This window comes from Nomascus leucogenys, chromosome 6 (genome assembly GCF_006542625.1).
Source record: "Nomascus leucogenys isolate Asia chromosome 6, Asia_NLE_v1, whole genome shotgun sequence".
Taxonomy (NCBI): Eukaryota; Metazoa; Chordata; class Mammalia; order Primates; family Hylobatidae; genus Nomascus; species Nomascus leucogenys.
Window position 1 is genome coordinate 91,481,012 of NC_044386.1, and position 142,644 is coordinate 91,623,655.

General features: G+C 47.0%; 3 protein-coding genes across 14 annotated transcripts; all 3 read right to left on the reverse strand.

Moving 5' to 3' along the window:
• Positions 1 to 19,555: 19,555 nt before the first annotated feature.
• Positions 19,556 to 55,696, reverse strand: GRAMD2A (GRAM domain containing 2A). Of its 2 annotated transcripts, XM_030814689.1 has the most exons (12): positions 55,651 to 55,696; positions 27,909 to 28,001; positions 27,005 to 27,062; positions 26,557 to 26,632; positions 25,813 to 25,916; positions 25,068 to 25,166; positions 24,706 to 24,777; positions 23,441 to 23,497; positions 21,695 to 21,839; positions 21,343 to 21,553; positions 20,348 to 20,452; positions 19,556 to 20,087 (listed from the first exon to the last, which is right to left on the reverse strand). In XM_030814689.1, exons 1-12 carry the CDS (start codon positions 55,689 to 55,691, stop codon positions 20,084 to 20,086), a joined length of 1,065 nt encoding a protein of 354 aa, XP_030670549.1. In that variant the 5' UTR covers positions 55,692 to 55,696; the 3' UTR covers positions 19,556 to 20,083. The 2 variants fall into 2 exon arrangements, with proteins under 2 accessions (XP_030670549.1, XP_003267223.1); XM_003267175.3 differs by lacking the exon at positions 19,556 to 20,087 and having other exon boundaries at positions 20,344 to 20,452.
• A 1,221-nt stretch (positions 55,697 to 56,917) lies between these two features.
• Positions 56,918 to 91,532, reverse strand: PKM (pyruvate kinase M1/2). 2 transcript variants are annotated; one of them, XM_030814691.1, is made up of 11 exons: positions 90,393 to 91,532; positions 77,009 to 77,175; positions 75,211 to 75,302; positions 68,165 to 68,296; positions 67,493 to 67,679; positions 66,472 to 66,742; positions 64,989 to 65,139; positions 64,590 to 64,742; positions 60,332 to 60,498; positions 58,355 to 58,536; positions 56,918 to 57,638 (listed from the first exon to the last, which is right to left on the reverse strand). In XM_030814691.1, exons 2-11 carry the CDS (start codon positions 77,160 to 77,162, stop codon positions 57,532 to 57,534), a joined length of 1,596 nt encoding a protein of 531 aa, XP_030670551.1. In that variant the 5' UTR covers positions 77,163 to 77,175; positions 90,393 to 91,532; the 3' UTR covers positions 56,918 to 57,531. The 2 variants fall into 2 exon arrangements, with proteins under 2 accessions (XP_030670551.1, XP_030670550.1); XM_030814690.1 differs by lacking the exon at positions 60,332 to 60,498 and adding an exon at positions 60,899 to 61,065.
• Positions 91,533 to 101,340: 9,808 nt separating this feature from the next.
• Positions 101,341 to 133,222, reverse strand: PARP6 (poly(ADP-ribose) polymerase family member 6). 10 transcript variants are annotated; one of them, XM_030814697.1, is made up of 24 exons: positions 133,060 to 133,220; positions 131,580 to 131,844; positions 128,035 to 128,230; positions 127,302 to 127,379; positions 126,452 to 126,546; positions 125,963 to 126,023; positions 125,631 to 125,721; positions 125,106 to 125,172; positions 122,036 to 122,185; positions 121,006 to 121,156; positions 120,078 to 120,131; positions 118,522 to 118,617; positions 117,843 to 117,935; positions 116,964 to 117,089; positions 114,647 to 114,712; positions 113,630 to 113,697; positions 111,382 to 111,430; positions 111,020 to 111,132; positions 110,191 to 110,263; positions 109,414 to 109,483; positions 102,781 to 102,860; positions 102,318 to 102,381; positions 102,062 to 102,146; positions 101,341 to 101,716 (listed from the first exon to the last, which is right to left on the reverse strand). In XM_030814697.1, exons 3-24 carry the CDS (start codon positions 128,035 to 128,037, stop codon positions 101,614 to 101,616), a joined length of 1,836 nt encoding a protein of 611 aa, XP_030670557.1. In that variant the 5' UTR covers positions 128,038 to 128,230; positions 131,580 to 131,844; positions 133,060 to 133,220; the 3' UTR covers positions 101,341 to 101,613. The 10 variants fall into 10 exon arrangements, 8 of the variants coding, with proteins under 8 accessions (XP_030670557.1, XP_030670555.1, XP_030670553.1 ...); XM_030814695.1 differs by having other exon boundaries at positions 111,020 to 111,129; positions 120,946 to 121,156; XM_030814693.1 differs by having other exon boundaries at positions 120,946 to 121,156.
• Between the last annotated feature and the right edge of the window lie 9,422 nt (positions 133,223 to 142,644).

Consider the following 142,644-nt stretch of genomic DNA (forward strand, 5'->3'; position numbering starts at 1 on the left):
TGGAAGATGGGGCTAGGAAAAAGATTAGGAACTGGCAGTCATCCATAGAGGTGAAATACAGAGGGAAGGACAGCAAGAGAAGTGACAAAGGTCACTGATAGGCCACAAGTGTAGATAAAGATAAGAAAACAATGTTATTTCAGTGACTGTTGACTTAGGCAGCTAATCTAGACAAAGTCAAATCCTCTCTGGGAAAAGTTATCTTTCTGACAATGCAAAGTATGTTTATTCAAATATCAGAGTATCTTCCATCTGAGAGTTAAAGCATATGAGAGCAATCTTTCCTAACTCCCTAAGATTCATCTTATAAGTAAATTTTTAAACTAAACTAGTCTTTTAAATATATATAGAAATATATATATACACACGTATAGACATACATATATATATAAAATCTATATGTATATAATGCATTTTCCAAATGCATTAGCCTGATTGGACTGTGCCACAGATTAGTGTCCTCCCATGAAATTTTGAGTATATCATTTGTAAATGTTAGCATTATAAATTACAGGAGAATTTAAGAACTGACTTGTATTTCATTGGATACTGTAGTACCCAGTAAGTTACACACCTGCTTGACCACATACCATTCATGTTACATGACACAAAATAGGAAAAAATCTTTTGCTGGTATTGCGTTCCCTTCTCTCTTAGAGTCAAAAGGATCTATTCTGCAAAATTAATCAAAATATTCAAAAGGAAAGCAGGTTTTTCAAAACTGGGCTAAGCAATTATCAAACTGAACTAACCTGCTTTCAGATATCCTGTTGTATTGCCCAGTAAGTATACTCACACTTGTCCAACCCGTGTCTCAATATGGAATTCAGAAAGGTTACCATATATAAACCCAGCTATACATGGTTGTAGAAAATGTTTCAGTGGGTTTCCTATGTAATAGTGTTTAAAACACAAATATTTCAACGATTTGGCTAGGTATATGTTGAAGTTCACAAGCACTGGTCCTAACTAGATCAGATAAAGTGGATTATGTTTCTGATATGTACCTAATTATTTTGACTATACTATAATTTTACTATATCCATATTGACCATATATGTTTTAATAACACATTCAATTGAAATGACAAAGTAGAATTTCTCAGTTACATGGGGCAGGCCGGGCACAATGGCTCACGCCTGTAATCCCAGGACTTTGGGAAGCCCAGGCAGGCAGATCACCTGAGGTCAGGAGTTCAAGACCAGCCTGGCCAACATGGCAAAACCCCGTCTCTACTAAAAATACAAAAATTAGCCGGGCATGGTAGGTGGGCGCCTATAATCCCAGCTACTCAGCAGGCTGAGGCAGGAGAATTGTTTGAACCTGGGAGGCGGAGGTTGCAGTGAGCTGAGATTGCGCCACTGCACTCCAGCCTAGGCAACAGAGCGAGACTCTATCTCAAAAAAAAATAAAATAAAATAAAGTATTTACAGAAATGTACATGCTATGGTGTTAGAGCATGAATGTCAAATCCAGGGTCTGTCAGATTCAGTAGTCTCATCTACAAAATAAACCTTATTTTCCTTCTGTCCTACTCAGTTCCATTTTAAGACTAACAACAAGTTTGAAAACTTAGTTTTATATTGCTATGCAGCTAAATAGATATGTAAAAATTGGCTGATAATTACTGTTATGTACAAAAGAGAAACTTATTCAAGGACAGTGAATAGCAACAACTAGCCTTTTTATCACTCTATAAGGTGCAGGGTACTTTATGCACACATATTACACAAGTACCTTGCATATTATATATGCATCATTATATATATCACCATATATATAAAGTACCTTGTACATTTTTGAGGTTCTGTAGAAATATATAATCTCATTAATTCTTATGTTCTTATGTTTCAACAGGTACTGTTATTCTCATTTTATAAATAAACTCAGAAGCTCAGTCACGTGGCTTCCATCTCGTCTCACACTTTTTCCACCTATTCCTTTCTCCCTGTCCTAGAAAATGGCAAGAACTCCACACTTGAACATTTTAAATGTAGTCTAGCCTCAGTTTCTAAATTTCATATATTTATTCAGCTGGTATGTTACAGAAACTAATAGTGAGAAATTGTCATCTGAATTAACTGCTAGGCAGAAGGACCTATATAATAACTGGCTTGGTTTTATATATTAAGTCATATTTGGATCAGCTCCTTATACTGATCTGCTGGTGTAGGGCACCTTAAAAGCCCTACATTGGCCGGGCGCGGTGGCTCACGCCTGTAGTCCCAGCACTTTGGGAGGCCGAGGTGGGCAGATCACGAGGTCGGGAGATCGAGACCATCCTGGCTAACATGGTGAAACCCTGTCTCTACTAAAAATACAGAAAGAAATTAGCCGGGTGTGGTGGTGGGCACCTTGTAGTCCCACCTACTCGGGAGGCTGAGGCAGGAGAAAGGCGTGAACCCGGGAGGCAGAGCTTGCAGTGAGCTGAGATCGCGCCACTGCACTCCAGCCTGGGCGACAGAGCGAGACTCCATCTGAAAAAAAAAAATAAAACCCTACATTTTATGTCCTGTGTTAAATTACCTTTCATATTCCATGTATATGAAAGGCGGGAAGTTGAACAAGAGCAGCAGCCTGGGGAATCTCCAAAAAAGAGGGCTTAAAGGAATTGCATCAAATAAATGGGACTAAGCAAGATGCCCTGCACAATAGTGGGAAAATTGGTCACTAAGTTCCAATATGAGGCTGAAATTCCACTTTGAGATGGAGTCACTCTGTCGCCCAGGCTGGAGTTCAGTGATGTGATCTTGACTCACTGCAGCATCCGCCTCCAGGGCTCAACCAGTTCTCCTGCCTCAGCCTCCCGAGTAGCTGGGACTACAGGTGCCCGCCATCATGCCCAGCTAATTTTTGTATTTTCAGTAGAGATGGGATTTCTCCACATTGGCCAGGCTGGTCTTGAACTCCAGGCCTCAAGTGATCTGCCCACCTCAGCCTCCCAAAGTGCTGGGATTAGAGGCATGAACCACCGTGCCTGGCGGAAAAATCAAGTCCTGAATACACTTAAATTTTCTTATGTAGGGAAAAACTAACCTCTCAGAGTGTCAAGCGAAGTGGTAGTCATCTTCAGTGTCAGCAGTAGGGAAGAGTTATCATTACTCTGGAAAAAATCTTATATCTTGCAGTTTGCATTAAAAGACAAAGGCTGTTCCCTGGATCTTTGTCCTCCATGTACCAAAACCAAGCAACTTGGATTTAGAAGAAAACCCTTTCTCCATGATGCAGGCTCAGGCAAGGGTTTCTACACTAGGCTTTGCTTCCCTAGCCAGCTCCTGCTCCAGCTCCCCACGGCTGCTATCTCAGTCTTCAAACCTGGACAATGCTCACTTCCACCCTCACTCCTACTTTAGAGAGAAAATAGAAGCTGTCAGACATGAACTCCTTCAACTTCCCTGACGCCAGGTCTACAAGCCTACCTATATCTGCCCGTTTTGGTGCCTTCTTCACTTCTATTACAGAGTGACCTCAGAGCTAAGGCTAATCCCTCCATCTGCCCAGGGATATCCTGCAAACAATTTCTTTACACACATCATCACCATCAACTTCTCTCTATTGCCTCCTTTCCATCAGCATTTAAGTGTGTAAAATCTCCCCCACCTTTACTGTTTATTTTATTTTATTTTATTTTATTTATTTTATTTTATTTTATTTTTTGAGATGGAGTCTCACTCTGTCTCCCAGGCGGGATTGCAGTGGCACTATCTCGGCTCACTGCAACCTCCACCTCCCGGGTTCAAGTGATTCTCCTACCTCAGCCTCCCAAGTAGCTGGGATTACAGGCAGGTGCCACCACACCCAGCTAATTTTTGTATTTTTAGTAGAGGCAGAGTTTTGCGGTGTTGGCCAGGCTAGTCTCAAACTCGTGACCTCAGGTGATCTGCCCGACTCAGCCTCCCAAAGTGTTGGGATTACAGACATGAGCCACCATGCCCAGCCTATTATTTATTTATTTATTTATTTTGGTGGGAGGGAATGGAGTCTTGCTGTGTCGCCCAGCCTGGAGTGCAGTGGCACAGTCTCGGCTCACTGCAGTCTCCACTCACTGCAATCTCTACCTCCCGAGTTCAAGCAATTCTGCGTCAGCCTCCCAAGTACCAGAGACTACAGGCGCACACCGCCACGCCTAGCTAATTTTTTGTATTTTAGTAGAGGCAAGGTTTCACCATGTTGCCCAGGCTGATCTCGAACTCCTGAGCTCAGGCAATCCACCTCCCTCAGTCTCCCAAAGTGCTAGGATTACAGGCATGAGCCACAGCACCCGGCCTCCCCCATCTTTAAAAATAAATAGAAGCATGACCCCATGTCTCCCTCTAGATACTGACCTTTTGCTTTTCTTCAGAGCCAGCTCTGAAGTATCTGTAGTCAATCACAATTCCTCACTTCCCTCCCACTTTTCTACCCAGTTTAATCTAGATTCTGCCCCAACTACTTAACAAAACATTCTCATTAAGATCACTAGTAGTTTCTATTTTATTAGGCCTCTTAGCAACATTAAACCCTCCTTCTCAAACCACTCTTCCTAGTTTTCCTCTTCTCTGAAATTACATTTTTTTTTTTGACAGGGTCTGTCACCCAGGCTGGCACCATCATAGCTCACTGCAGCCTTGAATTCCTAGGCTCAAACAATCCTCCCACCTCAGCCTCCTGAGAAGCTGAGACTACAGGTACATGCCACCACACCCAGCTTGATCTCTCTCTTATTTGCCAGTTTCTTCTTTACTTGCTATAGCTTCTCAGGGTTTTGTCTCTTCAGCCTGTACATACTTGCTAGGCTCTCCCATTCACTACCAAGGTCAATGACTGATTGACACACTTCACATGTACACTTCTCTCCTGAACTTCAACTTGTAATCCATTTACCTGCCTGCTAGTCATCTTCACTTAGATATTTCTTAGGCTCCTCAAACCTACAAACCCCCAAACTGCTCTTGCCTTATCAAACTTGCTCCATCAGTGTTCCTCATCTCGGAAAATGGCACCACTGTGCAACCCAGCTCCAGCCAGAAATCTAGGAGTCATCCTTGACTTTCCTCTCACTTCACATTTATCAGCCTCGTAGTCCTGTTGCTATACATCTTAAGAATACTTTAAATCCATGTATTTCTATTGCCAATGCTATCACTCTAGTCCAGATAATCATGCCCTCTCATCTGGGTTGCTAGACTAGCTTCTAAAGGACTCTTCAGTGTTCACTTATATACTCTTCACCCCCACTCCATTTTATATTCTGCCAATATCTTTAAGAAAGCTTTTTATAACCTGCTCCCTTCCCACTTTCCCTGCCTCTTTGCAATCTATACCACTCTTGCCTTAGCTTTCTGTGTTCCAGCCCTGCAGGCCTTCTTTTAGTTCCTCAAACACACACGTTCTTTTCTCCCTTTCCAGCCTCCCCATTTGCTGTTCCCTCCTGCGCTCTCTCCCATAGTCCTCAACAGAGAATCTTCTGTGTCATCTCTTCCTCAAAGAAATCATCCCCAGTGCACCTGACTAATTTGCTTTCCTTGGTATTTCCTCAGAATCCTGAATCCTTTCAGTATGCCCAAATCACGTATGATTTTTGGTGTTGTGTCCTTCCTTCCCACTAAATCACAAGAGCCATGGGGCCAGGAACCATGTCTGACTCGTTCACTATTGAATCCATGCAGTTTCATGTAGTGCCTGGCACATAAACATTGTTATTTGTTGAATGGATAAATGAGAACATAGAAGCTGTTTATCAAAGAAAAAACAGCCCATCGTCCTCCCTGGCATAGCAGCAGAAGTCAAAATGCAACATTAATCAGTAGAACTATTCATGCTTGCTTAAGACCAAGCTCAGAGGTTGATGAACTTAAGCAACCTAACAGAAAATAGGGAACTCCCTAAACTTGTACATCTAACTGTGGACATCTCTTCAGTTTATCTGCTGACTTTTTAGAGATTTTTACATTTTACATAGCTGTGATCCATGTCTAAGTACTATCTTAATTCTGCTTTTTACAAGTTTCCACCCTTAATCACTGTTTACTTGTGCTTAAAGGTAACATTGGGTTACATTATAGATTGTGATTTTCATAGCCATTTCCCCACTGCCTGGCTTTTTGGTTAGTTCTGATTTGAGATTGTTATGAACAGCAGTGTTACAAACATTCTTCATAAGTAACTTATTTTACATGTTCTCCTTGAATATAAAGTGGGATTAAGATTTCAAAACATATGAACAGTTTATATCCTATCATATAGATAGCCAGAGATTTGTCTAAAAAGAAAGAATCAATATATAATACCATTAAAATTCTATGATACAAACATATCTCTAGTTCTGTATAGCCCTACCAACATTGAGGGTGGGTTGTTTTGTTTTTTTAGAGATAGGATCTTGCTGTGTCACCCAGGCTGGAGTATAGTGGTACAATCATAGCTCACTGCAGCCTCGAACTCCTGGGCTCAAGCAGTCCTCTCCTGCCTCAGCCTCCCAAGTAGCTTGGACTACAGGGACACACCACCACACCCGGCTAACTTTTTTTTTTGAGACAGGGTCTTGCTGTGTTGCCCAGGCTGGTCTTGAGCTCCTGGCTCAAGTGATTCTCCTGCTTCCCAGAGTGCTGGGATTATCGGCATGAGCCACCATACCTGGCCAACATTAGATTTTGCATTTGCTACATTTATTTCTTGAAACTTAACAGAAAACTAATACCTATTGGGCTATTTCTGTGTGTCAGAAACTTTAAGGATTTGACATGAGGTTTCCCATTTAATAAATTACCATAAACCTGTAAGTACTATTAGTATCCCCCTTTTAGAGATGAGGAAACTAAGGCTTACAGTTGTCCAAGTAAATTGGAAGAGTTTAAATGTAGATGCACTGATTCCAGAACCTGTATTCTTAACTACTATGCTGTACTGTCTCTCCTGGTTGTTAGTGGCAATGTTTTTTCTGTTATATTTAACAGACAGGAAAAATTATTAATAAAATCTGTAACCTTTCTGATTTCCAAGAATGTGGTGTAATTTATTGCTAGAGAGCTTGTTTCGTTGAGGTAAACATCCAGATGGAGCTTTTTGGTTAAGAAAGGTCAACTCCCAGGGTTTAACATGTGTAGGCCACGACAATACAAGAGAGATCAGTTACTCCAAATAATAAAATCAAATAAATTTGGATTTTCATTGGATGCCCTAGAGAAAGAGAATGAGGCCTAGGAAAGAAAGAGGTAGGGAAAGGTTAACGAAGAGAACTAAGATGAGAAGCATTCCAGAAACGGCAGGAGACAGGGGCCTACTGTAAGACATGGCCATGGAGAAGCTCCCTGCTATAGTAGAGAATGGCTGCTAAATTTCTTTAAGCAATCATCTATGTATTGAGTTTGAAGTTTTCTGCTTTGTGATATAGCCTTCCATTAAACCTTTCATGCAATTTGGATACACTCAACCATGTTGGTGGTGGATCATTTGGAGGAATGAAGGATGAGGAGTGGCACATGATAAGGCAAAAAGGAAATAGCCAAAGGAACAGGGGACAGGGGACAAGCAGGCTGCATCACATCTGCAGGAGACACAGAAGCAACCTTAAAAACGCTTGGAGAAACTAGGTCACAGGACTTCCCACAGTGGTTAGAAATGGGTCTCAGGCCATTTCGTATTGAAAGAATGACCCCTGAACACTAAATTATTTGGGGTTGTCCAAGTTTGGAAATTTCTGGGTTACACTGAAGTGAGAAACAGCTTGAACCACAGTAAAATAAATTTGATGTATTAGCAGCATTTGTCACAGCCTTTGCCTTGATGTATCATATGAAATAATTAGCTTCGGCCGGGCGCCATGGCTTACGCCTGTAATCCCAGCACTTTGGGAGGCCGAGGCGGGCAGATCATGAGGTCAGGAGATCGAGACCATCCTGGCTAACACGGTAAAACCCCATCTCTACTAAAAATACAAAAAAAAATTAGCTGGGCATGGTGGCGGGCTCCTGTAGTCCCAGCTTCTGGGGAGGCTGAGGCAGGAGAATGGCGTGAACCCGGGAGGCAGAGTTTGCAGTGAGCCAAGATCGCGCCACCGCACTCCAGCCTGGGCAACAGAGTGAGACTCCATCTCAAAAACAATAAATAAATAAATAAAATAAAGAAATAATTAGCTTCCAGGACACCAAACCCTTCTGGTTTTCCTCCTTCCTCATCAGGCATCCTTAGTTTCCTTGTCCTAGTTCTTCCTTCCTGATCTTTTATTAACAGTGTGTGACAGGGTTCACTCGTCCATTCTTTCATCTGTCTACAGACTCAGTCCCTTGATGATCTCATCCAGTAGCATGCTTTTAAATACCATCCATATGTTGACAGCTCCCAGATTTATTTATTTATTTATTTATTTTTAATTATTTTTATTTTTATTTATTTTTTTATTTTTTTTTTGAGATGGAGTCTTGCTCTGTCACCAGGCTGGAGTGCAGTGGCATGATCTCAGCTCACTGCAACCACTGCCTTCTGGGTTCGAGTGATTCTCCTGCCTCAGCCTCCCTAATAGCTGAGACTACAGGCACATGCCACCACGCCCAGCTAATTTTTGTATTTTTAGTAGACACAGGGTTTCACCATGTTGGCCAGGATGGCCTCGATCTCTTGACCTCATGATCTGCCTGCCTCGGCCTCCCAAAGTGCTGGGATTACAGGTGTGCGCCACCATGCCCAGCCAACAGCTCCAAATTTTTTTTTTTTTTTTTTTTGAGACGGAGTCTTGCTCTGTCGCCTAGGCCAGAGTGCAATGGCGCAGTATAGGCTCACTGCAACCTCTGCCTCTCGGGTTCAAGCGATTCTCCTGCCTCAGCCTCCCGAGTAGTTGGGACTACAGGCACGTGCCACCATGCCCAGCTAATTTTTTGTATTTTTAGTAGAGACGGGGTTTCACCATGTTAGCCAGGATGGTCTTGATCTCCTGACCGCGTGATCCGCCTGCCTCAGCCTCCCAAAGTGCTGGGATTACAGGCGTGAGCCACCATGTCCAGCCAACAGCTCCCAAATTTATATCTCCCAGACTTCAGACTTCTCTCCTGAACCCCAGACTCATATAGCCTATTGCCCACTTGACATCCCCACCACTTGGATGTCCAAAATTCATCTCAGACTGAATATGTCCAGTACTACATTTCTGATTCTCCTTCCAAAAGTTTTACCACTCATGGCTTTCTCCACCTCCATTCTTTCAAGCCAAAAAACATGAAGTCATCTTTATGACTCCTTTTCTGTTATACCCCATATCCAATTTAACAGGCAGTCCTGTCGTTTGTACGTTCAGAATATATCCAGAATCTGCATGTTTCCACCATCTCTACTACTGCCCTAGTCAGTCATTGTCCTCCCTAACTTGTAAGGGAGGCTGTCTCCTAACTGATCTCCCTGCTTCCACCTTTCCCTCCCTAGCAGTCAAGTTTGATTCTTTTGAAATCTGAATAACAAAAGATTATTACTCACTCATCTACTCATTTCATTGGGAGTCAAAGCCAAAGTTCTTATAATGGTCTTAGATGATTTCCCAGCCCTCCCCCTTTGACTTCATCTAGTTCCGTCCCTTCTTATTCTCTCTCTTCCAGCTACACCTGCATCCTTGCTGTTCCTGAACAAGCCAGCCAGGCACCCTCCCTCCCACTTTAGACTTGTTGCATTGGCTATTCACTCCACCTGGAATGTTCTACAAAGCTTATTCTCTCATTTCTTTTTTTTTTTTTTTTTTTTTTTAAGACAGGGGCTCACTCTGTCGCCCAGACTGGAGTGCAGTGATGCAATCTCCACTCACCGCAAACTCCACCTCCCAGGCTCGAGCAATTCTCCTGCCTCAGCCTCCTAAGTAGCTGGGATTACAGGAGTGTGCCACTACCGCCCAGCTAATTTTTGTATTTTTAGTAGAGACGGGGTTTCTACTCCTGACTTCAAATGATCCACCCACCTCGGCCTCCCAAGGTGCTGGGATTACAGACGTGCCACTGTGCCCAGCCCTACTGTCTTATTTCTTATAAGTCTACTTAAATATCAACTTCTCTATTGGACCTTCCCTGATAATCATCTAATGTGATGCCCTATAAGCATTTCCAATCTCCCTTTTCTTGTTCTACATTTGTTCTTTTTTATCATTTATCACCTTCTAACATACTATATTTATTTATTTATTTTATTTATTTATTTTGAGACAGAGTCTCGCTCTGTCACCTAGGCTGGAGTGCAGTGGCACCATCTCAGCTCACTGCAACCTCCACCACACGGGTTCAAGCGATTCACCTGCCTCAGCCTCCCGAGTAGCTGGGATTACAGGTGCCCGCCACCACGCCCAGCTAATTTTTGTGTTTTTAGTAGAGACAGGGTTTCACCATGTTGGTCAGGTTGGTCTGAACTCCTGACCTCAGGTGATCCACCCGCCTTGGCCTCCCAAAGTGCTGGGATTATAGGCATGAGCCACCATACCCAGCCTATAATTTATTATCTTAGTGGCTTATTGTCTTTCTCCCCTCATGACTAGAATATATCTACTTCACGAAGGCAAAGACCTGTATTTGCTTTGTTCACTAATATATCCCAAGCTCTTAACACAGTGCCTAGCCCATTGTAGGCACTCAATGATAATTATTTTGATGAAAAAATAACTGAAAATCTGGGCTGGAAAATCTGTAATCCCAGCACTTTGGGAGGCCAAGATGGTCGGATCACTTGAGATCAGGAGTCTGAAACCAGTCTGGCCAACATGGTAAAACCCCATCACTACTAAAAATACAAAAATTAGCCAGGCATGGTGGTGAGCATCTGGAATCCCAGCTACTCAGGAGGCTGACGCAGGAGAATCACTTGAACCCAGGAGGCAGAGGCTGCAGTGAGCCGAAATCACCCCACCGCACTCCACCCTGGGTGACAGAGCAAGACTCCATCTCAAAAAAAAAAAAAAAAAAAAAGGCCGGGCGTGCAATCCCAGCACTTTGGGAGGCCAAGGTGGGAGGATTACTTGAGGTCAGGAGTTCAAGACTAGCCTGGCCAACATGGTGAAACCCCATCTCTACTAAAAAAAATACAAAAATTAGGCCGGGCGTGGTAGCTCATGCCTGTAATCCCAGCACTTTGGGAGGCCGAAGCAGGAGTCCAGACTAGCCTGGCCAAGATGGTGAAACCCCGTCTCTACTAAAAATACAAAAAATTAGCCGGGCGCAGTGGCAGGCGCCTGTAATCCCAGCTACTCGGGAGGCTGAGGCAGGAGAATCGCTTGAACCCGGGGGCCAGAGGTTGCAGTGAGCTGAGATCACGCCACTGCACTCCAGCCTGGGCAACAGAGTGAGACTCCATCTCAAAAAAAAAAAAATACAAAAATTAGCTGGGTGTGGTGGTGGGCACCTGTAATCCCAGCTACTCGGAGGCTGAGGCAAGAGAATCACTTGAACCCAGGAGGCAGAGGTTGCAGTGAGCCGAGATCACGCCACTGCACTCTAGCCTGGGCGACAGAACGAGACTCCGTTAAAAAAAAAAAAAAAGAAAGAAAAAAAGAAATCACCCCTAGGAGTCTAAAAGCATTTTCCTTTAGGCCAGGAATCAGCAAACTTTTCCTTAAAGGGCCAGATATGGTCAGATGATCTTTGTCATAGCCGTTGGAGCTCTAGAGCAGCCAGAGACAATACATAAACAAAGGGGCATGGCTGAGTTCCAGTAAAACTGTGTATTTACAAAAAGCTGGCCAGGCTGTACAGCAGTCTGTACTTAGCTGATTCCTGCTTTAGACAAAGACACATCTTGGTAAATCAGCTCTCTTCATTGATAGGCCAGTCTCTATTCATCCCTTCTCCCAATTGCCAAAAACAAAATTCTAGAAGGGTGAATGCAAACCTAGCAAAATTATAGATCATTAGCTTCTCTGCCTGCATGCACACTGGGGGCATTCCTTACTCAATGTGGCCCTTGAGTAAGTTGTGATTTGGGGGGTGAGGTAGAGAGAGAAATCCTGCTATCAGGCGCTGTCTTGCTAATAAATCTTGAGCACATTATCTGAAGCTTTGGAGTATTCTCTAGAGGTTTCTAATAGGCAGAATGATCTACTTCTGAAGCCTCTTTTCTCTATGCCATTAAGTTCTTTGGCACTGATGATGAATTTCCTGCGGCAAGGAAACCATTTTTTACTTTTATCAGCTATTCTGAAAGTCAGTAGACTGACGCAGTTATCAAAATAACTGCCAATATTCTAAGGTCCAGGCCCTAATTTCCTGCCATCTAAAGCAATGATACTCAATTAGAGGTAGTTTGCCTGCTCTGGAGACATTTGGTTGTCATAACCAGGGGTTGGGGGTGCTACTGGCATCAGGTAAGCAGAGGCCAAGGATGTGGCCCAGAATCTTTCAGTACACAAGATAACCCCCTATAACAAAGAATTAGCCAGTCCAAAATATCAGTAGTGCTGAGGTTGAGAAACCATGATCTAGACTCTTCTACTGAACTTTTAATCCACCTTGTATTCTACTGAGAAACCAATATCGCTAAACGATCACTTTTCTCCTTCACTCCTAAACTGCAGTAGCTCCTCAGCCCGGGGAGACTAAGTCTGTCCTTGTCATCCTGGCACTTAGATCCTAGGGATTTTGCCCACATACATATTCAGACTCTGCTTCTTTCAAGTTTTTATCTGCACCGCCCTCAGCACTACCATACTTTAACTTATGTTACCCCGCAAACACACATTTTGGGAAGATCCTCCCCACCTCTCTCCTCAGATCCAAATCTTACTCATTCTTTGAGGCCCACGCATGCTTCATGCCCCTGTAACATTAAGTCTGCCCATACCACTGCCTTTTGCACTTACACGGATTCACCTGTCTTACACTGTTACATTGCTATTCTGTCTACCTCGCCTCCTCAGTTACTCCCTGAAGGGTTCCATATTGTATTTCTGGCCTATTGATCTCAGTTTACACAGTGTAAAGTGTGAAAACTGTATTAGTGTATTGAGATTCTCTTCAATGGGATAATGAGTATAAAAAGCACCCTATATAGTGCCTGGTACACAATCAAGTGCTCAGAAAATTATAGCGTCATAGTATCTATAGAAGCATACATTCAGGAGCCCATAGAAGGTGCTTAATAAATTGTTTAAATGTAGTTATATATTGGAGAGAGCATGCCACACAGACTAGTCTGGTATTTGGAAGTAACAGCAAAGAAAAACTTCCATAGAAATCCTACACCAATTAACACGCTTTCATGCTAGACTGAATCCAAGAGCAGGGGTGTCATGTTTTCCCAGAGTGGTGCCCAACCCAACCTTTCTGCATTTAGCAAGTTAATGAACAGCTTGTGAATAACTCTTTGCCAACTCTGGCCCAAAAGAAGGCTGCCAATAGGATATCAATATGCCACACTGTCTGCTTTCCTGGGGACCCTGCTGTCCTCTCCCTAAGTGCTTCTGCTTTCAGCCGGTGGAGAGTCTGATGTGTCTAGAGAAGCTGCACAGTGGGATGAGGCTGCAGCGAGGGCCTGGCCTTTCCCCAGGCGGAAGAGAGCCTTGTCTCAGATCCTGAGAGAGAAGTGAGTGGGGGCATGGCATTCCGAGCAGCCCAGGTTTGGCTTTGGGCCAGGCACTGAGTGGCAAACAAGAAGGAACACATTCCGGGAAGGCAAGGAGCCCTGCCAGCACGAAGGCAGCAGCAAAAGCAGGGCTCTGCTGGGTACCAGGTGTTCCTTGGCTCTGTGGAGGTCAGGCACGCAGGGGGATGAACTCAGGTTTCTCTAGAATATCATTTGAGAGGCTTAAATGCCTCCCACCCTCTCGCTGTCAGCGGACAGGGCATGTGGAACCGTTAAACGTTAAAACTCTCTGCTCTGGGGCCCAGCCCGTGCTCTCTAAATAAAGGTAGGAGCGGAAAGAGTGTTGTTGCCATCATGAAATCACACTTCACAGGAGCCAGATTTCGGTGATTCTGTGTCTAAGAGAAAATGCTACTCCAAACAAGGGCAGGTTGGAGAACAGCCTGGGATTTCTATGCCCTAGAAGCTGCACTGTCCACCCTTGCAGCCCAGAAACACACACACACACACACACACACTTGTTCTCCACACCTGCCTTCCTAGTGGCCAGAGCTGGGGGAAGTCTGGAGAGCCCTCGGAAACGCTGTCCTTTCAGAATCAGCGCTGGCCCTTCCCCAGGTGATTAGAGAAGAGGGAGAGGAGGACCAAAGCGGAAGCGGATAGAGCCATTGTTTTGGGGGGAAACGGCCACACAAGACTTCCTGAAGATTTTCTTCCTTTGGATAGGTAGGTGACCTGGACTGGACGGGCCCTGGGCCCGTTTTCCCCAGCAAGGGGACGGGTAGCTTTCTCTGAGGGGGGAGAATGAAGTCTTACTCACCCCTCTGCCTCCGGGTCTTTTTGCTGGACTTTGCTGCCGCCTAGTGGCTCAGTTGTCATCACTTCCTTCTCTGAGAGAGAGATAACCAGCCTTGGATTGAGTTTGAGGATCTAGCCTCTCAGTCTAGTCCTGAGACAACCCGGAGATCCTTCTCTGAGAAGTTTCTCTGCTCTAGGACTCCCTGGTTCTGTGGCCCAGCAGCTAGGAGAGAGGAGCACCATGGGCTTCCAGGCCTCACTCAGTCTGGCAGTCAGGTAGAGGGGCCATGGCTGGCTGGCTGGGCACCTGGGAGAGGGGGTGGGGGTAGTTTCTTATTCCCAGGACATCCCAGTGGGATGAAGTTGTCCCTGAGTCCCTCTCATTCCTGAATGCCTTTTTCGCTAATAATCCTGCCCCTCCTATGACCCTTCCTTTCTGCTAAGGCCCATGTTGCAAAACTGAGGCTCTGGCATAATGTATATTTCCCTTCTGTTTCCCCAAATTTAAGGCAGTTATTTCTCCCTGATAAAGTTAGCTCATTGCCATGATAAATATATGATTATATGCCTTCCCTGTGATGCTGCTGCTATGAATCAGTCCCTGGGAATAGTGAGGAGATTGGATTGGTTTCTCTAAGTCCCTGAAAAGCCTATAGATCATTAGCTATATTTTTCTGTGTATTATATCCAGGTGTTTATTTCCTCTAGCAAAGGAAAGCACTTGGTTTCAACAACCACTGAGCTGCCCTGCCAAACTTTCCGATCTGAGCTCTAGTACCCAGGGAATATATAAAATCCAAACTCTTCTGCTTATCCCACCAAACTCTTTTAACTTTTAAGAAATTGTGGTAAAATGACATAAAATTTACCATTTTAGCCATATTTAGCATGTAGTTCAGTAGTGTTAAGTACATTACACTATTGTGCAACCAATCTCCAGAATTCTTCATCTTGCAAAACTGCAACTCTATACCCATTAAACAATAGTTATCCATTTCCCCCTTCCCTCAGGCCCTGGCAGCCACCATTCTACTTTCTGTCTCTATGAATTTGACTACTCCACATACCACCTATAAGCCCAATCATACAGTATTTGTCTTTGTTTTTTAAGAGATGGCGTCTCGCTGTGTTGCCCAGGCTGGTCTCAAACTCCTGGCCTCAAGCGATCCTCCCTCCTATGTAGCTGGAATTACAGGCGTGAGCCAGCCACTACACCCTGCCCAGTATTTGTGAGGGGTTTTGATTTTTTTTCGTTTTACAAGCCTGGATGCCAGAAATTTTTTTTTTTGGACTGGATTATTTCACTTAGCTTAATGTCCACAAGGTTCATCAATGTTATAGCATGTGTCAGACTTTTTTTCCTTCTCAAGGCTGAATATTTTTTTGTGTGTATATATATATATTTATATATCCATGAATAGATGAATATACATATATATTTCATTGTGTGTGTATATATATTCTATATATAACATATATGTTATATATTTTATATATATATAACATATATATATGTTTATTCATCCATGGATGGACACTTGAGTTGCTTCTACTTTTCAGTTTGTACATAATGCTGCTAGAACATGTGTTCAAATATTTCTTCAGGTTGGGCCCTGGAGGTTGAGGCTGTAGTAAGCTGTGATCACACCACTGTACTTCAGTCTGGGTGACTGAGTGACAGAGTGAGACCGTGTCTTTAAAGAAAATAAAAAAGAAAAATTTCTTCAAGATTATTCTCTCAGTTCTTTTGGCTATATACTTAGAATTGCTGGATCATATGGTAATTCTATTTTTAATTTTTTGAGTAGCTGCTGTCCTGTTTTACACAGTAGTTAAACCACTTTACATTCCCACCAACAGTACAGTTCTCCATATTTTTACCAACCCAGCCCAAGTCATTCCCAGAGTTACTAATTCTCCACATCTTCACCAACACTTGTTATATTCTGTTTCTTTTCTGTCCTTTGAGAGTAGTCACTCTAATGAGTGTGAAGTGGTACTTCATTGTGGTTTTAACTGGTATTTCCCTAACGATTAGTGATGTTGAAGATCTTTTCATTGGTTATTGGCCATCTGTGTATCTTCTTTAGAGAAATGTCTATTCAAATCCTTTGACTTTTTTTTTTTTTAAGACAGTCTTGCTCTGTTACCAAGGCTGGAGTACAGTGGCATGATCTCGGCTCACTGCAACCTCCGCCTCCTGGGTTCAAGTGATTCTTCCACCTCAATCTCCTGAGTAGCTGGAACTATAGGTGCATACCACCATGCCTGGCTAATTTTTTTTTTTTTTTTTTTTTTTGAGATAGAATCTTGCTCTGTTACCCAGGCTAGAGTGCAGTGGCGCGATCTCGGCTCACTGCAACCTCCGCCTCCCGGGTTCAAGCGATTCTCCTGCCTCAGCCTCCTGAGTAGCTGGGATTACAGGCACCCGCCACCACACCCGGCTAATTTTTGTATTTTTAGTAGAGACGGGGTTTCACCATGTTGGTCAGGCTGGTCTTGAACTCCTGACCTCGTGATCCACCCACCTCGGCCTCCCAAAGTGCTGGGATTACAGGAGTGAGCCACCACACCTGGCCTAATTTTTGTATTTTTAGGGATACATAGGCCAACAGGGAGCCCATGTTGGCCAGGCTGGTCTCGAACTTCTGGGCTCAAAGTGATCTACCTGCCTCAGCCTCCCAAACTGTTGGGATTATAGGCATGAGCCACTGGGCCCAGCCTTTTGCCCATTTTTCAATCAGGTTTTTTTGTTGTGTTGACCTCTGTAACCTCTTTTCATGTCACTCTCCCACTTAGTATCCTAGGATACTAACATGCAGATAGTCTCTCTGCTCCTCAGAGACAAACATGTCCTTTCCTACCTTTTGCAGTTGCTGATCCTTCTTCCAGGAATGTGTTGTTCCCAGCTCCTCTCATGACTGACTTCTCATCCTTTAAGCACCAGCTTGTCACTTTGGAGAACTTAACCATTTCAACTAAAGCCATCTCCCACTTTATCACTGTTTATCACACTTCATCATGTCACTGTTTATTCTTGAAAATCACTATCTGCAATTATCTTGTTTGTTTACATATTTACTTGGGATCTACCTGTACATGGAATGTAAGTTAAGTTCCATGGACACAGACATGCTTGCCATGTTCATGGCTCCAGTGCCCAGCGTAGTACCTGGCATGTAGTCTTGGCTCAATAATATTTATTGAATGAATGAATCACTATTAGAGGGGGCATCAAAGGGAGAAAGAAGAAAGGCGATATGGCCCAAATTGGAATTTTACCTCCTTACGTAGGCTCTGGGTCATAGAAAAGACCACACGAGCTTTCTGGCTCTGAACTCCATACGTTAATTCCTGGATCAGAGGCACAGTCCTGTTTGAGCCAGGGATATTGCTTTGGAGTTGCTCAGAGAAAATGGGTAAGTATTCCTGGTGTCCACCCAACAGAGGCAGAGAGCTGTGGGGGTTTGCTGTGGCCACCCTCACTCTTCCCCATGTGCCAAGTCCTTTGAGATTTGCAGAGTACTTGGGATTATAGGAATGACTTGGGCTCCATCAGTCTCCTGGGGGCTGAGTATGTCAGTAAGAGTACCTGTAGTGAGTAGTCAGAGGATAAAAATGAACTTTCTATACCATAATACACTAGAAAAATCAAGTTTTTTATTTTAAAATATTGTCAAAGGCTAAGGCCATAGCAAAACAACCGAAAGCAGGTCTATATAAAATACACATCATTTATAAATGCACACAGCAGAAGGCACAGTGGCCCCAGAGGACCAGGCAGGGGGACAACAGGGAGAAACAGAGCGCCATCTGGAGGGACAGGCACACCCGCAACACTCAAAGTCCTGGGCCCCAAGTGCACCTCCAAAGTCACCTACCCTGCAGCATGGCTCTTGCCCTTTCTGAGACTGGGTATAGCTGAAGACCAAGTTCACCAGCATCTTGGCACATCCACCTATAACTGGCACCTCTCATGGCCTCTGACAACCAACCAAGGCTCAGAGAATGGATTTTTATCTCTGTCTTTCAGCAAGGACCAGGGAGAAGCACTGAAGCAAGAAGGGTTATTTTCCTAAAAAAGACGGATGAAAGGGTGAAAGGGGCTGGTTCCAAAAAAAAAAAGATGGCTGTTCATGGAACAGTGAGTTTCACCTGAGACATACAGATTTGGTGCAAAAGGCCAGGCTCTAAGTTTCATCCTAAAAACTGGGATGGGGAGAGCATGAAGAGACCACTACTGGCAGTCCCTCCAATCCTCATTTGGGTTTGTCATAAACAGGACAGACAGTCGTCTGCTCCACAATAAATAATTTCCACCTGGATTTCATTCCCTGATTAATCTCTCAGCATCTGAAGAGGGGAAAACAGTGGCTGTTTCTGACACTGCCCGCCCCATCACCAGCAACTTTCCCTGATACTTCTGGCCTCCTCACTAAGGCCCTTCCAGAACCTCCAAAGCCACTATCTTAGGAGATGGGAGTCCCAGGGCGATGAGGCCAGAGTTTTGGGGCACAGAGAAGAAGAGAAGGCCTTGACAGAGGAAGAGGAATATCCAAGGCAAAACCACCACCACGTCCAACCTCCTCATCCTCTACCTTTCCTGTCCCCAGAGGTATGAGATAGACCCCCTGGCCTGGTTCCTGCACTGTACTAGGCCCACAGTGGACACTTCCACCTTAATGGAGACTAGGCCCCATGGAGTGGAGGTCCCTCCTCCATGGCCTGCAACACAGTGACTACGGGGGTGACACAAGTGACCTCTGCCCTGTGATGGCTCAACACCATCACACGCAGCTGTCCGGACAGGCCCCCCTCAACGGGCTGCTGTTGGCCATGCCTGAGATCCGGGCAGGCAGGCAGGGAGTGGACAGCAAGACCTCAGATCCAAGCCTCCACCCTTCCCTTCCCTGTTTCCAGGGCTTGGGACACCTTAGAAATGTTTGAACACACGAGGGCAAAACCCAGTACCAGGTCTGTGACCACAGTGATCAAAGGCCCTGCTCCACCTGTCTCACCAGAAAGTGACAGCTGAGGACACAGAATTCGGGTACCTCTGTTCTTCACAGCTTCCCATCTCCGTCATGGGCAGCATCTCCCCATAATGCAGCCAGCCACCTCATGAGGGGCCGGCACAGAGCCCTGGCCCAGAGCATGGAAATTCATCTCTGGCTGGAATCCTGGCCGTGAGCCCTCCCCTCTGCATTCACAGCTTCTCAGCAGGCCCCTGCCGAAGCCTGACAGGTGCCTGGCTGCCCGCAGAGAAGCCCTGTGGGAACACAGAGTGTTGGGAGGGAGCAGAGCCCACATGGGTGGTTTGTGTTCTGACCTCTGACCCCACAATAGGAGTGAGCTGTGTGGCAGAGCCACATTCCAAATATGAAAGCATGGCCTCTGTCCCTTGAGGTGGCCTCCAGTGTTCTGCCTGTGTGCCAGAACTGTTTCCAAGGACCCAGTTTGTTTGTTTGTTTTTTCTCATTTAAGTGGTTGCTGAAGCTTTGTATACAGAATTCCTCAGTTGGTTCCAAAAAATCTAGCTTTTTGTTTGAGTCCAAAAATTGTAGAAGCCAGTTACTTTGTAAAAAGGTACTTCAGATCTCTCACAGAGGGAAGAGAAGAGCTGCAGGGAGGAGGAGGGATCTGGAATATTTTCCTTCATAGGCAGTCTTAGCACAGCAGCAGCATAAACCACAGGGATCATTGGTGGAAACTTAGCACCCAGAACATTCTTCTTGGAGAAGGAATGGGGACAAAGGCCAAGTGGCTGTTACCTGCACACAGGAAAGATGTCCACATCAGGGAAAGGGCCCAGAATGCAGACGGACATGGGCAGAAGGGCCAGTGATAACTTTACTTCCCCCAAGAGTGGGCCAGGATGGGACCGGTGTACCCTGCATGCTGCCCAACCTTGCTTAGGGTCAGAAGCCAGCTCAAAACAGGACCAAGTCCTGCCAGGCAGCCTGGCCTGAGGTTCTTGGCTCCTGTCCTCAACCCTCAATATCGAAGGCATTCGAAAGAGAAAAGGCCTCACCTGTGCCCAGGGACTGGGCCATCCCAACTCAAGGAGCATAACTGCTGCTCTAGCCGAGAAATACGGAACGCCAGATAGGATGAGGACATGACCAGGAAGCAGATCCTGAAGAAAGGGGCAATATGGAGTTAAATATTTCTTCCACAGAAAGAGCATTTCTGGAAGTTCACCAGAAATAGTGGGGACCAAGCTACCCCTGCAGTTGGAAGAATTAAAGAGCCCTTTGTCCTGCAGCCAGTTCAGGCCTCAGCATCTTTCTTCCCAGAGGCCATGTAGGGGTCTTGAGATTCGTCCCCATGGAAGCGTCCTCACAGCCCAGCTAGAGCTCTGGGCCCTTCAGCTGAGCCCTGGAGGGCGCTCTGGCCAGACAGCCAGAGCGTCATCCTACCCTCCCTCTCACCAGCCACCGTGGTCCTTCCTGTGCCTCCTCTGGGAGGCCATGATGATGACCCCCTAGGTGGTGGGCCCATTCCCCTAGCAGGTGCTGATGTTGATGGTCAAAACCTGGCCAGCAGAGCCAGAGGAGGCTGATGAGCTAAGGTGAGGGAAAGCAGGGGCTGGCTGTTCATGTCACTTCCCACGATGCTCCCTGCTCTACTGGTCCTTAGACAGAGGTAGAGACAAGTCAGGGGTTCCAGAAGCTGCCCTAGTGGTGGGCAGTAGCGAAGCCAAGCTTTTCCTTCCTCTGTCTCTCCAATTTTCCTGACCCTCCTTCTCCCAAATCCTTTTCCTCTTCTCAACATCTCCATATCCTGCCCCTCTCCACCAAATAGTCTTAACCCTAAATTACAGGGTTTCAAGAATAAAAACTGGAGATCCTTTCTCTTGCTACAGAAGGGTGTGCCACATGGCCTTCAGATACCACCCAAGAGCTTGAATTTGACTCAGAAACTTCCCCCTGGTTCGAATAGTGAACTCCCCACACTCCAAGGCCCTTGTTCCAAGCACCTAGACACTCAGGTGGGTCTGTCCCCCTCCCCAGTATAGTCACTTACAGCACAAAGAAGACCTTGAGGAGCCGGTAATCCCAGAGCCTCAACTCCCCAGTGCTCCTGGGCTCCTGCTCCAGCTCGTCCTCCTCATAGATAGCATTCTTTGCAGTGGGAGAGCAGTTCGGCATCTTCTTAGGGCAGGCAGGACCCCAGCCTGGCAAGGGCCATGCCCACCTCCCACCATTTTCTGAAGCTACTTGGGCTCTTGACTTTTCTTTATGGATTGGGAAAAAAAAAAAAAAAATCAGCTCTCAGAAGCCCTGCTGGCTGTGGTGAGCCCTTTTTATGGAACTGGGAAGACAGAAAGTCTGGCCTTTGCAAGTAGTTGCCATGGACAAGCACCCCCCGAACTTACCAGACATTGGAGGCTTCCTGGAGGGGAAGAAACTGTCTGTGGCGTCCATGGATGATGGAGGGATACAAGGGATGTTGTCTGGGAGAGACAGGGACCTGGAGGAAGGGCATACCTTTCTCCACTTCATCTCAGGGATGAGGACTTCCTGCAGTAAGACAGGAGAAGCTATCTTACCATGGCCCTTGGGATCTCACTTGCCCTAAGGAGCCCACACCAGGTTTATCAGAGTTTTCTCCAGATATTACCAAATATAGACGCCTAGCCAGGGATGGAAGCAGGTACAAGGGGGGAGGGCAGTTGCTATAGCAACCATATGCCTCTCCTCTCTGCTCCCTTGCTGTGACTAGCTATTCTGCCAGCAAACGATGTCTTTGAACACTGCTAGTGTAGAACCACAGTGGGATCTTAGATGTGAGCCAACCCAGATACATGCTCAGATCTGAGGCCAAGAAAGCTCAGCACAACATGTCTTAGGTAGGATAAGTTCTGGCTCCTATCCCAAGCCCTAACCTCGGCAGGGAGGACTTAGGGTCCCCATCCACAAAAATGGGAACTTCACCTTCTATCCGGCACGTGGTATTATGCATATCACATGCTTGGCTAAACACTAATTGTTACTAAAGGAGCCTTCAAACACCCTAGGGTCATCTCTACACCATCCCTGCCCTAGAAACTCAATTCTGCCTACCCAGGGCCCCAGCTGCCAAAGGAAACTTCTGGAACTTTGGCAAATCTAAAATAAGTCTGTCTGGGTTCTTCAGGGATAGTCTTTGGAGTTCTTCCCTAGGGACATCTTTTATTTTTTTTTTTGACAGGGTCTCCCTCTGTTGCCCAGGCTGGAATACAGTGCTGTGATCTTGGCTCACTGCAGCCTTAACCTCCCAGGCTCAAGTGATCCTCCCATCTCAGCCTCCTGGGTAGCTGAGACTACAGGTATGTGCCACCATGCCCTGCTAATTTTTGTATTTTTATTGAGACAGAGTCTCACTATGTTGCCCAGGCTGGTCTCGAACTCCTGGGCTCAAGCCATCCTCCTGCTTTGGCCTCCCAAAGTGCTGGGATTACAGGCGTGAGCCACCACACTCGGCTCCCAGGGACATCTTTATGCTCTTGAAGGCCCTCTTGACTCAGCTGAAGAAAAGAGGATGGGCCACTGGCCCTGCATCTGTACAGGTGTGCAATCCAACCTGGCCAGTGTTTTGGAGCTTGGACTTCTGTTCTACTCAGAAAGTCAGCCTATCAGTTGGGCATGGTGGCTCACGCCTATAATCCCAGCACTTTGGGAGGTGGAGGCCAGTGGATCACTTGAGGCCAGGAGTTTGAGATCAGCCTGGCCAACATGGTGAAACCCCATCTCTACTAAAAACACAAAAATTAGCTGGGTGTGATGGCAAGTGCCTGTAATCCCAGCTACTTGCGAGGGTGAGGCAGGAGAATCACTTGAACCCAGCAGGTGGAGGTTGCAGTGAGCTGAGATGGTGCCACTGCACTGCAGCATGGGCAACATAGCAAGACTCTGTCACCCAAAAAAAAAAAGAAAAGAAAAGAAAGCCTATCTGCTGAGGCCCTGGTGGCTCTGCATTATGGTGTGGCAGGTTTAGGAGATGCCCTGGCATAGCATGGCCACTGACTCTTGAGCCTGGTGCCCCAGTTCTGCATTGTGGGCCCCCCCCTGGGAGGCCCAGAAGCCTCAGAGCTCCAGGCACTGTCAGTCCAGCAGTCTTTGCTCCCAGCTTCAGCTCTCACCAGAGACTCAGGTTCCCCTGGAAATTCTCTTACACTCAGACTCTTCTTGCTGGAAGGCTGAGGAGGAAAGTGAACAGCAGTCACTTGTCCATCTGGAACAGGCAAGGTCAGGCAGGGGGAAGCATCAGCCCTCTCCAAGAGAGCTTTACCTCCAAATAAGCCACTTTGTGTCAGGTGAAGCCCAGCTCCCAGGGTCTATAGGGGGCACCCTATTTAATGCTGGAGCAGAGAAGCAAACCCCGGGCAATTTACTCTCCCACCTGCTGCCCCACCCCTCCCCTCTTCCTCACCATAGGCAAAGAGAGTCATAGGGCATATTGGGAAGCAGCTACGCACTCCTATCTGTGCATTAAGGAAGCACAAGTGAGGGCCTGGACATAGAGATGGTCCCTGACCTACGATGGTTCCACTTAGGATTTTTCAACTTTATGATGGTGCAAAAGTGATAGGCTTTCTGTAGAAACTGTACTTGAAGTACCTATACAGCCATTCTGGTTTTCGTTTTTTGTTTTTGGTTGAGATGGAGTCTTGCTCTTGTCATCCAGGCTGGAGGGCAATGGTGCAATCTCGACTCACTACAACCTTCTCCTCCCGGGTTGAAGTGATTCTCCTGCCTAAGCCTCCCAAATAGCTGGGACTACAGGTGCCTGCCACCACACCCGGCTAATTTTTGTATTTTTAGTAAAGACAGGGTTTCACTATGTTGGCCAGGCTGGTCTTGAACTCTTGACCTCAGGTGATCCACCTGCCTCGGCCTCCCAAAGTGCTGGGACCATACAGCCATTCTGTTTTTCACCTTCAGTACAGGATTCAATAAGTTATATAAGAAGTTCCACACTTCATTATAAAACAGGCTTTGCCTGAGATGATTTTGCCCAGCTCTAGGCTAATGAAAGCATTCTGAGGCGTTTAAGGGAGGTGAGGCTAAGCTATGATGTTCCGTAGGTGATGTGTACCTCTATTAAATACATTTTTGACTTACGATATTTTCAACTTTTGATGGGTTCATGGGACATAAGCCCATGAACAAGGAGCATCTGTATATGGGGACACACGGGGGCCCACTGGCCTCAAAGACATGCTTGCAAGCATAGACACACAATCCAAGTACTGTCTCTTGCACATTTAGCCTGAGCCTTTAACTCCCCTCTCCCTGCCCCATTCCTTGTGCTGGAGAGATGGGCGACCTCCCCCAACACCCTTGTGCAAGATTTGCATCCAGGCCTGAGCGACCTCCCTGGCCTTCCTGCTCCCAAGCTCCATACCTGTAGGTGGGTGCAGACTCTCCTCAGCAGGTCATATACACTGTCCCGGGAGAGCAGTGACACAAAGATATACTGGGACATGGAAAGAAAACAGACAGGGGTAGGGGGAGATGAGACTCCTTGCTATGCCAGCCAGCCCCCTTGTGGATTGGGCACAGGCCCACAGGGGTATCAGGCCGTGAGAGCCAGCAGGAGCTCTGCCTAGGAACTTCTCTTCCAGCTTGTTGTACGGCCTGAAATATGTACTGGAGAGCTGCAGGGTGGGGAGAAATAAAGACCTGGGAATGTGTCCGAGTCAGACTGTGGGCTGTCGGGGCTGGGAGTGGGAGACTGACAGGGGAGCACGGGCCCAGTGCACTGACCTTCTGGCTGGTGTTGGTGGTGATGGCCAGTCCATTGGGAAGGAGCCGTGCCATCTTGTGTTTTTTGATCATTTGCACAGACACCACAGGAATGACCACCTGAGAGGGAAAGGGATGCTTCTCTCAGGACTAACCCCCAAGGACATGGTCCCTTTGCTCCCTGCCTAGGGACCCAGCTGTGAGCTCAGCATAGCCACCATGGAGAAGCCTGGCCCCATGTGAGGAAGTCTCTGAACCTTCTACCTTTTCATCCAGGCTCCCCTTCCAGTTGTCCCCGCCACCCTGCCCCAGCCTTGGCAAGATATGTCACTCTTGGCTGTCACATAGGTATGATCCCTGTTATCCAGGAGGCCAAGGATGGTGGCTCTGGTAAATCTCATACTCTAGTAATGGAGCTCCCTAGGCTACTTCTTGGCCACAACTAGGGCTCCGCCTAAATGTGACATCCCACTCTGATTCTCAAAGCATTTCTGAAATACCCAGAGGCAGAATGATTTGGCTGTGAACTGTTCAGGCCAGCTCAGGCCAGATGTGGGGTCCAGATTGGGGCCCCTGTTTTTGAAGGGGCAGGACTACTTTCCTGGACACTGGATGAGATGCCTCGAAGCTGAGCATCCAACCAGCAAGGGGCTTCACCTGGGGCCCAGCATGCAGAGAGATAGGCATGACTTTGAGGCATGCCTGTGGGGCAGGAGGCTGGCTCTCCCCTCACAGGGTCATGGCAGCCCTTACCACTCATTACTACCTTGATATCCTTGCCAAAGAGGCTGGCATGGAAGCAGAGCCAGTTGGGGGAGATGTAGAGCCGGCCCTGGAGGAGGAGGTCCCTCTGGAGGGCACAGGAGCACACTAGGATGTCACAGGAGAGAAAATGGCCATAAGCAAGGTCAGCCCAGGAAGCCCCAGGACCTGGGTCCTCACGCTGTGGAGTCCAGAGTCCTGCCTCAGGACCTGTCCTCCTCAGACTCCCCCTTCCCCACCGCAGGCCCCAAACCCCAAACAGTCCATTCCCCCGCATCAAAGGGTCCTTCTCCTGACTGCTCCTCCACTCCACCAGCCTGCTGGATGTTTCTTCCTTCTCCACCCATGCTCCAGGGGGTCCAGGCAAGTTCTTGCCCTGATCTCCGAGCCTGCATTCTCACAACCTCAGGCAGAATCCCTGACCTTTCCCTGCTCTGCTCTGCCCCAAGGGCCTTGATTGTGCAAATGCCCCCACATGCTCAGTGAGAGGCCAGAGCAGGTAAGAAGTCACCGATAAGAGCAGAACAGACACAAGATTCCAAAGCTCTGACGTTTCCCCCAAGAAAACCTTCAAAAATGCAATGCTATGTCCAAACCAGCCCAGTCTTCTCACATTCTAGGGGAGTGGTCCACATCTTAAGGACAGCCAGTTCCCATTTCTAAGTCATGCTTTGGAGGCTCCAGAGCAGAGGCCCATGGCCCCAGGCATTCTGGGTGCCTAACCAGCTATACCAGGGAGACAGCTCACCTTTGAGAACCACTTCCTCCAAGGGAACATCCTTAAACAGCTTGTGGTATTGCTGGTTGTATTTATTCAGTGTTATCTGCAAATACACGGGCTGCGTCTGAGAAGCCCTGGGAGGTGAGACCGCCAAAGGGGCCCTGCTCCAGCCAACAGGAAATGCCACAGCCCCCTGGCCCATGCTAGGGACTTAGCATGAGGCAGCTAGTAAGCAGCCAGTGAGTACGGAGGGCTGTGTGCCAAGCACAGCTTGTCTCCTGGTGCTGCTAGGTCCTGACAGGCAGTTTGTACTAGCAGAGGGGGACACGCTACTCCCACCCAGGAAGGGATACCCACTCAGGTCTCCTGATTTCCTGATAACAGGCCTGGTGGCCAAGGAGCCAAAAGTCACTGAATTCTGGCAGCCCAGGACCCCTTCCTGGGTGAATAGTGAGAAGTCAGCCTCCAGACTTACCCCTTCTCGGCCACACTTCTTTATCTCTTCACTCTTCAAGCCTTCTGGCCAGTGCAGACTGCAAAGGAGACATTCCATTTTGGGGACAAGGAACCCCAGTCCTGCCCATGCGTCCTCAGTGCCAATTCTGCCCTGGCCTTGAGCCAGAAGCTTGAGGCAGAGTTCAGAGACTAGGACCCTTCTCTAGGGGACACAGCAAAATGACAAGTACAGCGAGCACACAGCTATACAGCTCATCCCTGGGGGAGGGCACTGCAGGAGGCAGGGAGTGGTCGCCAAGGGACCACCTTCCCCGATGCGGGTGAGCAGCATCTCCTGGAGGTGCACCTGGTCTCCCAGAGATGCTGAGGAGCTGCCCACCTGGGTGTCAAAGACCCTGTCCCATTTCTCTGGCCAAGGGGTAAGCAGGGGAGCAGGCAGTGCTGGAATAGGGTCCAGTTTGGGGTGTGGGTGAGGTGAAGGTGTCAGACTCACAGCTCCGGGGCCTGGCCGCAGGCCATGATGCTAGCAGGACTGCCCTCCCTGCTGCCTCCTCCCTGTGGCCTGAGCTCTGCTGCGGGGAGCTTGGCACAGACTCACCTGACCTGGCTGAGGCTACCACACTGGGAGAGGCGGATGGCACTGAGAAAAAAAGGTAAACCTTTGCCTTGGCCAGGTTGGCCCAGAGCACAGGTGAGCAGGGAGGAGGCTGGAAACCCAAGAAGCATGGACTCTGCTAGGTCCCAGTGCACTGGGACAGGCCTGAGGGGCGGGAGGAAGAAGCCTGGGGCAGCCTCTGCCCGACCTCACAGACCTGCAAAGGGGCCCCGGCTCAGCCTTGAGGTCCTCTTACAAACTGGTCATCTCCTGACGGCTCTCCACCCCCTAGTCTATGTGTATCTCTGACTGGGAAAGGGGTCCTCACCTGTAGTCCAGGGGCTCCTCAACTCTGTCTGGTTTCTCTTTGCAAGACACAGGACTGTTCAGAGAAGCTGTCTTTCCGTGCATTTGTTGGTTGCTAGGGAAAAACAGTCCCGTATCAGGAAGGGGGCTTCATGAGGACACCTTTCCCTAACAGCCCCACCATGCCCAGGGCTGCTGCCTCTGTCCCCCACCCAAGACTGGCCCTGATATCGAGGGTGACACTGAAGACATCACAGTTCAGAGGCAGCAGCGCAGGCAGAGGTTCTGGGATGGCTGACAGAGTAGGAGGGGTCTCACACGGTGTCTTTCCCGAAAGCCAGAAGTTCTGCTTATGCCTGGGCTGGGAGGAAAATCAACCTGTCTACCTCATCTCGTAGGCCAGGCTGAGTGAGGCCTCTAGCCCCACCCTAGAGGAGGCACACTGAGAGGGAGGACCCTGAGACTTGCTTATGCCGAGAACAAAAGTGTCCAAAGTACCCGCGCGGCGTGACTGTAAACTATCAGGTTCCGGGAAAGGAGGCTGAGCATAGGAGGCCTTTATCAAAGCTCAGGAGCTGATGCGCTGAAGGTGTGGGAGGTGGACGCCCGTCAGCCTACAGGTGAGTGTGGCCAGGAGGGGAGGAGCCGTCTTATACCAGGAAGTGGCCTCAGTCACCTCGGACAGTCAGGACAGCTTGGTGATGAGAGCCAAACCATCTCAAAAATGTCCCTGAGGGACAGCGTGGGAGGCAACAGATCCTCTCTCCCTGGGCAGGTGGGGCTCTCCAATGGCCTTTGAGTTCCTGCCTCCACTAATCGCTCCAAAGAATCGTTACCCTGTTCCTGCTCCTCCAGGCTACACATCAATAAAGCCTGAGCCATCAAACCAGCCCCAACCAAGTGGGCTGAGGGGCTGACCAAGAAAGAGAGGGTGGCCAAGAAGCAGGGCCATGCTGGGGCAGTGTGGTGGCCAGGAACAGGTAACAAGGTCACGTGCAGTGGTCCCGCAGCAGATTAGGGGCTGGAGCCTGGCACCTACAAACCTCAATGCTCAGTCACACTCCGCTCTGTGACTGAGGCTAGCCAAAGTTCTCTTCTTCAAGAACAGAGTTTTCGCCTCAGCCCGAGATCTGCCAGGACCCTCAGAGATTTATTCAGCCTCACCCCCTCCCACCATACCATTGTACAGATTACGAAACCGAGACCTGCCAAGGGACAGGCTGTGTCCAGTACTACAGTGAACAGCCAGTGACCTCACCCACAAAATCAGCCCAGCCATGGCCATGTGGCCTGGTTACCTCTGTCCTCAACCTTAGAGAGGATTTTGCCACACATATCAACATATACCTACACAATCTTGTGAAGTGAGATTTTGCTAAAGATTTGACTCTCAAAGTTGATTTCTGGATTTATTTGGTTCCATCATGTCACATTTCACAGAGGTTTTTTTTTTTTCCCTTGATTTTTAAAGATTATAGAAAATATGAAAAATATGTATAAGATCAAAATCACCTAAAAGAAAGATTCCCCAAAAATCACCCAAAGAAAAAATGTGTGATAAACATATAACCTATGTAAATCGTTATATAATCTATCATTTGTGTACCCTACTTCTGTGGCTTAACCTGATTTCATGAGAAATTTTCCATGTCACTCACTATTCCTAGGATAGATTCTCAGAAGTGGAATTAGTGGATTGAGAATGAACAGATGCTATTTCAGTTAACCCAGCCATCAGCACGATATGAGGGTGCCTGTTTCCCCATATTCAGTCCCTTCTCTGGATATTGTCTCTCGCTCACCTTTGCAAATCTGATAGGTGAAAATACATTTTCTTCATTTGTATTTCCGCTTACTGGTAGGTTGAACACTTTTTTCCAAATAATTATTAACCACTGGAATTTCATTTTCTTATAGACAATTCATAGGTGAAATTCTTTCTTCATTTGTATTGAAGTTCTTTCTTCATTTGTATAAATTTTTTCTGGCTTTTTTTATTTTTTTGAGGTGGAGTCTCTCTCTGTCACCCAGGCTGGAGTCCAGTGGTGTGATCTTGGCTCACTGAAACCTCCGCCTCCTGGGTTCCAGCGATTCTCCTGCCTCAGCCTCCCAAGTAGCTGGGACTACAGGCATGCGTCACTGTGCCTGACTAATTTTTGTATTTTTTAGTAGAGACGGGGTTTCACCATATTGGCCAAGCTAGTCTTGAACTCCTGACCTTGTAATCCCCCTGCCTCGGTCTCCCAGAGTGCTGGAATTACAGGCTTGAGCCACCACGCCTGGCTTTTTTTTTTTTTTTTTTTTTTTTTTGAGACAGGGTTTCACTCTGTTGCCCAGGCTAGAGTACAGTGGCGCAATCTTGGCTCACTGCAGCCTCAACCTCCCGAGCTCATGTGATCCTCCCACCTCAGCTTCCCGAGAAGCTGGGACTACAGGCATGCACCACCGTGCTGGGCTAAGTTTTTAATTGTTTTTTTTAGAGAGGGGGGTCTCACTGTGTTGTCCAGGCTGGTCCTAAACTCCTGAGCTCAGTCGTCCCACCTCAGCTTCCCAAAGTGCAGGGATTACAGGTGTGAGCCACCATGCCTAGCTTTTTTTTTTTTTTTTTTGGAGACAGAGTCTTGCTCTGTCACCCAAGCTGGAGTGCAGTGGCGTGATCTCAGCTCACTGCAACCTCCACCTCCCAGGTTCAAGTGATTCTCATGCCTCAGCCTCCCGAGTAGCTGGGATTACAGGTACCTGCTACCACGTCTAGCTAATTTATATATATATATATAAATTTTTTAGTAGAGATGGGGTTTCACCATATTGACCAGTCTGGTCTTGAACTCCTGATCTCAGGTGATTCACCTGTCTTGTCCTCTCCAAAGTGCTGGGATTACAGGCGTGAGCCACCATGCCCGGCCTGTAAATTCTTTATTGAGAACGTTAATCCTTAGTTTATCATTTTTGTGATGTTTTCACCAGTGTGTCATTTCTCTTTTGTCTGTGGTATTTCTGCTGTGCCTGTGTGTAATTACTGCATGGGAGATTCCATCTGTTTCTTCCATGTATGTTTCTCGCTTGGTCTAAGTCCTCTCACAGGGCAGGCCTCGGAGGAGTAGCATATGCAAGTCAGACCACTGAGCCATTACAACGTGAGCCTGGCAGTGAATCCATTGGGCCGCCAGGGGAAAATCCTGTGGGCTCAGCTCTGAAGAACCTGCACTCCAGCCTGAAGGATGGATGAGGGATAGAATGGGATGACAATGGGAAGGAGCTTGGACAGTGCTTTCAAAGGGAGGGAGCCTGTTGCTTGAGAGTGTGACTCAAATTCTCAGGACTGCAGGAGCTCACAGGATGCACAGATCCCTGGGAACTGAAATACAGTGGGGTTCCTAGAGAAAAGGAAGCTGAGCCTTAGAAACTGGGTATAATTATAATCTTGCATGGATTATCTAATCTTGCATAGATAATCATATCTTTGCATGCATTCTAAACCAAACATATCCTTAGGTTCAAATGTGACTTTCTCAGGGAGAGAAGCCTTCCCTCAGCCCTCCCCCAGCCTAGGTGAGGAGTCCCTGCTTCAGATACTCACTCACAGCACCCTGATCGGAAGTCTCCGCTCAGCATCTGTCACACTGTGTCCGTGTGCCATGACTGTGCATCTCCAGGGGCTCACAGACTCTGCCTGGTCCTTCACTGAATCCCCTGAGTCCAGTGCTGAGCATGCAGCAGGTGCTCACGACAGCTCTGGGGAGGAGCTTTCCTGCCTTCAGACCAGGCTCAGCCACCAAGCCCAGCCAACTTTCAAGTCTCTTTAAATTAAAAGCCAACTCCTGGCTGGGTGTGGTGGCTTATGCCTGTAATCCCAGCACTTTGGGAGGCTGAGGCAGGTGGATCACCCAAGGTCAGGAGTTCAAGACCAGCCTGGCCAACATGGTGAAACCCCGTCTCTACTAAAAATATATAAATTAGCTAGGCACGGTGGCGGGCACCTGTAATCCCAGCTACTCAAGGGGCTGAGGCAGCAAAATCGCTTGAACCCAGGAGGTGGAGGTTTCAGTGAGCCGAGATCACACCATTGCACTCCAGTCCAGCCTGGGCGACAAGAGTGAAATTCTGTCTTAAAAAAAAAAAAAAAAAAGCCAACTCCTTTACACATGATCAAGAGGATGGTTGCAAGCCACTCCTTTATGTTTGCCCACTGAAGCCAGTTCCTCCTGTCTCTCTGCTGATAATGCTCTTGGCTCAGAGACCCTGCCTACGGCCAAAATGAGTAAACCTGCCGCGCTCTCAAAACGATCTTCAGTTCACTTTCCACTCGACAGTAGTGTCTTCTCCCCTGTAGTGTTTATTTTGACGAATGAAAATAAAGAAATGAGAGCAGTGCCGCACGAAGAAGTACAGGGCAGACTGGTCACTGAGCATTCACCAGCAGAACCAGTCAGGCAGGGGACACCCAGTGACCAGCTGGGCCCCGACCCAGAGGGCCAAGAAGGAGGCTTCAAGAGCACAGGGCTCAGCCTGGTCCCCCACCCTGCAGGCAGCCGCTGCAGACTCTACTCACAGACTTTTTCTCGCGCTAGGTGTTCATGCCCTGTGGGTTGTGAACCTCATCTCCTCCCGCTCTGTCCCATCCAGTCCCATCCCTTCCCCACGCCCCAGCTGTGGAATTCATGTCAGGAGTCCTGGAAGCCATAAAAAACTCTAACTTCTGTCAGGAGAGGTATGGAGCAGGGGAGTGGCAGTATTTTGACATTAAAGGGGGTACAAAAGATTGGAAACCCTCCGATGAGGCCCTTCCCCTGGCTGAGCATGGTCTGAAGGCAGGAAGGCCCCTCCCTAGAGGGCACAGGAGGTGTCTGCCTGCTCTCCAGCCCCATGCAGCAAAAAATACTCCCTGAGCTTTTCACATCATGAGGCGGGTAGGGAGCTCCCCAGCCTGAGAAGCTGCCAGAGGGCAGGGATGGCACCAGCACAGGGAGATGTCAAGAATGGGGAGACAGGGCAGGAGAGGAGGGGGCAGTGAGTGGAGCCCAGATACACAGGAGTCTAGGGGCCTCATGGTGCACCTGACACAGGCACTCTGCTCTGCACACCTCCCCCAGGCTCCAAATACCCACACCAGGCAGTCACTCCCAAGTCTACCTCTGTAACCTTGACACCCACACCCTCCCGAGCTTCACACCCTGCCATCTAGACCTGTCCATGCATGTAATCTTAGTAGCGGCCCCCCAAACCCGCTTCCTCCTTGGCATCCAATGTCTGTGAAAGACTCTATCTCCCCACAGTTACCCAGGCCAGAATACCCCACTCATTCTTCTCCTCACCTCCACAGCCAATCAAGCCCTCAGGTCTCCCCGAGAACCCATGAAACCATCTGTCATTCCCGCTACACCACGCAAGCCCAGGCCATGATCCTTTTCCCAGATGCTGGCAACAGCTCCCTGACCAAAACTGCCTCCGGCTGTGCGGGTACACACTGCCTCTCTCCCATATGCACACTGCCCAGAGGGCCAGCTGGGGCCCGGGTCTGATCCTGCCACTCTCCTGCTGATGCTCCTTCTTCACTTCCCGTCACTTCTTCAGCTGGCCTCCCAGACCTTCCTGCTTTCCAGCCTCACCCCCGTCATTGCCTCCTCTGCAGTGCAGCCCAGCACCTTCACTTCCATGCCACAGCAGCCCTTCACACCTGCGTGCTTTGCCCGCTTACCTGCCTACCCTTCTCATGCTTATCTACCTGGGGAGTTCCGGTCATCTTTCAAGCCCCAGGTGAAATGTCACCACCTCTGTGAAGCCTTCCTCAGTTTCCCCCAGCAGAGGGGCTCATCCCTCTTCTGTGGTCCACAGTCGCTTCTTGCAGGCTGCTGCCCCAGCACTTACCACACCAGAGTGTGCTTGTCTGTTTACACATCTGTGTCCCCCAGTTGACTCTGAGCTCCAGCAAGGGCGTGTCCCGTACATCTCTGTATCCCCAGCATACAGCCAGCACCCAGTGTTTGCTGAACGAATGAAGGACAGGGAAAAAGAGATAACACCCCAAGAGGGAGAAGGAGAGGAAAAAGCAAGGCAGTAAGAGTGAGAGGGCACAGAGAATGACACACCCAGCAGGAACGGAGGGGAGAGGCTGGACAGGAGCTGATGGGGTCCCCCACACCAGGGCCCTTTCCTCCAGGAGCTCTGGTTCGGTACCTCAAGGCACTCAGCCCAGGATGGTTGACTGATCAAAGAGGAACTCAGGTGGGAGGTAGGAGGCCCAAGCAAAGAATAAAGGACCTGGGCAGGATGGGGTATTTGGGTGAAAGCACAGGCTGGGCCCCTCCTGTCTCCCGTGGGCTGCACGCCCCTGGGCGGGCCATGCCCTGGCAACACTCCCCCAGCTTTCCCAGCCCTTCCTAACCACAGGACAAACCTCCCTCCAGTACTCATCCAAGCCTCTGGTAGTGGCCAAGCCTGTGGCTGATGCTGAAGCACAAACCTCAGCTGGGCCTGCGTGGTCACAGGCAGGGCCTTCCCCACAGCTGGGGTGGGGTGGTCCCCTTGGGCACGTCCTCCTCCAAGGAGGTGACCACACTCTCCCAAGCTGACTTCTTGCGGACCCTGTGGGTCCTGCCAACTCTTCTCAAGGCCAGGCCAAAGACAGCTCCACCCTCCTGTGCAGCCAGCCAGGACGCTCGGCCCCAGTGAGCTCCAAGCAGAGACCTGAAAACACCACTGCTCTCTTCCAAACAAAAACACATCATGGCAACAGGCCCTGACGGTACAAACCCAGAAACCAGGGAAATAGCCATCCAAGGACAGGAAGCTTCGTGGACATCTGTCCTGGATAGAACTTCGCAAACTGGGGCTCAGTAGGCTGGACCTGGGACTCTTCCCCGCAGTGGCTGCTCCAGATTCCCCAACAAGGTCTCCTCACTCCACCCGCACCTCTCACTCAGCTCACCTCCTACTTCAGGGGGAAAAGACACTCTCCTTTTAACTGTAAAGTGTTGCCGGCTGGGTGCATATTAGAATCACCTGCAGTGCTTTTTTTTTTTTTTTTTTTTTTCTCTTTTAAGAGATGGAGTCTTGCTCTGTTGCCCAGGCTGGAACACAGTGGTGCAATCATAGCTCACCACGGCCTCAAATTCCTGGGGCTCAAGTGATCCTCCTGCCTAAGCCTCCCAAAGTAGGTGAAACTACAGGTGTATGCCACCATGCCCAGCTATTTTTTTTTTTTAATTTTTTTATAGAGATAAGGTCTTGCTATGTTGCCCAGGCTGGTCTGGAACTCCTGGCCTCAAGCAATTCTCCCACCTTGGCTTTCTAAAGTGCTCGGATTACAGGCATGAGCCACTGTGCGCAGCCTGCAGTCCTTTAAAAAAAAAATGATGCCCGAGCTCTGTCTCAAACCAGTTAAATCAGAATATCTGGGAATAGCATTTAAATAACTATAGATTTCTTAAATTGTTGTTGAAGTATCATTTACATATAGGAAAGCACGTGTTAAGTAAATGTACAATTCAATGCATTTCACAAATGAGTACACATCCGGGAACCAGGCCCCCAGAACTACCCGCTGCTTCCTCTAGTTTCACTGGCCACACCCTTCTGGCCATGGATAGCCATCATCCTGACTTCCAGCACCACAGAGTGCTTTTGCTGCTTTTGGGACTTTACATGAACGGAATCATACCATACATACTCGTATATATGTCTGCTTTTACTCAGCAATGTGTTTGAAATATGGATAGACCACAATTTATTCATTTTACTACTGATGGACATTTAGGCAGTTTCCAGTTTTTGCCTCTTATGAAAGTGCTATGAAAATTCTAGTACCAGTCTTGTGCACACAAGTATTCACTTCTGTGGGTAAACACTTAGGATTAGAAGTGCTAGGTCATAAGGCAGGTTTATGTTCAGCTTCTTTTTTTTCTTTTTGAGACAGTCTCACTCTTTCACCCAGGTTGGAGGGCAGTGGCATAATCTCGGCTCACTGCAGCCTCGACCTCCCAGGTTCAAGAGATTCTCATGTCTCAGCCCCCTGAGTAGCTGGGATTACAGGCATGTGCCAACATGCCCAGCTAATTACTGTATTTTTAGCAGAGACGGGGTTTCACCATGTTGGCCAGGCTGGTCTCAAACTCCTCACTTCAAGTGATCCACCTGCCTCGGCCTCCCAAAGTGCTGGGATTATAGGTGTGAGCCACCGCACCTGGCCGGCTTTAGCTTTTAAAGGCTCCCAGCTGATTGTAAGCCCCCAGCCAACTAAGAAACCACGGGAAGAATCCTGCCCTCACCCCGCCTTTCTTTGTGGCTTCTCTCCAAGGCCAATCCGCCTGCCTGGGCTCTGAGACTGGGGTCCTGACCCTCCTGAGCCTTCTTCACCCTGGCCCTCTTGAGTTTCAGGAACTTCCTTGGCAAGGCAGGGAACTCCACTGTCAATAAGATTTCCTTCATCTGTTTAAGGCCTGGGGGCCCATTTCCTAGGTTGTACCATGGAAGTCACGAGACCAGCTTTTCCAGGTGGCAGAGGCCGGCTCTGAACCACACACTGTGTCCTTCCCGAGAGACTCCCTATGTGCTCTCAGGGCCACAGTCCTCACACACAGTCAGAAACTGGGTGACAAGACCTTTCCTGATGGCAAACTAGGATTCTGTGGAGAGAGGCAGGCTGATCGTCAACGTGCTGAAACTTGAAGATAAAAGGTAATTTCCTTCTTTTGCAAAAGTAATGTCATTATTGCTTTATTGCTGTCTTGCACTTTCATAGAAGCTGCACCTCCCTTTTTATTTTCTCAGGTGACATTCCATATCTAGGACAACTGCTTTGTCCTTTCCACTGACTGGAGGAGGGGAGGAAAATCCCATAATCGAGTCTCATACTGAGTGTAAGGGGGTGAGGCTTAGTGACTTGGGGTCCCACTCAGCTCCCCTGGCAGCGGGCTCCAGAGGGGCAGGAATCAACCTCATCACAATCCCTTATTCCAGGAAGGGTTCTGAGAACACCCAGGCCAGGAACGGGCTTGCTCTCCCATCACTGCCTGTAGCAGCTTTGAGATGAAGGGGGGATGTGGAGGGCCAGAGGCCTATCTTCCCAAGACCTACCAAGTGACCCTGGCCACAGCCAGCGGAACCATGGTGTGCTCCAGGCCCAGGAAAAGCCATCGCAAGCTGACCAGCAGCCTCTTTAGAGTGAAAAGATGAGCCGGCCTGTCAGATTCCCTTCCTAAGGAATCCTAACTGGGAAATCCGAGATGTGGAGATGTGCGGCAAGGAGGGAACAGGTGAAAGAGAGCCGGGCAGGTGCGAGCTGCAGCTACACTAGAGCAGAACCTCTGGGTGCCCCTGGAGACTGGCTCTAGAGCGAGGGAAGAGGGGGCAGGAGGCAGAGAGAAGCAGGGGGCCATGGGCCAGGCCTCCAGTCTAGGAGAGCACGAAGAGGGTCTGCTCCCCTAAGATGCCCATTAACTCCTTCTGCGTTTGTGTCTCTACAAATTGGCAAACAGAGAAAAAAAATAATCCCCTCTGTGACGTGCAGATCGTCAGGGCTACTGTGAGGATCTGCAAGAGGTCTTGACTCAGTCTGGGGTGGGGCTGGGGACACCCACAACCCTGCCCATTGAGCAGCACGTCCCCGACTAGCACCGCTGAGTGCTGTGTTAGCCTCTGTCCCATCACATCCTTGAAGGATACCTAGAGGGGCATCTACCCACGGCAAGTGAAGATGGGGGCACCACTGGGCCTCAAAGGCACTCAGAAAGCTCCATACATGTCCTCCATGCCTGAATCTTTCCACTGGGACTACAGTCCAAGGAACCGGCCGCAGCATGGCCCTCTCTCCACCTGGGCCACACCCAGCGACTGCCTCCCACCACCATGGGCTCGGAGGCACCACCCGACTGCAGCTCAGGCCCAGCCACGGTCAGGGTTCCTCCCTTTCTTCTCCTCCCTCCACCAGAGGTTAGAGGCCAGCAATTGCTGCCCCCTCCTGCCCAGAGCTCAAAGGCCTGTGCAGTGAGAACAGTTGCCACGGAGACAGACAGGGACAAACAGCTAAAACCGGGAAGCTTTCCTCCTGGGGATATCCAGGATTTCCTACAAAGCACAGGCCAAATAACAGAGCCGGCTCTGCAGAGAGTGCCCTGCCGGCTGCTGGCTTCATCCCATCATGCCCGAAGCTGCAGCAGCATCTATTTGAGCTGGCACCCCCGGGTCTGCTCATAGACCACTTTTTCTTGGCAGGCCACTTCAGGCTTGGCCATTTCCAGACAAAAAGCTGGTCATTCAGGTCTAAAAACAGACTTGCATTCATTAAGGAACAGAACGCCCCTGTGCTCTTGGTGGCCGCCCTCCGGCCAGGCCTGCTAAGTGGGGGGCCCGCAGACAGGCTGAGCCGCTCATACGCCCCCACTCAGGGCTACCAGGGGCTGTGGCTACTCTGGGGACAAGTCAGTTCTGTCCATCCATGGATACTGTCCAGACAGCCCACCCCAACCACCCTGGGATACCCACCTCAGAATTACTCTGGCTTTGTGGGTCCATCAGGCTCTTCTCAGGACCACAGACAGGTGTGAAGGGTCTTGGGGTCCTGAAAGAGCCTGGGGCTGGGGACAGGAAGACAGGAATGCAGGCCTGGAACTGCTTCTCACTGCTGAGGGGCCTTGAGTAAGCCACTCTTCCTTTCTGGGCCTCAGTGACTCCTCTGCAAAGTGGCGAGAAAGTCACAGCCCAGGAGGGACGACAAATGTTGTCTGAGGGAAAAAAGCAGAGGCCAGGAACTGTATAAACTGCAGATGGCCACTGGCCCTCTGTGGTCAGATGAACCCCCATCCCAGGAGGGACCTCTATCAGGGCGTCCTGACTCAACCATGGAGGGCAAGGAAGACTTTTCTGAAGACGCACAGCATTGGAGCTCATCTCCAAGGGATGCTAGCCAAATGGAGAAGAGGGATGCTGGGCGGAGAGGGTCACCGTAGAGGGGTTGCCATATACAAAGGCCTCAAGGCCAGAAGTGTGCAGCGTGTGTGAGAAAGCTAAATAGAGCCTTTGGGTCTGGAGGGCAGAGGTGAGCAGCGAAGTGGTAAGCAACAAGGCTGGAGGGGTTGGCAGGGCCAGATCATGCAGGGCCCATGGGCCTCTACAATGGTTTTGGTTCATTATCTTAAAAGCAATGGGGAACCAATGTAGAGACTTAAACAGGAAAGTATACTATCAGCTTTGTGTGTTAATAATTTGCTTCAAAGTAATCCCATGGAAGTGGGGCAGGGGAGTGGAGGGTGAATATTGGTGAAACAGGAATGACTCGTGTTGTTGGTTATTGTAGCTGGGTGATGGATACGTGGGGATCCACTGGACAACTCTCTCGTCCTTTGTTATGTTTACAGTTTTCCATGGAGAGAGCTCAGGTGAAAGGCTGTAGCTCAGCAGAGAGATAATGTCTTGGACTGGGTGGCAGTGGTGATGGAGGGCCAGGGATGGATTCAGAATATGTATTTCCAAATAGAATCGATCTGACATGGTGATGAATTGGATGAGAGGTAAAAAGAAGAAGGTGTCAAGTATGACTCTAGATTTCTGGCGTAAGCAAGTAGGATAGTGGGCTCTTTTGCTGAGACTAAATGAGGTAAAAATGGACTCGAAGAAAAGCCTAGTTGGAAGAAACAGTCATGAGTTCAGCCTTGAACATGTGTGAGAGACAGTTAAGTGGAGATGTCAAACTATATATGACTAAGAAGCTCAGAAGAAAGGTTTAGGCAGGAGGGATAAATTTCTGAGTTACTGGCCCATAAGTGAGAAGAGGAGCTAGTAAGACTGTGCCAGGGAAAGTGGGTACACAAAGAACAGAAGCTATCAACAAGGATGCCAAGACTTAGGGGGAAATAAAAGTCTTTTCAACAAATCATGCTGGGACAAACTGAATATCCACATGGAAAAGAATAACATGACCTTTAGCTCACACTGTATACAAAAATTAGCCAAAATTCAGCCAGGCGCAGTGGCTCATGCCTGTAATCCCAGCACTTTGGGAGGCCGAGGAGGGTGGATCACTTGAGGTCAGGAGTTTGAGACAAGCCTGGCCAACATGGTGAAACCCTGTTTCTACTAAAAATACAAAAATTAGCTGGGCGTGGTGGCGCACATCTGTAATCCCAGCTACTCAGGAGGCTGAGGCAAGAGAATTGTTTGAGCCCAGGAGGTGGAGGTTGCAGTGAGCCGAGATCACGCCACTGCACTCCAGCCTGGGCGACAAGAGTGAGACTGTCTCAAAAAAAAAAAAGCCAAAATTTGCTAAAACTATGAAACTCTTAAAGAAAACATCGGTGTAAATCTTTATGACCTATCAGGCAATGATCTCTTAGATATGACACCGAAAGCATAAGAAACAGAAGAAAAAAACAGATAAATTTGATCTCATCAAAATTAGAAATGTTTATGCTGTTAATATCATCAAGAAAGTGAAAAGACAATCCACAGAATGGGATAGAATATTTGCAAGTCATCTGTCTGATAAGGGATTAGTATCCCAAATATATAGAGAACCCTTATAATCTTGAGGACGTTATGTTAAGTGAAATAAGACAGTCTCGAAAACACAAACACATATGAATCCACTTAAATTAGGTATCTAGGGTAGTTGAATTCATAGAAACAAAGTAGAATGGTGGTTGCCAGGGCCTGGGGGCAAAGGGAATAATGAGTTGTTGTTCTTTGGGTATAGAGTTTCAGTTTTGCAAGAAGAAAAGTTCTGAAGATTGCACAACAACGTGAATATACTTAACACTACTGAACTGTGCACTCTATTGCCCAGGTTAGAGTACAGTGGCGCAATCATGGCTCACTGCAGCCTCAACCCCCATGGGCTTAGGTGATCCTCCCACCTCAGCCTCCTGAGTAGCTGGCACTACAAGCACATGCCACCATGCCCAGCAAATTTTTGTATTTTTTGTAGAGATAGGGTCTCTCTATGTTGTCCAGGCTGGTCTCAAACTTCTGGCCTCAAGGGATCCTTCTGCCTCAGCCTCCCAAAGTGTTGGGATTACAGGTGTGAGCCACTGTGCCCAGATGGTAGGGTTTTTTTTTTTTTTTTCTTAACTACAATTTAAAACTGTTCCAAAAGAACTCTTGGCCAGGTGCGGTGGCTCATGCCTGTAATCCCAGCACTTTGGAAGCCGAGGTGGGCAGATCACAAGGTCAGGAGATCGAGACCAGCCTGGCCAATAAGGTGAAATCCTATCTCTACTAAAAATACAAAAATTAGCCAGACATGGCGGTATGTGCCTGTCATCCCAGCTACTCAGGAGGCTGAGGCAGGAGAATGGCGTGAACCCGGGAGGTGGAGCTTGCAGTGAGCTGAGATCGCGCCACTGCACTCCAGCCTGGGCGACAGAGCAAGACCATGTCTCCATTAAAAACAACAACAACAACAACAACAAACCCGGGCGCGGTGGCTCACGCCTGTAATCCCAGCAGTTTGGGAGGCCGAGGCAGGTGAATAACCTGAGATCGGCAGTTTGAGACCAGTCCGGCCAACACAGTGAAATCCTGTCTCTATTAAAAAAAATAAAAATAAATAAATACAAAACAACAAAAAGTAGAAAACCAGGTGTAAGGCTGTCATGGAAGCCAAAGGAGTGTTTCAAAAGATGGAGGAGAACGCAATGCTGAAGTCTGCTGAAAGGCCAAGTAAGAGCAGGACGCAAAGGCAGTCCCTGAATTTAACACTGCAGATGAGTAACTTTGGTCAGGACAACTTTGGTGCAGTAGTGGGGTCTGCTCCTCCTCCTTTTCTCCTAGGCCGGTGACTGCATCCCAGGGATGGATGGTGAGGACAGGTCTCTGTCCACCAGCAAGGATGCTGCTGAGCACAGCTGGAAACCCGGTCCCAGCCCAGCTCAGCGCCACATCCCCTCTGAACCTGCCCTCCGCCCTCCCTCGCGGGAAGAGACCACGGAGATAGTGGGAACGGGTAGATAGGATTGCATCTTTCTCTCCTGGTTCCCCGAGGGGGTTGTTTGCAGTCGGGAAGGGAGAGGGACTGCCCTCGCCCCACGGCCTCACTGGCCGGTTCCCCAGTTCCCCAAGCCACCTTCACCTGCAGCACCTCCACCCCTCGGCTAGCACAGGCAAGAACCACAAGCCTATTTTCTGCGCCTGCCTTGGAAAGGGCTGGGAAGCTGGTGAGGCAGCCGCACCCAGCATTCCGGAGCCACACTTAGTGGCTCCAAAGCGGCGCCCGCGGCGGCACTGATGCCGCCCGGCTGGCCCCAGATGACCCTTTGCAGGAGGCTGGTGGTCACAGCCAGAGCTTGCGCAGGCCAGGGAGCTGTCAGGAGTGCCGCAGCCGTGCCCCCGGAGCGCGCGCCCCCTCTGAGCCCCTTCCTGGTGCGGTGCCTGTACGACGCATGGTAACTGGCCTGGCTGAGGACGCCCGCGCGGGGACTGGCTGCGCGCCCTGCCCAGGCTCCTGCCAACTCGGCTCCCCCAGGCTGGGGTCCAGCCGAGGGCTCAGATTCCTGACCAATGACCTCGTCTTGAGGGGCTTGCTGGGTCCTGGGACCTCCTCCTCCAAGGAGAACCCCAGATTGTCTAAATGCGGGAACGCTCCTTAGGAATGCCTGCTCTCGCCACTGTTATTCAACCTTGTCCTGGAGCTTCCAGCCACCGCACACAGGCGAGAAAAACAAATAAAAAGTTCACTTACGTGTTAAAAAGGGACAATTATCGTTTGAAGATGGTCAGATAAACTACCTAAACAACACATAATCAACCGATAAATCATAAAAACGTGGCACAGATATTTTTATATTTGGGCACCAAAATAGGCAGAACTGTGATGGGGTAGACACATAATTAACTCATGGAATTAATTACTACTTTAACGGTTACAAGATCAATAGATCTTGTCCAATAAATGGTATTGGGGCAATTGGCTACCTCCCAAACGATTGATTTTTTAACAACCGTGTTGGCCCGACTGGTCTCAAACTGCCGATCTCAGGTTATTCACCTGCCTCGGCCTCCCAAACTGCTGGGATTACAGGCGTGAGCCACCGCGCCCGGGTTTGTTGTTGTTGTTGTTGTTTTTAATGGAGACATGGTCTTGCTCTGTCGCCCAGGCTGGAGTGCAGTGGCGCGATCTCAGCTCACTGCAAGCTCCACCTCCCGGGTTTAACTTGTAAAAATCAATCGTTTTCCTGTAGACCTACAATACAGTTATAAAGTATATGTGGGAAAATAACTATATTCATATGACAACAAAAATATATTTTATTCCGGTTTTTTTTTTTTTTTTTGAGACGGAGTCTTGCTCTGTTGCCCAGGTCAGAGTGCAGTGGTGCAATCTCGGCTCACTGCAACCTCCACCTCCCAGGTTCAAGCAATTCTCCTGCCTCAGCCTCCTTAGTAGCTAGGACTACAGGCACATGCCACCATACCTGGCTAATTTTTGTATTTTTAATAGAGACAGGATTTCACCATGTTGGTCAGGCAGGTCTTCAACTCCCAACCTCAGGTGATCCACCTGCCTCAGCCTCCCAAAGTGCTGGGATTACAGGTGTGAGCCACCATTCCTGGCCTGAGTCAAAGTTTTAAATGAGCAAATTTACCCCAAATTAATTTGTAAATGTTCCAACAGGGTGCATGTGCACACATGTGAAAGACAGCAAGAAAATTTTGAAAAAGAAAATGATGCAAAGACTTTGCCTTACCAGATGTCAGAACAAATTACAAAGGTAGGATAATTAAGTAGTGAGGTATTAACTGGCCTAGGAAAGATTACTATAACAATGGAGCATAAGACAGTCCAGAAAATGACCTGTGAGTATATGAGAATTTAGTATATCATGAAGAACGTGTTTCACACAAGGAAGGAATGAGTTGTCCAATAAATGATATTGGGACAATTGGCTACCTCCCACCATTCACAAAAAGATAACCCAGGGAGATAAAACACCTAAATATTTTCTAAATCTATAAATAGCTAGAATAAAAGAGAATATTTTTAAATATCAGGAAAAGATTTTCTAAGCAAGATATAAAACCCAGAACACATGAAAGATTTAATTGCCTAAAGATTTAAAACTTCTGTATATCAAAATTTAAGTGGACAAAGGATTGGTATTCTTCATATGTAGGGAGCTCATCCAAGTCAATAAAAATAGGTAAACAACCAAATAGAAAAGTGAGCAAAGAATATGAACAAGCAATTTACAAAACAATGTATCTTACCTATCTTATGTAAACACTAAAATTATAGTGCTCAGTATTACCAAGGATGTGAAAAATAGTCATTCATTATTCCCCATTATAAGACTAAAGACTGAGCTAACCTTTCTAATATATATCAAATGCCTTAAGAAATACAAATTCTTTTTTTTTCTTATTTTATTTTATTTATTTATTTCTGAGACAGTCTCGCTCTGTCGCCCAGGCTGGAGTGCAGTGGCACGATCTCGGCTCACTGCAACCTCCGCCTTCTGGGTTCAAACGATTCTCCCGCCTCAGCCTCCTGAGTAGCTGGGACTACAGAAGCATGCCACCACGCCCGGCTAATTTTTGTATTTTTAGTAGAGACGGGGTTTCACTGTGTTAGCCAGGATGGTCTCAATCTCCTGACCTCGTGATCTGTCTGCCTTGGCCTCCCAAAGTGCTGGGATTACGGGCGTGAGCCACTGTGCCCAGCCAAGAAATACAAATTCTTTAACCCAACAATTCCCTTTAAGATACTTGATGTAAGGAAATAAATGGACAAAAATGTATATTCATATAATTAACAATTATGGGGAAAAATGTAGAAATACCAAAATGGTATTTTATCAATATAATGGATTCCTATGCAATTGATAAAAAAGAGTAAGTTAGAGCTCCTATATGTGCTAATATGGAAAAAAAGTCCAACATGTATTGTAAGTGATAAGTAGGTACAGACTGAATGCAGTGGCTCATGTCTGTAATCTCAGCACTTTGAGAAGCCAAGGCAGGTGGATCACCTGAGCTCAGGAGTTCGAGACCAGCCTGGCCAACATAGTGAAACCCCATCTCTACTAATAAAAATACAACAACAAAAAAATTAAGTGGGTATGGTGGTAGGCTCCTGTGATCCCAGTTACTTGGGAGGCTGAGGAAGGAAAATCGCTTGAACTCCAGAGGTAGAGGTAGAGTGAGCTGAGATAGCACCACTGCATTCCAGCCTGGGCAACAAGAGCAAAACTCCGTCTCAAAAAAAAAAAAAAAAGAAAAGAAAAATACAGATCAGTCTGATATAACCTATAACATAAAAAAACTATACTTAAGGGTATACATCAATCATGACTACATCCAGGAGAATAAAGGGATGATGTTCACTCTTTATATTCTTTGTTTTGTTTGAACTTATACTAACAGGTATAAGTTCCCATCTGCTACTTGGGAGGCTGAGGTGGGAGGATAACTTGAGTCTGGGATGTTGAGGCTGCAGTGAGCTATGATCATGTCGCTGTACTCCAGCCTGGGCAACAGAGCAAGACCCTGTCTCAAAAAAGAAAAAAAAAAAGAGAAAAAAGAAAAACTAAAAAAAAAAAAAATAGTAAATTAAAGATATAAGTTACATATATATTTTGAGACAGGGTATCACTCTGTTACCCAGGCTGGAGTGCAGTGGTGTGGTATAAACTCACTGCAACATCTGCCTGCTGGGCTCACGCAATTCTCCCACTCAGCCTCCAAAGTAGCTGGGACTACAGGCATGTGCCATCAAGCCTGGCTAATTTTTGCATTTTTTTATAGAAACAGGGTTCTCGCCATGTTGGCCAGGCTAGTCTCAAACTCCTGGGCTCAAGTGATCTGCCAGCCTCAGCCAGCCTCTGAAAGTGCTGGGATTACAGGTGTGAGTGAGTCACTGTGCCTGGCCATAATATCTTTTTTTTTTTTTTAACTTTTTAGATTTTAAAGCCTTAAAGTTAATACTATCTAATGTTGATCAACATATTGTGAATGAACAGTCTCACATACCTGTATGGTACGACAGTATGAAAAAGGTACATAAATTTTATATGTAGACACCTGTCACACCCATAAGTTCCATTTCTAACAATTTATTGCTAGGAAATAATTGAGCACAAATTACAATGTATAATAAGAATGCTCACTGGCTGGGTGTGGTGGTTCACGGCTGTAATCCTAGCACTTTGGGAGGCCAAAGCAGGCAGATCACGAGGTGAGGAGTTCCAGACCAGCCTGACCAATGTGGTGAAACTCTGTCTCTACTAAAAATACAAAAATTAGCTGGGTATGGTAGCGTGCACCTATAATCCCAGCTACTCAGGAGGCTAAGGCAGGAGAATCACTTGAACCCAGGAGGCGGAAGCTGCAGTGAGCTGAGATCCTCCTACTGCACTCTAGCCTGGGCAACAGAGCTAGACTTCGTCTCAAAGAAAAAAAAAAAAAGAATGCTCATTAAAGTGTAGTTAGAGGAGAAAAAAGGAAGTACTATAAATGTCCATCAATAAGGCACAAACTATGTTTTATTTGTAGACTAGAAGGCTATGTAACCATTAAAAATATTTATCAATATTTATTAAGACTTATTAAAAAGTCTATATGAACATGAAAGATAGCATTATATAACATTGGAAAAGCGTTCTATAGAACAGTGTGCCTAATAATATATATAGAAAGATGCTCACTAAAATTCTAACATTTTCCTCTATGAATTGGGATTTTACATGTTTTTTATTTTCTTCTTTATACTTTTCTGTATTTTTGGTATACTTTGCCTAAATTTTTTTTTTTTTTTTGAGACAGAGTCTTGCTCTGTCGCCCAAGGTGGAGTGCAGTGGCATGATCTTGGCTCACTGCAAACTCCCACCCCCAGGTTCAAGTGATTCTCCTGCCTCAGCCTCCCAAGTAGCTGGGATTACAGGTGCCCACCACCTCAGCCGGCTACATTTTTGTATATTTAGTAGAGATGGGGTTTTGCCATGTTGGCCAGGCTGGTCTCGAACTCCTGACCTCAGGTGATCTGCCCACCTCAGCTCCTGAAGTGCTGGGATTACAGGTGTGGGCCACCATGCCCAGCCTTTAAGATCTTTATTGGTTTTGATTTTAAAAGTATTATACACCTGTTAGAATAAGTTCAACAAAAAGTATTCAGGCCACTTTGCCTGAATTTTATAATTAGAATAAACATACTATTTTTATTTAGTAAAAGAATTTTTAAAAAGGAGGAGAAGGAGAAGGCAGGAAAAAGAATTGTTCCAAAGGCACTGCAATATTATTAATGAATAGACACCTCTGAAATTCAAAATTCCTAAAATCTCATTCTTCACTACATGGAAACTTTCAGAACCAACAGAAAAATAAAGCTTGGTTTTAAAAATGAACTTTGCCAAATCTACATGTGATAAAAATCACACAAGACTAAATATAGGTCCACACACATGCACAGACACAAATGAGTGCATGTAAAACTAGTGAAATCTGACTAAGGTAGATGGATTATAACAATGTCAATTTTCTGGTTGTGATACTGTTCTATTGCTATTCAGGATGTTACCATTGGGGTAAACTGGGTGAAGAACACATGAGATCTCTCTGTAGTATTTTATAAAATTGAATGTGAATTTACAATTCTCTCAAAACAAAAAGTGTATTTTAAAAAGTGAACTTTGTGCCTGGAAAAGTAAAACAGAGGTAGCTTTTCTTAGAGCTGTAGCTGCATTATCACTAAGAAGTCCCATTTCAGGTTCTCAAAGAGACACTGAAAGGAAAGTATGTTTTAGTGAGCACCTACTGTGTACTAGGCCATTACACAGCCAGAGTACCTCTGAAGCAGGTTAGATGCAAGTCTATTTTATAGATGGATAACGGGAGGCTCAGAGCCAGTAGTAACTCCGCAGTAACTTGTGGAGCAAGAATGTGAACCCAGGTCTGTCTGAAAGCTTAGGCTGTCCTATCACATCACATTGACTACATGGCTGGGAATGGCTTAAAAGACAAAACCAAACCAAACCCTTACTCAGTGTTATCCATATCAAGAAACTCCATGTAAAGAAATAAATATTCGAGTGGGTGGGGAAAAAAGATGCCTTGTAACTAGGCAACAGAAATTTCAAAATGTATGCCTATACATGAATATTATCTATTAGATCTGTCACTGCAGCCCTGACTATTAGAAAGTTCTAATAGTCAATTAGCTGGGCGAGGTGGCTCATGCCTGTAATCCCAGCACTTTGGGAGGTCAAGGCGGGAGGATCACCAGGTCAGGAGATTGAGACCATCCTGGCTAACATGGTGAAACCCTGTCTGTACTAAAACAATACAAAAAATTAGCCAGGCGTGGTGGTGGGCGCCTGTAGTCCCAGCTACTCAGGAGGCTGAGGCAGGAGAATGGCGTGAACCCGGGAGGCGGAGCTTGCAGTGAGCCAAGATTGCACCACTGCACTCCAGCCTGGGCGACAGAGCAAGATTCCGTCTCAAAAAAAAAAAAGTTCTTCCCAATACCTAAATGGACCTCCTTCTAGCTAATAATCCTTCACCAAGGAACAAACCTTTGTCCTCATGTTCCTTCCTTAATAAAACTGGATCTCCACTGCTGGTGTGACCAGGGCAAAGTCTGCTCCACAACTCTCTCTTCTCTTGCGTCTTCTTATATTGCAAGATTCATTAACTTTTCCAGTTTCTGTTTTCACAGGGGGACGCTTGGTTATTTCCCATTCTCCCAAGTCTTCCATCATTATGGACGCAGATTGACAATCTAATGTAAATTACATGCCTCTGAGGTCCAGGCAAGAGTTGGAGGGTGGATCTGTGAACTCCTGGAACTTTGGGCAAAATTGTTGGGTCTGAACAAAGGAGTATGTTTCTGGGAAGAGAGCATTTCACTTTTATTAGATTCTCAACGTAGCCTATGACCCCCAAATGATAGAAAATAATCCTCTAATTAAGCAGCTCCTTGAGGAAATGGCTGATTCCAGATCTGAGGAAATGCAAAAAGGAGCCTAAAACATCTACTAGAAACTAAGGAAGTCACTGAAGCCTGGAGTCATGGCTCAAGAACTCAGGAACCAACTTAAAGATGGGACCATTTGAACATCAATAAGAATGGATTGAAACACATCAAATATGTTTAAATCCATGAGATTATAATACACCAAAATGACTCACTGGCCACCTTTGGTGGCTACTAGAGCCCATACCACGATTTTGAAAACTAAGAAATAAGAGTCAAGTATTTATTCTGCCTTTCTAGTACTGGCTATACCTCAGGATAGGCAAATAGTTGAAGAGGGAACACACCTTTTTTTTTTTTTTTTGAGACGGAGTTTTGCTCTTGTTGCCCAGGCTGGAATGCAATGGTGTGATCTCAGCTCAATGCAACCTCCACCTCCCGAGTTCTAAGTGATTCTCCTGCCTCAGCCTCCTGAGTAGCTGGGATTACAGGTGCCACCACGCCCAGCTAATTTTTGTATTTTTTTTTAGTAGAGACGGGGTTTCACCATGTTGGCCAGTCTGGTCTCAAACTCCTGACCTCAGGTGATCCGCCTGCCTTGGCCTCCCAAAGTGCTAGGATTACAGGCAGGAGCCACCATGCCCGGCCGGGAACACATCTTTTTATAGAAAGCATCTCCTAATAAATGATGAAAAACTGGTAGGATTAGACTAATACCATTTTTCAGTCCCTAATGCAATAATGAGTCTGCATGAAATAATCATCAATGGCTGCTAACATTCTTCAAAGAGAAATAACTGATATTATACACTTCTTGAAGCACACAATACCATCAGAATCTGACCAAGACTGTAGGTCCAACTCCCAATTTATAGGAAATACATAAATCAAAGGAATGGTTTAAACAACATCAACAAATCAGAAAAAGTTATAGAAAACATAGCCTGTTTTTTTTCAACAAATAATTTGCAAGGAAAAAAGAAAAGGAATAAAAGAGGAAACCATAGATTAAAATAGATTACACAGATAAAGATATATAGATTCAAAATGTCAACTCTTTGACTTTAGTCAAAGTATAAACTTCATTTGAATCCTTATTAAATGGTACAAAGACATTTATGAGACAATGGAGGGAATGTAAATGCTGACTAGCTATCTGATTAAGGAGTTACTGTCATTTTTTAGATGTAATAATGATATTGTAGAAATATTTTTAAAGGCTCTTTTATAGATATACACGGAAATATTTTTGGATAAAATAATATAATAGCTACAATTTGCTTCAGAATAATCCAGGAGACAGGGAGAAGGAAGGTATATATGAAACAAACTTTACCCATGACTTGATTATTGCTAAAACCAAGAGATGGGTACATGCCACTTATTATACTATTCTCTCTCCTTTTGTATATGTTTGAAATTTTCCACAATAAAAAGTTAGCAATCAGAATATAAACATGTTTCAACTTGTCTGATAATGAAAGAAGCCCAATAGGAATACCAATTCTGAAGTATTGTCACTGGGTTATTTTAAAATAAAATTTCTAAGTAATCCTTCGAAAATTCAAAATTTATTTTAAAATAGCATTTTGTGTGGCCTGAGTGATTACTGGCAGGTTTTGAGTAATCTGGTTAATTCTAACACATATTAGAAATACCTAAACTTTTTTCCTACAGAAGAGAGAAAAAAAATCCTGATAATCAGTCACAGTTGTTTGGTCAGGCACACCGCCCACGCTGCTGTGTGGTGGGTAAGGCGATGAAATAAAATACCAGTGGGACCTCAACAATTAACTACTATACCATTGATGTGCCATGTATAGATGTTAGGAGGAAAAGCAATTCATGTTTGATTTAAACTAATTCTTCCTTTGATCTTTACTTTAGGTTAAAAAGAAATAGAGCCAGCCAAAAACTGCTTAAAAATTAACAATGTAATTACAAACATCACTGAGGAAACACTAATTTACGACAAGGCTTTAAAGGTTGGTTCAGTCAGCCAGGTGCAGTGGCTTATGCCTGTAATCCCAGCACTTTGGGAGGCCGAGGTGGGCGGATCACCTGAGGTCGAGAGTTCAAGACCAGTCTGACCAACATGGAGAAACCCCGTCTCTACTAAAAATACAAAAAATTAGTTGGGCATGGTGGCGCATGCCTGTGATCCCAGCTACTCGGAAGGCTGAGGCAGGAGAATCGCTTGAACCTGGGAGGCGGAGGTTGCAGTGAGCTGAGATCGTGCCATTGCACTCTAGCCTGGGCAACAAGAATGACAATTCGTCTCATAAATAAATAAATAAATAAATAAAGATTGGTTCAGTCCCCACAGGTTATTAAAACACGCCTCCAGTCCTAAATGATGACCAAGCATTTCTTTTTTTTTTTTTTTCACTCTTGTTGCCCAGGCTGGACTGCAATGGTGTGATCTTGGCTCACTGCAACCTCTGCCTCCCGGGTTCAAGCGATTTTCCTGCCTCAGCCTCCCTAGTAGCTGAAATTACAGGTGCCCACCACCACGCCCAGCAAATTTTTTGTATTTTTAGTAAAGACAGGGTTTCACTATGTTGGCCAGGCTGGTCTCAAACTCCTGACCTCAGGCGATCCACCCGCCTCAGCCCCCCAAAGTGCTGGGATTACAGGCGTGAGCCACCATGCCCGGCTTGTGCATTTCTTTTTTTTTTTCGAGACGAGTCTCACTCGGTCGCCCAGGCTGGAGTACAGTGGCGTGATCTCTGCTCACTGCAAGCTCCACCTCCCGGGTTCACTCCATTCTCCTGCCTCAGCCTCCAGAGTAGCTGGGACTACAGGCGCCCACCACCAACCCTGGCTAATTTTTTTTTTGTATTTTTAGTAGAGATGGGGTTTTGCGCTGTTAGCCAGGATGGTCTTGATCTCCTGACCTTGTGATCCGCCCGCCTCAGCCTCCCAATGTGCTGGGATTACAGGTGTGAGCCACCGTTCCAGGCCATGCATTTCTAAACTAATAAAAATGTATAGTAGTGGGAAGGAGGGGTGAGGAATCACTTTCTCCTACAGTGGCTTATATCCCTGAGAACAATGCCTGTCTTTTGGAATTTGTGCCGGAGCACGCAGGTGCACCTCGGGGAGCCTGTTACTTCTTAATTACACAGGAAGCTCCATTCCCAGGGGTTTCTGCCCTCCCCCTCCTCCTTCCTTTCCTACATTAGCAAATAGCTGGGGAATTAAAGCTTCAAAGATTGGTGATGACAGGTGGTGACAGACTGATGCCCTGAAGTCCAGGTGAATAGCAGCACAGTGGCCAAGGCCAACCTCAAGTGAAACTCACACTTGCATCAGAGATGGCTGCAGAATTGCGGGAAATCATTTTCACTTTCCTGGAAGGGAGAAAAATTATTTTCTGGTGTTCAGGCTCACACCAGATGTCAGAGTGGAATGCTACACCGTTCTTGACTTCAAGGGCTTTCCATGGGTAGCCACAGCAGAGGAGAAATTCTGAAAATAAGTGAAACATCTTCCGAAACTGGGAAGGAAATTGGAGGGATTTTTCTGGGGAGGAAAATAAGTTTTATTTTATTCTTTCTCCTAAGCTTATTATTTTAGTATTCCGAGACCTTATGCTTGAATTACTTAGCAAGAGGGCATGCTTACGCAGAAGACAGGGAAATGAAAAGAGCAGGCATATACAAAAGTGAAGGTTCCTTAACAGAGTTCATAGTGGAGATGGTAGACACTGGTGGAGTTTTTATCCAGAACTTAAAACTTAGGAAATACCTATGATGACGCTTTAGCTGGAAGTAATGGAGGTATCTGATTCCAAACTCTTATTTTTCTTTATTTATTATTTATTTATTTATTTTTTTTTTTTGAGACAGAGTCTCACTCTGTCGCCCAGGCTGGAATGCAGTGGCATGATCTCAGCTCACTACAGCCTCTGCCTCCCAGGTTCCAGAGATTCTCCAGCCTCAGCCTCCCAGGTAGCTGGGATTACAGGCACGCACCACCACGCCTAGCTAATTTTTGTATTTTTAGTAGAGATGGGCTTTTACCATGTTGGCCAGGCTGGTCTTGAACTCCTGACCTCAGGTGATCCACCTGCCTCAGCCTCCCAAAATGCTGGGATTAGAGGTGTGAGCTGCCGCGCCCGGCTCAAATTCATATTTTAAATGCCTATTTGCAATCAGCAAAGAGCCAGGTATGCTGCCTGCTGCTTGCTATAAGGATTTGGCTACGCTGGCTCAAATTTTTTCACTCTACCAAAAGATAAGGCACAGGCCCACTTGTCCAATCACGTTTGCTGAAAATACTGTAGCCTGAGTGTAGACAAACTTCCCCTGAAGTTGCTCGAAGTATCTAGTTAGCAGAATCACTGGATGACTGCACGCAGAAGGCCTTTAGGGAAGCTACAGTCCAATCTCCCTACCTTATGGTGTAAAGCAGGCCCAGAAAGCGGAAGTGACTTGTCCCAAGTCGCAGCAAAACAGGAACAGCCTGAGGCTTAGAACTCACTTCTGATTCCAGAGTGAGGCTCTTCCCTCCAGCTGATAAACATGGTCCATGGCAGGCAAGGACCAGAGCGAACCTAAGCAGGTTAGGGGCGGGGTGGAGCCACCCAGGAGGCACTAACAGTTCAGCAGCTCATGGGAGAGCTTCCAAGAGGCCAGCTGGCAGCAACCCATCTTGGGCACTGCCGACCTCAACCTCAGGGGGTCACGGGAGCACCCTAGGTGGATAAATTAGCATACAAGTCTCTCTGGTCTGTGCCAAAGCTTTGGGGCCTTGCTAAATTTAGAAATTTGAGGCTGGGTGCAGTGGCTCATACCTGTAATCCCAGCACTTTGAGAGGCTGAGGTGGGCAGATCACCTGAGGTCGAGAGTTGGAGACCAGCCTGACCAACATGGAGAAACCCCATCTCTACTAAAAAATACAAAATTAGCTGGGTGTGGTGGCACATGCCTGTCATCCCAGCTACTCGGGAGGCTGAGGCAGAAGAATCACTTGAACCCGGGAGGTGGAGATTGCGGTGAGCCGAGATCACGCCATTGCACTCCAGCCTGGGTAACAAGAGCAAAACTCCATCTCAAAAAAAAAAAAAAAAAAAGAAAGAAAGAAATTTGAAAGCAGCCAGCAACATCAAGGCACAGATGGAGTTTGAGCTACCCTCTTCAGGCTATTCAGAAAATTCTCCCAAGGGGAAGTTGGGAAGGAGAACTTCTATTTGGCCCCAGCCTAAACTCTCCTGGAAGCTCGATGGGGCCTCTGTCAGCTTTCCCCTCTGGACCTGCCCATTTGTCCCAGAGGTGCCCACTGAGGCTACCTCAATGCCTGTCAAACTAAAACTTACCTAAGAGTGTCTGCAGCATGGTCTCCAGCCAGCCTAATCAGAAGACTATGGAGGGGGCCAGGAACGTGGCTCACGCCTGTATTCTCTGTAATCCCAGCACTTTGGGAGGCTGAGGTAGGTGGATCACCTGAGGTCAGGAGTTCAAGACCAGCCTGGCCAACATGGTGAAACACCATCTCTACTAAAAATACAAAAATTAGCCGGGCATGGTGGTGGGCACCTGTAATCCCAGCTACTCAGGAGGCTGAGGCAGGAGGATCACTTGAACCTAGGAGGCAGAGGTTGCAGTGAGCCAAGATCACACCACGGCACTCCAGCCTGGGCGACAGAGTGAAACTCTGTCTCAAAAAAGAAAAAAAAAAAAAGAAAAAAGAAGCAGGGGCATACTGACTCCTCACTGAAGAATGGGATAGACACCCTCTATTCTACCTCTCCAAGCAAGGCCATAAGTCTTTGCTCTGAAAGGAGCCAGACTTTGGAACTGGCTACAGGTGTACATGGGGTGAAGACATCAGGTTGCCAGGGCACCCTCTCTCGTTCCCTAGGAGCCTGGCCCCTGCAAGGAGGGGCACCTTTAAACAATCAAGCATAGTGAGTGGGGCGGCAAGCAGAGCAGAGACACAAACGACAGCGAGGTGGAGCCCCACCAGTCCCTCTGAGGATAAGGCAGAGGGAGCCCCGCTGGGGTCCGCGTCCCTGTGTGTCTCGGGCTGATTTGGACACAAGGCTCGCACATTCATCCTACCTGCCCCAGTGCTAGCTGGCCGAGGATGCCAGGCTGGACCCGACCTCAGGCTGTGCGGCTTGGAACCTGGACCGGGGCAGGAATTGACAGGTTCCCCCAAACAATATCACCTCCAGGACCCCAAGACCTCAAGCAGCAGAAACCACAATTCTGGATGTTACGTGCAGCGCCATCTCCTGTCTGCCCTGCCTCCTTATCCCTTTCTCCCAGGGCGACTTTGGACCAGGTCTCGAGGCCGGGAGACCGGCCCCAGCCCGCCCGACCGGGATGGGCCTGGCGCCCGCGGGAGGCCGCGTCGTGCTGAGACAGCTCCGAGCTGCCTCCCCGCAGCCGCAGGCCGCTGCGAGTGCGGATTTGGCGGCGAGAGAAAAGAGTCTGGCCCTCCAGGGGACGCAGGGAAATCCAACCTTTGGGTCGGGGGCAATCAGGACTGGGAGTCGATATTGCGGGCAACGAATGATGAATGAATAAATGAAAGGATGAACAGAGTGGCGAGGCGGAGATGGGCCATGCGGGGCGTCCCGAGGAGGGTGCCCTTCCCTGCCCCGATGCTGCCAGGACCGTCCCTCATCCCCCAGGTCGCAGCAGACTCAGCCAGGACACCCGGTCCTAGCGCGAACACCTCGCGGGCCCCGGGAGGCGCCTGGGCGCGCGGCGCAGCTCTGGCCCGGAGCCCGCATTCCGGCGGCCGGGAAGTGCCTGCCCCGTGGGCAGAACGCGCCAAGTTGCTGCGGCCCCAGAAGCCGTCCTGCCCCGCGCGGCAGCAGCCCCTCGCGGCGGCCCCCGGGCCGCAACCCCTTACCTGCCCGCCTCGGCGGCCTCACTCCGGCTCAAAGCGGTCATCGCGGCGCCTGCACCCAGCGCCCGCTGGACCCCGCCCGCCCCGTCGAGAGCCCGCCCCGCCCGCCCATTGGCGGGTCGCGCGGGCCGGGCCCAGCCCATTGGCCGTTCCTCCCCCTCATTCCCCAGCTTCCCCAGCTTCTCTCCTTCCCCACCTTCCCCAGGTGGGGCCCCAAGCTCTGAGCATATCCTAGCGCTCGGTCCCCCGGACTGGAAGGTCCCGGAGGCCAGGGCCTGGCGCGGCACCTCCTGTCCCTCACGTCGAGGGTATTGTGTCCCCTCTGGACACTTCTGTCGTCCTAGTCTTGGAGCTTGGGTCCCTCTGCAGGAACCAATTCCGGCCCCTCTCCAACCTAACCCTTCCTAACATAGAGCTCCAGGAAAGTTTCAAGTTTACCGTGAGTGGGGAACACCAAAGGGGATATTGAACACGATGGTCTGACAGCCAAGTCACCACCACGAGCCCGGGAGCCAGGATGGTCCCACGCACTTTTGCCGGAGTTAACATTGCAGTTTCTCCAAGGAAATACACTTTTGGAGGAGTCTGCAAAGGGGCTGAAGGTGGACACAAATCAAAGGCAGGGAAGCAGAGGCACAGCTGTGTGTGACAATGAGCTTTTGCCTGACCTGCAGGCCCTTTCCTCTTCCATCCCCACCAGGTCACTTGGTCCTTGGGAGTGTGGTCAGGAGAGAGGAAAGGCGCAGGCCAGATTTGGCCCCATTCTCAACTCTCTCCCCCAGCCCCTTGGCACTATAGCATCATGGTGGGAGGGCACCAGCAAACAGGAGGGGTCCCAAGGGGAGCCTAGGTCCACAACTGAAGACCTGGGAGCCAAACCCAGTCTCAGGCGCCCAGAGCTGACACCTCCTACAGCCCCCGTAAGGGACACGCTATTGCAGGAGACCAAAGTGGAAGAACCATGGCCAGGGCCACTTTGCAATTTGGGTTTATCTGCCAGAGTGGGAGGGAGGAGGCCTTGTCCCTGCTCTTTCCCATCTTTGGTTCACATAAGCCATTAAAGTCTCCCCGCAGCACTGAAGGGGGCAACCTGTAACCCTAAGATAGTCAGCTACTGCTTTCCCAGCGCCTCTGCACCAGGAGGTGGGCAGGATGGCAGGTGACACCACCATAGCTCCCACCGCAGGGCACGAGGCTGCAGCCATTCCCAGCCTGCTCAGAGGGCAGGGTCCAACCACCTCCCCCTCCCCAGCAGAAAAGAGAGGAAACAGGTGCTTCAGCTGTTATTTATTGACATACAGGTAGGCTCTATAGCAACAGGCCTGGAGGTGCTGCAGCAGTGGGGGAAAATGGAAGGTGGAGGGTGGAGTGTTTGCTGCACGACAGCTGAGTGGAGGGCGGGGACAGGTGCGAACTGGAGAGGTCTAGGGAGTTGGAGAAGCAAGTAAGGGCCAGGGCCAGAGTCGGCTTCAATGGAACAACAGGCCGGTGCCCTAAGGCCCCTAACTCTAGCTGTTTCTTGACCCCAGGCCAGGGTTGGGAGTCCTCTGGGCATCCATTTTTTCTAAAGGAACTGGACAGAGTACACACAGGAAACGAAGCTGTCACCCTCTTGCCATCTGGCTCCAGGGGCCTCCAGTCCAGCATTCCTCCTCCTTCCCTTGATTGGGTGGGGCCACATGAAGGGCAGCCAGGCTCTGGGCTGTCCCACCAGAGCAGGCTGCAAACACAGCCATGTTTCAGTGAGGCATTATCTTCTTCAATGGTGTCCCAGCCCACCAGTGCAACATTACAGCCCAGAGTAAGTTCTACAAGCATTGCTGGCCTAATGGATGGGTTGGGGGAAGGGGGTGGGACGGGCTGGAGGAGGGGCTCTGGGGTCCATCACGGCACTGGAACAACACGCATGGTGTTGGTGAAGCCGGAGCCAGGGCGCCATCCGGTCAGCACAATGACCACATCTCCCTTCTTGAAGAAGCCTCGGGCCTTGCCTGGAGGAAGAGAAGGGAGGTTGGTGAGTAAAAGCCAAGCCAGGCAGGTCTGCACCTGGGCAGCTGCCCCATAGCCTCAACACTGAACTAGGCTGGCTGACCACTACTTCCTCACACCACAAGGTGGCACCAAACTCACAGCCCAGGCAAACAGGAGGGAGGCTCTGAAATGTCCTTATCACTCAGATGGCAGGGTTGGCAGAGACCTTTGGACATCATTCACTATCCTGGAGAGGGTGCAAAGCCTTGCCCAGGGTCAGAGCTAGCTGCTTCCTGTCATCTGATGATACCCTACCTTATACAGGGACAATGGCCACATCAGTACGTAATCTGTGTATGCCACCCCACAGCACAGGAGCTGTGGCCAATTTTATTTAAAAAAAAAAAAAAAACCCTCAGTAATGAGCAGATGCCAAAGAATGGACAATTTTGCTTTGAGCCCCAGACTAGAAGAGAAGAGGAACTGAACTGCTCGGCCCTACAACTCAAAGGACCCTTTTCCCTCCTGGCTCAGCTTAGGACTTCGGAGAATGAGAGATTCAGAACGAACATTCCCAATGAGGGAGAGGAACAGTTGGCTGGGCCTTTTGCCCCGCTAAGGTCTGCGTGTTCCCCTTTCTATTCCCCAAACTTTCAGGGTCCCACAGGCTTCTGACAAGGGTCCCACAAGCATCCCCAAGCTCCTCTAGGCTCTAGCCCCTGCTCCAGCCACATACCAACATTCATGGCAAAGTTCACCCGGAGGTCCACGTCCTCAGCCCAGGCCTCCTGGACTGGGTCCTTGCACAGCACAGGGAAGATGCCACGGTACAGGTGGGCCTGACGAGCTGTCTGGGGATTTCGGGTCACAGCAATGATGGGGGCACGTGGGCGGTATCTGGCCACCTGGTGAGCAGACCTGAGATGGGATGGGGGACACACAGAAGAGACCATTACACGAGGCCTCAGGAAGTACCTCAGGGTGTTCAAACAGCTCACCCTCTCATCCAGCTCACTGAGGGCTCTGGCCTCTTCAACATCTGCTCCCTAGGACCTCTCCCGAGGCTCGGGCAGCCCCTCATCCTATATCCCCCACAGCATGCTAGGCTACCATTTGCCCTCTACCCCCATTCCACAGGCCAAGGGCTCAGGATCATCTTGACCCAGCAAGGTCAGCCTCACCCACTTACCCCACACAGCCCATGGTTGGCAGAACCCCTCCTACACTCTGAACTCTGACAGAGAGAGGCAGCCCTGGCCCAATGTCACCAGCACCCATTCCTCTCGCTGCCAATGACAGCGACAAGCCAAGCAGCATGTGACTAGCACCTGACTCTTGACATCTGCAAGGAGCAGTAGCAGAGCTGACCAGCCCCCTGGGAATCAACATCAGGCTTCTCTACTTTTGTGCCCTCTCCCTGCCCCACATAGCCCCTAGCTCCTGAAACAGTCCCAGCAACTGGGCTATAAAGGCCCAGAATCAAATATGAGTATCTAGGTGAGGCTTAGAAATCTAGGCGCTACTCAGCAGGCAAGAACAGGAAATGGGAGTGTTGCTGCAGGAGCAGCTCTGCCTGCCAAAGCTCCTTTGGAAGGCAGGGGACCCTTCTGAAGCCCCTCTGCCAGGCACTTTCTTGAACACTGACACTGCACGCTTGTAGCTGCAGCTGTGTCTCAGGAGCTGAGGAGGGGCGCCAGAAGGGAAGTTATGAGGACACTCAACAGGTGTCAGGGAAACTTAAGCCACATCACAGCAGAGAAGTCCCTGCACTTCCACGCTTGGCCTCTATGCAAGGCCTTCAGAGGGAAGCAACTGCTGAAGCCAGGACCAGCTGAGTGAAACCCCAGAAGACTAGAGCTTAAAATAGCCAAACAGCAAGAACTGGACCTTTTAAGAAAGGTCAACCCTACAGGTTGGAGCTGTTCAGTGAAGAGTGGGAGGCTGGAGCCCTGTGCTGAGGGCATCTGCACAGAGCTTGTGTCGGTTCTCTGGGCTGCCCACACCCACCTGCTGCTCCTCAGTGCGTGGGCACTGCCTGTTTGCTCCTCTCTTCCAGGAAACCCTCGCTGCCCTGTGGGCAGGGACAAGGAGCATACTCCCTAACTAGGAGAGTGACGGACATTATTAACTCAATGTCCTGGGCCAAGGAAGGGATCCCAAGTTGGAGGCCCAGCATAGGCCACACAGTCCTCAGCCTGGCTGCCAGGCCCCATAGAATGTCAGCCAAGATAGCACAGCAACCTCTCCTGAGCTGGAACCCAATTTGTCTTTAGGGCTCGAAAACAGCAGGGGCTAGTGCTCCAAATGGAGGCACAGTAAACAGCACTTAAATAAATCCATTTCCCAACTGAAATTTTTAAAGAGCACGTAGTAACTGGAATAAGCAAAAGTGGTTATCTTTTACAATTTTAGAGGACTAAATTTTCAATATCAACCATTTGTAGTCAGCCTGTGCACTATTATGTAATAAATCTCCAGCATAAACTTGCTTTTGATCCAAATATTCTGACACTCCTTATGAGTGCTACCTAGAGTCCTTTGGGCCCAGGGAAGGGGCTCTGCTCAATCCTTCCCTGCAGGCCCAAGGTGGGAGGCAGAGGGGTCTTACCTTGGCTCAGTGCCACCTGAGCATTGTTCAATGGACTGCTCCCACGACCCCCAAGGAGAGGGGCCACTGAGCAGGGCATCCCAGGGAGCCGCTGCCGCCTCCTACCTGCCAGACTTGGTGAGGACGATTATGGCCCCACTGCAGCACTTGAAGGAGGCCTCCACGGCACCCACGGCGGTGGCTTCTGTGGGGTCGCTGGTAATGGGCGCCAGGCGGCGGAGTTCCTCAAATAATTGCAAGTGGTAGATGGCGGCCTCTGCCTCACGGGCAATCTAGGGGAGCAACATCCGTCCAGAGGGACGAGAAGGGGACAGAGCTTTGTCAGAGCTTTGTCACAAAAGGAGAGGGAGGGGAAGAGTCACCGGACAGCTGGTGAGGAACATGTTCCTGAGGACAAAGGCCAAGAGGGGCCCAATCACTGGAGATTCTGAGCTGAGCCAAGATCAAGACTCCACAGAAACCAGTCCTTCACCAAGTGCCTGTGACATCTACTGTGCCTACTGAGCCAAAGGACCCTTTGGTCCTGCCCTGACATGACCTCCCTGGCGGTGTTCTACAGACGAGAAGAGGCTCTGTGCCCAGGCGCCAGGTTGGGCCTGGAGGTCTTCTCCCAGAGCAGCTGGAGCAAGAGGCTGGTTATCCTAACAGTGTTACCTGCCCTTAGGGCCCTACCTGCCAGACTCCGTCAGAACTATCAAAGCTGCTGCTAAACACTTATAAGAAGCCTCCACGCTGCCCATGGCCATGGCTTCCATGAGGTCTGTGGAGTGACTTGAGGCTCGCACAAGTTCTTCAAACAGCTTGCGGTGGAACATGGCTGCCTCAGCCTCACGAGCTATCTGTAAGGTTTAGGGGAAGAGGGGGCAAGGAAGAGGGAAGGAGGAGGAAAAAAACGAGACACAACACATGGGAAGACAGAATGGGGAATTAATCAGAGAGGAAGGTAACCTTAGGTTAATTGGCTAAATCTGTCCTTCAGGCAGATGCAGAGGTAGGGTGATGAAAGTCCAACTGCTTCAGGAGGTGCTGCCACTTCCCCTCCAATACAGGGGAAATCGGCTCTTCCATTCTGGAAGGATTTTTTGATTGCGGGTGGAGGGAGACAATCTGGCAGTAGGCTCTAGCACCCTGGCATGAAAACATGCCCAGGCTGGGCCCAGGCCACTCCCTGGCAGAGGACTTGACCACGCTGCCTCATGACACAGCTTACAGGAAGGAACAGGCCCTCCCTCCTCACATGGCTGGCTGGTTAGGCAGACTCCTGCCCAGCCTCCATGCATGCACGGAGTGAGCGCTCACTTGGCTTCAGGCACGGGGATGCACTGAGCCTTTCCAATGGCCTGCCATGGCAACAGATTGAGCAGCGCTGGAAAGCTGGGATCAAAGCCAAAGCAAGGCAGCTCAACTGAGTTTGAAGCAGGAGAACAGAAAACTTGGGCTAACTTGTGAGAGGCACACTGAACAGCCATGTGAAGAGACAGATGCCTGTGGAAGCATGCAGATATATTTAATAAGACACTTGATTAAAATCTAATAATTAAAAGTCACGAGAAAGCCACTGAGTTATTTATAGATCACTTGCTCAGATAAGACCAAGAATCAGAAAGACAATGTAAGCTTTAGAGGATTATAATGCAATCACCAGCATCTTAGTAAATGATGGGTGAGGGAAGAATTGGTAATACCCCCTCATTAATTTCACAGTAGAAGCAGATGTGTGGCAGGATGTACTAGGTTAAAGGTATTCTTTCTGTAAGAATGGAATGCATGCAGCCCAGAGGACAGGGGACATGAACAGGAAACAGAGCCATACCTGGTACTGCTCTTAGTTATGGGTCATTAACTGCATCAGTTAGACACAGGAGAAAGCAGTGAACAGTTAATGGAAGGAACTGTTGGCCAGTGTTAACTGGTGACACAGAAAGGAAAGGTCTAGCCACCTGGAGGGGCAGCTACAGCCTAGCCCAGACCTGTAACTTATCTTCTGAGCAGTGCCATGCAGTCCAAGCCTTGCAGCTCTAAAGTATCTGTCTGTTCATAGGAAACACCAGGGTATGGAAGAAAGGATACGGAATTTAGAACCTGAGCCTGAATCTTAGTCTCTGACCCCACTGACAGGCTCCAAATGGAGACCTGTTCTCATCTCCTGCTAGACAGAGCATGATGTTGCAGGAGAGAAGACTGGCTTTGGAGTCAGTAGACCTAGATTCGAACCCAGGTTTTATTGGCCATATAACCCTCATCTATAAATGCAGGTAATGGGAGTTAGGAAGATTACATCCATGTACACAGAGACTTATCAGACACCTAATAATAACAGCAATGAATATTTAATGCTAAGGCTATAATTAAACATATCTAATCCATTTTACAGATGAGGTCTCGAGAGGTTAAATGACTTGCCCAAAGACACATTCAAGTCCCCACATTCTATGCAGTGATTTCATGGTTCAGTATATCTAAGTCAAGATCAGCCTCTGTCCCACCTTTGAGGCCATGAAGTCACACAATTAAGTAAGGGAATTAGAGAGGGGATGTGTGGAGAGACCCCAGAAAGGCAGCCACTTTAGTGGTGACTGGTTCAAGGTGCACTGTCTCCTGGGACACCTTCCTACCATGGGGGCAATAGTGAGACTGCGCCAAGAGTATCTAAGCATCAGAACAGCAATCACATCGCACGAACGGTGAGGTCAGCCAGGCCCAGGCTACATTAAGTGGGCCTGGGAGAGAAATCACTCTCTACCGATTTTTTGTGTTTTGTTTTTTTATGTTTGTTTGGTTTCTTTTTTGAGACAGGGTGTCACTTTGTCACCTAGGCTGGTACCATCTTGGCTCACTGCAACCTCAACCTCCTGGGTTCAAGCGATCCTGCTGCCCCAGCACCACCCCCTCTCCAAGTAGCTGGGACTACAGAAGTGCATCACTATGCCCAGCTAGCTAACTTTTGAATTTTTAGTACAGACAGGGTTTCGCCAGGTTGCCCAGGCTGGTCTTCTGAGCTCAAGCGATCTGCCTACCTTGGCCTCCCAAAGCACTGAGATTACAGGTGTGAGCCACCATCCCTGGCCTCTACCAATTTAAATATGGGGAAACCCACTAAGCATGCTGATGACAGTCCAGAAAATATCCTTAGTCAAGTGTGAACTCAGTTCGCTACTGAAAGAGCATTTAATAGAAACGACATCTCTCTCTGAAAGCTGTTTAAGCCCAGTAACAGGACACATCATGAATAAGGAAAGGAAGATACCCAGACCAGATGGGTGTTTCAGTTTTTTGTTTTGTTTTGTTTTTTTCTGGTGGCAGGGGGTGGCGTTTTAAACTTGGGGGCTTGGAGGGGCTGAGGTCAAAGGGCAGCGGGTCTTTCACTGGCTAGAAAGGGAATAGAAAGGCTGAAGGAAAACCATATCCGGATAAAGTTTAAGTTCACTGAGCATGACCTAAGACTACTGGGAGAAAGTTAATTTCCAGCACTCATTTTACCAAACCTATATAACCCTGATCAGGGATCCCTGAGTTAGCTCCAGAGCTGAACAGACAGTGCAAAGGGACTGGGCCTCCAACCCTGAGCAGTGGCCAGGCACTCGACATGACAAGCTGGAAGAGCCTGAAGGATGAGCTCTCAAAGGAGAAAGAAGGGAAAGCGCCTCCACGACTCCTCCAGACGCTCAGTCCAGGGCCACCAGGGTCAGCCACCCTCTCCGCTGTCTCTATCTGTGGCCCTGCCACCAGTCACTCAACCCAACTTTTTGGTCTAGAGTAAGAGCAGCAGCTGTACCCCAATGGCACAGCAAAGCAAATCCCTCTACAGGCACCATGCAAGGCCAGCACAGGCAGCTTAGTGCAGGCAACAGACTCCAGTGCAGGTCCACAAGGGCCCCCTGCGGGAGCGCCTGTCTGCAGGATGCGGGGCAGGGAGAACTGAATTGGAAGCCAAAGGAAGAGGGCAGCTGGGAGCAGGAGCCCCTAGCCCTTTTCAGAATAGGGCAAAGGTACTCAGAACTTCTGACTCTGAGGAAGAGGTACAAGACCTCCTTTCACTGCAGAAGTATCCCAGGACTTAAGCCATGGGAAGAATTCACAACCTTGAAGTCAGAAGTGAAATAAACTGTGTGGTATCCAATGAAGGAGGACGCCTCCAGAGCAGAAGGAAATGGAGAGGTGGGGGTGTGGGCAGGAATGCAGAACAGGAGAAAAAAAAAAGCCACCTCCACTTCCACCCCCACCCTCTTGCTGCTGTAACTTGGAGGATAATGAAAGGCTGTGCATAAGAGGATGGAGAAACCTAAAAAGCTCTGCACCAGAGCTTGCACCTATCCCAGGCCCAGTCCGAAGCCCAGGGGATGGGGCAGGCCCCAGAACTCACCAGGTGCTGCATGCGCACAGCCTCCAGAGGATAGTCCCCTTTGGCTGTTTCTCCAGACAGCATGATGCAGTCGGCTCCATCCAGGACTGCATTGGCCACATCACTGCCTTCAGCCCGAGTGGGGCGGGGCTTCTTGATCATGCTCTCCAGCATCTGGGAGGGGACAGAGCATTAGTGATACGTGTTTTGGGCTGTCTTCAGAGACAAATGACAGCAAGCTGATCCTCTGGATAGTGAGTAGGTGCACAGAGTATGGCTTTGTATAGGTGCATGGGGGAAGGGGATTATCTGTGTGTTACGTGCGACAATTCCATGGGAAGAGATCAGACAGCCTCCAGAGCTTTCCCATACAAACATGCCAGTGTGCACAGGAGAATGTGGGGAAGGGTGGGCACATGCCTGAGTAGCACAGATGACAGGCTTCCCAGCTCGGTTGCACCGTCCAATCATCATCTTCTGAGCAAGGAAGACCTTCTCTGCAGGAATCTCAATGCCTAGATCACCACGAGCCACCATGATCCCATCACTGGCCTCCAGGATTTCATCAAACCTGATGGACAAAGTTGGGGGGAGAGAAGTTATATAGAACAGGGGCCACAAGTATGGCAGTAGACAAGAAGTTTCCCTGGGATTCCCTAACTTAGATGTCCTTGTACCAGGACAGACATCCATGATATCATGGGTGCACACAGACGGCAAGGCAGTCCAGCTACCTTAGGCCCCCAGAGTGGGCCAACAATTCTGCCTGCTGGGCTTCAACACCAATATGGATGCTTCATTGACAGAAGAAAGGGGAGAGGGCAAATCCAAATGGGCTTATTCCCAAGGTCTCCTCTCCAAATCCCATGCATGTTAGGGGTCTCTCTAGGGCCTTCATTCTCCAATCAGCACTTCAAGACAGGGAACCCGAGGCCTGCTGACTGCTTCCACCACAAAGACCCATGGCCTCATCTAGTCAAGGACACTTGAGGACTGCCCTTTGAGGTGGCCCACTCCAACCTGCTGAAGGCAAGAGGGAATGTGGCTTTGCCTGGCCTAGGGCCAAGTTCAGCTAGCCTATGGCTTATCAGGATGGCAAAGGGGAGGGCCCCAAATTGCCTGGTACAGATGATATCTACACAAAGCTCAGACAGTAAGGCCACTACAGTGGGTGCACAGGGTTGCTCCCCCACCCTCCCCAAACACACTTCTAATCCACAAGAGTACGTGTAGCATCTTAGTTGTGCTGAGTTGTATTCCTAGCAGGATGCCAAAAATGGTGGCCATGACCACTGGGCTCTACCTTGTGAGTATTGGGGAGGGGGTAAGCTAAGTTGGGGCAATCTGAACCTGGAGAAGAACCACACATCTTCCTCTGAGAGTGGAATGGACCATACCAGAGTTAGCATGATCACTGAGCCAGCTGCATTCTAAGTGAAAACCAGGAGGCCATAAGCTTTAGCATGGACAACAGGCCCTGAAATTCCACATGGCTCCCCAGGAAGGGCCAAAAAGAGCCCCTTCTTAAGTGTCTGCTGTCATCTTTCCCCCTGGTCCCCCCATTCCAGCAAACACTGGTAGTGTTTCTGATCAGGAACAGATCACGGCCCCTGGTCCTGTGAGCAGTGACCCTGTTCTCTCAAATGTTGGTCCCCAGGCCCAGGGAACAATGTCAAGCTGCGAGTATCTCAATTACCTGGAAAGCTTTTAAAAAAAAAAAAAACAAAAAAAAAACAACCTTAATGCCTTCTACTCTGCTAAGATATTTTGATTCAGCAAGTTTGGAACTGGCTTGGGAGTCTACATTCTGATGGGCTAGGGGCTGGGAATCAGACATTCACAGGATGCACCATGCCCTTCAGAGAGCTGCACTGGGACTGGAGCAGGGACAACGGGGACTTGCCTCCGAACCCCCTCATGATTCTCGATTTTGCTGATTATCTTGATGTTCTTTCCCTTCTCTCCCAGGACCTTCCTAACTTCATGGACATCAGATGCCTTGCGGATGAATGACGCAAACACCATATCAACATCCTGCTCGACCCCAAACTTCAGATCCTGGATGTCCTTCTCCGACACAGCAGGCAAGTCCACAGCAGCCCCAGGAAGGTTCACACCCTTCTTGCTGCCCAAGGAGCCACCATTTTCTACCTCCGTCACCAGGAAGTCGGCACCTGTGTGAAAAAGGGTAGGTAGGGGAGGCAGAGCACCGACGGCACAGGTCAACAGGAAGCAGGCACCTTTCCCCCAAGTACAGTGAGCTGGGAAGTGGTGCATTATGGATGCTGGAGCTGTTTTACCAGAGTTGAAACCCTACTACACTAACTGTGTAATCCTGGGCAAGCCATTTAACCTCTCTGTACCTCACTTTCCTCACCCATAAATAAGGATAATTAAGACTGTTCTGACTTTGGGAGGCCGAGGCAGGCAGATCACCTGAGGTCAGGAGTTTGAGACCAGCCTGGCCAACATGGCGAAACCCCATCTCTACTAAAAATACAAAAAAATTAGCCGGGTGTGGTGGCGGGTGCCTGTAATCCAAGCTACTCGGGAGGCTGAGGTAGGAGAATCGCTAGAACCCGGGGACAGAGGTTGCAGTGAGCCAAGATCGTGCCACTGCACTCCAGCCTGGGCAAAAGAGTGAGACTCTGTCTCGAAAACAAAACAAAACACAACACAACAAGGAAAAAAAAAAAAAATATATATATATATATATATGTTCCTATGTTCTCCAGAACCAGAAGAATATAACTATGCTGGATTAAAGCCTGTCTTTGAGGATAAATGAGTTATAGAAGGGATTCCTGAGAACACACAGACTCAATCTCACTGCCAGGCAACCAACCTTCCCATCTTCCTTGTGTCAAGGAACTTTAGAGACAAAAGATGGTTTTAGACAATTGGACTCCAGCTCCCATACGTACCTTTCTGCTTCACCTGGAGAGAAATAAGCCCATCGTCCACATAGATCTTGCTGCCCACTTCCACCACCTTGCAGATGTTCTTGTAGTCCAGCCATAGGATGTTCTCGTCACACTTTTCCATGTAGGCATTATCCAGCGTGATTTTCAGAGTGGCTCCCTTCTTTAGCTCCACCTCTGCAGTGCCGCTCTAGGGACAAGAGAGTAAGCAAGGGTCCGAACTGGAGACCCTAGTAGCAGCATCACCTCAGAAGGAATGGAAAAGCTCTTTCCTCCAGGGAACAATGCTCAAGTCACTGCTAAAAGTAATACAGTTTTTTGCTCTTATTCTCTAACTCAGTATATACTTCACGGAAATAATCCAAGAATATAATGTTTCAGTTATGCTACTTAATGATGGGGAAAAAGATACAAAGAGATTGTTCCCCAAGTTAGAAAGCCTAAAGTTTAGGTTTTTAGGGTAAAAAAAAGGTTCCTTTGTGGTACCATTTCCTAGCAAAGTAGATCAAATCAATATTGTTAACAGTGATTAATAAATCCTCATTTGTAGACCTCAACTTCTCTGCAGTCCTTCATAGTGCTGGGAAGAAACACGGCAACCCAGCGCTTTGGAGGATATGTCTCTGGGGCATATTGCCTACTGAGCCTTCCCCTCGCTCTCCGCAGAATACTCACGCCCTTGATGAGCCCAGTTCGGATCTCAGGTCCTTTAGTGTCTAGAGCCACAGCAACGGGCCGGTATAGGATAGGGTCAGAAGCAAAGCTTTCCGTGGCTGTGCGCACATTCTTGATGGTCTCCGCGTGGTACTGGGGGAAAAGAAGGAAGATGACAAGCGTGCTCCCACACTAGAATCCAGCTCCAATTCCCCTGCCCAGGAGCCAAAGCTGATGACTCAGGAAAGGCCTGTGGATGTCTTAGAGCTCTATCTCCATCCTCAGCACGATCCATGCACTGAGAAATCCTCTGCCTGCTTAATCCAACCTCCTCAGCCTCCACCCACTTCTACTACAGCACTAATTCACCCTAAGGGCAAATCTTTGAAACATTGGTGGCAAATTTCAGAATATTGCCACCAAAACCCATTAAGGTATGGGTGCAAACATGTCTCATCATAAAAGCAGCTGTGTCCCCAGGGCTGTTCTTTTTTCCCTAAGACTCATCAAATACCCTCAGCATATAAAGCTGATAAACAGGGCAAAAAGCCTAGGACTTGTGTTTGGATAAGGCTGGTCTGGCAATCAATGTCACATTCTGATATATGTGGTAATGCTGAGAGCTTTTCCTCTATTGATTCCAACTACAATGCAAACTCGAAGTTGTTGACTTAAGCTAACGGTGGCCCAAGCTAAACAACTCATTGCTAAGGTCACACAGACCTGATTTTCTCAATCACTTTTTTTTTTTTTTTGAGACACAGTCTTGCTCTGTCGCCCAGGCTGGAGTGCAGTGGCACTATCTAGGCTCACTGCAAGCTCTGCCTCCCAGGTTCACGCCATTCTCCTGCCTCTCAGCCTCTCGAGTAGCTGGGACTGCAGGCGACCACCACCACGCCTGGCTAATTTTTTGGATTTTTAGTAGAGACGGGGTTTCACCATGCTAGCCAGGATGGTCTCAATCTCCTGATCTCGTGATCCGCCCACCTCGGCCTCCCAAAGAGCTGGGATTACAGGCGTGAGCCACCGCGCCCGGCCTCAATCACTTTCTAGATTCTGACTGGAGAGGGGGAAAGGTGGTCATATACCTTTCTCTAAATGAACTGCCCTTTATTACTCCTTGCTTACAACAAATCCTGGCTTCAATCTTTTTTCTTAAGCCTTTCCTCCTTTCCATTTACCATTTTGTTTGTTTAAAAGAGGGACTCAGGCTAAGCACAGTGGCTCATGCCTGTAAACCAAACACTTTGGGAGGCTAAGGTGGGAGGATAGTTTGGGCCAGGAGTTTGAGATGAGCCTGGGCAACATGGCGAAACCCCGTTTCTACAAAAAAACACAAAAATTAACTGTGCGTGATGGTGCGTGCCTGGGGTCCCAGCTACTTGTGAGGCTGAGGTGGGAGGATCACTTATGTCTAGGAGGTCAAGGCTACAGTGAGCCATGATCATACCACTGCACTCCAGCCTGGATAACAAAGCAACACCCTATCTCAAGGAAAAAAAAAAAAAAAAAAAGACGCAGAGCCAAGATGTCAAAAGAGCTCTAAGATAGTGTAATCAGTATGACATTACTGATAACAAGGGCACCTAATTCAGCACTTTCTGGGCCTTGTCCTTTAACCACCACTGTCCAGGAAAGCGGCACCTGCAAGTAAGCCTGCCTGTTATTCACAGGATGCTGGAGGGAGCTGGAGCCAGAGCTTAGCCTCTAAAGACAGTGTTGCCTGAAACCTGTATCTAAAAATCTTCAGCTTCTTATTCAGGCATACTCCCTAATGAGGGACCCTTGGCTTGTTTTTTATAGAGTTCTTTATAAATTATGATATTTTCTTGCTTACTGGCTTGTAATAGAAATAGAACAAAATAGAATAGAATAGAGGCTGGGTGCGGTGGCTCACACCTGTAATCCCGACACTTTGGAAGGCCAAGGCGGGTGGATCATGAGATCAAGAGATCAACAACATCCAGGCCAACATGGTGAAACCCCGTCTCAACTTAAAATACAAAAATTAGCTGGACGTCGTGGTGCGCACCTGTAGTCCCAGCTATTCAGGAGGCTGAGGCAAGAGAACCACTTGAACCTAGGAGGCAGAAGTTGCAGTGAGCCGAGATCGTGCCACTGCACTCCAGCCTGGGTGACAGAGTGAGATTCCGTCTCTAAAAAAAAAATAGAATAGAAATAGTTGTTTTCTTTTAAGGGGATAGGTGGTGCCTTTCCTTCAGAGTTGATGTGAGGAGTAAAAGAATACATGAAGTATTAGGACAAAGTACATGGTAATTATCTAATAAATGTTACCTATTATCATCTTATAATGATGAGACTCAGGTGTACTGAGTTCCACTACAGCTGTGGCTTTGTTGGGATGTTATCATGTGGATAAGAGTTCCACACATCAATGCTGTCCTGCAGAAGGCTCTACATTGAGCTATATTTAGTTGTTTAAAAGTCAACCTTAACTCAGGCCGGGCGCGGTGGCTCACACCTGTAATCCCAGCACTTTGGGAGGCCGAGGTGGGGGGATCACAAGGTCAGGAGATCGAGACCATCCTGGCTAACATGGTGAAACCCCGTCTCTACTAAAAATATGAAAACAAAATTAGCCGGGCGTGGTAGCAGGCGCCTGTAGTCCCAGCTACTCGGGAGGCTGAGGCAAGAGAATTGTGTGAACCCGGAAGGCAGAGCTTGCAGTGCGCCGAGATTGCGCCACTGCATTCCAGCCTGGGTGACAGAGCGAGACTCCCTCTCAGAAAAAAAAAAATGTCAGCCTTAACTCTACTTAGTCCCAATGTAGAATTTTGTTCTCCTAGAATAAAATCTACTTGGCCATGGATCAAGACATTCCTTTCAATCACTACTGGATTTGGATTATTAAATTTTATTTGTTTTCTGCATCTAAGTGAGACTGATCTAGCACACTAACTGTTAGTACCTGCCTGGTTTTGGTACTGTCCTTGTCTGATCTCAGTATCAGGGTATATTGGTTTCAAAGAACACAGTGGGAAGATTTCTATATTTCTCTAGGCTCTGGAACAGTTTAACAATGTAACTGAACTTTGAAGGGGAGACAATTCAGCCACTAAAACCATTTGGACTTAAGTGTTCTGAGGTGAACCAGATCTTAATGACTTTTTCAACTTTTTGGCTGGAGTGCAGTGGCGCGATCTTGGCTCACTGTAGCCTCCACCTCTCAGGTTCAAGCAATTCTCCTGCCTCAGGCTCCCAAGTAGCTGGGACTGCAGGCATGTGCCACCACGCCCGGCCAATTTTTGTATTTTTAGTAGAGACAGGGTTTCACCATGTTGGCCAGGCTGGTCTTGAACTCCTGACCTCAAGTGATCCCTCCGCCTTGGCCTCCCAAAGTGCTGGGATTGCAGGTGTGACCCACCGCACGCCCAGCCCACTTTTTCAACTTCTTATGGCCACTGGTCTATTCATATTTTCTATCTTTTGGATATTTTTCTTTTCTTGGAAAATAGCCAGAGTCATCTCTCTATATAGGAATTAAGTTATAAGCCTTTCTTGACTTTTAAAATCTCCAATGTGTAGGAAATATTCTCTTTTCTATTCATACTCTTATTTGCACATCCTTGCACTCTTCACCTGGCTTCTCAGAACTTTCTATTTTACTATTTTTTCCCCACAAAGAATCAGCTCTTAATCTGTCAAATTTATTTTCATTTCATTGAGCTACAATCTTACAAAATTATTTTCTTCACCCTTTTCAGGGTTTTCCTCCCCTAGTGTTCTGAGTTAAATATTTATTTCATCTACCTTGAGATCTTTGCTTTCTAAAGTAAGCACACTTCAGTTTTCCTGACTTTGTTCTTAATTTCCATTAAAAAATTTTATCAGAGAATGTGTCTGTATAATTTCTACTTTATGAAACTTGGGGTTTTTTTTGGTGGCCAAATATATTTTTGTAACCATGAGTGTTTCATGCAAACATCCATTTTTGGTCTTGGGGATGTAAAACCATATATTATAAACATACCAATTATTAGGTATATTATTCAAATCTATGTCATATATCATAATCTCTTAGAGCATCTCTGGGAGGTGTACTGAGTCTTCCACTACAGCTGTGGCTTTATTGGGATGTTATGTGGTAAAGCATCCATCAATGCTGTCCTGTGGAAGGCTCTACATTTAGGTTGTTTAAAAGTCATTATTTCTAGGCCAGGCGCAGTGGCTCACACCTGTAATCCCAGCACTTTGGGAGGCCAAGGCGGACGGATCACTTGAGGTCAGGAATTTGAGATGAGCCTGGCCAACAAGGTGAAACCCCGTCTCTACTAAAATACAAAGATTAGCCGGGTGTGGTGTCAGGTGCCTGTAATCCCAGCTACTTAGGAGGCTGAGGCAGAAGAATCTCTTGAACCTAGGAGGCGGAGGTTGCAGTGAGACAAGATCATGCCACTGTACTCCAGCCTGGATGACAGAGGGAGACTCTCTCTCTAAATAAATAAATAAATAAATCTGGAAAACATGGCATATGGAACCACATGTTCAGCAAGAATGCATCTTGCCCATGTGAACTGCCAAAAGTGAGGGCTGGAGACTAGTTGCCAAAGCTGTCAAATGACGGCTGGGCGTGATGGCTCACACCTTTGGGAGGCCGAGGCAGTCGGATCACCTGAGGTCACAAGTTCAAGACCAGCCTGGCCAACATGGCGAAACCCTGTCTCTACTAAAAATATAAAAAAATTAGCTGGGCGTGGTGGCACAAGTCTGTAATCCCAGCTACTCAGGAGGCTGAGGTATGAGAATCGCTTGAACCTGAGAGGCAGAGGTTGTGGTGAGCAGAGATTGTGCCAGTGCACTCCAGCCTGGGCAACAGAGCAAGATTGCTCTGTCTCAAAAAAAAGCTGTTAAAAGATCAGATGCAGACATCTGATGTCTCTCTGTCAGAGTGAGAGGGAAGACAGTAATCTCAACGTTCTGCTCAGAAGAGCATTTAAAATAGTCAGAAACTGGAAAAGTATGCCCCAGCCCCTAGTCAAAGGTGCATATGAAACAACAGCCCTGACGTATGGTAAGGCTGAAACTGTTTACATTACATTATATAAATTAGAATAATTTCAGATCAGTTTCCAAGCCAAGCCCACAGACAACCTCATCTTGGTCTAAAACTTCAAAATAAACACACAGGAGGGACGTCTTTAAAAAATAAATAGATAAAAAATAAAAAAAATCTTAATTATAATCTGGGAATAGGAGTGAAAGTAGAGATAATCTCCAAAAGCCTCTTAAAGTTTAAAAAACCAAAATCGGAGCCAGCTCTCATCCAGCAGGTGCGGCAGGTATCACTCGCCCTTGCCATGTAAGAGCTATGTGGTGTTATTCTACTGGATGAAGGAACCATAAAGCCTACTTAAAGGTCAACTTCTTCAAAATCTATTTCTGCTCCTTCCCCTGAACGCAGGAGCCCATGGCAGACTACAGCAGCAGGGATCAACAGCGAACAGACCTCCAGCATTGTCTTCAGCTCTCTCTTTACGCTAAACTAACACTTGTAGTAATTCTCGGTGACTCCTAAGGACCCCTTGCTTTTGGAAAACTACAGAATTTTCCAAAAGGTACAGGGACATGTTTTAACCTACATGGTATGTCTGCTGGACTTGGTCAGGTCCCCATGACATTTAGGGCCAGCCACTAGCCAGGCCATAGGCTGTTTATGAATACAGGTTAGGGGATCTATGATGAAGAGTCTCATGTTTCCCAAAAGGAGGAATTCACTCTTGGATTGCATTTCCTGAGGCTTTATTTTTAGTCCAAACTTAATACCAACTTCCAAATGCCAGAGGGCAACCTCTGTAAGGCACTTGGCCTTACAGGATAGCATTTTCTTTACTCTCAACAGGAAATACAGAAGCCAAGACAGGTGCAAAGTTTGCCTCTTCTGTAATTCCTCTTATCAATGCCATTATGAAATCCCATGATCTATGGGAAATCTATGGTTAAGTCTGAAGGTTTTAAAAAGGCACAATCCCAGGCTGGGCGTGGTAGCTCATTCCTGTAATCCCAACATTTGAGAGAATCACTTGAGCCCAGGAGTTTGAGACCAGCCGAGGCAATATAGTGAGACCTCATTTCCACAAAAAAATTTTTTTAATTAGTCAGGTGTGGTGGTGTATGCCTGTATTCCCAGCTACTCGGGAGGCTGAGGCAAGAGGATCACTTGAACCTGGGAGGTCAAGGATCCAGTGAGCCATGATCACACCACTGCAGTCCAGCCTGGATGACAGAGCAAAATTTTGTTTTATAAAATAAAAAAATAAGTAAGTCATGGTACCTCAGGGAACCCCAAGCTCCTCAGAATGGGTTTATTCTAAATCTGGCAATGGAGGCAGGAATGGAGCTATCCCAACAGCTGCTACACCTGGCTCCTGGGCAAGGCCTCTGTCCATAGGTAAAGCCAGCTAATAAAGAGCGCAGCACAAATACAGTCCTACTAGGCTCCTGAGGAAGAGTGCTAACTGGTGTTATTCTAATGTACCAGAACCCCTGGGAAGGCACAGGCTGGGAAGGCACAGGCTGGGAAGGCACAGTGCTGAGGAAGTGGTGTATTATACGCCAGATAGTGCTTGTGCATTAGGCTCAGTCCTTCAAAACTTAGTGGAAACTCTTCTCATGGACCTGCCCAGTTATTCTGGTTCTAAGCTAGGCCAGAATCAATCTGCTAGAAGGTTTACCATGGCAATACAAGCTGTAGCAGAAACCCTGGGACAGGAGAGTCAAGCGCTGTGGCCAGGACACCTAAGGCTTAAGAGGGTTTTCCAGTAGAACCTTTCCATATCTTCCTTTGTGAAAGCTAAGGGTAGGAGAGGTGTGTGGGAGAACCACGGCCAGCAACAAAGGGGGGCTTCTTTGCTAAAAGAGACTCAGCCAGTTGCTTTGTCAGGACAAGAGGGAAGGAGAGTAGGGATGGGCTAGTAAAGACAAACTTCACACTGGCTGTGAAACTCAGACTCATCCTTGTCTAGTCCACTGTGGCTAAATGAACACTGCACCCCCTCCCTGTTTCCTACAGGCCATCACAATGGCCACAGAGTCCAGCCACAGCTCACCTCATGAGTTCCATGGGAGAAGTTCAGACGAGCCACATTCATTCCAGACTTAATCATCTCCTTCAACGTCTCCACTGATCGGGAAGCTGGGCCTATTAGAAAAGTTTTAAAGACACAAGTATTAATTATTCAAAGAAGGAAAAACATTTAAGGTTGCTTAAGTTTAAAGAATTTTTTTCCCTGAAAACTTTCCCTCTCCCAAATAGCTCAAAAGTCTTTAAAAAGTGCATGGAAGGCTACTACCATGCCAGCTTACTTTCTTGATTTACTGGGACACTTCGACCATTTCCTTCAAATTCTGCAGGCTCCCACTGTACCAGAAAAGCCTAGGTTAAGACTTGGCCAGCCTTCTCCACCCTCATTGAAACCCAGCCAGATGTCCAACCACAGAATCTTGGTAGCACAAAACATGTTAAAAAGATTTTTCCTAGGTCTTTAAGTTGCTCCTACAAAGACCTGCTAAGGAAAACATCCTCTAAATTTTGCCTCTAGCATAAAACCTAAAGCATATGGATTCTTTTTGCAACAAATTATTTTTTATTATAAACTGGTAATTTATAATTTGGGTTACAAAGTTATGTAATCCAATACATACAGTTTGGATACAATGTGGAATAATTAAATCAGGTTAGTTAACATATCCATGACTTCAAATACTTAACATTTATGTGGTGAGAACATTTGAAATTTACTCTTAGCAATGTTTTTTTCTTTTTTCTTCCTTTTTTTTTTTTTTTTTTTTTGAGACAGTCTCGCTCTGTCGCCCAGGCTGGAGTGCAGTGGCACAATCTGGGCTCACTGCAAGCTCCGCCTCCCGGGTTCACGCCATTCTCCTGCCTCAGCCTCTCTGAGTAGCTGGGACTACAGGCGCCCGCCACCACGCCCGGCTAATTTTTTGTATTTTTAGTAGAAATGGGGTTTCACCGTGGTCTCAATCTCCTGACCTCGTGATCCGCCCACCTCAGCCTCCCAAAGTGCTGGGATTACAAGCGTGAGCCACCGCGCCCGGCCCTTTTTTTTTTTTTGAGACAGAGTTTCGTTCTTGTTGCCAAGGCTGGAGTGCAATGGTCAGATCTCTGCTCACTGCAACCTCCGCCTCCCAGGTTCAAGCGATTCTGCTGCCTCAGCCTCCCAAGTAGCCGGGATTATAGGCACCCGCCACCACCCCCGGCTAATTTTTTTGTATTTTTAGTAGAGACGGGATTTCACCATGTTGGCCAGGCTGGTCTCGAACTCCTGACCTCAGGTGATCCGCCTGCCTCAGCCTCCCAAAGTGCTGGGATTACAGGCATGTCCCACCGCGCCCGGACAATTTTTTTTTCTTAAGACAGGATCTTGCTCTGTTGCCCAGACTGGAGTGCAGTGGTGTGATCATGGCTCACTGCAACTTCAATCTCCTGGACTCAAGTGATCTTTGTCTCAGCCTCCCATGTAGCCAGAACTACAGGTGCATGCCAACATGCCCAGCTAATTTTTTTTTTTTTTTTTTTTTGGAGGACGCGGTCTAAGTTGCTCAGGCTGGTCTCAAATTTCTAGCCTCAGGCAATCCTCCCATGTTGGCCTCCCAAAGTGCTGGGAGCCACCATACCTGGCCATCTTAGCAATTTTGAAATGTCTAATACTCTCTTATTAACTGTGTTTCATCCTGCAACTTCCTATGACCTGAGTCCTTTCCTAAGAATCTGTGTAGTATCCCATGTAGCACCTAGGTTTGTTAGGACATTTAGTTACTCTTTTCAAGAAAGAAAGGTCACTGCCCATGAAGCCCTTTTTTGGGGGAAGGGGCACACCCACTCACCAATGGTACAGATGATGCCAGTGTTCCGGGCTGTGATGGGTGGTGAATCAATGTCCAGGCGGCACATGTGCTCCAGGAATGTGTCAGCCATGGCTGCGTGCAGCTGCTGGGTCTGAATGAAGGCAGTCCCGGCTTCACTATGGGGCTTCGACATGGCTGCTGAGGTCCTGGGTCCAGACAAATTGAAAGAGTGGTAAGACTGAGAAGTGGTTAATATACCATTTAGCACAGAAGGCTGTCTCCTGCTTACACATTAACTCAATAAGCACGTTTTGTACACAAGCCACAGGGAAGCCAGACATGATCTGGTTATGTGGTTGCTCCTCATGTTAGAAAAAGGGTTCACAAAAAAGGGTTCACAAGATTGTGAACAACGGAAAGGACCTTACTTGAACAAGTTAAAACCTCCCACCCACTCCACATAGTCCCAAGCACCCACAGTAAGCAGGTCTCTCTTACACTGGGCTGACATCTACCTAGACAGCTTTCCTACCACCCCATCTATAAATAACATCATTTAACATGCACTGAAGGAGCTTCCAATAAAGGAAGTTGTAACCAATCTTCCAGTGATACAAACAACTGACTCCTAGCTTAGTGCCTTGATAAGCCTAGATCTGTATGTCAGGCTGTCACAAAGCCACAAATAGCTGCTTTGTCATGGGGCACCCATATTGCCTCTTTTCAATCCTCACCCAAACCCAAAGTCATTCCCCTGAATGCAAAAGCTTCCATCCCAGGAGTCTAAACCTAAAACCACATCTACTGTTGGCCAGAAGGACGTTAGGACATGCAAAGCAATTTGCAAAGCAAGGATAACATAAGGGCACTGGTATAATTCTAAAATTATCACGGCCGGGCGCAGTGGCTCACGCTTGTAATCCCAGCACTTTGGGAGGCCGAGGCGGGCGGATCATGAGGTCGGGAGATCGAGACCACGGTGAAACCCCGTCTCTACTAAAAAAAATACAAAAAAAATTAGCCGGGCGCGGTGGCGGGCGCCTGTAGTCCCAGCTACTCGGAGAGGCTGAGGCAGGAGAATGGCGTGAACCCGGGAGGCAGAGCTTGCAGTGAGCCAAGATTGCACCACTGCACTCCAGCCTGGGCGACAGAGTGAGACTCCGTCTCAAAAAAAAAAAATAAAATAAAATAAAATAATCACAACTACATTAACAGGATAGTTGTTAACAGAGAAATTAAAGTTGCTGGTCAAATCTTTTCCCCAAATGATTTTTGATACACGTCCTCATTTCTTTTCTAAGCCTGACAAGTATACCGCCACTCTGTAACACAGACCATCAGTTCTAGGTAATTAACTAGCCCAGGTCACAATCCTGACAATGGCCCCGACCTTTGCTTTCTTCATTAATGACTTACAACTAAACTCACTCAGCCTGTTAGTTACCTGATTAGAGACAAAGACTCAGGAGAAGCTTCCAGGCAGTGTTTGAAGAACCATCAGGTAAGGATGTGAAGCAGACCAGGCAGTGTTTGAAGAACTATCAGATAAGGATGTGAACCAGAAGCTTGCTACATGTCTCATCAGAAAGCTGTTTCCTTGAGTTCTCAGACCAAGGGCTACTCTTTCTAAAACCCTTGAGCCTAAATGCTTCAGCCAAGCAAGGCTCAGGAACAAGCCCCTCTTTAGCCCTTCCCCACCTCATCCTAAATCTCAAAGTTCCAAATCAAGGCATCTCACACATATGACCCTTACTCCTTTACCCCGTTCCATCCCTGACTTTATGGGCTCTCTGGGTGGCTTGAGTAGAGTATGCATCTAAATCCATCTCTGCTATCTCCAAAGAAGGCCCATTAAAGTCCAAGGAGCTCTGAAGGCAGTAGTGAACAGTCTGTTGGCTATGGAAAACTGATGGCCACAAGTCCTCAACCACAGATTCTAAAACTTTTAAAATGGGGAAATAAGATACTGGCTAACTGTTCAACATGGCAAATGCACTCTTCATTTCGATGTGTATTTCCTAAGCCCCTAATATCTACTACATACCAAAATGAAAAAATCAATCCTCTCTTCCAGGACCTACATGGTTTTGTACCTCCTAGCACTTAGTATGTGGAAGCATTCCAGTGTTTGTTAAATGACCTTTCCGTCTCTCTGAATGCCTCTTTGTCAGAATCAAAGTTATGCCTCTGCTCCCCCTTCCCTAAATCTGAGGAACTTCTGCATTATTGACAGGAAAGCCTGGGGCCCCTGGTCCCTTTCCCTACACTCATGGTTGAGGGAGGGCTCGCATACCTTTAGAGCTCCCAGGTGGGCTTAGGGAAGTCTGGCTGTTAAGGGAACATTACTGAGAGATGGCACATCAGGCCAACTGGAACACAAAGGCTTTGCTGTGGCCTCCAATGGGCCTACAATCTAGGGACTGTATTGTGAACAAAATAAGATCTGAATAAGTGGGTTGGAGTAACTAATTCCACTCTTTTTAAAAACCATCAGCTGGCTCTTCTTAGACCTGTGATACCAGGGTCTTCCTGTGAAGACCTGGCTGGGGCCACTGAATATCAGGTCATACCTTTGGTTCTCTGGGCTTGAGCTTCCGGTGACATAATGCTCCCCTTTTGGCTCAGGGTGGCTCCTTGGCCTCACTTGCAAAGACCGCTCAGAGCTGAATAAGGTGTGCCCTGGAGAGCTGTACAAGGATTAAGGTAAAAGCTGAGTGTAACTACAGCTCTTTGGGGTAATGGAAAAATTACCTTAATAACCAGGTATCCAGATGGCAGCTGCTCTAGAGATTCCGCTGTTATGTCTCTTTAAACCTGTGATTTACTAACATTCCACTATTCTATACAAGAACCTGGTCCCTCCCCTTTTGGGAGTGGGGAAAGGACACCAAATTAAACATAACTAAAAGACCTGGGAGGATATATACTGAAATTTTAATAGGATGTCATTGGGGTGGTAGGATTACAGAAAAAAAAATCCTCTTTATTAACAAATTTACTGATATAAATATAAAAATACTTTTATAGTAAGAAATTATGTGTACCTCTTTTGGAAATATTTATATACATCCTATAAAATTGTTGGGAGGAAGTAAATGAAATGTGAAGATACCAATTCATTAATCAATTGCTGCTCTATGCACTTCAAGAATAATCTGCTTTTAAAAGGTGGCAGAGAAAAGATGCATGTCTCAAGTTCTGTACACTGGGTTGTGATTAAAAAAAAAGATACATGTCTTAGGCCCTACATCCCAAATGTACTGCAGGACAGTTTCAATGGCTTAAGAAGGTTAACCTTAATACATTCAGAACCTCAAAGTGAAAAAAAAAAAAGTCCACAGGATAATCCCATGCCTCAAACCTGTTAGTTACATGCCCAAATCCAGCAAACTAGTTTGTTCTCAAGCTTTACAGTAAAAGCTTTTGACAATGTTCTGGTACAGAAGGGCTGCCTCCAAGTCCAGGAGATGCCATTAGCAGATAAAATTATATTGGCCTCAAACACAAACCCTATTTCAACTATCTCAAATTAAATCTGATGCCTATAAGCTCTAATTTTTTGCCAATAAGCACAAAAATGACAAATGAAAATTTCTATAGTGGATTTACACATTAGCAGTCAAAAAAAAGCTTGCTTGTCAGCAAGTTCATCCAGACTCCAGATCTCATGTGTCCTTCATGCTCTCTACCGAGCCAGAGACCTCATATCTCATGCCCAGGTCTTTCCTCAGGCTCTGACCTGAAGCCTCCCTTGCAGGGAGGGCCAGAGCTCTCCTGCCTTCTCCAAAATCCTCCACAAGCCTCTTCCCAGCACAAACTGCCCATCCCACCAACCACCTACCGAGAGTTGTATGTAAAACACTCACTGGACTCCCCTGGCTCTAGGAGAGCAGCCCAGCCTTGGTTTCTCAGGGAGGACTTCTGGGAAAGACTCCTCTCCCTCATGCCAGCTGCCTGGACAGTGCTTGCCAGGACATGTGGCCCCACCCATGCCAGTCTGACTCACTATTGCATCCTCCTCCTAGGAAGGCACAGACATGCAGAGCCAACCTCCAGCCAGTAGTGGAAGCCTGGCGTATCCACTGGTAGCAGCACACACCACCAGGTCCAGAAGCCTTATTCTTGAGCCTGAGCCCCTGCAGTAAGATCTTCCTCAGAGCCATGTCTCCTCTGTGAGAAAGGAGACACCATCTCTAAGAGGCCTTAGTCTGGAGTGATAGGTTGGAACAGGCACAATCACAGCTCAGCTCCAAGTGCCCTATTCTCCCTTTCCTTTCTCATCTCAGACAGCTCCTGGCTTTTTATATTAGTTTCCTTTGTGTCAGACACAATTTTTGGGGGCCATTCTTCAGAAACCAGGAGACAAAAATCATAAAAAATACCCAACACTCCTCCCTCCAATCTTTTTTTTTTTTTTTTTGAGACAGGGTCTCACTCTGTCACCCAGGCTGGAGTGCAGTGGTGTGATTATATTATATTATAGCTCACTGCACCCTCAAACGATCCTCCAGCCTCAGCATCCCAAGTAGCTGGGACTACAGGCACGAACTACACCCAGCTCCCATGCTCCACTTCTTAGGGCCAGGACTGTTGTTGGGTTGTGCTGGGAAAGATTCACGCTTCACTCCACCAATTCTTTCACAAAGGACCAAATCATTCTGCCCTAATAAACTAGCCTGGCCCATGAGTCTGCATCTGCCTAAGTCATTCTTCCTTTGTACCAATTATGGTCCAATACTAACCTCATCACATAGATCAACTATAAAATGATGGCACCTGATGCTCACTTTCTCCCTCCAACGTTGCCAGTAGGTACCCAAGATTGTGTTCCTTCCTGTGACGTCAGTTTGCTACCTACACCTCCAAGCCATCATGAAGGCCTTTCAATCCTCAACTCTTCTGAACACCTGCATCCGTTAGAAAGTTTGCATCATGATATGTTGGCATTCAGGTCAGCCTGCTCTCTAGCTCTCTTCCTCAACAATGGAAATGGAATTTCTAAGATTTGCCCTAATCAAACTAGGCCAGCAACATGATCAAAACGGGTGATGGGCCAGCAGAACCTAGTAAGGTCTAGAGTAGGCACTGTTCGTCTTCATCTACAGTTAAGGGTAATGACAATAATGTATTTGCATATGGGTGCAGGATACAGAGGATAAGATATCTTCTAGCTAAGAGACCTGGGTCTGAAGGCCAAACTTTAACCCCAGGAGGCCCCATAGCAGAAAGCAGTATGGTGGTACCAGGCTACACAGAACAAAACGAGCCCACTTGTAGGTTCTAGTAAAATTCCCTGGCTTTAAAAAAAAAAAATCTTGGCTCTTTTATTTCTTCGGGGCTAAAAGTAAATGACTTGTCAAAAGGAACCTAAGGTCCTATTTTCAACTCGAGTGTGGAATAGGGAAGAGCAGCTGATGCTAAATGGGCCTACTTCCCTCAAAGACCACTCAACTTCAGGTGAAGAAGTCCTAAGTCAGAGAACCCTCAATGTCCCCAGATGCCGAGGATTTCCTGGTTCCATCCCAGCTGCTCAGTGCAGAGAACTGGTTTCAGCCTGAAGGAGGTGGTTTGGGGGAAGCATTAGTTGCCCTGGGACATGGTGCCTCCTTACTAGGATTAAAAGTAGGGTGGTGTTTCTGGGTATGATATCCACACTCTAAAATCAGCAAGGGACCTGGGACCCTGATTTAGGGTCCTCTTAAGTGCAACTAAGGTGGGTGATGGCCTCAGCAAAGTGAGGCACTGGCTCAACATTTACTGGAAGGGTGGCCCTGCATTCTAGTCGGGGGGGAGAAAGGAGGAAAGGCAGTGCCAACTCTCCAAGAGCACTGAACTAGTTAGTGTGACTGGTCTTCCTACCGCAGCCTTTATAGGTTTGCTTCTATTTTGTTATGAATTAAAGAAAAAAAAAGTTTTAACATCTGCATCTCTACCACCCAGAACTGACCATTAACACTGAGCCACGGCTGGCTGTGGTGGCTCACGCCTGTAATCCCAACAGTTTGAAAGGCTGAGGCAGCAGATCACTTGAGGCTAGGAGTTCAAGACCAGCCTGGCTAATATGGTGAAACACTGTCACTACTAAACATACAAAAATTAGCCAGGCGCACACCTGTAATAATCCCAGCTACTTGGGTGGCTGAGACACAGAATTGCTTGAATCCAGGAAGTGGAGGCTGCAGTGAATGGAGATCGCACCACTGCCCTCCAGCCTGGGCAACAGAGTGAAAAACTCTGTCTCAGAAAAAAAGGAAAAAAAAAAAAAAACACACACACAAATAAAGGCTGAGCTGTATTTTCTTTAACTTTTTTTTTTTTTTTTTTGAGATGGAGTCTCGCTCTGTTGCCCAGACTGCAGTGCAGTGGCGCGATCTCAGCTCACTGCAAGCTCCACCTCCCAGGTTCAGGCCATTCTCCTGCCTCAGCCTCCTGAGTAGCTGCAACTACAGGCGCCCGCCACCATGCCCGGCTAATTTTTTTTTGTTTGTTTTGTATTTTTAGTACAGACGGGGTTTCACCGTGTTAGCCAGGATGGTCTCGATCTCCTGACCTCGTGATCCGCCCGCCTCGGCCTCCCAAAGTGCTGGGATTACAGGCATGAGCCACTGTGCCCAGCCCTCTTTACTTTCTAAAAATAAAAACAAGAATTGTAATTTTATACAGTTCATTTTTTCTCCATCCCCAAGCTTCTCCAACCCTTTCCACTGCCATCATAAACTTTTTTTCTATTTTATTTATTTAAATAGAGATGAGAATCTTGCAATGTTGCCCAGGCTGGTCTCGACCTCCTGGCCTCAAGTGATCCTCCTGCATCAGCCTCCCAAAGTGCTGGGATTACAGGTGTGAACCACTGCTCCCAGCCACATCATGCATTTGGACACCCAATCACTGTCACGAACTCTGTATCCTTCCAGTTCACTGAAGTCTATGTACAGTGTATCTATATCTATACTGAACCCTATAAATATTGTGGTTTTCTTAATGCCCTAAGTGGTATACTGTATATATCACTGAGTAACTTGTTTTTCACTCAGCAGCACATTTAAGATCCATCCAGTGGGTATATGGATCTAGCTAATTCATTTGAACTGTTACACTAGTCCACTGTACAACAGGCCATTTTATTTATGGACTGCCTTACTGGTGGCCACTCTCCCTCCCCGTGTAAACTAAGTTTCTTCTACTAATCAATACTCTTGTAGTACATGTCTCCCTGTACTTTGTGAGTTTCTATATATCCAGAATTTGAAGTCTTAGGTCATGCAGTATGTTTATTTCTATTTTTACTAAATATGGCTGAATTGCTCTCCAAAGTGGCTATATCAATGAACACTGAGTTGCTACCTTCCACACCTTTTTCCACACTTGGTACTGCCAGACTTTTTAAATGTTTGCCCATCGGTGACATTTGTTTTTCTGCTCATCTAATGTTAATAACCAAAGAGGGATACTCAGATAGTTTCAACGTTTACAACATCTCTATTTCCCCGCTTAACTCGATCGAATCTCCTCTGAAATGGCATGGTGGTCTTATGTGCCCTGACTCCAATGATGGGCAGTTCTTTTTTTTTTTCGAGACACAAGTCTCATTCTGTCGCCCAGGCTGGAGTGCAGTGGCACGATCTCAGCTCACTGCAACCACCACCTTCCAGGCTCAAGCGATTCTCCTGCCTCAGCCTCCCAAGTAGCTGGGATTATAGGTGCTTGCCACCACACCCAGCTAATTTTTTGTATTTTTAGTAGAGACGGGGTTTCGCCATGTTGGCCAGGCTGGTCTCGAACTCCTGACCTCAGGTGATCTGTCCATCTCGGCCTCCCAAAGTGCTGGGATTATAGGCATGAGCCACTGCGCGCGGCCTGATGGGCAGTTCTTTTTCGTTCATGGCCAAGGGAGATATCAGTTGTCTAAAATTGAAGAAACATGGCCAGACGCGGTGGCTGACGCCAGTAATCCCAGCACTTTGGGAGGCCGAGATGGGTGGATCATGAGGTCAGCAGATCGAGATCATCCTGGCTAACACAGTGAAACCCCATCTCTACTAAAAAATACAAAAAAATTAGCCAGGCGTGGTGGCGGGCGCCTGTAGTCCCAGCTACTCAGGAGGCTGAGGCAGGAGAATGGCGTGAACCCGGGAGGTGGAGCTTGCAGTGAGCTAGGCTTGCACCACTGCACTCCAGCCTGGGTCATGGTGAGAGACTCCGTCTCAAAAAAAAATAAAATAAAATAAAATAAAATAATATAATATAAAATAAAAAATGAAGAAACATTATCTGCAAGTAAACTGAAGATGTTTGGAAGGGATAGGACTCCCTTCAGAGAATCTTGACTGCAGTGTTTAGCCAGCAGCTGTGCTGGTCCACAGTCTGAAATGCTAGGACTGGCAACCTCACTGCCCTTGAATAACTGGTCTTGGCATCTCTCCCACCGCAGCCCCAGCCTGCTTCCAAGACTGCTTGCTGGCATGAGGAAAGAGGCTTAGGGCTCCCCAGGAGCTTTGTCTATGGACAGAAGTGGGGGAAGTGAGTCTCAGAGGCCAACGAAGGTACTGCAGCCGACTTGTTCCCTCCTACGTGCAGACAAGCACAAACCACTGCAGGGGCGGGGCTTCACCGCACTGCATGGTAGGGGCCCTAAAGCCCCCAACTCCTGAGCTGAGCAGTCATACCAAGAGGCCGGAAGGCCCAGCAGATGCTGCACATCACCTTCCACCACTCACCCAGGCTCACCTTCCCCCAACAGCTTCTTTAACAAAGCCCCAAGTATTCAAATTATTCAATTATCCAGTCTGACCCTTGGTAAAAAAAATGCAAGCTCCCCGCAAGTATGGTGGTATCAAAAATGGTCTTCATATATCTGGTTGTTTAGCTTTATTCCCATCTGTATCAGAACTGATGCTTAAAGGGACAACTTAAAATCCTTAAGACCTCATACCAAATAAACCAATCTCACAAAGACCCTTGAAGTTGGAATAAAACTCTGCTCGCAGGGGCAACGCATTCTTGTGTTATACCAGCTAATTGAGATTTGACTGTGGACTTTTAGAGTGATTCAGAAAGAAGGGTAATGTCAAATGAGTCATTTTCCTCTACTCCGGTCTCATTCTTAGCTCTTGGCCAAGATAACACATCCTGACTTGCCTTCATAAAAGCTGAAACAGGCCAGGTGCAGTGGCTCATGCCTGTAATCCTGGCACTTCAGGAGGCCGAGGCCGGTGGATCACCTAAGTCAGGAGTTCAAGACCAGCCTGGCCAACATGGTGAAACCCCATCTCTACTAAAAATACAAAAATATTAGCTGGGCGTGGTGGCAAGTGCCTGTAATTCCAGCTACTTCGGGAGGCTGAGGCAGGAGAATTGCTTGAACCCAGGAGGTGGAGGTTGCAGTGAGCCGAGATTGCACCACTGCACTCCAGACTGGGCAACAAGAACAAAACTGTCTCAAAAAAAAAAAACAAAACAAAACGAAAAAAAAAAAAACTGAAGCAAAATAAACTAAAACCCAAGTAAAATGAGTTTGTAATGTAAGTGCTGCATTTTTTTCTACCTTCCTGCCCATGGCCATTTCCTCATTTCTTCCATTGCCTCAATATTAAGAAATAAACAGCTTCAGGAAATAAAATGGGTTTTCCTGTGACCCCACATCAGTGTCACAACATTCAAGGCACAGAAGCAACTCCCATAAAGTGCTAGCTGTTTAGAGGCACAGCCACCAAATTTGCTAGGTCACTGGGGGTACGGTTCTTAAAGAGCTAATGATGCTCTTTGCTAAAATATGAATACAACATTATTTCTTTTTTTTTTTTTTTTTTTTTTTTTTGAGACGGAGTCTCACTCTGTCGCCCAGGCTGGAGTGCAGTGGCGCAATCTCGGCTCACTGCAAGCTCCGCCTCCCAGGTTCACGCCATTCTCCTGCCTCAGCCTCTCCGAGTAGCTGGGACTACAGGCGCCCGCCACCGCGCCCGGCTAATTTTTTGTATTTTTAGTAGAGACGGGGTTTCACCGTGGTCTCGATCTCCTGACCTCGTGATCCACCCGCCTCGGCCTCCCAAAGTGCTGGGATTACAAGCGTGAGCCACCGCGCCCGGCCAAATACAACATTATTTCTAATGCAATGCTTAAAATGAAAGCAGCTGTGCTAGACAGGATACCAACATCCATACATTTTGGCTCAAGTCAGTAACTGAGAAATGAGTTCAAGAACCTTCTTTAAGTCATCATTAATCAAGTCCCAGGAGAGGCGGCTGTGCCCGCTACAAAAGGGCCAAGAATGAAGCTGCACAGACTGCATTAGCTGGGGACCGGGCTCTGCCACTCTGCACTTAAGCTCTTAAGGCAGTACAGAGAACCAGGCGACCCGGACCAATCATTTTTTAATTAGTTGTGGCTTTTTTTTTTTTTTGAGACGGAGTCTCGCTCTGTCGCCCAGGCTGGAGTGCAGTGGCGCGATCTCGACTCACTGCAAGCTCCGTAGTTGAGGCATTTTTAATTAGGGGAAATGCATGCTTCATTACTTGACTCACTAAAAGGGGAGAAGGGACTTTTTAAGCCTGCAATAACCACAATGTAGTTTCCCCACTCACCCAGCGAAGATAATTCTCTCAAAAGCAGAATAATTGAAAGGTTGAGTCATCTTCCCCACAGAGCCCCACTCCCCCACAGATTTGGTGATACGTTACATTTCCCTTCCCCACAAGACAGCCCACTCCTGCCCCCACAGCACCTCAGGCCACCAAAGGGCAAATTATTTGCTAACAATGCTGCAGCAGGGGAGTCCTGACCTCCATCTCCTCTGTGGCCTAGGGAGTGGCCACACCCTCAAGACGGCCAACTGGGGGCTACTGACCCTGGCTCCAATCCTAATCTCACCAGCAGGCAGAGCAAGTCAAGGGCTGGAATGTTCCTGTTAAGTAGTATTCCACTTACAGGGGAACACCAAAGGCTTAATTCAGCCCCTCCTTGCCTGCCTTTGTCTAGAGTTCCCAATCTCAGATGACCAAAAAGCATCTGCTCCAAGCAGAGAGTTGGAAAGTTACATTATCAGTTACTTTGTCAATATTAAACCAGATCCCTGAGGGGACTGGTTTCCAGGAGACATGTGGTTATTCAGAGAGCTTGATTCCCCACGATTAGCTGTAGGCGTTTGGGGACAGTAGGAAGATAATGAATCAAGGCCCTTATGCTCAATTGTGGACTAAGTAATTGTGCTCAAAAATAATATATTCAGTCACAGGCTTTTCTTCTGGGTATTTCGCCAGAGATTAGACACTTAACTTGAGTGCAACATCCACGTAAGCATGAATCCTTTCTTTTTTTCTTTTTTTTTTTTTCTTGAGACGAGTCTCGCTCTGTCGCCCAGGCTGGAGTGCAGTGGCGCAATCTCGGCTCACTGCAAGCTCCGCCTCCCCGGTTCACGCCATTCTCCTGCCTCAGCCTCTCCGAGTAGCTGGGACTACAGGCGCCCGCCACCATGCCCGGCTAATTTTTTGTATTTTTAGTAGAGACGGGGTTTCACCGTGGTCTCGATCTCCTGACCTCGTGATCCGCCTGCCTCGGCCTCCCAAAGTGCTGGGATTACAAGCGTGACCGCGCCCGGCCAGCATGAATCCTTTCAACCATCATGAGGAAAATGTTACTCCCAGTTTTCCCAGGGGAAACTGAGGTGTAGAGGCTGAACTCCTTCAGAGTCTCAGGAAATTAATGAGTCAAACCTGATTCTAAACGCCTTTTTGACAACTTCCCAATGTCTCTCTCCACGTGGACCTTCACTGTCGGCCTCACTTTAACCCGTACCAGCAAAGGTCCAAGCCATGAGTCTGGAGTACGTAGATTAAGAAGCCAAGGGATGTCTTTACATGACTGAGTCTTTAAATGACCTTCAGACTGGAAGGTGCTTTCCTGCATCTTCTAATCCAGTGTGCTTACCACCTGGTGAGACCTTACGAGGCTTCCTGTCCCCCTCCCTCCCACAGCAGGAAGCTCATACCCCACTCCCAGCATTACAGGGGATACATTTTAAGATTGTGAACTCGGTGGGGTATGACTCGTCTAGTCATCCTGGTCTCTAACTCCGACCCCCAAACAGCCTTTGACCCACACCGTTTGCGTTCAGTGAACGCGACAGATTTCCTGCCCCCTCCGTAACCAGACCCCCACCCCACCCCGCGGCCTCCGCGTTCCACAATCAGGACGCATTTGTTAAAAAACGTGCCGGATAATTTAAAAAAAAAAAAAGAAAGAAAGAAAGAAAGAAAATAAAAAAAAAAAAGAAACGTGCCGGAGAGGCGCGGGACGGGCGAGGGCCAGGAGGCCCCAGCAAAGCCTGCAGAGGTTTATCCGGCCCGTTACGCGGCCCAAGGCCATCGCCCGGTGAAGCGGGGTGGGCCCTGGGCGCGGCCGCTACGTGCAGCCCGGCCGCGGCGAGATGGAGCGTGGTTCCTGGCGGCCACCCGGCAAGGGCTGGGCGAGCTCTCGGGCCCCGAGCCATTCCCAGGCCCTCGCAGGCCGCCCATCTAATCCCGGCCACATGGGACGGCACCCCGCCGCAGGGGCAGCCGCCCTGCCTCCCGGCCGCGGGGCAGGCCAACGTTACGTAAGCCTCCAGCTGCCCCCGGGCCGCCGCATCCCGCCCGCCGCGCGGGGCACCCAGCCCAGCCCTCCGCCCGCCCGCCCCGGACACGGGGCCCCAGCACCGCCCGAGCCTGCTGGGAGCTGGGAGGCGGTGATGGAAAAAGGGCGCGGGACCGCGCTCGGAGACCAGAGCAAGGGGGCGGGCGCGACCAGAGCAGAGAGGGAGGGAGGGAGCGGACACGCTAGGCGAGGAAGGGGATGCGGGAGAGCGGACGTGACCAGCGAGCAGGGGGAGGGGCGGCGAGAGGGAACTGGGGCGCGGGAAGGGCGGTCGCGCATGAATGGAGAATGGACGCGGGAGGGGAACCAGAACGCAGTTTCAATGAGTTACAAGGAAAGTTAGAATCAGGGGACACGCACAGGGTGAAGAGGAGGGGGTGGAAGGACCGGACTTAAGGAGGAAGAGGGGGAAACGAGCACGGAACAGGCGGCGCGGAGAAAGGGGAGGCAAGGGTGGAATCAATCACGAGGGACCGAGAGAAGGCAGGCGAGGATGGAGGCGAATTGAGGATTGGGGCAGGAGGAAGAGGATGGGACCAGAATGAGGGGGTAGGGCTGGGGCGGGAAAGGAGCCGGCGGACCCGCCTGATCTGCAAGGAACGGCGCTGGGGACTTGAGGCGCAGGCCCCAGGCGTGAGGAGCCGTTCTCTCTCTGAGCTCCACCGCATCCCAGACGCCCCGGATCCTGCACCGCCTCGCCTGCGTGCCCGGGGCCGGCCTGCGAGCCGGGATTCCGCACTAGCCGGGCGCACTGGTCCTTGGTGGGGACGGATGGCCAGCCTCCTACACCGCTCACCTTCGGCGCTGACCGACTCGAGATAGGCTGGAAAGACGAAGAGATCTAGAGCCACGGGGCGTGCAGCTGCTGTGCGAGGAGCCGCTGCCTCAGCCTCAAGGTTATCCCGCTGCGGGCCGCCGCAATCCCTCCGCCGCCCCGCCCTCTGCCCAATCCCGGCTCTGGGCGACCCGGGCCCCGCCCCCTGCGTCCTCGCGGGCGCAGTCACCTTCAGGAGGAAGCGCGGCGGCGGCGGCGGAACGCGCGGGCAGGTTGCCCTTTCGGTGGGACTAAATTCTGCGGCGGAAGGACACAGATTCGAAGTCACAGTTTAAGAAACCTGATGGCCAATGGGGACGCGGCGGGGCAACGGGGCCCGCCCCCGGAGCGACTTCCCTCGCAGACCCCCGGAGCGACTTCCCTCGCAGACCACCGGGCGCCGGGCCACCTGTTGCCGCCAAGTTGGGCTGACAGATGGGGTCTCTTTTCTTGGCTCTCGGCCCAGGCCACCCCAGCTGTCCCGGCCTACCTGGGCAGGGCCCAGATTTATGGGTTCCGGGGCAGCATTCTCCCGGCCCCGCCCTGCCACTCCCCACTCCTCCGGGTGTCTGCCCTGGCGCACCCTCGGAGACTGAGCTGAACGGGAAGTTGGGGAAAGCTGCAGACTCGTGCGTGGTTGGAGGTCCTGGCCGCCTTCGGAGGTGCTCTGGCACTGGAGCGGCAGGAGGGAGAACTAGGGACTACGAAGTGGTCATGGAGCGGGAGCGCGAGGCCGTTTTCCTCTTAGGACCATTCATTGTCTTAGGACCGCGGAACAAGGAAGGACAGGTTGGGGCCATGTGAATAATTTAGTAGGGTCTGGAATCCTGCAGAGCGAATGTCTGAGAGTAGAAAGCAAATAGACGGTGTTGATATTAGCTGGGCATCTGGAAATACCAAGTCAGAACATTAGAGCCGATAACCTATGCAGGAGTCAGCATTTCTGTTTTCACCCTTGTCGTGAATTTAAGTCAGTATTGTTGGAACTTTTGTTACATTTTTCTACAAGACATTTTCTGATTTCCCGATTGTTAGCCAGCAACCAATGATGCGAGCAGTTATCAATTAAACAGCTGTTAACTCTTGCCTTCATTCACAGATACAATGTTGCGCATTCAAAATGTGAAGACAGTTCTCTTAGGTTCTTTTTTTCTTTTCCTGGTAAAAGAGACCAAATGAGTGTGACCTGCTCAGGCATACCCGCTGCCTGCAGCTGAATCACAGGCCTTCATTCGCTTCCTGTTAGCTCAGATAAGCTGGGAGGAGACAGTGACAGCCTAAAAGTAAATTTCTGTTTGAAGTCAGATAAAAATCTTTCACTTTCTTCTGTAAGCCTTTCCTGGTCCCTTTAGTTGTTACTGGGAAGGAAATGCTTGATTATTAAGGTGGTGAAAGAACATGAAGTTGTTGAGAAGGAAAAAAGACATGCCCCCCTAGGGAGGGTTAGATTCCTCCCTATCAGAGAAGAGAGGGATGGCATAAAAGGCCCTCCCTGGCCCCTGAGCTGAGGACAAACTAAGAACAGTGGTGGACAACACTGGGATGGCAAGGATCTGGCCGATGCTGGACTATATTGTATTTTAAAGTTCTAAATTGTCTGGGTGCAGTGGCTCACGCCTGTAATCCCAACACTTTGGGAAGCCGAGGCCGGCGAATCACATGAGGCCAGGAGTTGAGACCATCCTGGCCAACGTGGCGAAACCCCGTCTTTACTAAAAATACAAAAACTAGCTGGGCATGATGGTGCACGTCTATAATCTCAGCTACTCGGGAAGCTGAGGCAGAATCGCTTGAATCCGAGAGGTGGAGGTTGTAGTGAGCAGAGATCACTCCACTGCACTCCAGCCTCCGTGACAGAGCCAGAACTTGTCTCAAAAACAAACAAACGAAAAAGTTCTAAATCTAGATATGTTCCCAAGACTGAAATGCACATGTAGAATTGATGGCAAACTGTAACTCCTCAGTTGCAGATTTTGATCTGACAGTTCTAGAAATACTGTCCACGAGCCTCTGGCAGAGACAAATCCAGCGAATCCTTGCTCACGTTAGATGCAGAGTAGGCCGGGTGCGGTGGCTCAGGCCTGTAATCCCAGCACTTGAAGGCAAAGGCGGGCGGATCACGAGGTCAGGAGATTGAGAGCATCCTGGCCAACGTGGTGAAACCCCATCTCTACTAAAAATACAAAAATTAGCCGGGCATGGTGGCGGGCGCCTGTAGTCCCAGCTACTCAGGAGGCTGAGGCAGGAGAATCGCTTGAACCCAGGAGGCAGAGGTTGCAGTGAGCCGAGATCGCGCCACTGCACTCCAGCCTTGGCAACAGAGCGAGACTGCCTCTCAAATAAATAAATAAATAAGTGCATAGTAAAAATTTGTCACACTGAAGGTAATTTTCTTTTTGCCTATAAGTAGCACAGTATAGAAGATCAAGCTTGGAGGCCAGGTGCCAACCGTTGGCTCACGCCTGTAATCCCAGAACTTTGGTTGGCCGAGGCAGGCAGATCACGAGGTCAGAAGATCGAGACCATCCTGGCTAACACAGTGAAACCCCATCTCTACTAAAAATACAAAAAATTAGCTGGGCGTGGTGGCACGCACCTGTAATCCCAGCTACTCGGGAGGCTGAGGCAGGAGAATCGCTTGAACTCGAGAGGCGGAGGTTGCAGTGAGCCGAGATTGTGCCACTGCACTCCAGCCTGGCTAACAGCGAGACTCTGTCTCAAAAAAAAAAAAATCAAGCTTGGGTTCCATCACACCTTAGTTCCAGTTCCCTATGACCAAATACTGTAATTTAATGTGTAGAAGTCCAGTTCCTCAAAAGTAAATTGAGGACAATTTACTTTTATGGTGGGGTTTGATGATGTATGTGAATGATTCCAACACTGCCCAATAGGCATCCTCTTTCTTTGGGAATTGACTAGTCCTGGAGGGCTGTCCTTGTGACACACACACACACACACACACACACAGAGGTTTTCATCCAAAGTTCCTTGCTTATAACTCCCACAGCTCTTGTTAGTCTTTTGTTTATAATGTTGGGGGCACTTTAGGCTGAGAAGCAGGCCTCAGAGAACAGAATTCTCTCTCTCTCCCTCTCTGACCTTCTTCTGCCTTCCTTTCACTTGTTCCTTTTCCCCCAAGGCAGAAATCTTCCCCCAACTTTGTGTCTTGGAGCTGGCTATAAATAAGTTATTTGTCCTACCTTTTCTGATTGTAGGTTGTAAGACCCCTATTTCAGAAGGGGTCCTGCCCTGTACCTTGGAGGAAGGGATGCTGCACAGAGGCCAAGACAAATCTCGACAGGCCTTGCTGGGTTCCCTCACTCAGTCTAGAGTATCACTATGAGATCATACCTTATGGTCCAAGCACATCTCTACATGATTATCAATCATGCCTATCCAAGGAAGTTTCCATAAAAGGCCTACGAGGACATGATTTGGAGGGCTTTCAGATAGGAGGTTCCTGGAGGGTGCCACTCCCAGGGAGGGCATGGAGCTTCCATGCCCCTTCCCCCATACCTGGCCCTGTGCATCTCTTCATCTTTATTCATTATAATATCCTTTGTAATAAACCAGTAAATGTGTTTTCCTGAGTTCTGTGAGCCTCTGTAGCAAATTGATTGAACCCAAAAAGGGGATCATGGGAATCCCAAATTGAAGTTGGTCGGACAGAAGTTCTGGAGGCCCATACTAACTACTGATGTCCAAACCAGGGGCATTCTTGGGGACTGGGACCTCAACCTGTGGGATCTGATATTATCTCCAGGTACAGTGCCAGAATTGAATTGGAGGACACCCAGATGATGCCTGCAGCAGAACTGATTGCCTGTTTGGCGCGAGGGCAAATCCACCACATATTTGGTTACAGAAGTCTGTGTTGATTGTTGTAGTGGTGATGAGAGAACAAAGGAAAAATACAGTCTGAGTTGGCTTTTCCACAAACACCTTCTGACCACAGCCAGAATGTCTTCCTGAATTTAAGCTTGCCCTTCTCTGGGCCATCACTCCTTTGACCTAGTAACAGGTCGAGACTACAGGAAACTGAGGTTGCTGAAGCAGGACACAGGCTTCTCCCCCTAGAGCCAGCCCTTCCACTGTGTTCCTGGACTTGACCACGATGGGAGGGGAAACTGCTAGGTTCACTGGATTTGGGTGTGAGTAAAGGTGGAAATTGGTATGTTTTCTGTTTGGATTCTTGACCACAGAATCTGCAGTTTAATCGTTTAACTCTCTAAAATCATTTGGAGTCCTTGGAGAAGGGGTGGTAAGTGTGTCAACAAACTGTAATGAACCTAATCCTGGAGCCTAAAGACAAGCTTTGGCCCTGATGAAGAGGGTGAGATTACAGGCTTTACATCAATTATGTGACATCTTAGCCTCTATCTGAAATGGCAGTGTTCTCTCAGGACAATACAATTTCCAGGGCAGCCTACCACGCCCGGCCTCTATGTGAAATTTAAAAATTAGCCAGGGCCAGGCTTGGTGGCCCACGCCTGTAATCCCAGCACTTTGGGAGGCTGAAGAGGGCGGATCAACTGAGGTCAGGAGTTCGAGACCAGCCTGGACAACATGGCGAAACCCCGTCTCTACTAGAAATAGAAAAAATTAGCCAGGCGTGGTGGCAGCCGCCTGTAATCCCAGCTACTCAGGAGGCTAAGGCAGGAGAATCGCTTGAACCCAGAAGGCGGAGGTTGCAGTGAGCTGAGATTGTGCCATTGCACTCCAGGCAGGGCGACAAGAGGGAGACTCCATCTCTAAATAAATAGTACGTAGAGGTGGGGTCTCACTGTTGCCCAGACTGGTCTCAGACTCCTAGGCTCAAGTGATCTGCTTGCCTCCGCCTCCCAAAGTGCTGGGATTACAGGTGTGGGTCACTGCACTGAGCCCAGGTGAACTTTTTTTTTTTATCTTTGAGACGGAGTCTTTCTCTGTCCCCCAGGCTGGAGTGCAGTGGCGCGATCTCGACTCACTGCAAGCTCCACCTCCCAGGTTCACGCCATTCTCCTGCCTTCGCCTCCCGAGTAGCTGGGACTACAGGTGCCCGCCAACACGCCCAGCTAATTTTTTTTTTTTTTTTGTATTTTTAGTAGAGACGGGGTTTCACCGTGTTAGCCAGGATGGTCTCGATCTCCTGACCTCGTGATCCGCCCGCCTTGGCCTCCCAAAGTGCTGGGATTACAGGCTTGAGCCACCGCGCCCGGCAACTTTTTTGTTTTTTTGAGATAGAGTCTTGCTCTGTCGCCCAGGCTGGAGTGCAATGGCGTGATCTCAGCTCACTGCAACTTCCGCCTCCGGGGTTCAAGTGATTCTCTTGCCTCAGCCTCCTAAGTAGCTGGGATTACATGCACCCGCCACCATGCCCAGCTAAATTTTTGATTTTTGGTACAGACGGGGTTTCGCCATGTTGGTCAGGCTGGTCTTGAACTCCTGTCCTCAGGTGATCCACCTGCCTCGGCCTCCCAAAGTGCTGGGATTACAAGCATGAGCCACTGCACCCGGCCTGAACTTTTTTTCTAGGTCTTCCTTCAAACTCCTACGATTTCTTCAGGCCTATGAGGGTGGCATATCAGTTTCCCCAGACAAATCCTGGAACATAAAGTTAGACTTTGGAGTTAGGGATAAAGAGAACAGGCTGTCTGTGTGGAAAGGGCATGCTTCATGGAGGAGACATTCAAGCTAGACATGGAAAATTGGTTAGAATAGAGATGGGTATGGGAAGGCCATGGTGTGGGGGGCGGCCATGGGGAGGGACAGTAAACAAATACTGTTTTCTGAATGCAACTGTGTATCTAGGTTTCCCCAGGCTCCTGCCACCTCATCAGTGCTTAGAATGGAAGGGAGAAACTTAAGGAGTCCTTGGTCACTCTGATGGAAGTATAGTCTTAGCCAAGGTGACCCTGTCAGCCAATGTGACCTCCAGTAATCTTTCTCCAGCCCAGAAATGCTGGGCTCGCTGGACAAAGCCTCCTTGGAGTGATCTAATCCTATCCACCAAGCAACTCCCTTGGAGGCCCTGTGCTCTTTTTTTCCCTGTAAGTGTAGCCAGAGCTCAGGTCCCCAAAGATGCAAGTGGCACTATAAACAGACCCTATCCCCCAAAAGTAATCTGCCTGGGTATACTTTGGCACTTTCCATCCCAAGGAGAGGCAGAGACTGGAGCATCCTGACACACGGCATGTGGGGATGAGATGGGGCATCAATCAAGATTTGGAAGAACAAGAAGGCATCAGTGAAGCCCTGATCAAGTGACTCCCTCCGAAGGGGCCCTCTGGCTTCAGTTCCACCAGTCTGCTTTTTCCCTGACACACTTCACTCTCCACCTGTGTCTGCCCTTGCTCATTGGCTGCCAGCTAATCTGACCTACTTATCCCAGGAAGGACAGCTAGGACTGAGGAGACTTTGGGTCTTCTCCTAAGCAAAATAATTTTTAACTTAAAGAGTGGCATTTCTGGCTCACTGTGAGAGGAGGAGAGGTCTGATGCATTTGTGGCAAGTCCTGTGCTCCAAAGGAGCCAATGAATCTTCAAATGAGCTGCAGCCTACCTTATTCCCATTTCTCCTGGGGTAGGAGGGCTCTAAGAGGAATTACACGACCCATAGAACTTCCTCTACACCACTCCTGAATCAGTCCCAGAAGCTGTGGCATCCCTCAGACCTCCATCTCAGAATCCATCCTGTGAGAAGCTGGTAAGAAACCCAGTAATGACTCAGCACGAGACTCTTCTCCCCTCTCCCCAACAGCCAGAATGAAAGGCAGAATCGAGCAGGCTCCTCCCCAATGGATGGCCACATCCTCACCACAAACTGAGTCATGGTCACACCCTGCCTGATGGAAAATTACCAGGAGGAGGGAAACAGAAGGTTAAACTCCAGGGATTTGTAATTTCTCAACCTAAAAATCAGATAAATGTTTGAGGTGATGGATACCCCATTTACCCTGATGTGATTATTGTGCATTCCATGCCCGTATCAAAATAACTCAAGTAACCCATAAATATATATACCCTACTATGTACCCACAAAAATAAAAAATAAAAATAAAAATAGCCATCTACTCTGTACCCGGAACTAACGAAGAAAATAGTTCTTTTCCTGACCCTAGTCCTAACTAAGCATGTCCAGGTCTATGAAGTGAGACTGCGTGAGCCCAGGACTACCTGAAAAGTAGGAGGCCGCTGTCAACCTGTATGTATGGTATTTGTAATAGGCTTGGCCCTGTGGAGGATGATGCCTTGTTGCTCACACCTGGGTTTCACAGGCTCCAGCTTCCCCACCTCCAGAAGAACCAGGCCTGGGTGAGAAAAGGGGCAACTTTACCTCAATCCCCCCTCCAGGCTGTGGGAGGATTCCTCTCCAGAAACTCGGGGTCCCACCCAAGTTTCCTTACAATGAAGGCATTCTTGTGTTTGTGGGGTTTTAATTATATTTGTTTTACCTCATGTATATTAAGATATTATCATCTGTGGCTTCTAAACTTCTTAGATCCAAAAAGTCCTACTACTTTTCTGTGGCACTATGAAATGATGTATTTAACTTTATTACAATTTTATTGGCATAAAAAGATTATTATACAGATTTTTAAGTGACACCCATAAGGCTAGCTCAGCTATTTGAGTTTTTCTGGTAATATACACCATTTGTTCCTTCTCATTCCATCATTTGCTAGTACTGCTATATTGGATGTCAGTGATACAGAGAAACTATAAGAAATGCTTACAACTGAGAAAATTCTATTAACAATCTTTGAAATTGAACAGAAATGTTGTTATACCATTTGAGTAGCCACACACCAAAGTTCAGTTGCTGGAACATCAGTGAGAACAGTTGGAGACCATCTAGGATAACAGTGGTTAAAAGAACTCAGGTTCTGGAGTTGGGCAGATCTAGTTAAAAACAGCACTGGCTGCACACGGTAGCTCATGCCTGTAATCCTAGCACTTTGAGAGGACTGCTTGAGGCTAGCGGTTCAAGACCAGTCTGGGCAACATAGCAAGATCCCATTTCTACAAAAAAGTTTTTTAAAATTAGCCAGGCATGGTGGCACATGCCTGTAGTAATAGCTACTTGGGAGGCTGAGGCAAGAGGATCACTTGAACTCAGGAGTTGAAAGTTACATGAGTGCCGGGTGCGGTGGCTCACGCTTGTAATCCCAGCACTTTGGGAGGCCAAGGCGGGCGGATCATGAGGTCAGGAGATCGAGACCACGGTGAAATCCCGTCTCTGCTAAAAATACAAAAAATTAGCCGGGTGTGGTGGCGGCCGCCTGTAGTCCCAGCTACTCGGAGAGGCTGAGGCAGGAGAATGGCGTGAACCCGGGGGGCAGAGCTTGCAGTGAGCCGAGATTGCGCCACTGCACTCCAGCCTGGGCAACAGAGCGAGACTCCATCTCAAAAAAAAAAAAAAAAAGAAAGTTACATGAGCTATGATCACGCCACTGCACTCCAGCCTGGGTGACAATGAGACCAAGTCTCAAAAAAAACCAAAAAGCAAAACTTAACATTGCCACTAACCAGCTGTGTGACCTTAAATACATTATTTAAGATCTCTAAAGAAAACCTATCTTCCAGCTTTGTTGTCAGGATTAAATGACAAAATATTTGTGAAGTTTGACACTTTTCAGCATAGAACCAGAACAGCAGTCTGGAGTCAGGCTGCCTGTCACTAGCTGTGGAATATAAGTTACTTATGCTCTGTGCCTCTGCTTTCTCATCTACAAAATAGGAATAATCACGCCTACTTTATAGGCTTGTTCTGAGAATTACGAGTAAATATATGTAGAAAATTTGTAATACTGGCTGGGCGCAGTGGCTCACACCTGTAATCCCACTACTTTGGGAGGCCAAGGTGGGTGGATCATCTGAGGTCAGGAGTTCAAGACCTGCCTGACCAACATGGTAAAACCCCGTCTCTACTAAAAATACAAAAAATTAGCTGGATGTAGTGGTGCATGCCTATAATTCCAGCTACTCAGGAGGCTGAGGCAGGAGAATCACTTGAACTCAGGAGGCAGAGGTTGTAGTGAGCCGAGATCGTACCACTGCACTCCAGCCTGGGCAAAAAGAGTGAAGCTCCATCTCAAAAAAAAAAAAAAAAAAGAAAGAAAGAAAAAAGAAAAGAAAACTTTTAATACCGAGCACACAATAAGTAATCCAAAGTGTTAGCAAATTATTAAAGTGCTTAGCATAATGTCAGCACCTTCTTAGTAAAAACTAAAAATGTCAGCTATCTCTAATACTACAGAGATGGGCACAAAGTCCTCTCAGGAGGCAGGTATTTCAGTTAGAGTGGGCTCAGTGATGAGGTCATTTACTTGGTGAAGAGGTTATTTCCTAGACTTGAAACCAGAATGGGAGAAGAGGGCTTAGGAGACTTGTAAATTAGAATGTATTAGTGTTGATCAAGAATGAGCAAAGTTTACGAAACAGCTTCTAGAGGGATGGACCTTAAGAATGGTACTTGCTGGCCGGGCTCGGTGGCTCACGCTTGTAATCCCAGCACTTTGGAAGGCCGAGGCGGGCGGATCACGAGGTCAGGAGATCGAGACCGCGGTGAAACCCCGTCTCTACTAAAAATACAAAAAATTAGCCGGGTGTAGTGGCGGGCACCTGTAGTCCCAGCTACTCGGAGAGGCTGAGGCAGGAGAATGGCGTGAACCTGGGAGGCGGAGCTTGCAGTGAGCCGAGATTGCGCCACTGCACTCCAGCCTGGGTGACAGAGCGAGACTCCGTCTCAAAAAAAAAAAAAAAAAAAAATGGTACTTGCATGTTAAAGCAGGTCAGGAACTGAAAACCAGGGTAAGGTACCCAGGCAAGAAGGTACCTCTAAAGTACAGTGAAGGTAATGAAAGACAACAGGTAGTCTAGAGTGTGCTTTGTAAAATCAAACTACAACAGATTAAAAAACCCTGTCCTTGAAATGCCAGGCTTATTTAATGCTTTTTGTATTCTCTGTGCTTATATTCCTGTTTTTCTTCATTAATATTTCATAAAGTATGTAATCCCAGCACTTTGAGAGGCCGACACAGGCGGATGGCTTGAGCCCAGGAGTTGGAGGCCAGCCTGGGCAACATGGTGAAACGCCATCTCTCCAAAAAGTATGGAAATTATCCATGCGTGGTGGCACCCGCCTGTGGTCCCAGCTACTTGGGAGGCTGAGGTGGGAGGATCACCTGAGCTTGGGAGGTCAAGGCAACAGAGTAAGACCCTGTCTAAAAAAAAATTTTTTTTCACAAAATATTTGGAAATGTCCAACTGACTCAGCTATGCGTATAACTAAGGATTTGGGGTACATGAAGCACAGCCTGAAAGGCCAGCAAAAGGCTGAAATGGGAATTTCAACAGGGAGAAGAAAAAATTCACTAAAACAATTAGGTTTCCTAGAAAGAGCTGCCTTCCTTTACCACCTTGCTAACCTTGGTGAAATTGCATTGTTTCATTAAGTGAAGCTGCATTCCCTTAGGATGTCTTCATAGATTTCGACTTAGAGACAAACCCCACTTCCCGCTCCCACCAGTTCTCCCCTAACCTCACTTACCCTGAAGAAATAGGTTGGAGGAGAAAGAGAGTAGGGGCCCAGTTCCTGAGATATAGAGCAAGGGAGACTGGGCAGGTTTGTGCAGAAAGCAATAGGCCCTAAAGGCAGTAAATCTTAGCTGCTCTGGCCTCAAGGGCCCTTTTAAAGTTTGACTAATAGTCATTAGTGGTATTCTATATTCTCGGTTTGTTTCATCTGCACAACTGATAAGTTTCCCTTTAATCCACTGATTAAAAAGCTGACACATCTGTAGTATACTACAATAAATGGACACAAGTTTGATACCATGCAACATAAACAGTCCCAACCCACAGGATATTCCAGTCTCCCCCCCCCACCGCCCCTTGTGAGGGCTTGGGGCAGGTGCTGCTCCAAGGCTAGTCAAACCACAGTGATCATATCCAGTCCACAGCACCTTCCATTTTATTGTTTTATTTACAAACAGGGTGAAGTCAAAGGGAAAGTCGGGGATGGAGTCAGTCTGGGCCATCCAAATGTGGAGTAGTTCTTGGGTCAGGCTCCACCATGAAGGCCACCTCTTACATATCCTTTTCCTGCCCCTTGGTAATGGCCCCTTGATTCCTCAGGGCAGCCTCAGCTGCTGTACCTGAACACTTTTATGAGGGCAGATGGATCCTGGGGTAACAGGGGTGGTACGAGGGCTGGGGCCCCCTCAGTTTGTGTAAACCTGAGTTCCGATCACACGCATGATTTCCTTCTGTATCTTGGGGTCCTGAGTATTAATGTTGGCATCGCCCACCTGACCATCCTCATATCTGCCAAAGATAGGGCAAGTGTGAGCATAAGAGGGAGAACAATACCAGAATAACATCAATCAGTGGAACTGTATTTCAAGGCATGGCCATCCCATCCCAGAAGTCAAAGCACTTTCTCACTGCTCTTCATAGTGGAAGATATTCAGCTTATCTGGTTTCCTCTAGATAGATCCCAACAATCTATACCCATTCCCATCCTCCAATGGTAAAGTCCCAGTGACAGCTCCACTCAGGTAGCCAAGGACATGTCTCAGATAACAGAAATAGACTTTTCCCAGTAGCCACGCACCATCATACCCCCAACCTCACTCCTCAAGTAATCCTCAGAGTCCCTCCGAGACTTACACAAAGAAGAACCTTGTGCAGACATGGTCGGATACAGGGCACACCCAGATGTTCCCATGCTTCTGGAGGTCCTTAGATGTAATCACTGGGAGAAAGAGGGCCAGAAATCATAGCTACAATACTTAAGGCACGGAGTCCAGGCAAGAGAAGGAAGCCATGCCACTTCAACATCACTCTTGGCCAGATCATGTGCCAAAATTACATCAGAAACAAAGGTTAGAGACCCAGAAAAACAGGACATGGGCAAGCTACCTACCTTCACAAAGTGCTATACAGTTTAGATTCCGACTCTGCAGGAACCTTGACTGAATGGATCGGGTCTGGAAGAGAAGGAGGCAAAGGAGACCAGAGCCAGGTAGATGGGTACAGCTTTCCCTAGAGAGGCTGGTTAGCTGATGATTGGGAGTGGGGATCAGAGATATCCTGGGCTCCCCGCAACTCCCCACCACCCCCGAAAATTCTGCTTTCCCATAATCAGTCTGGATAGGGTCACAGCTTCCATCTTTACATTTTCATCTAAACTCAGCCTCTGCTTTTATACTCATGACTTCAGCTACATATGACTCCAGACATGTGTTCACTTTAGAACATACCTGATTCCTTTAAATGATCTTCAAATCACTCCCCAACCCATTCTCACCCCACTGTTTCCCTGTCCAGCTCTGGAGCCTAAATTAGCCCCAGGGAAAGGTCCTGCCTCATTAGAACAGTTCCAATACCTGGGGGATGGTATTCATCCTGTTGTATCTCTGGACCAGCTCATCCTTGGAGGGCATCCTGTGCTGTCCTTTTCCCATTCCTGTCACAGAACAATACACCCACTTCATTTATCAAAAATTTACTAAAGTGCCTACTATGTCCCAGCACTGAGCTAGATGCTCATCAAAACAGCAGAGAATAAAATAAACAAGGTATTTTCCCCCACAGAATTTAGTCTGCTGGAAATTACAAGCAAGAACAAGTAATTACAACACAGTATGGTAAGAGGTTGTGATGCAGATTATAGAGCATGGTGTGAGCCTAGAGGAGGGCAACTAGCCTAGCCTAAGAGTTTAAAGAAGTCATGTGGTGACAGCTAGACTGAGAACTGCAGGATTAGGAAGAGTTAATTAAATAAACAGCGGGGAAGTGTCTGGGCAGAAGTAATAGGATACAGAAGGCCTGAAGGAAAGATAAGGTAGTGTGTGTTAGTTGCATAGAGAATAGTGAATTGCAGAGGAGTGGCGAGAAATGATGTAGAAGAGGCAAGCTAGGATCAGATCAAGCAGGCTTTGCAGGCCATGTTAAGGCAACTAAAGTCTATCCTCAGAACATTAGGGAACCACTGCAGGGTTCTAAGATAGGGGAGTAGCACATGAAATCAGCCAGGAATGAGGGGCCCAGGAGAGTGGGACATCAATACCTTGGTGTCAAGTGCCTGGATGAGTGACATGAACGGAAAGGAAGCAAGCAGAACAAGTCAGACTTGCTCTAGTCTCAAAGTTACATTAAAAATCTGACCAGTCATTCAAGAGAAAAGCATCAGCAGTTAAGTGATGAATAATTTTGTACAGGAAATCACAATGGCAACTACCTTGAAGAATCCTACTTCAAAGTCTTCCCAGGCTTGAGAAAGAAGTACCCATTCCTTCTAGTTTCCACATTATCTAAACTCTCTACCTTCCTTACCCCTGTTTATAACATTTATAGACTCAATTTGGACTTTTCTTATTTAGATATGAAAATGTGCTTGTGTACTCCCACTCCTCACTCTTTTTGGTTTGAGGATAGGATGTTAAGTCTCTGGACTCAGCTTTATCATAGGCCCAATCTTACCACAGTTAGGGATAAAAGCGTGTACACGTGTGTGGACACACGTGCCTGTGTGTGTGTGTGTCCACCAGAGAGAGAAATGAAGATGGAGATGATGCTAACATTACAGGTCATAAGCACTCTCACCACTCTACCCTGGAACTTTCTATTATTATTAACTCCACTCTGATCAGTTCTTGGTTTTCTGATAGCCATGGTGTAGAAACAGAGTGATAGCTGTTGAACTGACATTCTGCACTGCTCAGGCTGTCAATTCATCATGTATTTACACTCAAGTCTCATGACAGATTTAGGTGGGGCCTGAACAAAACTCAGGACACCAAGAGCCTCAAGGCTTGAATTACCAATTTCTTCCTTATACAGGACAGGTACTCATAACCCCTGTTTACACCTTCCCCATTAGCCTTAACTAGGTTCAGCTCTCCATCCAAACATCATGACCTTCTCTCAAATTGGGTATGTCAGTGACAAAAAGTAAAATTCCCATTCAGGTTATACTCCAGAGGAGGCAGATAAGAAGATAATAAAGAACAATCTCATTTCTCTGGCAGGTCTTAGAGATGGCCCTTATGATATAACCCAAATCTTGTCCCACCTCAATCCTGTTGTACACTGTCCTTTCCATACTGATCCAATGATTGTCCATTTCCTGAGCCCAGACCCTGAGATCATGGTGGCTAGAATAATCCCTAGAAGTTTTGTGTCCGGAGTATGCACTTAACAGAAGTCCCTAAACAAGACTAAACAAACAGATGGAGTATATCACCTCCTTTTTCATTGTCCCCTATTTTCAACATGAACTTTATAGCCAAGTCACTGGAACCTCTACTAGATACATGAACCCTATTTACACCAACCCCCACTTCCAGAGGGCACCCAATGCCATTAGGCTAAAGATAGTGTGAGAAAGAAAAAACAGAAAACCAGAGCATAATAGCGTAGAAGAAAACATACAAGACAGTTGGTCAAATGCTGGAGTAACTACAGTAAGTGGAACATTTGCACACATCTCCCCCAACATCCCATTATATGTACTCACGTATCTATAGGGCCCTCAGAGACCCATCATTCAAGCAAGGCCTACTCTGTCAGTCTAATATAGTGTATTAGTCCATTTTCACACTGCTGATAAAGACATATCCAAGACTTGGTAATTTATTTACATAGAAAAAAGGGTTTAATGGACTTACAGTTCCACATGGCTGGGGAGGCCTCACAATCATGATGGAAGGCAAGGAGGAGCAAGTCACATCTTAAATGGATGGTGGCAGCCAAAGAGAGAGCTTGTGCAGCGAAACTCCCCCCTTATAGAACTATCAGATCTCATGAGACTTATTCACTATTACAAGAACAGCACTGGAAAAACCTGCCCCCATGGGCCAGGCACGGTGGCTCACGCCTGTAATCCCAGCACTTTGGGAGGCCAAGGCAGGTGGATCACGAGGTCAGGAGATCGAGACCATCCTGGCTAACATGGTGAAACCCCATCTCTACTAAAAATACAAAAAAAAATCAGCTAGGTGTGGTGGTGGGCACCTGTAGTCCCAGCTACTCGGGAGGCTGAGGCAGGAGAATGGCGTGAACCCGGGAGGTAGACCTTGCAGTGAGCTGAGACTGCGCCACTGCACTCCAGCCTGGGCGATAGAGTGAGACTCTGTCTCAAAAAAAACAAAATAAAAATAAAAAAATAAAAACCTGCCCCCATGATTCAGTTACCTCCCACTGGGTCCCTTCCACAACACATGGGAATTCAAGATGAGATCTGGGTGGAGACACAGCCAAACCGTATCATATAGTGATAACAATGGCCTAGAAATTAGGAGACCTGGATCGCAGCCCTATCTCTGCTACTCATAGCTGTGTGATCATGAGAAAACCATTTAACTTTTCTGTATATCAGCTTTCTTATTTGTAAAGTAATAAGGGATTAGATGATCTGTAACTCCAATGGTAAAATTCAATTGCATTTTGTATCTATAATCAATTGCCCTTTGAGAGAGGGAGATGAAAGGTGTCTATGATATCTTTATGTAATCGGTTAAGTGATGAAGAAAGACAAGAGGTCAACAGAGATTTCTGGCTTCATCTGGTAACTAAAGGTATTTAGGCACTTGGTAGTAAACAAAGGCCAGGGGGAGAAAAGAGAAAGAAAGGGAGGGCATAGGGAGAAAACAAAAGAAGAATCCCAGTGGGCACCAAGAACCATGAGAATCTCACTACTTGGAAAGACAAAAGAACTTAATCAGAGGGATGCTTAGGCTGAGACAAAGATAAAAAGTGAAGAATCCAGATAAATCAAAAAGACTATTCCAACCCTAACCCCACTTTGGATGCCAGGCACACAGAGTAAGATCCACTCATATATTCAACAAATATGTGTTGGTCACTTGCCCTGTGTGGATTAATTATAATCTTTGTTTCATGACACATTATTATTTTGTTTTGTTTTTTTGAGACGGAGTCTCACTCTGTTGCCCAGGCTAGAGTGCAGTGGCACGATCTCACCTCACTGCAACCTCCACCTCCCAGGTTCAAGCGATTCTTCTGCCTCAGCCTCCTGAGTAGCTGGGACTACAGGTGTGTGCCACCACGCCCAGCTAATTTTTCTATTTTTAGTAGAGACAGAGTTTCACCATGTTGGTCAGGCTGGTCTCGAACTCTCGACCTCGTGATCTGCCTGCTTTGGCCTCCCAAAGTGCTGGGATTACAGGCGTGAGCCACCATGCCCAGTCTCATTATTATTTTTTAATAAGACAATGAATACCCAGAGACCCAATCAAAGAACTAAATTCTAAATCTAAAACATTACCAGTGACTTACATCTAACTATCTGCCTCCCTTTGGAGGTAATCACTATCCTGCAATTTGAGTTATTATTCTTTTGTTTTTCCTTTTTCCTTTAGTTTTCACACACACACACATAATACACATATATATGCCTAAACAATGTTTAATTTTGATTTTGAACAATATAAAAAAGGCATCACAGTCTCACTCTGTCTTCTGGGACTTCCCTCTTCTTATTGAACATATTTATTATTATTATTTTTTTTTGAGATGGAGTCTTGCTCTGTCACCCAGGCTGGAGTGCAATGGCGCAGTCTCACCTCACTGCAACCTCTGCCTCCCGGATTCAAACGATTCTCCTGCCTCAGCCTCCTGAGTATCTAGGATTACAAGCATGTGCCACCACACCTGGCTAATTTTTTTTGTATTTTTAGTAGAGATGGGGTTTCTCCCTGTTGGTCAGGCTGGTCTCAAACTCCCAACCTCAGGTGATCTGCCTGCCTTAGCCTCCCAAAGTGCTGGGACTACAGGCGTGAGCCACCGCACCCAGCCAAAAAATACATTTTTATTACTAATCTTTTGTGGTTGTATGTGCCGCAAATGTCTTCTGTCGGTTTGTAGCCTGTCTCTTCACTTTCTTTAGGGTGTCTTCTGAAGAATGTAAGTTTTAAATTTTTTTTCTTTTTTGAGACAGGGTCTCGCTCTACTGCCCAAGCTGGAAGTACAGTGGCATGATCATGGCTCACTGCAGCTTCAACCTCCTGGGCTCAGTGATCTTCCTGCCTCAGCCTCCTGACTAGCTAGGACTTACAGGCACGTACTACCAGACCTGGTTATTTTTATTTTTTTGCAGAGATGGGGTATTGCCTGTTGCCCAGGCTGGTCTTGAACTCCTGAGCTCATGCAATCCTCCCACGTCAGCCTCCCAAAGTGTTGGGATTACAGGTGTGAGCCACTGTGCCCAGCCAGAAGTTTTTAATTTTAATATAGTCAAATTTATCAATCTTTTATGATTTGTAATTCCATTTTTTCTGTTCTCTGGAAGACTTTGGATAAAACTAAAATAATTTGTTCCTTGAAAGTTTAAGATTAATTTGTAAAACTATCTGGGCTTGGTGAGGTTTATTTTGTGTGTGGAAATTTTTAAACAATTTCTATTTCTTTTATAGTATTATGACTATACAGGCTATTTCTTGTCAGATTTGTTATCTTTTTCTAGGAATTTATCCATTTTATCAAAGTTTTTAAATTATTAGCATAGTGTAGAGAACTCTCTTATTACTTTTTATTTATTTTTTTTTTTTAGGCAGAGTCTTGCTTTGTTGTCTAGGCTGGAGTGCACTGGTTTGATCTTGGCTGACTGCAGCCTCTGCCTCCTGGGTTCAAGTGATTCTACTGCCTCAGCCTCTCAAGTAGCTGGGATTATAGGTGCATGCCACCATGCCTGGCTAATTTTTCTATTTTTAGTAGAGACAGGATTTCACCATGTTGGCCAGGCTGGTCTTGAACTCCTGACCTCAAGTGATCTGCCCACATCAGCCTCCCAAAGTACTGGGATTACAGGTGTGAGCCACCATGCCCCGCCTTATTACCTTTTTAAATTCTGCTGTATCTATAGTTGTACTGCTTTTTTTGGTGATTATATTATTTGTGTCCTTTTTCTCTTAATCTAACCAGGGTTTATCTGTTTTGTTAGTTCTTTGAAATCATCTTTGGACTTTTTTGGTACTATGTATTGTACCTATTTTTATTTCACAGGTGTTAGTTCTTACCTGTATTATCTCCTTTCTTCTATTTTGTTTGGTTTATTCTGTTGTTAGAGATGTTTTTAGGCCTCTGATTCTGGCACTTTCTTTTTTCTTTTTTTTTTGAGACGGGGTCTCCCTCTGTCAACCAGACTGGTGTGCAGTGGCGCAATCTCAGCTCACTGCAACCTCCGCCTCCCAGGTTCAAGCGATTCTCCTGCCTCAGCTTCCTGATGACACTACATTTTCTGATCTTTGTAACAGTTACAAATTACAACAGGATATCAAGTAATAATCTATTAAGAATCTAGCACAATCCCCTTCATGTGGTGAACATGCAACTACATGGTGACTATACCTTGTAAAGAGATTACATCAAACAAGCACAAAAGCAGACTGAAAAGGAACTAAGACATGAGCCAGGAAGACTGAGAGAACTCTAAATCAGATTTCCTTTTCTGAGCTGGACTGATCTCCTGATTAGAATCTGGACCTCACCTTTAGAATAAAATGCTTTATCTTGCATTCAATGTGACTAATATAATAGTGTAAGATTATAGACAGTTTAAATTTTAAAAGACGGTTGAGAATAGAGAAGAACAATGTCTCTAGAAATATAAGCCAATGGAAAGGACGCAAGCCTTCAGATGTTTTCACATGTAAACTTATATGTACAAGTATACACAAACACAATCTATAATTGCCAACACCAAACATGTGTTCTACAAAAAGCCTTGTTATGTCCCTGTTATTCCTCCACCCATTCCCAGGGCCAAGCCCCTGCTATGAATAAAACCATCATTTTTAACAATAACTGGCCTCACCTTGTAAAGAATCTAAATTTCTAATAAGAAAATGTAGAGAGAGAGAGAGAATATGTATCCATGATCGGGGAGAGCTGACACAGACCAAGTATCCATAATGAGGGAGGAACAGACAGCACAAATCATGTATTCACAAACGGAGGCAATGTAAATAGAGTCAAGGTGGCCACAGAATATTTCTTACCTGAGTATCCAAAGGAAATACTGGAGATGGGGCTCAGGTAGATGCCTTTGCCATAGGCTGCTCCATGCAGCTTGCAGGGAAACACCAGGATGAGTAATATGAGCCTGGGCCCTCCCATGGCTATTTATTAGGCAGCAGCAAGGCTTATCCAGCCCTCTGTCCCTCCTTCTACCTTCTCATTCAAGTAACCCTAAGCACCTATTCTCAGAAAGCCAACTGGCTGAAAAGCGGATGCAGGTTAACCTGCTTGCCTATGAAGTGCTACATAACTGACGCATTGGAGAGTGGGAAATGGTAGAACCACTGAGTCAGTCCCTCAGCATTCATTTTCCTGTCTCCAGGCCTTGGTACATATGCAGATTCCAAAAAAGAGGAACTACAGAATGGGTAGCCAGAAGGAGGGCCAATACACACTCCCTGGAGTCTCTCAGGGCATAGAAACAAGTCTCCCATATGTACTCCTTGAATGAATAGCCACATAAATTGAAAAGCTCTAATAGATTAATTCATCACAGTGGCTACAATCAGCAATTCCATAGTCCTGCTTACAAGTACATTCCCATTCCCCAAACCACCAAAAAAACGCAGCCTGAGATCAAATACACAACAGCCACGTTCTCTATTCATACAGTTCTAACTTCCTCTCTAGGGAACTCCACAAGACAGGTTAGGCTTGAGGACACTGAGGCAAAAACAGCTTACTCTAGAGCAGCCTTCCACAGAACTGAGTAGGGAAGGGAGTGGGTAGAAATATAGGAGAAAGGGGCACAGCCTCACCTGCAGTTTGGTGTAGGATGCATTGACCAGCCCATTGCGCAGGATCGAATGCCAGTTCTCAATGTGGGACCCACTGTAAGGCAGGGTAGAATCCATGTCTCCTTCTGATATGAGGTTCCCAGGAACACTCCCAAGACTGCCATTCCCACCCATTCTCACCCACACAGGACATGAAGATGGACAGGTACACCTAGTGATGGACATGCACATGGATACGGTCACTGGCACGCAAGATGTGTGTGTGTGGTTAAACTCTACGTCTCTGTTTCCAGTCCCATCCTCTCTTTGGTGCTTCAGCTACTCCCATCCTAAATCCTCAACTGCTGGTTCAGTATTTTTATTTGCCTATTCTCCTGACACTTCAAATTCAATAAATTCATCTGAAAATGAACAAATTTATCACTGACCCCAAATATGGCTTCCAGTTCTGACTTCATGTTCTATTTTAAGAAAAGGGTGCTACCACTCCCTATAAGTTCTCTTTAATACCTCTCTTTCTTTCTTTTTCCCTCCTCTCAAAATCAGGCATAAATAGTGGATTTTTCCATCAAAGTAGCTTTCAGATCTGTTCTCTCCAATCTATTTCTTCAGCCACATCTTTTCACATGTAAATGTCATTTTTCCTCAACTACATCATAAATAGTTTGAGAATAAAGACCACGTTGTATGTACCTTTTTGTCCTTTATAGCACCTACCACAATAGCATTTAGTAAGTATCTGCTGACTGGTTGATGGACACATGTAACACAAACTCATATCTCAAGCGCATTCTTCTTGCTCATCCCCGCCCCCTCACCACCCCCACTGCCCAGCCCCCAGCCTCCTCACTGGAAGGCAAAGGTGCTGCCATAGAGCTTCTTGGCGGTCCGGAACCGAGCCTCCTTGGCAGGAGGGCTGCTCAGCAGGAGGAACTGGTGTGAGGTGTGCATGAACTTCAGCTGCTGCCCAGGGTGGGGGTGGAATCAGGAAAACAGAGCAGAAATCGAGATCAGGGAGGGAAGGGTTGGGGATAGGGGAAAAAATCAGGCTTGCATTAACCCCACACAAGGGAAATATGCTAAGGCCCAAAGACTAAATTGATGGACAGAGCAAAGTAGGCAGATCTAGGACCAATATGGTTAGCTGGCTTACAGCCCCTCCCTGCCCCTCACCAGAAATTTAAAGCATTTAGAGGGAGAATGGTCACTTACCCTGCTGAGAGGTAGTTTGACAATGTGTGACCTGTTGCTAGAGATGATCCTGGGAAGAAACAGAGAAAAAAATAAAAAGGATAGAATAATTATGTATTTAAGCTATCCTTCCTGAACAAGCCAGTCTTCCTCTGCCTTTAGGAGGATAAACAAGGATTACTGGGCTGTCCAAATTGTGTGAAACGTCAAGGTCACTATCTGGATATTCTTGTGGGTGATAATGCTTGTGAATAAAAAAGTAAAAATGAAGGTAGTGACCAGACACAAGCTAATTATTGGGGAGTTAAACAATGGATGAAAAAAAAAGGGGTGGGAGGAGGGCTGCTACAAGTAGGGAGTAAAAAGGGTAGAACAAAAGGAAGAGCACAGAGGTCACCTACAAAAAAAGAAAAGACAAAACAGAAAGAAGAGGTCTGAATTAGAATGGTGACAACTTATACCTGGGATTTAGACTCAGATTCAGACCTGGGCTCAGCAGCCATCCTTCCTGAGCTTAAGAGAAAACATGAAAGCTCTCAGGAATGGAGAGAAATGGAGAGAAAGTTACTGTCTAGGCTGGAAAAAGAAACAGAAGAAACTAGAATGAACTTCCTTAGGAGTCAAGGACAGACTAAGCTCTATACAGGCTGAACGAAGAAGATAGAAGAGAACAGATATAAAACACTGAGGGCTCAGCAAGAGAGCACTATCTCCCATGTGGATACAGTTTGCTGTTGTCTTTGTTTTTTGTGCCTCATCTATGTACCTGTGATGCCACCACAGATGGTCTATGCCTAGTTATTCCTCAGGCTAAGAGGGAGAAAGCTGTTGCACTGAGGAAGTACTGAAGGCTGACTAGGAAGAGGGAGGCAAACTAGAAAGGGAAAGCTATGTCAGGAAAACAACAGAAATTGAGATCAGGAACAGATGGCAGCAGGGACAGTAAAAATCTTGGCTAGGAGAAGAGCACAGCAGTAGTGCCTCAAGGCTCTGGACATTCTATATCATCAAGGAGGCCCAGAGACAGGGCAAGGGGATAGCAGGAAGAGACAGACCTCTCTGGATGCAAAGAAAACTTAGTTAAAATTAACAGTGTTAATTTCTACATGCAAAGGACACAAAAACCTATTGGTGGTGACTATAGTTAGTAACAATGTGTACTATTCTTGAAAATCACTGTGGTAATAGATTTTAAGTGTTCTCACCACAAAAAATACATATGTGAGATAACGCATATGCTTATTAGCTCTACTGAACCATTTTGCAATGTACACATATTTCAAAACATCATGTTGTACACAATATATGTAATTTTTTTTTTTTTTTTTTGAGACAGAGTTTGGCTCTTGTTGCCCAGGCTGGAGTGTAATGGCACAATCTCAGCTCATGGCAACCTCCACCTCCCGGGTTCAAGCGATTCTCCTGCCTCAGCCTCCCGAGTAGCTGGGACTACAGCCATGGGCCACCATGCCCGGCTGATTTTGTATTTTTAGTAGAAATGGGGTTTCATCATGTTGGTCAGGCTGGTCTCGAACTCCCAACCTCAGGTGATCCGCCCGCCTTGGCCTCCCAAAGTATTGGGATCACAGGTGTGAGCCACCGTGCTCGGCCCTATAATTTCTATTTGTCAATTTAAAAAATAAATTAACAAACCAAAAAAGGAAACAAACAACAAAACCTACTGCGAAACACGGAACACCTAAAGAGAACTTGAAAAATCATGTCAGCTGCACATTGTGGCTCACGGCCGTAATCCCAGCACTTTGGGAAGCCAATCAGGAGGATCACTTGAACCCAAGAGTTCAAGACTGGCTTGGGCAACACAGGGAGACTCCATCTCTATTAAAAAAAAAAAAAAAATTAGCTGGGTGTGGTGGCGCATGCCTGTGGTCCCAGCTACTGGGGAGGCTGAGGTGGATCACTTGAGCACTGAAGGGCAAGGCTACAGTGAACCATGATCGCACCACTGCACTCTAGCCTGGGCAACAGAGTGAGACCCTATCTCAAAAAAAAAAAAAAAAAGAAACAATTAAAACAAGATTAAAAATAAATTTTTTAAAAGAAAAATCATGTCAGAATTTGTGGGCTTTTTGTAGGATGTGTTATTTTCAAGGCAAGGTATATCAACAAACTCCAAGAAAAAGCAGCCATTACCGCCTATAACCTTGGGAAGGATGTTGAAACCACCACTAAAAGAAGGTACAGGTTCCATGTCCGATAACTCCCTCCCTCCTCATAACCCAAGAAGGATGAGCCATTCTATCCATACCACTGCAGGAGAGGATGGGCCAGGGGATCCAACTTGTCCATCTGTTTCTTGATTTCCAAATATGAGCCCTGAAAGACAATGGCCATAACGTTATCTCCCTGGAGAGGTGGGAGCCTACCTGCTTTCTGCTTTTCACAGAGTGACTATTTGGGTCCAGGGCAAGGTAGGCACCAAAGGCCACATAGAGGAAAAAGGAGATAAGGTTCCCACCCTCAAGGAGCCCTAGTCAGGCTGGGAAGACTCATAAATAAATATGAAAATGACTGAAGATGCTTACAAAACAACATGCAGGTGGGTCTCCCTCATTTTATGCAATTCCTACAGCCCTAAAAAGTTGATTGTAAATCAAAAAATTAATAAAATCAATGTCCCAAGAAGATTAGGCTAAAGAATCCTGTGGTAAATCTTTAAATAAAGCAAAGCGTCCTCCTGACAAGTAAATCATTCCTCCTAGGTGTATCTTATGTGTAAGTCTCAACTGTGATATACAGGATTTGCTGAGAAGAGGCCCACCTGTAAATGAGTACAAATGAATGTCTATTCATGCAGAGATTGCAGACGAGGGGTGGGGAAGTCTGGTGAGGGACAGCCTTGAGTCAAAGGATGGTCACTGCTCCATGTGGCTGCCCCACCCCTAGAAGGATAGAAGATGTAGGCCCCTGTGTCTAGTTCCTTACCTTCAAGCCCCCCTCCTCCTCACCCTCCCAACCCTGGGCAGAGGTCTTTCCTTCACTTCTTAACTCCCTAAGAATTATGGCAAAACATTAAATATGAACAACTTGTAAAGGAATTAACAGCAAAGGTAAAGATTGAGACACAAAGACTAAAGAGAATAAAGAAGAGTAACAGAGCTAACAAAACGGAGAACAGGAATTGGGAAGGTTAAAGAGAAAAGACTGAAAAAAAAAACACAGTGAGTAGCATCTCTAAATCTTCATCCCACTCCCACAAATTACAAACAGAACAGGACACTTGAACTGGGCAGGCAGAGGAGAGGGGACAGAGAAGGCAGAATACCTGGGTCATCTCCCGAATAGACATCACACTATCCAGAGCTTTCTGAAGCCGCTCATAATTCTTCTTCTGTGGAGAATCAATGGGAAGAGAAGAACCAAATAAAGAAAAGTGGAGGAAAGTAAGATGTGATGAAAAGGGGCTAGATGTACCAAAAAAGTCTAGGCCCAAGGAAACAATAGTATGTCATGGAAAGAGCATTAATGTCAGACAGTTCTGGGGTCACATGCTAGTTCTCTTTTATCAGCTGGGAGTAATAGGGTAAGTTATTTGGCCTCTTAGAACCTTTAGCATCCCTTTATGCAAGTGAAGATTAACTCCTATCACCCCCATAGAGACGTTCTGAGGACTAAATAACATATATACTCTGTATAGTAATGACAGTAATAGTGAGGTACTATGCTGGGTACTTGTGATGGTTAATTTTGTGTGTCAACTTGACTGGGCCATGAGGTACCCACTCATCTGGTCAACCATTATTTCTGGGTGTGTTTGTGAGGGTGTTTCTGGTTGAGATTAACATGTGAATCAGCAGACTGAGTAAAGCAAATTGTCCTCCCTAACGTGGAAGGGCCTTATCCAATCGATCAATGACCAGAATAAAACAAAAAGGCTGACTCCTCTGCCCCACCCCGCCATGAGTTTGTAGAGTTTGTGGGTATTCCTCCTGCCTGATTGCTCAAGTTGGATTATCAGTCTTTTCCAGTCTTTGGATTTGAACTAAAAAAAAAATGGACTCTTCTTGGATGTTGAGCCTTCAGGCTTTCAGGCTAGAACTTACACCATTGGCTCTGATTTTTTGGTTTTGTTTGTTTTTTTGAGGCAGAGTCTCTCTCTGTCACCCAGCCTGGAGTGCAGTGGTGCGATCCCGGCTCACTGCAACCTCTGCCTCCTGGGTTCAAGCGATTCTCATGCCTCAGCCTCCCAAGTAGCTGAGATTACAGGCACCCACCAACATGCCTGGCTAATTTTTTGTATTTTCAGTAGAGACGGGGTTTCACCATGTTGGCCAGGCTGGTCTTTGACTCCTCACTCCAGTCAAGTGATCCGCCTGCCTTGGCCTCCCAAAGTGCTAGGATTACAGGCAGAAGCCACTGCGCCCAGCCCACTCTCTGATTTTCAAGCCTTGGGACTGGGACTACAACTATACCACTGGCTCTCCTGGGTCTGCAACCTGCTAACTGTAAGATGTTGGGACTTCTCAGCCTCCATAATTATGTGAGGCAATTCCTTATAATAAACCTCTTTCTCCTTCTCTCTCCATATATATCTCCTACTGGCTGTTTCTCTGGAAAACCCTAAAACAGTACTTTACATATATTACTTCTCTTTTTCTTTTTTTTTTTTTTTTTTTTTTTTTTTTGAGACAGAGTCTCACTCTGTCGCCCAGGCTGGAGTGCAGTAGTATGATCTCAGCTCACTGCAAGCTCCGCCTCCCGAGTTCACGCCATTCTCCTGCCTCAGCCTCCCGAGTAGCTGGGACTACAGGCGCCTACCACCACACCTGGCTAATTTTTTGTATTTTTTAGTAGAGATGGGGCTTCACCATGTTAGCCAGGATGGTCTCAATCTCCTGACCTTGTGATCCGCCCGCCTCGGCCTCCCAAAGTGCTGGGATTACAGGCGTGAGCCACCGCACCCAGCCTACTTCTCATTTTTTTATTTTTTATTTTTTGAGACGGAGTCTCGCTCTGTCACTCAGGCTGGAGTGCAGTGGCGCAATCTCGGCTCACTGCAAGCTCCGCCTCCCGGGTTCACACCATTCTCCTGCCTCAGCCTCTCCGAATAGCTGGGACTACAGGCGCCCGCCACTACGCCCGGCTAATTTTTTTGTATTTTTAGTAGAGACGGGGTTTCACCATGGTCTCGGTCTCGATCTCCTGACCTCGTGATCCGCCCGCCTCGGCCTCCCAAAGTGCTGGGATTACAAGCGTGAGCCACCGCGCCCGGCCCTACTTCTCATTTTTATAATCATCTGCAAAATAAATATTATCCCTTTTTACAAGATAAGGAGATTGAAGTTTAGAAAGGTTAAGTGACTTGCCTAATACCCTTCAAATGGGGAGTAGCAGAATCTCAAATGGAATCCAGGTCTGTCTGGCTCCAAAAGCCCTTTTTCCCTAACATAATGTAACTAATATTAATTCTTCTCCCTTTTCTGTGTCAAACTTGGCTATTTATTTACTGAAAGAGCTAAATCACAGAGTTTAAGAATTCTGTCCCTATTCCAAGCCCTGTATATACCAGAATGTCAGCCCATAGTCTCCCACTATCTTTTACCATTTCTGTTCCTTAGCCCTGACTTTCTCAAGTAACATACCTTAGGGTTAAAGGCCAGAGTCTTGGGATCAGTGGGGTCCACCACAGAGGGATAAGGCTCAAAGATGATGCTCTTTCTAGGGGACTCTAAAGCTGCCCTACACATGGCCACCAGCAGATCCACCACCTTAGGGGAAAGGAAAAAAACAGGGCAGAAGCTAAATGACTTCCCAGTACTGGGAGTCACAGAGTATCCAGTATTTCTCTCTGATGTTCTTTTAAAAAGCAAATATGTTTAAGGCTTTTAAAATAGAAAATACAAGCTCATAAAAATTGAAGTAATACCAAAGTAATTAAAGATAAAAAAACCATCTTCCTGCCCTTAATCTCAATCTTCACAGCTAAGTACTAGTGAGTCTGATGTATATCCTTCCAGATAATTTTCCTACGGAAGTATTTTTTCTTTCTCTCTCATTCGTTTTTAAAGAGACAGGGGCTCACTCTGTTACCCAGGCTGGAGTGCAGTGGCGTGATCATGGCCCACTGCAGCCTCGACCTCCTGAGCTCAAGCCATCCTCCCATCTCAGCCTCCCAAAGTACTGGGATTACAGGTGTGAGCCATTGTGCTTGGCCCTTTATTTTCTTACATGGACAATTTTACTACATATACTGTTGTATTTGCTTTTTTATATAACTATGTTAAAATTTTCTGTCCATAAATAATACCTATATACTATGTCTACTCTAAGGATATCCCATAATTTCTTTAACTGGAGCCCCTACAGATGGGGTTGTATCCATTTTTTATTTTATAAACAATACTACAGTGTATATCTTATATACAAAAGCATTTTTGGAAGTTAAATTCCAAGAATGAAATTGCTAGGTTCCTCTGTCTTTCTTGATCCCAATTCCCCAGCCACGTTTCCCTCCCCCATACCTCTGCTCCAGTGGCCACCTCCTCTGCAGCTCCAGACATGACACCCAGTGTGTAGAAGGAGAAGACGCATAGTTCACGAGTACAGACAGCTGGCTGAAAGGGTATATTAAACAGATGGTGGTGGGATGGGGTGTGCAATAAGGTGTAGGCAGAGAGGGAGTCTTGACCTCAGACAACTCTAAAACAGGGTAGGAATTTGAGGCCCTCTATATCAGGAGAAAACTACCAATAAAGTCTTAATTAAAATGCCTTACTGATAAGTTTGGAAGTTAACACTGTCTCCCCTATGAAGCCTTCCTTGATCTTCCTATGAAGTCAGATGTTCTCTCACCTGATTTTTAACAATGCTAATATCTCTTCTATAAACTTAATATACATTGTGATTTGTCTGTCTCCCATCTGGACTTAGAGTCCTTGAGGACAGCATCATATCCAATCATCTTGGTCAATATCTGATCCCCATTTTTAAATGTCAGGTGGACTCTATCCTAAATAAATATTCTCGTATCTTCATTTCTCTAAACAGTACTGCTGAGATTTGTTTTCTGAGAAAAATCAACAATTTCTAGAGTATCAGGGTGTACAGACAGAATTTTACCTTGACCACAGACCAAGGAAGAAGGAAATGAAGTGAAGGGGACCTGGTTAAGGAAGACGGTCATAGAGTAGGGACCTATACCTTCAGCATAGATCCATTTTGGAAGACATGCTGCTCATCACACACCACACAGTACTCATTCAATGTTGGAATCCTCTGTTCTGCATACTTCATGATCTGGGAAAAGAACAGATTCTAAGTCTTTTGGAAGTACTGGCACACACAGATATGGGAAATAATTTCAGCTTTTTTTTCCAGCTACCCTCCATCCTCCCAGCCCCATGCCTAAGGTAGGATATATTCTTAGGCTGTGTACTTAAACTGATGGCCTGACTGCAGAGCTAAGATTGTATGGTATAGTAAAAATAAGAACATGATGTTTGATTGAGAAGACCTGGGTTAACATCCTACTTCTAATACTTAATGGCATATATAATTTTAAGCAAGTCAGTTAACCTGAGCCTTGGTTTCTTTGTTTATATAGCAGAGCATTATTCGCCTCATAGGGGTATTGCAAGAAATGAGATGATGTCCATGAAAGCATTTTAAAAATATAAAATGGGTGCTAATCAAACTATTAAAATTACTTGTAATTATAGGCTGTCCCTCTGGGATAGGAAAGCATTCAATCAATTAGATGGCAGAAGGTCCTGAGAAGCCATTTCAACTACCTAGAACACTTAGCCAGTCCACTGGTCAAAACTACAGACAATTCTGTGCTAGGAAGATAGGAAAATTCAGAACTAATGCAGCAATATCCTACAACGTTTTTTTTTTTTTTAATGACACCCTGTCTTAACACAGCTTTTGTGCATCAGTCAAGTTTTTCCCATTTCACATGATTTTAGGCTGGTAATGGGACATGCAAGAGACTTTATTCATTTAATGCAGATTTACTGAAAGCCCATTATGTCCCCAGCTCTGTGAAAGGTCTTCTTGATTATGAAATAAAATTAAAGGTTGTTTTCTCAGAAGCTGAACTTCAATAGGAGAGATGTGGCATGTTTATAAATTAATAACAATTCAAGGCAGCCCATAGTATGCAACACATAGGTGCCATACGAAACAAAAAAAATCGTAACAGTTCAGTGAGGGGAGACATCACTTCTAGGTAATGCATTGGCGTAATGGCAATTTTATGGAAAAGGTGCCAACTGACTCTTGATGGCAAGAGGAAGATAGGAAGAATTACATGAACAAAGGTTAACAGAGATGCAAAAGTGAAAGCATGAATGCCCAGGGAATAAAGAGATTTTAAAAAGCAAATGACCAGTAGTAGCTGCGCAGTGAAAGGGGTCTGTGAAGAATACTAAAGATCATTTGAGCAAGGGCTATTGGGAATCATTAAGGAAATTAGTGTCAATCTCACTCTCAACTCATGTCATATGAGTCTTGACACCCATACACTTAAAATTGGCAGTGCCTCATTGGCACTTGATCGTAAGTGGTAAGTATTGTCTTTCCAGTAATGCTGTCAGGTTCTTGAAGATGGGAACAATGCCTTCTTTCCTTCTACCATTAGTTCTGGAAGCAAAGCAATTCAGGAAGTATTTCATTGAGGAGCTGGGAGGTGTTAGCAGACCAAATGGGTCAGACAACAGGGAAGGGCTTTGGAGTGACAATTTTGACTTGATTACCTGAACGAGGAATCCATACTCCAGAGTGGGAATGTTCTTGCAGTGACCACTGACCTGGTGAGAGTAAAAAGGCAGACCCCATGAACCTCCTATGAAGCTGGGGCCTAGATAGACCTGACTCTTGCCCATCACCTAGGACTCTCCTAAAGCAGCTAAACCCTAGCTCAGAATCCCGAAGCTGGAAAGGAGACTTTTAGACATTTTTGCCAAAGGTTCTGGAAAGGGGCTCACCTGTCCTTAACCCTCCTTCAAAGTAGATGGAATAGGTTAGTACAGCAGCTACAGTTAACTACAGTCCTACTCACAAACTAATAAAATCACACATGACTTCTCCTTGAGATTCCCATCTCCAGACTCTCTGCTTCATGGCCTATCAGAGAAGCTTGCCAGACAGTTTAGACGTAAGTTTTCTACTGTTAAAAAATGTTTTCCAGCTGGGATGGTGGCTCATGCCTGTAATCCCAGCACTTTGGGAGCCGAAGGAAGGTGGATCACTTGAGCTCAGGAGTTCAAGACTACCCTGGCCAACATGGCAAAAGCCCGTCTCTACAAAAATATGAAAAATTAGTCAGTCGTGGCATGTGCCTATAGTCCCAGCTACTTGACAGGCTGAGGTAGGAGGATCATGAGCTTGGGAGGCAGAGACTGCAGTGAGCAGAGATCACCACTGCCCTCCAGCCTGGATGACAGAGTGAGACCCTGTCTCAAAAAAAAGAAGTGTTCCATTCTACTCACTCATGGTACATACCTAGGTTTGATTTATGATGCCTAGACAACCATACCCCCACCCCATTTTGAGAAACTACACTCCCACATTTCCACTCCCACCCTCCTGATAGCCAAGTCAAACCCTCCCCAGCCCATGTACCAAAGGAGAGGTCCGTGCTGGGGGAGGGAGGCCCACGTGCTGAGGGCACAGGAGACCTGCCTGGGGGCTGGGAGGGTAGCCAAACACTTCCACTTTGGGGTTCTTCATGGTACAGGAGATGGAACGATTCATGAGGCGCCCAACCCGAAGCTCTGGTACACCTAGTTTGCCTTTCAGCATGGAGTCCTGTATGATAGGGAAACTGGGAGACCTGGAGAGAGAGAGAGCAAAGAGAAGTGATAAAACTGGGGATTTCATAGGAGCCCTAGAGGGGACTGGAGATAAGTGAGCCCTAAGTCAAAAGTTCTAAACCAAAGAAAGACAAACTCATATCTGAGGAAAGTTGCACTGTATCTTAAATACTATTAAAACAAGTAAATCACGCATCTGAATTAAAATTTTTATGTCATCATCTGTGGGTTCTTCACATTGGGACACTGAGGGTGGGCAGAGGCAGAGGATAGGTTATTATGTTTCTAAGCCAAGTATGGAATAATCCCTTGGAAAGGCTGCCTGTTTTTCTTACTGAGAAAGAGAGAAAAAAAAAAATAGAGAGAGAGATTGTTAAACATTGCGCTAGGCAAGAAGTAGTTGCATCCTAAAGGGCCTAATATTGACTATCTGACTGTCAACAATGATTCCTGGGAAGCTACAAATCTGGGTTTGTGTTTGCCTTTGGGAATATCAGAAGACACCACAAGGGGAAAATGTAGACCTGGGGTCAAAGAATGGAGCAATATTTATTTCCAGAACCTAGCAAGGAATTACTGCCTGTTCTCTGACACTTTCTTCTTAGGATGGGGAAACGGATCAGGGCAAAAGAACAGAAAGATGGAAGATTCGGCATACATTTCTCAAAATACATATCACGAGCTAGGTATTCTGTTTTACATAAAGGATTAGGTATTAACCTTGGGTAGGGAGTAGAAAGGTAAGGACACATAGTGAACAGGATCATGTGAGTGGTGTCAGTAGTTAAAGAGACAGAATTCAGGGAAGAGAGGGGATAGAAAAGTTTATGTAATCAAGAAGGTGGGGGTGGGGACTATCACAAGGTATTTACAGATGATCAGCTTTAGGGAGCACTTACTTGGGGATGGGTGAAAAGATGCTGAGGCCAGCTCGGAACTTCTTGATGGTACCACTTGCCTTGAACCAACTGTGCCTCTTCTCCTGCTGGGTCTTCAAGAAATCGTTGCTCAGATGTTTCCATTGTTGGGATGTAAACATACCCAGGATCCTGAGGGATCAAAAAGAATGAGCTTAGGCAAGATGAGGCAGGGTCAAGAAATAAGGACTAAAGAGAGGCAAATAATCTAAAATTCAGACGCAGGGACTGCAAAGCTAGTTGTGGTAGGGGAATGTGTATCTGAAGACCCCTTAAAATGACCTTAGTAAATAAAAAAATCACCATCCCAGAGCACCCCTTCACCCTAGAGGGTACCTAGCCTAATGGCCAGAAAAATTCAGAGATGCTTTGCCTTTGGAGTGAGATTTCAAAGGTGAGCCTTCAAAGGCTGCAAACCTTGAAATCTATTGCCAAGAATGACTATACTGTTGACAGGGAAACAGAAGTGGTAGGATGGAGGTGAGTACCACTCTGTTCCTTGTGAGTCATGAAGAAAAGGAGTAGGGACATAAGGGGTACTGACATTGTTAGGTGAAAAATTATATTCCCAAATTTATGGTTTCCAATTTGAGCTGCGCCCTTAGCTAGATTTGTCAATCCTTTCACTTGTCCTTGATCAATTCTCTCTAGCATTACTCTAAGGTATTGTTCTAAATCCTTATTACCTTCTTTAAGTTACTAACTTCATCTACAACCAATAACCTCTCTTCCTTCCTAAGCCATCAGATATCGGTTCCCTTAATTTTCCAACCCTACTATAAAATCTACTTATATTTCCACCCTACCTTGATCCCTCCATTTTCTGGAGGTAAAGTGACCCTTCTACCTAAGATCAATCCTTCGATTTGTGCTCTAGATCTCAGCCCTGACTTGCCTTTTTAGGGACCTTGATGTGTCAATCATTCCCTTTTCCTGTCAGTTCCTTTCCCAAAGTCAACAAAAAATGTCAATTTTCTGCACCTTAGTCTAGTTAACCTCTCCCTGTTGCCTTCCCATCCCCACCCAAATTTCTCAACCCATACTCATTGTTTCTATGTTGTTGCCAACCACTCACCTCTCAACTTTCTGTATTCTGGTTCCTACCTTCACCACTAAAATTGTTCTCCTCCTGATGCTAAATCCGATGGAAACTCCCAGGTTCTTCCCTTATCTTCTCTGGCATCTGGCCCTCCTTGCAGAACCTGCCCTCCTTTGTCTTCTGTGCCACCATTCTCTTCCTATTCTTCTCTGACCTACCTGCAGTGTTTCTTCTTCCTCTGCCTACCCTGCTGGTTTCTTCAGGATTTCGTCTGAGAGTTTAATGGTATTTAGTCCTTGATCCTATCTTCTTTTCCCACTATCATGCCCTCCTTCGGCAATCTCATATTCACTGGCTGTAACTTCTTCCCACACACATTGATGCATATCTTCAACCCTAACCTCTCCTGTAAGTAGCAACTTGACATATACTCCGGTAAGTGGCAAATTGACATTTCGGACAAGCATCTCTACCTGCATATCTGAAAGTTACCTTTAAATAACATCTCAAAAATGGAACTAATTACCTATCCTCATCCTACAAACCTGCTCCGTTCTCATATCCCTATTTACACTGGTGGTATCACAATTTACCCAGACATCTAGGCTGGAAACTTAAATGTATTTTCCACTACTCTTTGGCCCTTATGGCTATATTCAATATATCTAAATCAGTCTTCAAGTCTTATTGATTTTACACCTCACAAATCTTTCTAATCTGTCTCATCTCCATTCTCACTTAATCACACTTTAGCTCACTATAATCTCAGTATAATCACACTTTAGCTCAGGCCTTTAGCATCTCTTGTCTTGACTTTTACAAAAGCACCCTACTACACTAGTTCTGGTCTCTTGTCTCATTCCCTCCTACCCATTTTGTATAATGCTACCAGAATGGTTTTTAAAAATAAATCTGACCACATCATTTCTTTGCCTAAACCCTTCAATGTTCACACTGCCTACAGGATAAAAGTCTAAGATCCTCTCTAACTTGAACCCTTCCCTATTCTCTGGCTTTGGCTCCTACACCCCCAGCTTGTATTTTATCAGCAATATTTAACTACCTGAAGCTCCCTACACACATACTGCTTTATGTGACTAAGCCCCTGCAAATGTTATTCACCCTCAGAATCTGTCTACATGGACAACTCTTATCCATCCTTGAAAATTACTAATCACTGGCTGGGTGCGGTGGTTCACACCTGTAATCTCAGCACTTTGGGAGGCTGAGGCAGGTGGATCACTTGAGGCCAGGAGTTTGGGACCAAACTGGCCAACATGGAGAAACCCCATCTCTACTAAAAATACAAAAATTAGCCGGCCATGGTGGTGGGTGCCTGTAATCCCAGCTACTTAGGAGGCTGAGGCACAGGAATCACTTGAACTCAGGAGGCAGAAGTTGCAGTGAGCCCAGATCATGCCACTGCACTCCAGCCTGGGTGAGAGCAAGACTCTGTCTCAAAAAACAAAACAAAACAAAACAAAAAACAAAGGAAATTATTAATCATCACCCTTTCAACAGACTGAGTCACTCTTCAGTGTCCTTTCTAAACCTTACATATTCACCTGTATTAGAATACGTATCCAGTGGACTCTATTTGAAACTTCACTGAGAGTGGAAAATATGCTTCATTTCTTTGTATACCAAATACTTAGCTTAATGCTCAACACATTCAATAAACTAAAATTGAGTTCCTAGAGACTTACTCTGAAGAAACCACTAGAGAAATATGAATAGCATGACTCTGATTCCAGGGTAGTAAAAATGCTAAGTAGTGATGAGCCTCTTTTATCTCTAGAAAGTCTCAGGTTCTGACACCCAAGAACCATATACTCTCTCTCCACAACCTTAAATCTGGCTCCCTAAATTTATTTTAGCTTTTCCTCGGCATATTTCAGAAAGACATTTTTGGAAGGAGGCATTCCATCCAAGGCTCTGCCTGTCCATCCATATATTTCCATCTCTCTTTCCTTCCTTCACATGTCCATGACCAGAAAAGACCAAAGTTCTTACTTTTTCAACTGAAGACCCAGCCCAAATCCTTCCTTATTTGATGGCTGGAAAACCTCAATTGATGGTTCTGCAAAGAGAAGAGAAGGCTACTAGTAAGTACATATCTCTTGTCTTCCTGGAGTCCAAAGCTCAGTGGAATAGCTTCTGTACATTCTAAAGATCATAGCTGTTGGGTATTCTAAACAGTAATGGTGGAAGAAAAAAACATCTGAGGCAGAGGGCAGATTCTAGAAGCTGTCATATGAATCTGAAATATCCTCAGGAAGATGTTGAGAAAAGGAGGAGAAAGAAATTTTATCTTGGAACCAGAGAAAACAACGTCATTAGGCAAGAAGGCCTTTAGGGAATGGTTATTAGGCGACAGGGGATGAAGATACCAATTACAGGGGACTAAAAAGCCCCTACCAATAGCCTGCAGATTGAGCCCAAGGGCCTTGTTCCTAATTTTTTTCTACCTCAGTTAACTTAGGGCTTTGGATTAGACCACACTCAGACCACCCACTCGCCCAAAGTCACTGCCTTTACCTGGTCCATCTAGGTACTGGGAGAGAGAAAATCGCAGCCTCAACACAATAGGTTCTGTCCGGAGGACCTTCCAGGCTGTAGAGACTTCCTCCTAAAAGAAGAAGGGAAATAGTTTCCAGTTTAGAAACATAGAAGAATGGACCTGAAATTTCCCCTATATGACACACACATGCACATGACAGTACACACCACTGTCTGGTGATGGTCTAGGAAAGACAGAGATGAGGAATATGTGCTCCAAATACAGCACTCGGGAACAAGACTCCTGGCTTACATGACAAATTCCACAAGTCCAGCTAGACATGTTGTTGGCAGGTACTAGCCCCACTTACATCGAGGAAGCTGATGTTGATGTGGAGGTCAATGTCCACGTCATCGATAGTTCCATATTCTCTATAGAGACACAGGTGACAACAGGTGAGACTCATTAAGGGAGAAAGAAGGGAACAGAAACTGAGGTGGAAAGAGAACTGAGCCTGGGGACAGGGGAAAGGGAAGAGGGGACGACAGCTTTGTACCTAGGGTCTTAGCTACAGCCTTACACCACTTACATGATCAGGATCTTCTCCCAGGCCAAAAGCATTTCTTACCTGAAAGGTGAAACTACTGGCCCAGAGGGGTCTCGGATAAGAGGGAATTCCTAAGAAAAGTGGCCTTACTCTCTACTCTCTACTCTCAGCCAAGCTCATTTATTCTGAGCATCTTCTATCATTAAGTTCATAATTTACCCCACTATCACCATAAAAAGAAAAACTTCTAGCCTTTTAACAACTCAGAAAGAAGTGACTTGCTCCCCTGTCACCCATGAAGTAGAGTCCCACCTGATGGATACAGAGTTCTCACTGTAGATCTCCTTCACGGCTTCAATGTCTGCATCAAGCTGTGGGTGTCGATACAGGTCAGCTGCACAGCTCCCCTGAGATAGCAGCAAAAATGGTGGTGGAGAGAGGTGGAAAAAGATGAGGGAAAGAGAGATAATAAAAAGAATATGAAGAGACACCAGGAACAGGAGAAATCAGACAGCAGTATAGGGGAAGTAAAAGCCACTTATGTGAAGGGGTTATCAGTGGTGACCCTAGCAAGGGATTTCATTAACAGAGGTCTCCATCTCATCATGACTTTAAAAAGGTTCAGCAGACCAAATGTAGGCTTTTGCTTGGAGTTCACTTCCTTAAATCTCCAGCTTTTCTCTCAGACCTTGACCAGGATACCTTCTATGACAACTCAGAACAGGCTGAAGAGTTAAAAGGTTTCCTAAGATTAGTTCTAAGTGAAGAACATTCTGAGAGTCTGGGTATTTCTGCTCAGGACTGTGCCCTGGGTAGTGATGGCATTAAGCAATCGCTGGCAGAGTAATCTTTTAAGATGTGACCCTAATGAATGAAACTACCCCCAATGGCTAGTGTTATAAAAGTCAGAAAATAATTATGTCTAATTAAGATCATATGGGGAGTCTCCACATACAGAGGATGTAGTTTACTTGGGAACAGGTATGACTCCAAAGAAAGAGCAAGGGCATGAGATCAGCTCTGACAAGACCATGCTCAGACCACATCAACATTATAACCTCATCTCATCTGTGCTGCAGAACCTATTTCACTCCTGATGTATCCAAAAAGCGGCACATATCTAGACCATCCAACGTGGGGGTCTTGGGAGATGTAACCTCACCTGAACTCCATAGAGAAATTCCTCTGATTCATTATCTCCCTCCGAGTCGTCATCATTCCAGAACTGGCCTTTGATGTCCTGGTGACGAGAAATAAGGATATCATGCTTTGTTAGGTCCCTATTATCCCATGGAAAGGCGTGGGATGATATGATGGGGAACAGATTCCCACAAAGATTGGGAAAAGATAGGAAAACTGAAGCCCTGATCCCTTTACACCTTTCATGTCACCCTTTGGGAAGAGTGTCGGTCTCTTCCTGATATGATCATATCCATAGACTAGCTCTTAGCGGGACAGAGGAAGACATCTAGGGAATTTTGGCCTTCTGAAGTTTCAGTATGATGACTGAGAGGCTCTGGTAGCCAGTAGGAGAGAAATGCAAATGACTTCAATGTCAAGGTTGACTCCTAAGCACATCTGGGTTCCAGTACAAGCTGGCCTCTTCCAGGATCGTTACCTAAGACAGTTCTCAAGCACACCTAAGCTCTCCCGTCTCATTATTTTCTTTCTATCCTTTAAAGTACTTAATTCTCCTCTCCCTCCCCAAAAAAACCCACCTACACAAACACATCAAGTAATACTGTTTCTGTGCCCCTTCCCTTTCCTTTAACTTCAAATAGCCACTCTATCTTCCAAAAGGGTAGAAAGGAAAATACCAAGAAAGGGTGAGATCTGCACTTTGTCTCCTCTACCCTTTGAACAATCAGTTGGAGAGGTGGGCAGTCAGTTCTCACCATTGGGTCAGTGGGTCACACACACTCTCAGGTCAGTGCTAGGCAGCACCCCTCCATACCACCAGCCGAACCAAGGCCAACGAGATGGGCATTTAGGAAACCACAAAGAGACAAGGTAGGGCACGATGTCAGGGACAACTGGTGATCTGTTGGGGATGGCAGGCTCTGCTGTTGCAGTGGTTAACAAGTCACTGTCCTGTGGAAAGTAGATAATAATGAGTTTCATCACCACTTAATAGCTGGGTGGTGTATATATACAGGAACACGTATTTACCAATACACTTTTTTTTTTTGAGATGGAGTTTTGCTCTTGTCGCCCAGGCTGGAGTGCAATGGTGCGATCTTGGCTCACTGCAACCTCTGCCTCCTGGGTTCAAGCAATTCTCATGCCTCAGCCTCCCAAGTAGCTGGGATTACAGGTGCCTGCTGCCACGCCCAGCTAATTTTAATATTTTCAGTAGAGATGGGGTTTCACCATGTTGGCCAGGCTGGTCTCGAACTCCCGACTTCAGGTGATCTACCGGCCTCGGCCTCCCAAATTGCTGGGAATACATGTGTGAGCCATTGCACCTGGCCATTAATGCACTTTTATTATACATACAGATACCTGCATATAAAAAGACACGCTTGCGTGCATATACATGCACACTTGCACATGCAGTTCTTTATAGATAATGAAACACAAAAGCACTATATGCAAGATACTGCTGTTCTACTTAAACTGGAGAGCTGGGATTAGAGCAAGACCCTGCTCTAGCTCATAATGTTACAACTCCTAAAGCCAAAAGTGATGGTGGCAGGACAAGATGCTTATGTTTACTCTGTCAGTTAATTCTTCAGAGTACCAACTCACACCAGAGTTAAGATTCAGAATCGGATTACTTCTACTCTTTATTGTTAGTTATTTCTCCATATTAGCCATTATCTCTCTTTAAACATCAGTATTACTAGCTATTATATGGCAACGATAGCTAACTTAAAAAGTCCTCAACGGCCAGATCACCTGAGGTCAGGAGTTCAAGATCAGCCTGACCAACATGGTGAAACCCCGTCTCTACTAAAAATACAAAAATTAGCTGGGTGTGGTGGTGCGTGCCTATGATCCCAGCTACTCAGGAGGCTGAGGCAGGAGAATTGCTTGAATCTAGGAGGCGGAGATTGCAGTGAGCCGAGATCATGCCATTGCACTCCAGCCTGGGCAGTAAGAGCAAAAACTCCGTCTCAAAATAAAAAGTCCTCAACAACACTGAACATCTTTTGGCAGTTATGATCTCAGTTGTCATTGCCAAAATAATGCCCTAAAGTCATCTTGGAACCTGCTTCCCAAATAAAAATGCAATAATTATCCCAAAAAATGCTTAGAAAAACTTTTACTTAACCCAGAGCCCTTTCATACACAATTCCCTGCTCGCTTCTAATTCCACAGACTCCTAATCCTATACTAGCAACTTTTAGCTCCATTAAAACCTCCACATATAGCAGAAAAACAAAACAAAACAAAAAACTCATCTGTGAAATTATGAAGGCTTTAATGGCTGAAGATGGCAAAGCTACCCTAAGAGCAGGCTAAAAAAGCTTTCTGTTGCTCTCTAGACCAGCAAGTCACTGGCTTTGCACATATCTCAGCTGAAGCTACTCCAACCTCAGAGGTGTCTTGGTCTCTAATATAGTTCTTCTTTTTTTTTTTTTTTTTTTGTTTTCTGACAGAGTTTCACTGTGTTGCCCAGGCTGGAGTGCAATGGCGTGATCTCGGCTCACTGCAACCTCTGCCTCCTGGGTCCAAGCAATTCTCCTGTCTTGGCCTCCCAAGTAGCTGGGATTACAGGTGCCCGCCACCATGCCCAGCTAATTTTTGTATTTTTAGTAGAAACGGGGTTTCACCAGGTTGGCCAGGCTGGTCTCGAACTCCTGACCTCAGGTGATCCACCCGCCTCAGCCTCCCAAAGTGTTGGGATTATATGTGTGAGCCACTGTGCCTGGCTGGTCTCTAACACAGTTCTACTGAATGTCAGGTTTCCAGATTAGTGATTCTCTGACTGGGGTTGGTGGACCTGCAGCATCAGTATCATCTAGGAACTTGTTAGAAGTGCAAATTCTCAGACTCCTCCTAAGACCTACTGAATTAGAAACTCCAGAAATGGCCAGGCACTGAGGCTCACGCCTGTAATCCTAGCACTTTGTGAGGCCCAGGCGGGCAGGACACCTGAGGTCAGGAGTTCGAGACCAGCATGGCCAACATGGTGAAACTCCATCTCTACTAAAATAAAAACATTAGCCAGGCATGGTGGTGCACGCCTGTAATCCCAGCTACTCGGGAGGCTGAGGCAGGAGAATCATTTGACCCGGGGAGGCAGAGGTTGCAGTGAGCTGAGACTGCGCCATTGCACTCCAGTCTGGGGGGCAACAGCAAAACTCTGTCTCAAAAAAAAAAAAAAAAAAAAAAAAAAAAGAAAAAAAGAAATCCCAGAAATTGGACCCAGTAATCTGTGTTTTAACACACCCTCCAAGTTGTTCTGATGCATAAAATTTGAGAACCACTGTTCTAGTTCTAGATCCTTGTGTGTTCTAAGGACCTGTGGTTCATTCCTTAGATACCAACTTAAGTCTGGTAACTAAGCCAGGATGGGGACAAAAGACACAATGCCAGAGCAGAGCCAGCATAGGAGTCTTCCAGTTGATAGTGTTCCTTGATCCTTCAGAAACAACATGCAAAAGGAAAGTATAACTGAAGTTCTTAGAGATGGAATGACCCGATTACTGAGATTTGTTTAAAATACTACCCTGGCACACACATAAAAAAAGGAGGGAGGATAATAGATGAAATAAATATAGCAAATAGCAAAATGTTGATTACTGATGAAGCTATGAGATGTACATGATGATTTTCTGGTAATCCCTACCTCCCTACTTTTGTGTAAAGTTGAGAAGTTTCAAAATAAAAAGTTTTAAAAAAAATCAGAAGCTACTCGAATGGGCTCTCCTCAGAGTCAGGTCTAAATGTTAACAGGAAGATTAACCAAGACTCCACAATTGCCTCATTGCTGTTCTTCAAACTCATCAAGCATATTCCCTCCATACAGCCTTCATATTCCCACCATATTCCCAAGCATATTCCTGCCATAGAGCCTTTGTCCCTGCTGTTCCCCTTTCTTGGAATGCTTTCCACCCAGATATCCACATGGCTTGTTCCTTCACTCTTCCAGATCTCTGCTCAAAGGCCACCTTGACCATCCTATTTATTAAAACAGCAACAACTCAACACCCACATACTAGCACTCTCTATCCCCCTTCCCAGCTTTATTTTTTTTCCACTTACCATGTTCTAACATATAAAATGTTTATCAGAATGTAACCTCTGGTGGCAGAGGCTTTGACTGTTTTCAATCTACATTCTTCAGCCCTTAACACATTTCTTGAATGAGTGAATGAATGAATGAACCCTCTGCTGGATACTTAAGTCAAATGGGAGATATATACAATAACCTGCATGTTTCTACATATAGACGAAATCACACAAAAAATGATTTTAAAAAGCAAAACTTCACCTTCAAGAGCAGCTGAGATCCAGAATGTGAAGATCTTGGGGTGAGGTTCGTGAGATTTGAAAATGAACAGTCAAGTGCTGATCTGGATGATCACAGAGCAGTAAAGAGGGAGGCACTAAATGTCCAGCCTGGGTTGCCCTGGGGTGAGGGGTAGGATGACGGCAGCGTTAGGCCAGAAGTGCCAGCTTTTCACGGTCTTTGTTGCTGCAGAAGTCAAGAAAAATTTAGCCTCTTTCCAAGGGCTGTTGCTGCTTGGTTTCTGTTGCTATCACAAGGAGAAAAAGGTATTTCAGAGGGAGTTTTTCTTGTTCAAGCAAGAGACAGTTCAGAGATTACTGGCTTTTTCAAACCAGGCTGCTTTAGTGAAAGGGACTTGCTCCCTCTACTCTCAACGCCCTTTCCTCTGGAGAGATGGAAAGTGGATTTAAAAGGTGAAGAGTTGGAAAAGGAAGGTGGTGGGTTATGGAATTCACAGGATCACAAACACTTTTTTAAAAATTAGCCGGAAATGTGGCCTAATTCAAAGCTTTCATGTTACACATAGAATACTTAGACCTACAGAGGTGGAGCAATTTGCTTAAGGTTAGGAGTACAGAAGGACTGGGATGTAAAGACATTGGACAGGTTCTAATTACATCTAATCTTCATGTGACGTGGTTACAATTAATTGAGTTGTTAATGAGTTAAGCAAGAAAGACCTATCTGATTTATTTAAATGAGGTAAAGAATGGGCCCTTTCAAAAGAAGTTGGGCCAAAAATAGACTATATGACGAGTGTCCAGAGAAGGTGTTAAAACTCAGCTGCTAATATAGAACGCTTTATGAATTTCCACGGGAATAAGTCAAATGTAAACGAGCCTCAAGTCTGGATCACAAAGTTCTTTCCCTAGGTCCATGGGCGCTTCTCTGGGTGTGACAACTTCACGTCTAGTCAAAGCAGCTACAGAGCTCAATGTTTAAATTGTAGGTTGGGCTCCCGGCTTTGTGGTCCTGGAAGAGGTTACTCCACTCCACCCCGTGTGCTCCCTTCTCAGGACTAGGCCACTAAACAAAGACTACTAGGAAGAATCACCGAGGGGCGATTCCCGCAGGTTAGCGCTATCTCGGGCACCCCGCAGGGAGAGAGGACACGGCTGCCCCCCGAAAACACTCTCTGGCACCCGTGCTTCCAGGACAGGCCCTGAGGCCTCTCCCGGGGAAGCAGTTACACCTGTTCTCCGGGGTTCCCCTGAAGATCCCAAAAACACCCAACACCTGCCTCCCCAGGGAAGACGCTCTGGGCCCGATCTCTGCCGCCCGGCCGCCGGGCCTGAGTGAAGCCTGTCCAGCCTAGGAGGGGCCCTCAGAACCTCCCGGTCCAAGCCCTTCACTTCGTCCACCCCTGCGGAGATGGGGCGAGCCCCGCACCCTTCCCGCGGCCCGGCCGCACCGCCCCGTGCCCGTGGTGGCGGCCCCACAGGCCAGCCTCGCGAGTACTCACGGCGACCCCGGGCCGCGCGCGGCCGCAGCCGACGGGACGAGCGGCCCGGGACGCCCCGCGGGGGCGGAGCGGCAGGCCAAGGGGCGGGGGCCGGGCCTGGCGGGCGAGGTCGCGCACCCCACGCCTCGTCGTTCCGTCACGGGCGCGCTTAGCCACTCTGCGCACGCTCGCGCGGTGACACCATGGCACGTGGCCCGCTCCTGACCAACAGCCTGACGGCCTGCTCCTGGGCGCGCCTCAGCAGCCGACGCCAGCCTGAGACGCCTGCGCGGCGGTCGCTAGTCGGGAAAGGGTGCGGATCGGGGGGTGGCGCCTGCGCCGTGGGTAGCGGAGGCAGTGGAGAAGGAAGAGGGACTCTGGGGGCGTGCGGGGAGCCTTCCAAAGGAGAATGCTTGCATTTGGCGCCCCGAGTGGTTGGGAGGAACAAGCAGGGAGGGCAACCCAGGTTGCTTGTAGGCTGGGAGGGAGTCCCCTCGCTGGAGGTTGTGGCCGGCAGGTAGAGACTGAGGGAAGTCCTGAGGCCTTGCTGACTGCAGGATTCTCTGGTTCGATAGTGGAAGTCGAACACCTCGGGCTTTTAAAAATTCCGGCATTTAACTCATTTGTTCCCCGGTAGCTGCAGCGTGATGGAAAGCACCCTGGCCTTCTAGTCAATCTGGGTCTGAAGCTTGGGTTCGGCACTTATTGATGGTGCAGGCTTAAGCGATGACTTTCACTTTGTGAGTCTGACTTCTCTTTGAGGTGGAGACAGTAATATGTGTTTCATGGAGCCGTTGTGGTGAGGATGAACTGAGATAGTGTTAGGTTGAACCGTACGAAATTGCTATTTTTGTAGTTTATAAACAGTCAAATACCTTCAATTTCATATGATTCCAACTAATCCATGTAAAGTAACCAGCAGAGTACCTGGGACTAGGAAGTAGTCCATACATGGAAGCTGTAATTGTGGTTATTGTGGTTATTAGCCCTAGACATGGCCAGACCTCCTTCATCCTTATTAGTCTTGGGGCTTCCACGTGACCCTCTTTTCCATCAACACTAATGGGAAAAGGCTTATCTTAGACCTTCTCTGTTTCCTCACTCCCTCTTTGTAGCTGGACACAGTACACACAAAGAAGGCTTTGGCCCTGAATGATATAAACATGTCATGTCTATCCCTCCTAAGCTGGCCTCAGAAGTTTCCCAGTTAACTTTTTGTTGTTGGTTGATTTACATTTGCACATTCTCAGCCTCTCCTTTCTAACTCCTTTCCCTTTTGATGTCCCCCTCTGCTCACCTTGCCACTCAGCCTGGGCCACAACACCGTCTCGGTATGGGTTTGTTACACCTATTGCTTATAGTAACTGAAAAAAGTGAGGGATCAATATAACCTCGGTTTCAGAGTGCGAAAGTTCAGAGTAGTAGGGGAAGGAGTCGGGCCGGCTCTCTAAAACAACTCACCGTCAAGGGCCCCATAATAGCTTTTGAGAACCAAGTATGTATGGGAGTGTTTGAACATAAGCACTGTGCCCATGAGTGACAAGTCCAACTCCAGTATTCAATAACCTTTAGGATTCCCCATTTCCAGCATACCACCAGCTCTTCTATTCATCATGAATCTCAGCCACCTCATAGTTTTATCAGTATCTTCCAGGCTTCACCTCTTTTCCTACCCAGTCCAGATCCTTGGTCAGTCATTTTAATCACATTTTTGTTAATATGCTTGCACTTACTCTGTAAAAATCACACTCCTGGGTCATGCCAGCTATCTACCTTCTCTACTTTCCCATCCTAAACCAGGATAAAGGAAGTCAGCTAATCCTGCACACTTAAGCTCGTGAGTGGACACCATTTAGGTTAGTCTAGCCCATGAACACTATTCTGTGGGAATTATAGTTTCCACACCCACACTATGGATCCACAGGCCCCAGGGCCATGTTCGTCTTGTGTGACCCCTAGCACTTTAACTGCAGTTTATTGAACTGTGAGTGGATTCCTGGTCTAAGCTGTGTTAAGCAGATGTTCTCCTGAAAATCTGGGATTAGAGCTGACAGATTATGATTCTAACTGGACTGGTTTCTTAAGCAAAAGAGACATAGACTTAGGAGCTATGGTACATCTACCTCCCACCTACTATGATGAATGAGAAAAGGAAAAAGACCATCTGGGGACACAGAATGAAGCATGGAGAGGCAGAGACCAGAAATGGTGAGACTACTCTCTGCTTCCTGGCAGCTTCCTAGGCACCCCTCCCTTCCTTCCTTCCTTTTTTTTTTTTTTTTTTGAGACAGGGTCTCACTCTGTTACTCAGGCTGGAGTACAGCAGTGTGATCATAGCTTACTGCAGCCTCCAAGGCTTAAGCATGCACTAACATATCTGGCTAATTAATTTTTGTGTGTGGAGATGGGGTCTCCCTATGTTGCCCCGGCTGATCTTGAACTCCTGGGCCCAAGCAGTCCTCCATCTTGTCCTCCCAAAGTACTGGGATTACAGGTGTGAGCCACTATTCCCTGCCCCAGGCACTTTCTGAGGCCCTCTGATCTTGGGGGACTAGGAGTCAGCTTTTATCTAGAATAAATGGCTTAAGCTAACTTAATGTGCACTCAGTACAGAGCTCCTACAAATTCATTGTCTCCTCAGCAGAGCCCTCAGTGTACCCAACAACCCTTTCACATGTCAGCCTCTCCCACCATCCCGCATTCTGCTTCACAGAAAAAATAAAGGCTATGAGTGCCAGGTACTTGGGTGGCTGAGGGAGGAGGATCTCTGGAGCCCAGGAGTTCAAGGCTACAGTGAACTGTGGTTATGCCACTGCACTCCAGCCTCAGCAATGGAGTGAGACTCCCCATCTCTTTAAAAATAAACAAATAAATAAAAGGCCATGGGGGAACTGCCTCAATTTTCTGTCCCCTCCAAACATTTGAATCTCTCCCAACCTTTCTGTTTCAGAAGTGGAGAGGTCGCTCTTCAAATACAAAGTTAATCCTTTCACTGTGATCTGTATTTCATTCCTTTTAGCCTCCTTGGGAAATTTGCTCCTTACCTCTCTTTTTCATTTATATTCAACTTTTTCCTCTCCCCTACTCGTTGATCTCAGTATATAAGCTTGATCAACTAGCCCAACCTTAAAAAGAAAATCCAATTTGAATCCTATATGCCATGCTACTGATTTTTCTTGCCTTGAACCAAACTTCTAGGAGTAGCCTATACTCTCCCTCTCCACTTCCTTGTCTTCAATTGTTCCTTAAATCTGGTGTCATCTGACCTCTCCCCAAAATTTCTACTGAAAATACTTTCACCAAAGTGACACATGACTTACAAATGGACAAATCCATTGGGAATTTTCAGGCTTCATTTATATGACCACACAGTGTCATTTGGCATTGTCAATCGTCTTGCCCCTGCAATCGACTGCATGGTGTCATTTGGCATTGTTGATCATCCTGCCCCTGCAACCCTTTCCTCTGTTGGCTCTTATGGGCTACACTCTTCCAGTTTCTTGCTACACCTCATATGACTCCTTCACAGTATCCTTATTATACTCCCTTTCCTTCATTCCCTACTTAAGTATAAAAGCAGTTCAGCCCATGCCCATTTCTCCTATTACTCTTCCTGGTGGCCTCCATGGCCACTTGAAGGAGATTTTGAGAATTTGGGGTTGCCCAGAAACAGAATCTCCTTCTTATGTTACAAGTTTTAGAAGTAAGCAGAGCCCATCTTTCATGACAGACACTAAAAAGGTTGAATCTTTGCTTTCCCAGCTCTCTAGCTAAGACAGAGGCATGTGACCTTGGCCTGGCCAAACATCTTCCAGAAATGTAGATTCTGGAGTGATTCAGAGAAATAGAATCATAGAGAATTCATGCCAGTGGCAATGGTGACAGGAGAGCAGGGTCAGCTTTACCCCATGCCCAGGGACTTTCATGGTGTGGGTACTGGTAGTGGTGACATCCCATGTCCAATAATGATGACAGCAGCAATGGTCTTGTGGGGCTGGTTCTGGCATCTGAATTTGGCCCGTGCTCTGGTGGACTGGCCTCTCATTGTTCCTGCCTATTTTCCAAGTTTGGGTCTTTCGCCTGGCAATCCTGTGACCCACCTAGTGCCCTTTCAACAAATGGCTCGTTTAAATCCTCCTGAGTGACACACAGTTATAGACTGGAACTCCCAAATCTATATTTCCATCCTGTACTTCTTCTTTTTCTTCTTCTTCTTTTTTTTTTTTTGATGGAGTCTCACTCTGTTGCCAGGCTGGAGTGTGGTGGCGTGATCTTGGCTCACTGCAACCTCTGCCTCCCAGGTTCAAGCGATTCTCCTGCCTCAGCCTCCTGAGTAGCTGGGACTACAGACACATGCCAACACGCCTGGCTAATTTTTGTATTTTTAGTAGAGACGGGGTTTCACCACGTTGGCCAGGTGGTCTCAATCTCTTGACCTTGTGATCCACCCACCTCAGCCTCCCAAAGTGCTGGGATTACAGGCCTGAGCCACCGCGCCCGGCTTCCATCCTGTACTTCTTGAGTTTCAAGTTGACTTTGGTCAAGTTGTCTTTAGGACAACTCCACTTGGATGTCACATAGGCAAACATCTTCTCACTGTATTTCTTTCATGTTCCTAACTTAGTAAATCTCACCTATGACTTATTCAGACTGAACCCTGAGAAGAAAGCATCTTAGACTTCTCCCATCCTTATTTAAATGGAACCAATTTTGCCTCATAAACATTCTAAATTTTACATCTTAATACATCTTCTTCTTCTTTTTCTTTTTTTCCAAACTCTGGCCTCCTGCCCTCTTGCTGCCTAAAAGCACAGAGACTCAGAAGGCAGAACAGGCCACAAGCCTGGATCTGGCTTTTCCCAAGGGATATCTTAGCTGCTCAGCAGAAAATGCAAGAAACTGAAAAGAAAGCCTGTGGAATGAGCCTCAGCCTCCTGGGGAGTAGTAGACAGGGTCTCAATATGTGGCCCAGGCTGGTCTCAAACTCCTGGCCTAAAGTTATCCTCCCACCTCGACCTCCAAAGTGCTAGGATTACAAGCATGAGCAAATTAATACATCTTAAATCAATTCCTCCTTTATATTCCTGTTCCTCCCTACCAGAACTATCACATTTGCCTCCTAATAGACTCCTCATCCAGTATCTACTCCTGCAATCTATTCTCCACTTAGCTGCTTAGGGGATCTTTCTAAAACTCAAATCTGATCATGTCATTCCTCTATTAAAACCCTTCAACGGGCTGGGCCCGGTGGCTCATGCTTGTAATCCCAGCACTTTGGGAGGCCAAGGCGGGTGGATCACTTGAGGTCAGGCTTCGAGACCAGCCTGGCCAACATGGTGAAACCCCGTCTCTACTAAAAATACAAAAATTAGCCGGGTGTGGTGGCAGACGCCTGTAATCCCAGCTACTCAGGAGGCTAAGGCAAGAGAACCACTTGAACCTGGGAGGTGGAGGTTGCAGTGAGCTGAGATCACGCCATTGCACTCCAGCCTGGGTGAAAGAGCAAGACTCCATCTCAAAAAATAAAATAAGATAAAAATAAAACCCTTCAATGTCTCTCTACTACTCTCAGGATAAATACACCCTTTCTATAGATATAACCCTATTTGACTCTCACCAGCCTCTCACATGCATCCTACACTCCAGCCTGGCCAGATTATACATTCTTATAGGACATGCAGGACATACTTTGTTTTTGTTTGAGATGGAGTTTCGCTCTTGTTGCCCAGGCTGAAGTGCAATGGCTCGATCTCTGCTCACTGCAACCTCCGCCTCCTGGGTTCAAGTGATTCTCCTGCCTCAGCCTCCCAAGTAGCTGGGATTACAGGCATGCGCCACCATGCCCAGCTAACTTTGTATTTTTATTAGAGATGGGGTTTCTCCACGTTGGTCAGGCTGGTCTCGAACTCCCAACCTCAGGTGATCCACCCGCCTCGACCTCCCAAAGTGCTGGGATTACAGGCGTGAGCCACCGCGCCCAGCTGCATACTTTTATACTTTGTAAGTATTAGTACTTAGTGGAGCTGACAATCACAATGCTACCTCCTGTCCCCTTCTACCCCACACAAATGGATGCATGACCCCTCAGGCCAGGCAAAGGACTCCATCATCCTGACCAAAGTGATTAGTTCAGGTGTGGGTTTGTGACCTAAGCAAAGCCAATCATAATCTTCTGCTCAAAGCTCTCTTGCTTTTGAGGTTAATGTGCTAAGAGGATATGAGATTGAAGCTGCTGGCACCCAGCTCTCCCTGCCACAGGACAGAGAATGGGGCCAAGGCATAAAGAGAAGCAGAGCTCTGAGAAATGGAATGAGAGAGACCTGATGACATTGTTTGAGCCCCTGAGATCAGCCTTGCTTGAGGTCAGTAATACCACCACATTTCTCAGTTCTCATCTTGCTTAAGCTGGTTTGTCTTGGTTCCTATAACTTGCTACTAAATCAGACCTAATACAGAAGTGGAATGAGGTATGGAATTGATGGCACTGAAATGAAGTTGAGGCAGTGGAGATCCCCACTTGGCTGGGGAACTGGAAACCCCTGCTATTTGGTATCAAACCAGCTGGTTAAATGATCATCTATTTTATCTTGAGATTCAAGTCATGTATCCATCAAAGTGGAGATTTCCGGCGTGCCCTGGAAAAAAAAGTTTGGATGTTGGAATATGTTGACCTCTTCTTGAGATTTTCAATAAGGTCCTCCAGTTTGACTTTCCTCCATGCTGGCAGAATCAGAACAGTACACAGCTTTGTTTAGAGTTGACTTTTCTGCTTTTTTTTTTTTTTGAGACAGAGTCTCCCTCTGTCACCCAGGCTGGAATGCAATGGTGCAATCTTGGCTCACTGCAAGCTCTGCCTCCCAGGTTCAAGCTATTCTCCTGCCTCAGCCTCCTGAGTAGCTGGGATTACAGGCACACACCACCATACCTGGCTAATTTTTGTATTTTTACTAGAGACAGGCTTTCACTATGTTGGTCAGGCTGGTCTTGAACTCCTGACCTCAGGTGATCTGCCTGCCTTGGCCTCCCAAACTGATGGGATTACAGGCATGAGCCACCGTGCCCGGCCGCCTTTTCTGCTTTTGACCAGCAATCCAGGGTGCTAAAGGTCAGATAATCATGCATCTTGTAGACTATGAAGGCAAATCCTTTTCCCCAAACTGAAGTGAATAAGAACAAAGGCCTAGAGGTAGAAAATCCAGTAGGAGATATTGGAGTGAGTTTAGGGTCTGGGAAGTTCCAGAAAAAAAAGGGAGAATCCTGATCCTCCAAGCTATACCTGAATGCTTCCCTTTCCACCCCCCCACCCAAATTAAATAAGATGTATTTGGCTTGGAATTCAGACAGTGTTGGGGGTTCTGGTGCCTGGGGACTTTGGCTGCGAATCCTGTGGGAGAGAATTGGATGTCTTGGGCACGAACTTCATGCACCTTCTTGGATTCCCTAAGCCACCTCCTTCTTTCTCTCTCTTGGTTGGCACCCTGCCTGTGCTAAGTAGCCCTTCTACTTCCACGTCTATAGTAGAAATGCCATACAGCAGACCATGGGAGCTGACTTCCCAATAGCCATCCAGGGAGCAAATGATGCAACTGAGAAGTGCGGGGAGTTAGCTCCTTGTGGGGTGGAATCTTGGCCAACAGAAAACAGGAGAAGATGGTGGAACAGAAGCATTAATTCCCTCTCATATCTCCCCTTGGTGAACTGCTCCAAGGTGCCATTTCTCCTTTCAAACACCATGTGCTTGTCAAACAAGCCTGACAAGGGACGTGCTCTCTCCTAATGGCTTATATGAAGTGGCGGCCAGCACAGTACTGCGTCATCTTGCATTGCCTTCATCTCTTCTCCCTTTCACCATCCTGGACTTCCACCTCCCTGCAAAATGTCGGCACTTGCCTCAGAGTCTGCTTTCTAGAGTGCTTGGGTTAAGATATGGAGATAAAATCAAAGCCCCCATCTCTACATTAAGTCCCCATCTAACATAAAGGTCCTGAGGACACAGTTGAGTTTTCCCACTCAAATGCAGGGAATCCAGCCCAGACTGCTGGCTTCCTCTCGGGAATCCAGTGTCAGGTCACTGGGTCAGGCCATCTCGGGACTACTCCCCAGGAGGCTGAGGCTTATTCCACAGGCTTTCTTTTTACCCTCTTGCATTTTCTGCTGGTCACTTAAGATATCCCTTGGGAAAAGCCAGACCCAGGCTTGTGGCCTGTTCTGCCTTCTGAGTTTCTGTGCTTTTAGGTAACTAGAGGGCAGGAGGCCAGAGTCTGGAAGTTCAAAATCCCCTCTACAGATGGCCAGCTAAAGGCTTTGGTCAGCCCAGGCTTCTAGAGGGCAGAGGTTGCCATAATAGCTGTGTCTGGAGTTGGGGCTAGGGAGACAAAGAGTGGCCCTCTGCCCCTTCTTAGTTTGCACTTGGCACAGACTTGGCCACCTCTTTGCAGATCCCAGATGGCTCAGGCTGCAGGCTGGAAGGGCAGCTGAATGGCCCACATTGCCTCTTAGCTCCCTGAACTCTTGCAATTTCTTCCAAATAATACAGGGCTGTGTAACATAATTGTGCAAATATACTGGCCATGAATGAGGCCCAGAGGCCAGAAACAGCCTGTGAGTCCCTGCTGGGTTTGGCTATGTCATGATGGAGGCAAGTGCAATCAGGACAGTGGTTGCTCAAAGATTAGAGCCCAAGCTGGAAAGGATCAAGTGAGATTCTGTGATCTCCACATCATAGCACCCTCTTTTGGAAGGTATTACATGCATGTTCTGCTCCACTGAGGCCGGGGTGAGCCCCTAGGTCTGGTCAGAGGACATAACAGAACCAGAGCTGCTTCAAGGTCAGAGGTCACCAGTCCTATCTCAGACCAGAGGACTTTTCTCCCTACATCCAAGACACCCAGATTGCATCCAGCGAGAGAAATTCATTTTAGGGGATCTGCTGGAGGCTGAAGACTCTGCCCAGAGCCCCCAAGTTCTAGAGGTTGTCAGAGGGCCCCCAAAATTCAGTGTCAACTGAGAGACTCCCCTGAGGAGTCTTTTGATAATGTGGCCTCAGTGTAATAATGGGCCATGGCCAGAGTTGGAGGAGTAGAGCAAGCTGCAGGTTGCTGGCCCAAGAGTGCTTGACTGGTTGCTTCCATCCTGTCCTATGCATCTCCTTGGGGCTTGAGGCCTAGGAGCCAGTACTGCTCATGGATTTTGACTATCTGGTCAAGACCAAGGTCACTGGAGCGTGAGTTGGCCAAGTGTTGAATGAGTAATCTCTCTTTGGGGGTAGTGAGCAGATTAAGGTTGACTTACCACCATAGACAGACCATTATGGAAGCCACAAAGCTGAGAGGTAGGGGAATGGCTAAAGTGTGACCTGTTGCTAAGATGAAGAAATCACAAGAGCTAGGATTGAGACTCATGGAGCAGGACATTATCAAGGATTCCTCATGATGGTTACCAGCTCAAAGAAAGCCCACGAATCAGAGAATCCTCACAACTGACAAACAAGGATCTGGGAATGCTCAATCTCTACGGCAATCTTTAAACCCCAAACTGGCTGGGCACGGTGGCTCACACCTGTAATCCCAGCACTTTGGGAGGTCAAGGGAGGTGTATCACTTGAGG

Coding starts and splice junctions, on each gene's coding strand:
- GRAMD2A (XM_030814689.1), bottom strand. CDS start 55,691: ATGACCGCTTTGAGCCGGAGTGAGGCCGCCGAGGCGGGCAG. Junction 25,917..26,556: donor GGAGGAAGTGGTTCTCAAAG/GTGAGCTGTCTC, acceptor GTGACATCCTAG/TGTGCTCCTGTGCCCTCCAG. Junction 25,167..25,812: donor TCTTTGGCAAGGATATCAAG/GTAGTAATGAGT, acceptor TTTCCCTCTCAG/GTGGTCATTCCTGTGGTGTC.
- PKM (XM_030814691.1), bottom strand. CDS start 77,162: ATGTCGAAGCCCCATAGTGAAGCCGGGACTGCCTTCATTCAGACCCAG. Junction 68,297..75,210: donor TCTCCCATGGAACTCATGAG/GTGAGCTGTGGC, acceptor CTTTTCCCCCAG/TACCACGCGGAGACCATCAA. Junction 57,639..58,354: donor GAACTTTGCCATGAATGTTG/GTATGTGGCTGG, acceptor CTCTTCCTCCAG/GCAAGGCCCGAGGCTTCTTC.
- PARP6 (XM_030814693.1), bottom strand. Junction 102,147..102,317: donor CTGTATAGCACTTTGTGAAG/GTAGGTAGCTTG, acceptor TCTTTCTCCCAG/TGATTACATCTAAGGACCTC. Junction 101,717..102,061: donor TGCACAAGGTTCTTCTTTGT/GTAAGTCTCGGA, acceptor TATCTTTGGCAG/ATATGAGGATGGTCAGGTGG.